Source organism: Urocitellus parryii, chromosome 4, assembly GCF_045843805.1.
Source record: "Urocitellus parryii isolate mUroPar1 chromosome 4, mUroPar1.hap1, whole genome shotgun sequence".
In the NCBI taxonomy this organism is placed as follows: domain Eukaryota; kingdom Metazoa; phylum Chordata; class Mammalia; order Rodentia; family Sciuridae; genus Urocitellus; species Urocitellus parryii.
In genome coordinates, this window is record NC_135534.1 from 114,496,569 (window position 1) to 114,640,747 (window position 144,179).

The following is a 144,179-nucleotide window of genomic DNA, read 5'->3' on the forward strand; positions in this document are numbered from 1 at the left end:
TCTCATCAGCAAGCCTGAGTACCAGAGAATCATATGACAAATAACTTCCAAAATCCCAGTCAAAACCAGAGCCAAACAAAACTATGCTAACCAGATAAAGCTCCTCAAAAGATGAAAAATAGAACTATCTACGATTCAGCTCTACCACTCCTTAGTATATTTTAAAGAATTAAATTGGTTTGCTACAGAGATGCCTGCATGCCTGTGTGTATCCAGACACAATGCACAATGGCCAGTTTCTTGAATCAGCCTAGGTGCCTGTCAAAGGATGAGTGGATAATGGTGTATGTACACGATGAAGTATTATTCAGCAATTAAGTAGAATGAATCATGTCATTTGCAGGAAAATTGTTGGAACTAAAGATCATTTTGTTAAACAAATAAGCCAAACTCAGAAAGACAGTTATTGCATCTTTCCTCTCATATATGAAATCCAGGTGAAAAAAGAAGGGAGGATTGTTAATAAGAAGGTGAATTGGGGGAGGAAGGAGAGGAGGGTAAGGATGGATGATAGAGGCGATGATGATCAATATGCTATATACATGTATAAGCGTGACATAACAAAGCCCAGTATTTAGTATAGTTAAAATACACTAATAAAAAAGTTCAAATGAAAAGGGACAAACTATTTTTCTTTTAGATATTTGGGGAGCGAGATTGTTTTATTTTCCACAAGGGCAGGTTTAAGAAACAAACATTTCAGACTGGAATAGAAGGATTGATGTCTCTGGGCAAAAGTCTCCAGGGAAAAAATGGGGAAATTATATAAACAGCAGCATAAAAAGGCAACTGAGACTCTCCCTTTTGCTTATGCAGGCTGGTTACTTAGACCAACCCCCTGGCTGAGATACACCAGAAAATCTGGGGAGAAAAACCTGTTTGAAGCATTGAGAGTTAACAAGACAGCCACAAAATATGGACCAAAACTTCTTAAGAAGAAAATTCAGTGATAAGCTTTTAACCACAGAAACATCTACAATTGAAGAAGCCTAGCTGGGCAGAGCTAAGAGATGCAAATGGCTTGGGAGCAAATATTGGTGTTCACAGCCCACAAGTACTGGGTCTTGTTGAACTCTTAGGCTTTGGGCTGAAAAATAGAGGGTGATGTGATAGTTTTTCAGGGTGAATCTAATTGAACGAACTCTGGCATGGTATGATGTCTCCCTTTTAATCTAAACCCTATATTGGAGTAAGGTGATTTGGAATTGTAATTTCCCTAGTTATCTGACAGAAGAAAATGTTTTGAGGGAAATGAATATCATTCTAGAATGCAAACACCTCCTTGAACTCTCATATACAATGTTCAGTAGGTCATCATATATAACCAGGAATTTAAGGACATAATTGAAAACCAAGGGAAACAATGAACAATAGAAAGAATCACACAATGAATTAAGATCATGGAATTATCAGACACAGACTTAAAAATATGAAGATTTAATATGTTAAAGGAAGTGAAATGTGAAATTGAAATTCCAGTCTGAAGAGTGAAATATATAAAAATGAATTAAATCAAAGCCCCAGAACTGAATAATCAATAACTGAAACTCAATGGATGTAAATTTTAAAGTACATTTAATTCAACTAAATTTTCTTAGTCTGTCCCATGCTCTGAATTTCCTTCTTCTGGCACTCCAACTGCATGCATAATAGGCTTTTTTTTTTCTTTTAATCATAGCCTTGTATCTCTTACTTTCTTGTCTGTATTTTTTATCTTTTCCCCTCATGTGTTTTAGTTTTGATATTTAGTTGGGATCTGTCTTCTAGTTTACTCATTATTTCTTCAACTGTATCTAATATGCTTTAAAGTTCTCAATATTTGTGTTTGTTGGGAAGATAATGATATTGGAAATTTAAATGGGTAAATGTGTCAGTAAATTCAAATAAATCTTTATTGATGAAAACAATAATATGTAATACATTAATTTATAACCATGTCACAAACATTTATAATGACAAGTCATAAAACAAATGTTAGGAGGGATTTAGGAGGTTGTTAGGTGTGCTAAGAAATTTAAACTATGCAGGAATAGGTAAAATTATTAATTCATATTAGTGCTTTGATATTATGGTCACTTGTTGTATTCTCTAATATAGTCACGGAAAGAATACTAAAATGATGTGAAGGAAGAAAATGAAACACTGAAAAATAATTAATCTAGAAAAGAAATAATCTTAATACTTTACAAACATAGGTAATATATCTTAAAAAGAAATAATGTATAAAAATAAAGTAGAGGAAGTAGAACAGAACAGGGAGGCAAATTTTTCAAATACCCAATACCATGGCATATTTAAGCCCCCACATGTTATTTACATCCAGAATAAAGTGAAAATTTTCTTCAATTAAAAGAAGGTGATTATTACACTTGATTTAAAAACACCAAGTAATACTTATCAGAATTAACTGTTATATTGGATTAAGAATTTAAACAACATCAACCATTGCAAGAGATATAACTAAACTATAAGGGCACAGAAACATTGAAAGTAAAAGATGTAAAAACAGATATGTCATATCCAACAGTAACCAGTAAAACTTGGCATAAAACATAACAAGAAGACAGGATATCATTTAAGGCAAAAATATCTCTAGAGATAAATAGGAATATTTCATAACAATAGAGAAATTTGTATTTGTTTTTCTTCTTCTTTTTTTTTTTTTTAAATGAAACACACATGTTTTTAATTTGGAAAACAAAGGTAGTCCGTGTCCATGGAGACTGATGATCTCATGGATGGACTGAATCCTTATGTCAGATACTTGTTGAAGAGGTTTCTATGAGATTTAAAATCGTTATTAAAATTATGGTTCCTGGAAGCAGTTTTCTCCTGCTATTTCAGTGCTCTGAAAAATGCATTGGATTTCAAGTTGAGGTCCAGACCCCCTGTTCTCTCAGGGGGTTCAGGGTGCACCTGTGTTTACTTCTTCAATAGTGTTCTCCCCCAGAGTACTGGTCATTCTGTGTTGGGTTTTTTAAATGTTTCAATGGCCCACCTGGCACTGAGAGCAGGGCAAGCCCATGGTATTCTTATGTTTTTATCTTTAGTTTTCATTTTTTTGACCAAAGAGAAAGCTTCACATTTTTTAAAGGTAATATCTTTCTTTTGAAATTTGTATTAATGTAACTGTAGATTCACTTATAGTTGTAAGAAATAATACAGAGAAATCCATGTCCCCATTGTCCAGTTTCTCCTAATGAGAACACATGATATTGACAGTGACACATGACACACCTCATTGATCTTATTTCAGATTTCTCACTTTTCTTTCACTCATTTTTGTGTGTACACTTAATTCTATACAATTTTATCACATATGTAGGGTCATGTATCTAGCACATGGTCAGCCATAAACCTGGGTGCCTTAAATAGTTAACATCTACTTCTCACAGTTTTGAAGGCTAGGAAGCCAGTGATCAAGGTGCCAGCAGATTCAGTGTCTGGTGAGGAGCATCTCCCTGGTTTGTAAGTGGCCATCTTCTTGCTGTATCCTCACATAGTAAAGGCAGTGAGCTGAGCTCTGGTCTCTAACTCTTCTTATAAGGCCACTAATCACATCATGGTGGTTCCAGCACCAACACCTCATCTAAGTCTAAATTTTATTTATCTTGGGATATAGCTCAGTAGTAGAGTTCTAATAGCATGTGCAAAGCTCTGGGTTTAATCCCCAACAATGCATACATGCAGACACACATGCACATAACACAGGCTTTACCTCCAATGACCACTTTGAGTGTTAGGGTTTCAACATGCTGAGTTTTGGAGGGACAAAACACGCAGTCCATAATAACAGTCAAGATACAAAACTTGTCTATTAACAAAAGGAACTTTCTAATCACTCTTTTATAACCATTCCCATCTGTTTCCCTCACTTTGGGCAACCACTAATTTATTTTCTATGTCTAAATTCTATTTATCTTGGGATACAGCTCAGAGTAGAGTTCTAATAACATGTCCAAAGTTCTGGGTTTAATCCCTAGCCATGCACGCATGCACACACACATGCACACACACCCAAATAAATAATAAAATTTTATTTTAAAAATACCATTTAAATGGAATCATATATAACAGGAATTGGATTTTTTTTTACATTAATATAATTCTCTAAGACCTCTAAATTGTAATGTGTATCAATAGTTGTTAACTTTTTATTTTATAAAAGAGTATTCTCTGGTGGGTATATGCCACAGTTTGTTTAACCACTCAGTCACTGAAGGACATCTGGGGTATTTCCAGTTTTTGCCTATTATAAATAAAGCTGGTATAAACAGGTTTTTGTGTAAATTTTTTTTTTAATTTCTCTGGGATAAATTCTGTAAGCAGATGGCAATTGTTGAATCTTATAGTAATTAAATGTTTAATTTCATAAGAAGCCACCCAACTGTTTTTTCTAGAAAGGCTCTAGAGGAGAATATTTTATATTCTCACTAGGAATGCATGAATGATTTTGTTTCTCCATATCCTTGTCAGCACTTGGTGTTGTCACTTTTTTCTTTTAGCCACTCTGATAGGTGTGTAGTAATAACTCATTGTGGTTTCGATTTGTCTCCACAATGACTAAGATGTAGATCACCTTTTCATTTGCCCTCTCTATAGCCTCCTGGACCAAAAGTGTCTTCTTTCATCTACTGTCTCATTAGAGCTTTTTTTTTTTTTTTTTTTCCTTAGTTCTTTCTTTCTTATATATTTTTGAGACTAAGTCTTGCTATTTTTACCTACATTAGCTTTGAACTCACCAAACTCCTGCCTCAGTCTCCCAAGTATCTGTGATCTTAGGTGTGCAACCATGCCTAGCCAAGAGTTCTTTGTATATTCTAAATATTACTCCTTTGATATTTGAATTGAAGACATTTCTCCCAATATCTAGTTTGTTTTTTTGTACTTTTCACTTGGGCTTTTGCAAAACAAAAGTGTTAATTTTTACAAGGTTCAATACATTTTTTTTTCTATTTACATATTGTGCTTTTGGTGACAAGACAGAAAACTCTTTGTCTAGCTCCAGATCATTATGATTTTCCTCCATGTTTTTTTTTTCTAAAATTTTATGGTTTTATATGTAACATTTAAGTCACATTTTGAATTATATTTTTTAAATGAGAGAAGTACTATTCCTTTCAATTTAAGATCTCTCTCTAAATTCAGTTTGAAAACATATCAACATATATCTTTGATTTTCAAATTAAAAGTTCATATGTACATAAATTAAAGGTAAAAATAAGAACATATTTTATAATTTTTTACTTCTTCGTCTGTTTGTTGTACAAGGTATTAGAAATACTTAGCACTTAGAACTTAATACTTTACTTTCTAAAATCTTTGCTTTCTTTAAAGTTGAGCTCCAAAATCTTATTTTTATGAGAAAGTATTCCCCAACTATGTCTCCTGAATGGAGATACTTCTCTGAAGTTCTATAGTACTTGTTTGCACAGTTAGTGCTATATGCTAATAAATTCTTGTCTGTTTATGCTTTTTATAATAATCTCAGACCACAGGGTATTTGAACTTTCTGTTCCTTACAATATCCCTCTATACTCTTCACCTGGTTGCTTCTTCAGTTCTCTGATCAGTTATTACTTTCACAAAATGGATTAAGAGCTCCAAATTTAAACTCTTGTGGAACTGGTTCTTAATACAGTTTCTAATTAGGATTTATTTTTATGATTATTTAACTTTGTTTTGCCCACTAGAGCATAAATTCTAGGAGTGGGGAGCTATTTTGTGTTGGTCACCCTTGTGCATCCTATTTATAGTACAATGCCTGTAAAATAATTAAGGCTCAAAAATATATCTTAAAAAAATGAATGAAGGAAGGAATTTTTGAATTGTAAATTTCTAAAGGCAAATGTTGTGATTTATGATTCTGAAGCCAGAATTAAAAATAGGTAGTCAGCATAGATAGATAAATCGGGCCAGATTGAGAAAAACAGACCCAACCTCTTTGGGAGATTGAAATGTTAATGTCCCCAAGAGCCCAGTGGGTACTGCCCTTCCTAAAGAATTGTTAATGAAGCAAGTGCTGAGCAGAGAAGGCATGGCTAATTAATTCCGCCCCTTTCCTGGCTGGATAACTCAACCTTGACCCCTCCAGCCACCTGTTTCCCACCTTTTGGCTTTGCCTAATCACATACAGGGTTTGAGGGGAGATGAGCAAGATAAGGGGAAAGAATGTAAAAGAACAAAGAAAACTTTAGATGTATAAAAGGGGTGGGACTTCCTCATCCCATGGATTCAGCCCTTGGGGAGAAGTCTGTTCTACTATCTTTTCAATAAAGCTTCTTACTTTCTACTCTAGGCTTGCCTCCACGTGCTTCTCTGGTGTTACACTTCAGCGCAGGACGCTCAAGGTAACCAGTAGCTGATGGTATCAATTCAGCTGCACAGATCTAGATGCTTCAAAGATTTTAATACTAGATTTCCAAGGGAGGAAGCTGAGGACTCAATTTATCTCCAGAGCCAAGTGTTTAGGGCTCTAGCAATAGTTACCCAGACAATTTTTTATTAGGGAATAAGGCAAAGTGGTACATAAAACATGCCCTGAAATGCCGGTGTGATTAGCATTAGAGGTCTGTAATGATTTAAACAATCAGAATAATTACTTAGGAAATTCAATTCCTTTAGAATGTAGAGTTATTGCCAACAAAGCCTCCTATTATGTTCCTTATATAGTAAAATAAGATGCATTAAGAAATGTAGGGATAGCCAGGCAAAGGAGGCTATTAGTGGCCGGATTTGTACCAGAACACTTTATAAAGACTGAATATAATTTTGCTGGCCTATTTGTGAGTTAAAAATATACATTATTTTGTTTGGCCCATTTTCCATTTTACACTCTCCTGGGAGGTCAGCTGAACGGTGGTTCATTTTAAACTCCCTCTCATACTCAGGATTTTCCATGCGCTCAGGTTGGGTGGGAGTGAAAGTCAATTTACCATTGCCAGCTGCGCAGGGGCACATTGCATCTCGCCCAGAAGCTGGGGAGGTGGAAGCCCCACATAGAAAGCTTTCCATTCTTAGGTACACCTAGTGGCTTTCGCCTGAGGGGCTAATCAAGTGTTATAAACACTGATTAAGCAAGGCAGGCCATTTCCAGGGCCATGTTCAGAGGGGACATGGAGGCACTGCGCATGCGCGTGTGGCGTTCCCACTCTGGAAGACAATTGGCCCTTGCTTAATTCCCTTCTTTTGCAAACGCCATCAGCAAGCTCTGGATGAGTTAGACAGAGTTTGAATACTACTCAAACAGGTCACATTTCGGGGCTGAGGTGTCTCATTAAAACTTTCTGTTTTACTGCTGTATATCCATACGGCGTATGGTACACGTATCCAAATCCATGACAGATGCTCTGTACCTCTCCCGTCTTAATACCTAATAGTCCTTGCCAGACAGAACGAAAAAGTTGATTACACACAGCTTTGCCAACATCTCTTGACAGGAAAGAGAGAGAAAAAAATCTTCCTGAACAAATGAAATGTCAGTCAGAGCTCAAACATATTAAAACAAGATATGCTATATTATTTTCTTAGATTAGAGATTACTGGTTTCTAATTACTTCCTAGGATGTATAATAAGCTAGCATGACTGGTTTTATAATTCAGGAATCTTTTTTAAACCAGTTTTGTTGCTGTTGTTATTTTATCACTCAGGTCCCTACTTCTTGTGAAGTTGGTATTATGCAACCTGGGTAGCTGCTTTCTGGAAGGCCTGCTTTCAGAAATGCAAGAGGGTAGAACTCTTCTTTTTTTTTCTTAATGAGCTACAGTCTATAAAGTGTTAAAGCAGGTTAAGATTTGCAGGCTTGGGGTAAAAATGAGCTTCAGCTATTCACATCTTGACAGTCCCCTACCCCCACCTCTGCTCTGAGCTCCATTTTGCCTCCCAGGGATGTTTTAAAGAAATTGGGTGTGTGGCAACATGGGTGGGAGGCAGGGAGGAAAAGGAGGATTTTAGAATAAAATAAGACTTTTGAAATTGATTTCGAATTTTCATGACACGGAATGTGTCATTGGAAATCTCTGGAACCAGTGCAGGTCCCATGACATTCACATGCCTGCTTTCTCCCTGACTGCTTTTCTTAAGGGTTGGATGAGGGCAGATCTATTACCCATTGGCTCATGGAACCCAGAAGCTCTTCATGTGTGGAGAGTTTATGAAATTGGAATCTAGGGACCTTCATATGACCTCCAGACAATCTCTTCCTTAGTTTAGAACTTTATAGATTTTCTAGATCCATGCTTTTAAAAATGTGGCTCAAGGAATGGGCACATTGCCATCCATCTCCCGGGGGACTGGTTAGTAATGTGGTCTCTCCAGCCCAGACCTGCTGAATCTAATCATGCCTTTTTAACAGGATCCAGGAGTGATTTAGTGCACTGAAGTTTGAGAAACACTTTTCTAGCTCAAATCCCTTATTGTGTATTTTGAAAACCATGACTCTGATCTGGAGAATTATTGATTCATGCCATATAATAATAAATCAGAACCTTTTACTCCACTTTTCCCTCAAACACCACTCTTCCTCCAAACACTGCCTCTCTTGAACCTTGAAGTTATTTGTATATTTTTGCTCACTAGTAAAAAAAAAACAAAAACAAATGGCCCCTTATTCACATAACAGAAATTTGTGTCCGGGTTTCCATGGTGTCTGATAAAACTGGGGGAAAACACCTACCACTTGCTAGTCTGTGGTTAGTGCTATTACAATATTAATACCATCATTAGTCCTAAATGTTATTATTATCATTAGTAATGTTTGGCATAAGGAAAAGGAAATGGTGAAAGTTTCCATAGGGGTTCTCTAATTCAACAAGTGGCTTTCAGAGCTGACCAGGAAAGAACAGAGGCTGTGCAGTGGACACGGATTAAGTTTTACTTAGATTCCTGCTAGAGAATAGGAGCTGAAATCTCAATCAGTGCCTCATAACTCCTTGTGATCTCAGAGGATTCCCTTGACGTGTTCCCTGACATTTGGTAAAGTAAAAAGATGAAGAGTCACTTATAGACACTGGCAGTGTCTTTTGTATCTTTGGGGCTCGATTGTTCTGAATAGATGAGAATCAGCTCACCTCCTGGCCATCAGTCTTTCGTCCCTTCTTCTTTCCTTCTTGTCCTCCTTTTCTTACTTTTTCTTCCCTTAATATTTATTGAGAGTTTACTATATGCTAAGCTCCACAATCAGTAGTAGCAAAATGAATAATGCTTAATTTCTGCTCTTAAAAATATCTCTTTATAGAAAGGAAACAGACACATGTATGAGCTTGTATGGGATGTGATCTGTGAGAGAATGGGAGGAAACACCATGAGAGAATGAGAGGAGGTTAGATGATGAGAAATACATGTCGAGCACCTATAATAGCTTCACACTGGGATGGTACTTTATCTATTCATGTTATTTAATTGGTTCAAACAGTAGGCGATGGGCAAGTCCCGCCAAGGGAGTAATACAATTATGTGCCTCATAACAATGTTTTGGGCAATGATGGGCAGGCTGCAGATACAACAGTGATCACATAAGATTTTAATGGAGCTGGAAAAAATCCCTTTGTCTAGTGATGTCAGAGCCATCAAAAGAATATCACATCACAGCACAGTGCTCACACATGCGTGGTTTGCTGATGCCGATGTAAACAATCCTACTGTGCAGCCAGCTGTAAAAAATTAGAGCATATACAAGTATATATAGTACCTAGTACTGATAGTGATAATACATGACTATGCTACTGGTTTATGTACTTACTATATTAGTATATATAGTAATATACATTTAATTAATTTAATATATAAATAAATTTATTTATAAGTATAAATAATTCTGGGATGCAGATGTATATTTATTTAATATACATATATATTACTACATGCTACTCTATTTTTATTGCTACTTTAGAGTGTACTTCTATTTATAAAAAATGTTCACCATTTAAAGAGTATGCGGTGTTATGCCAGCAGTAACCTCATACACTCACATTTCCTGAGTCTTTGGATTGCATCAGGAGGCCACATAGAGTGACTGACATAGACTATCTGGGTTTGTGTAAGCACCTCTACCATATTTGCATAGCAACAAAATAAACTAGCAACATATTTCTCAGAAAGCACTCCCATTGTTAAGGAGCACATGATTGTATTTGAGGCAGGTGTTGCAGACCAAGATGTGTTTCACCAAATGGTAGAATGAAGAAAGGTCCTTGTTGGTAGAAGTAATAGTATAAGCAAAGACAGGGGGTGAAAGAGAGCTTGCTTGGAGAACAAGAAATAGGTTTGTTAAATCATGGGGCATACAGAAGGAAGACTAGGATGTGAAGTTGGAAATGTAGATTGAGTTTTGATTTTTAAGGGTCTTGAATAAAGACCTAAACATCTGGCCTCTATTCTTCATTGAAAATTTTAAGTAGTGAAGTCATGTAGGTATAAATGATTTAGAAACATGTCTCGGGCATTTTGGCTGTGAGGAGAAATTAGAGATGGGAAAACTAGTTTATAATGCTATTAACAGTTCAAGCAAGAGTGGTCAAGACTTGAATCACAGCAGGTACTGGGGAACAGATGATTAGATAACAGATATCTTCTCTGGGTCTCCATGAGAAGGGCAGCGAAGGAGCCACTTGGCCTATGATCTAGACTTAGGGCTTATAAGAGTCAACTGCAGTGGAGTCTCCTTTGTTCACACATGTTTAAACACAAGGAAAGTTGTAGAGAGACAGGAATTAAATGTATAGGAAAGGGATAGTACATATCAAACTGTTGCCATTACAGATATCCATTTATGTCCCCTACCACAAAGAAAACTAAAATATTTGGAAGCTCATTTCACGCAGCCCTGGTACCTGTTTTTCTACTTGAATTGTGTGTCTGGAACAATTTCCACATTTTAAACAATCCCTTGACCTAGATGCCTCTGTCAGAAATGTGCCAGTATTCTCATGTGCTTGTTTATGGCTCTCTCACCTTACAGGTGAATTACAGCTGCACTAAGCCTTTGACAGCTAAGGCAGCATCTGGGATTTCCTGGCCAGAAGCTGGATGTCTTTAGACACTTCCATTTCTAGATGTGGGATGCAGATCCAGGGCTTGGTAAGTGTGATGAATGGCAAAATGAGCATGCCTGTTGGAGAAGATGCTAAAGTTACTTGCATTAGGGTCTGTATTTTAGGGTTTTTTTTGGGGGGTGGTGGTGGTAATAAATTATATCTGACAGGGTGATGGTGACATTTGGTATGTACCATTCCTTTCCCATAGAGGAAAGAATGAGGACAGTCTTTCCTGAGTTGTGTCCCTGGGTCCAACACATAGACACAGATGATCTACTTTCTATTTTATGCATATAGAGTAGTGCTTTTTTTAAGGGGTCAAACCACTTTTACATCTTGTTCTTAAATCACAGAGTTTAAATAGCAATGCCATATTTAATTAGGGACTGAGTAAGACTTCAGCTTTGAGACAGAACAAGCTCTGAAATGGATCCTTTCATCTCTGAAAGGTATGTCATAAAGTAAATTGTTACCCATGAGTGCTGAGCAAAGGTAACATCAATCAGAATTGGATTGACATGTGAATTATAGGATTTTAGGAAGGACATTTCTGATAGAACTGAATAGAAAAATGAACACATTGCTAATAAGATTTCCAAGTAGAAGCCTTACAGGAGCAAGTTTAATTAGTAGATAAGTTTTATGTTATAAACATAGTTTTAATAGCCATTAGAATGTTTACATTCTAAGTATCTTTTTCATGCCTCCTTTAAGTAAGTTTTGGGGAAGCTATAGGGTTAGCAGGTTGGCATGTAGGCTTTGAAAGCAGATGGATGTCTTTTCACATGTATAGTCCAGGATTTACTAGATATCTAATTTTGAACATTTTACTTAGATGTTCTAAATGCCCATTTCTCTTCTTTAAGCTGAGAACAGTAAGATTCAATGAACTGGAGAGGTGTACAGATTAAATAAGATAATGCACGTAAAATGTCTGTCCCATAAGGGTGTGTACAATTCATTTTCTTTGCACTTTTCCCCTACAAGATAGAATGTGTTTTGCTTCAGACTTGTCAAGTGAATATTATTGATCTCTTGTCAGCAGAAATTGGGTTTTTAAAATTTCATTTTTAAATTAACATACGGTAAGACTGAATCTTTTTGGAGTTCATAGCTATGAATATTGCTGCTTTTGTAGATTTGCATAGTCATGGGATGCAGAACAATTACATCTCCCCCCAAAAAGCCCTGCACCATTGCTTTGTATTCCCCTTGCCCCTGATTCTTGCCAAATAGTCATATATTCTCTATCACTGTGGGTTCAAGTTTCTGACAATGTCATGTAAATGGATTTGCACTATATGAACTTGAGACCAGCCTCTTTCACTTCACATAACACCTTTGAGATTGTTCCAAGCTGTATCAATAGTTTCTTCCTTTCTATTGTTGAATGATATCTTATTGTGCAAATGCCTCACTATTTATCCATTTATTCATTGAAAGACATTGGCTTACTTCCAGATATATAAACAGATCTGTGATAAACATTTGATGTATGGGTTTTTGTGTGAATACAAATTCTCATATCTCTAAGGTAAGGTATCCAGATTGAAGATTTCTGAGTCATATGGCAAATAGATGGTTAGCTTTATAAAAACTGACACATAGCATGGCTGTGTTATTTTGCATTCCCACTAGTAAGGTAGCAGGGTTCCAGCTGCCCTGTGTCCTTATTGGCACTTGACATTATCATAATATTTTATTTTGACCATTCTTTTAGGTACATAAAGTTGTCTCATGGTTTTACTTTGCATTTTCCCAGTGGCTGGTGAGGTTCATCATCTTTTCATGTGTCTATTTATTTCTCTATTACTGTACAAACCACCTCTTATGTGAAGTGCCTGTTCAAAAAGTTTAACCCATTTTAAATTGGAATGTCCATTTTTTTACTGTTGAAATTGTGTTACCTAGGGCTGGGGATGTGGCTCAAGCGGTAGCGCGCTCGCCTGGCATGCGTGCGGCCCGGGTTCAATCCTCAGCACCACATACCAACAAAGATGTTGTGTCCGCCGAGAACTAAAAATAAATAAATAAATAAATATTAAAAATTCTCTCTCTCTCTCTCTCTCTCTCTCTCTCTCTCTCTCTCTCTTTCTCTCTCCTCTCTCACTCTCTCTTAAAAAAAAAAAAGAAATTGTGTTACCTATATATCAATTTGAGAATTAACATCCTTACCATATTTAGCCTTCTAATTTATTAGCACTGCATGTCTCTCCATTTATTTAGCTCTTTGTTTATTACCAGTGTTTTATGGTTTTCAGCATAGAGATACAGCACAGATATTGTTTCATATATAAGTATTTTGTGGGTTTTAAAAATCTATTTTACACAGTTTTATTAAAAAAATTGTTTCAAATTATTCTTTGCCACTATATAGAAATAGGATTAATTTTTGTGTGTTGACTTTGCTAAATGTCCTGACTTCTAGGAGCACATTTATAGATTTGTTCGGATTCTCTTCTCCCCTACACTGTGGATCACGCCCTTTGTGGATAGGAATGGAGTTTTTATGTTTTTATTGGTCTGTGACTGTACGTGATGGTGCTTCTGCTTTCCCTTTCCTCCTCCTTTTCCTGATCCTTTTCCTTTACTCCTCTTAGGGGTGGTTTTATTTATTTCCCCTTTTCTCTTCATGTGCTCTCTACCCAAGGTCACTGCTCAGTTGCTGGTTTGATTCTTCGGAGTGTCTATAAAGGGGGAAAGAGAGGAGAAACAACGTGGAGCTCTGTCAATTTGCTGGTACTTTCTTCCTCAACACTTCTGTTATTTATGTGCTATTTAAACTCTTCAAAGAGATGCTCTATGTGTCTCTGTGTTTTCTGTGTAGTTGTTATAACTACACTCAATAAGAAAGTCAATGTGGATTTTGCTTAACTGTGTTACAGTAAACCAAAACCAGAGATTGGAATTTGGGTTTCTTATCCCTTGGTGATTGAGGTATATTCGTATTTTCCCATTGCTTATCCTTGGGTTCCTTTTCTGATCTTAATCCTAAACCTTTAGCCAGGGTTGTGACCAAGAAGTTTGCCAGTGGAACAGGGTCAAATCAGTGGGTATTATACATTGAGCTTTGGATTCCTTAGCACTGTACTCTAAGAAATTGAGCTAAATGAGTCTAGACATAGGGCATGAGAAAACTTTAACTCGGTTTATGTTCAGATTATTTCAAATTAGTGAGTTAATGAGCCCCTGAAGCCACAGAAATTATTTGGATCAATTTACAACACAGGAAATCAATGGAGGCTTTCTTTGGTTGGCCAGTATGGTTATTGGTAATTCTGTAACATTTGCATCTTAAAATGCTAGGGCATGTTGCTATTATGGGTGTTGGGTTGTAATAAGAGGCACCCAGGGAAACAAACCAATGGAGAGAAGGAAAAAAAAAAAAAAAAAAAAAAACAGAGGGATGACAGAGGATTTTTTTTTTTCTTTTTTTGACTGATTTTCCTGCTTTCTTTGGGTTCTGTCTCTTGCTTCAGTCCTCCTATAAATTCTGGCTTTCTGAAAACATCTTTCCTTTCATTGGTGATCTGACTGGTGAGTTTAAACTGAGGTACTCCATGAAACATGCTTTGTAGCTTCCTGCTGTTTCAGAATGAACTTTGGAAGGAAAGTCATCCCTGCCTTTTAGCTGCTGTTGTTCCTCCCACTGCATTTCAGCCAGGGACTCTGACAACACTCTGCAGGGTTCACTTGAGTACTTCTATTCTCACACTTCGTCTGCACCCCGAGGCTCTCAGAGCTGGTCTGCAACATCGCCATCTGGTGGCTCCAGAACCACATACATGAGAAAAAACCAAAAACACACAAAAAAGACTCCCTCTTTTCTAGTTTTTTTTTGCAAGCCATTTCTTTTGTTGCTTTCAGTTGATTTAGGATGAACTTATGACAAATTTGTGCACCATTTCAGGTCTCTGCCAAAACTGTTTCGGTCTTCCTGGATGTACATGCCCCAAGGTATCTGAGGTCAAGAAAAAAAAAAAAGCAGAAGGATTTGGAAAGCAACAGGGATTCTGATAAGAAACTCTAAGAATTGTAGAGAAAATGGTACTACTGAGATGCATCTGATCTGAATATGGCTATATCATTTTTTCCTCTGCTTGGGTAATTTTTGGAGCTTTTAGTCTCCTTGGTACAAGCAACATATATATATTTTTTTCTTTGATGATTCTATGTTTTGGGGTCATTGAAAGAGAATGACTTCCAAGTCAAACTCCTTCCTGCCCAACCCTTTACTTCCCTCCCTTCTCTTGCCTTGGCTCCTAAACGTATTCTTGTTGTTTCATGGGTTATTTCCCCCCACTAAACAAATATGAAGAGTTTTTCTGTTCTCTGGAATTTTTAGTATTCTAGTTGAAAATGTCAAAATGAACACTAGCTGTTTCAGTAATCCTGATGGGAACATAAGCTTGTGAGGAACACAGATCTGTGCTGTGTTTTTATTTCACCACTGTTGGCATCTCGTCTCTCTTTCTCAAATTGCTCACCTTAAGAGCTCCTTTTCTCTTTTCCAATCTCTCTTTAATGCAATACGTATATAGGTACATCTACATGTGGGTGTATTTCTGTATATAATACACCTATAGGTGTATTTTACATTGTCTTTATTAAAATTAAATTCCTGGATAAATAAGGAGAAAAAGCCTATTTGTCTTCAGAGTGACTGTTCCTTAAAGAAGTTTAACTATACCTCCCCGCTGTGTCTCCTTCAGGCAGAATGTCGTTAGAAAAGGTGTTTACTACAGAATGCGAAGACTTGGTAGCAAAAGTGTGGGCATGCATCCCTGCTTCGCTTTCTCCTCTCATTGTATGTCCCACGATTGTTGTCCAAGTTAAGCCAATTTGAGAATTGTCTTAAAAATCATCTAGGTGCTTAAAAATCAGTGTATTGTTTTAAGAATTAATGCAGCAGCCATTTCTCTGTAAGAAATAAAACAAGACGGATTATGAGACAACAGGAAAGATAGAGTGAAGGTAAAATGGGACCAAATATCTATATGCCAAATGACCAACTCCTGAACAGTTGTGTATCACAGTGATTTATTTTGACACATTTTTTGACAGAGACTAAAGCTATATTATATTTTAGGAACAAGGTATCTAAAAACTTGGAAATTGCAGACCAGTCCATTCAAAAACATTCAGGGAACTAATGGAACCCAAGTGTAAATTAAAATTGGGGACTTCATTATCAGGAAAATCATGAAAAGTCTATAATTAGCTGGATCTCTGATTACAGTTTCACTAAGAATCAGAAGTACATATACGTGTGTGTGTGTGTGTGTGTGTGTGTGTGTAGCACATATATGTATACATTTATGTGTGTGTGTGTGTGTGTGTGTGTGTGTTTAAGTTCCCTGGCTATCCAAAATTGATGTATAAAACTTAAGGTTTGGTTCTTTATTCATAAGCAAATTTCTTATATCTACTGTCAGTCTATATAAATGACTATTAATTTCCTATGGATCTATCTTATTAAGCTTGACCAACTGATTTTTCAAAACTACATTAAAAATACAAAGTTCCACAGGCAAACAAACTAACAACAATAAGATATATATATATATATATATATATAAAATTTTGGGAGAATTTTTAAAAACATTTTTAAAATAATGAAATCAAGAAGTCAGAACTGTAGTAGCTTGTATTATTTTGCATAGGAGTAAATAGTCTCACAAATCACAAAGTCTCTAATTGTACTATGTCATAGTATTCCATAAAATATTAAGTGAATTCCATGATCAGATCAAGTTCACCTTCGTTTGAAAGGCAATGAATATGTGTGATATATTTTTAAAATAGTTCTATAACAAAATGGTTGAAAATATTAATTACACTTAAAAGTTAAACCCTGTACTCTCTAGAAATGAGGCATGTCACTCACACATTTCTGGTATCAGAAACAACCTGCTTAAGAGCCATAGTTACATATAAGCATGCAAAGATATCCGATAATGGTATGAACCTCTTGGTATAAATTAATGTAAATAAAAAGGAAAAAAGGGAAAGAATATGATTTTTATACAGAGATTCAAAATACAGAATTTGGGATAAAAAGGATATGATGGGAAGGAAGAGTAAAGGAAAGACAGAAATTAAGAACAAAACTCCTGTATTCAAATACCATATTATTTATTAACTTGACACATTTATTGAGAATTATAGAGCAACAACAAAAATGAATATTGGTCACTGGGACAATTGTAGTGCCCAACTGTCTTTGTTAGTTTCTCAAATATCTTATTTAAAGGAAAATCAAATGAATGAACAAACTAAAGTATAAATCCAACATGAAGGGCAGTTGACTTAAAATATTTTTAGACCCTTTCTACTCAAATTATAACCTATGGCTCACTGGCATCAACCTCACCTGAGTGCTTGTTACAGGTTCACTGTGAGGCACCATCAATGTGAGGTGAATCAGTCACATGGATTTCTATTCTCAGAAGGACTGTGCTTGTTTGAGTGCATAGTTGCTGCCATGTAGAAATTCCTAATTTTTGAACAAGGATGCCTAAAGCTTCATTTTGCACTAGATTTCATACCTCATATAGTTGTTACTGTGTAGACTCTTGGCTTTCACCCTAGAGCTATTGGATAAGAATCTACATGTTAACAAGATTCTCAGGGGATTCATGTGTTCTCTCAAATTTAAGAAACATTATTTTCTACCATAAAGAAATTTTAATGAGCAGCTTGTTGTTTTCTTACATCATATGTTTTATCAGATGTTTCATCATTCATTGTTCCTGCCTTTGAATTAGCAGAGGGTTTATTTACATGACTGTGTTAGCCAGCTTCCTGTTACTGTAACAAAAACCTGAGACAAATCAGTTTAATAAAAGAAAAACTTTAGTTTGGCTTATAATTTTGAAAAATTCCACCTGCAACTTAGGCTTCTGGTGGTGGAAAGCACATCAGGGTGGGGATTATATGTGAAGCAAAGCTGTTTGCCTTATGGTTGTGAGGTGAAAGGCAGGGCCAGGGCCCCATAGTCCTCTGCCCCAAAAGGCCAGAAGAACTCCTCCTAAGTTCTGACTCTTAAAGTTTCCACCACCTTCAAGTGGCACCTATCTGGGAATAAGTCTTTAAACACATGGGCTTTTGGTGGACAATCCATACTGCAGCCAATTCTCTTTGCAGATAATCTCAATTGTTGTTTTGTGAATGAGTATCTGACAAGCGTATGTGGTCCTCTTACATGTTTCTCTTTCATGAGACAAAAAATAGGCAACATGTTCAGTTCAAAATTCAAGTAAGAGAATGAAGCAGAGTAGTAGTTAAACTGAGAACTAATGGAAAATATGAGACAGAATTAATGAAAGAAAGCAAAACAGGACATTAAAAAATACTGAAAGGGAAAGGTTATTTTATAATAAAGAACTTGTCTGGTCTCTATCTTGGGTTCCTTGGATTCTGATTATTCTGGAATTTCCTGAATAATGAGAGCGTCTTTGTTATTCATGAACCAGTTGGATCACACCTGAGTTTATGATAAAGATGGACCCAGTGATAAATTTGGAATGGAGTCTGATCACCCAAAGGTCAATCATGTGATTAGAGGGTTCAGGGGTTTTTTTGTTGTTGTTGTTTTAATTAGTTATACATGACAGTAGAATGCATTTATGCACTTTGATATATCATACATAGATGGGATATAATTTCTCATTTTTCTGAGTGTACATGTTGCAGAATCATATTGGTCATGTAGTCACACATATACATACAGTAATGAAGTCTGTTTCATTCTACTGTCTTCCTATCTCCACATCCCCTCCCCATCCCCTCCCCTCCCATCACTTCCCTCTACCTAATCTAAGGTAATGCTATTCTTCCCTAGTGCCTCCCGCCTTATTGTGAATTAGCATCCGCATATTAGAGAAAACATTCGGCCTTTGGTTTTGTGGAATTAGTTTATTTCACTTAACGTGATATTCTCAAACTCAAAACATTTAATGGCAAGTGCCTTAATTTCATTCTTCTTTAAAGGTGAGTAATAATCCATTGAGTATATATACCACATTTTCTTTATCCATCCATCTATTGAGGGACACTTAGGTTGGTTCCATAATCTAGCTCTTGTGAATTGAGCTGCTATAAACATTGATGTGGCTCCATCACTATAGTATGCTGATTTTAAGTCCTTTGGGTATAAACCAAGGAATGGGATAGCTGAGTCAAATAGTGTTTCCATTCCTGGTTTTCTGAGAAATCTCCATACTGCTTATTTTCTAGTTCTCAGCAGACACAACATCTTTGTTGGTATGTGGTGCTGAGGATCAAACCCAGGCTGCACGCATGCCAGGCAAGTGCGCTACTGCTTGAGCCACATCCCAGCCCTTGCTGTTAGTTTTTTTGAATTGTTCATGTACTCTAGAGATTAATGCTTTATTGGAGGTGCATGTGGTAAATATATTCTCCCAGTCTCTAGGCTCTCTCCTCACGTTATTAATTTTTCCTTTGCTGAGAAGAACCTTTAATCTGAAACAATCTCATTTATTGATTGTTGATTTTATTTCTTGGGCTTTAGGAGTCTTGTTAAGGAAGTCAGATCCTTTTTTTTTTTTTTTTTCTATTTACTAAGAGTTGCTTTGTGGCCACAAGATATAGAGATATAGTCTATTTTAGAGAAAGAGCCATGTGCTGCTGAGAAGAAAGTATATTTCTTTGTTGACGGATAAAATATTCTTTATATGTCTGTTAAGTCTAAACTATTGATTGTATTATTTTGTTCTATAATTTCCTTGTTGTTTTTGTTTGGAAGATATGTTCAGTAGTGAAAGAGGTATATTAAAGTCACCCAGTATTGTTGTACTCTGGTCTATTTGACTCTTGAAATTGAGAAGGGTTTGTTTGATGTTCATAGATGCTCCATTGTTAGGGGCATATATATTTACAATTTTTATGTCCTGCTTATATATAGTTCTCTTGAGAAGTATGAAATGTCCTTCTTTGTCTCTTCTTTGCCCTGGCTGGTATCCCAAAATAGGTGCAGCCACATGCAATCAAACCTGGCATCTACCCTGAAGCAGTCCTCTACGTTGTGGTAGCAGCAGTACTGGCAGTGGTTGTTTGCAGGAGACAGAGGTTCAGCAGTAGTGGTGGGTTGAGAGCCAAAGACAAGATGGCGCCTGGCACTTTGCCAAGAGGAGTGGTTTGAGAAGTAACGCCAGCGAGCCATTAAGATGATAGAGATTCCTTAATGACTGACTGCTGTGTCTAGATTATGTCAATTGGGTTAAGCTGTGTGTAATCATTAAGATGATGATTCCCTATTGGTTGACTGCTGTATCTGGTTTATGTTAATTAAGTTAAGCTGTGTATTCAGTTATGTATATATACCTCTCTGTCCCTTAATAAAGTGGCTCCCACTCCTGCTGTATCAACCTTCACAAGTTGCTCTTCACCCCCCAGTTAGTTTGCCCAGCCAGACTGCAGCAGTGGTGGCTGCAGCAGAAGCTGCAACTCCAGCTGTGAGGGCAGTGTCACTAGGGGATCTCTGGGGGTCAGCAGCAGTGTCGGCTTCAGTTGCATCAGGGGCAATGGCTACTTCTGTGGCAGCAGCCCCCAGAAAGAAGACCTTCAGGAAATCTCAGGCTGACAGCAGAGAATCAGAGGCAGCAGTGATGGTGGTAGCAGTGCAGGCGGCAGTTGATTGAGGGTTCAGGTTTTGAACTAGATTAACCTACAGGAAAAGAGCAGGATTAGGATTAGGTTCATATTATGGCCAGTGTCTTAATAAATCATGCCTAGATAGTGAAACTCCAATAAAAACTATGGACACTGAAGTGCAGTGGAACTTTCTGACTATGTGAACACACTGATGTGATAAGTAGGTGGTTCATCCTGATTCCACTAGGAGAAAACACGGAAATTCTATATCTGGGACCTGCCCAGACATTGCCTTTTGTGTTTCTTCATGAGGTAGTTTTGAGTTGCGTCCTTTGTAATAATGATGTGATTTTAAGTTTAGCACTCTCTTGAGTTGTTTGAGTTATTCTACCAAACTACCTGAGGAGGTAATGGGAACCCTGGCCTGTGAATCCATTTGTTCAGAACCGTAGGTGGGCAGAGAACCTCAAAAAGTATAGCTGGCATCTGAAACAATAGTAGTCACATTAGGAATAGTGCCTCTTAACTTGCGGTATCTGTACCAGTTTTAGGTGTTTAGTGCTAAAATTGAATTATAGTACAGAAGTGGGTGGCCACTTAGTATCAGAGCAATAGTTAGAAGGTAATGTTGGCATTATTTGGTGTCCCCCACCAAGGATGAGCCTCTGCTCACATAGGCATATATTGAAGTACCCTGAAGTAGCCAAGCCTGCCCTCTCCTATATACACAGGAAGTTGCAAGCCAGCACAGGTCAGGAAAACTCAATTCACAAGGAAGATTTCCATTCATTCTCAAACAAATTTCCCAAAACTCATGAAGGCAAGAGGCTGGGCATGGCAGGAGAAGACAGCCAGAAGTGGGAGAAATATATCGTCTTCTATAGATGGCAATCAGTGAACACAGAGTGGGGTTTATGGTTGTGTGTGAATACTTATTCTCTTCATGTTGGGAGTCCTTAATCTTGTTGGACTGAATGAAAGAATGTTACAATAAAAAGTATAGATGCTTATCCAGAAGAATTCACATATAAGTGGAATTTTGCTTGCAGTTTCACCAGGTTCCCAGATTCTTTGAAACTTGTCTATTTTTATCTGGTATATGCTTGGAGGTAAGAGGCTGTGTTTTATGTAATAGCATAGATTGGTGGATTCATAGGTTCAAAGTGCTATCCAGAAGGAAACCAGTGCATGTTGTCTAATCTGTTTCCTATCAATAGCTATTTTCTGCATTAATAATATGGGTTTCTATCATTTAACTGTTCATATAATGTTCTATTTAAATAATTCTATAATTTATGAAACCAGCCTCATACTGATATGTGTTGTTTTCATATTTTAGTTATTATAAGTGATGCTGTGATAAACCACCTAGTATATATGAAGTGGCACCCCCTTTCTCCAAAGAAAAGTCTTAAACTGGGCTTCTCCAGAAATCTTCACCATAATTGATTTTAGGACTGTCAGCAAAAGAGTTTCTGAAAAAGAGTTTAATGTAGATAAACTTCCTATTTTCCCGTCACCCTGTTTTACTTGGCCACTGGCCGAGAAGATACCAGCACTCCAGGTGCTGGGCACCCCTTACTAGTTTTTCACAAACATATCCAGTATAGTAGTTTGTAAAAATGTGCAAACAAGGCCTCTGGCCTTGAGCTGTGCTTTGATGTCTATATTTTTAAGATAAGTTACCAATTGGGCTCCATGGTAACAGCTGGCAAGGGGAGAAAAGAAAGGGGAGAAGAAGCTCTCCCCTTCTCAGGTGTTGTCCTTGAAGGATTTAACTTGCCCAAAATAATGAAAGAAAAAGCTGCTTTTATGTGAATTTCTGTGGACTGTGAACTTCTGAGCCCCTCTCCTTACATGCTGGGTATAAAACTCTGAAACTACCTGAACTCGGGGTGCAGGGAATTAATTGATTACAGCAAAAGCTGTGCCCTCTGAACCTGGCTGCAGCCAAATAAAACTGTATCCTGCTATCTTTGGTGCCTTGCCTCATTTGTCCCTACAACATATATGCTTTTGAAAGGTGTCTCTTATTTATTGATTTTTTTTTTAAAGGAAACATTGGTAGAAGTATACTTTCTTAGTCAAATTATATGCACCCTTTTGATTTTGAATGTGTTTGTCAAATGTCAAATGTGTTCTTAAAAAGTTAAATCAAGTTACCTTAGTAAAAATGGAACACAGAAATTGGTGTACAGCCAACCCCTAACAATTAAAAGCATAATACTCAAAATCTTTCCTATCTTTGGCAAACTGACAGATTGGGGAAAAAACAACTCCTCCTTATCTGTGTTTCTTTGATTGACTAGTGTTTTTGGCTTAATAGCATGTATTATCTGATGTGTTGCACCTTTGTATCTTCTGCTTCTTTTTTGTGTGTTTGAAGAGAGTTTATTTACTGTTATCTTTTTTTTCCCTTCTCAGAAAAAAAAAAATTGGGAGTCTAACATTTTTGTTTAGCATAACCATTTTGTATTCCAAACTTCCATTTTCCAGTTCAAATCTATCTCAGGTGATTTTTTTGAAACATAGAAATTTAAAAGCTAGAACGATAGTTTTACAATCAAAATTTTAAATTACAATCTTTGTGTTTTATATTATTCTTAGAAAATAATTTTGTTGTTCCATAGATCCCTATAGGATGTTAAGTTGTAAAATGAAAAAAATTATAATGCCCATAAATCACCTAATAATTTTGAAAAGCCTACCCCTGATTTGAGACATATTTAAATGAAGAATATTTACATTAAAGACTTCCAAAAACTTTTAAATTTTGGAATTTCATTTTTCTAAAATATTATTTCAGAATAATACCAAATAAAGAACAAAATCATAAATCAAATAAATTAGTTTAAAATATTGATTTACCACTTAGTAATTAAGCAAACCAAGGAAAATCATCCCTCTGAGCCTCAAATTTATTAAATATAACATAGTCATACTCATTAACTAATAGTAAGTTGTTTTTTAAGGCACATGTTACTCAATAAATGTTTGTTAATATATTCATTTTTTTGTTTTTTATAATCCTCAAAATTTATATTATTCTTAGAAAATAATTTTGTTGTTCCATAGATCCCTATAGGATCTTCCCTGGCTGTTTCTTTCCTCCTTTTCTTCCTTTACTTGTATTTTTCTATAATCATATTTCACTTTTATAACTTGATTTTAAACATAACTTTCTGAAATAATTATACAAAAATACTTTTGATATTCGAGTTAAAAAGCAATAATGCAATAAAATAACTATCTATATATAAAAATCAAGTACCAAGACTTTGAAGATCTGAATGTATTTCTTTATTCATTTGCATTCTCCTTTTACCAACCGATTACAATGTTACAATCCTGGAATTTGTTTTATATTTCTTTGATTTTCTTTATGATTCACTACATTTTCATGCATTTGACCTTTATAAAAGTGAGATTATACTAAATGTATTTTTAACTGACTTTTTAAAAATTAAATGTTGGTTTCTGTAGCTGAGATTTGATATATAGTTGTACTTTATTCATGCTTATTTTTTTTTATAAAGGATTCAATTATATGAATGTACTGCCTTCATTTATAAAGTTCCTTAAAGATTTCTATCATCAGCTGTATTTTGGTACTCACATACCAGAATATGCCTAGAATTAGGAATTCCTGGATCCTAGACAAAATCAAATTGTTTTCCAAAATGATCAACTTATCAAGTCAGCAGTGTATTATTATTTTTTTGCTATTCAGCTTTTTATCACTGTCACCAAAACACCTGACAAGAATAACTTAGAGGAGAAAAAAGGTTATTTTGACTTACAATTTCAGAAGAAACAGTTCATGGTCAACTGGTTCCATTGTTTTGGGCCTGAGGTGAAGTAGAGCATCATGGTGGAAAGACAGAACAGAGGAGATTTGCTTCCTTGTTGCAGCTAGGAAGCAGTGTGTTGGCAGAAGGGACAGAGAAACATAATTGTCCACAAGGCCATGTCCTTAGTGACTTACTTCCTCCAACCATGGGCTACTCTTCTATAGCTTTCACCATGTATCAGTAAGCCCATTTGAATTGTTAATCCATCAAGTGGATTGATCCACTGATGAGATCAGAATCCTCATGATCCAATCATTTCACCTCTGAACATTGTTGCATTGTCTAGCACATGAGCTTTTCGGGGGGATATTCAAGATCCAAACCTAATAATTTCCTAAGCATTTAAAACTGTCCTTTTCTAACTTTTGCCTATTTGGTGATTGCAAAATGACATTACACTGTGGCCTTAACTTGCATTTTAACTTTCTTTTTAACAATGTTGAACATGTTTTCTTATGTTTGTGGCCAATACTTTTTCTATTCTGTAAAATGCTAATTTAAGTCCTTTGGTAGTTCTAATTTGTTTGTCCTTTTTTCATTGATTTATAGTCTTTTATTTATTTTTTATTTTTTTTATTTTTTTAAATCTTAAACTTTTTTATTTACCAATTTATGAAAATACACTTTATGATTGAATATATTACTTTATGGAATCTAAGAAGTCAAGAGTTCTTGATTTTTTTTATTAGCAGTTAATGTGTCAGCATTTTAACTTTCCAAATTAATCAGGTGTCTCCTCTGGCAAGCACATTTATGATTAATCCCATTTGATGTTAAGTCTAATTTAATTTTTTTAACTGTAAGTAAAAGATATCAGACAATTGTTACAAATAGTAATAGTTATTACTTTGTCATTGAAGAAAAATTCTATAAACAATGGATATTACATTTTAGATATTCTATAGAAACCAACACTCTATTAATTATCTGACCACCTAGAAAAACTTGTGAGTTAGTAATTTTAAAGACATATTTATTCTCATCTTTTTAACTTTTTCAAAAGTCATGTGAACTAAATGCATTTCTCATTTAAAATTTTATTTATGAGTGCTCATTTATTTTTGCCAATCTTGATATCATGTACATAATATATGTAGCACATATGTAGACACAATAGTATAATACATAGGTGTGCACATATGCATAGAACAGACAGGAAAGAAAGATCTTGCAGCTTTTTGTAGGTAGATTTCCACAGGTATGAAACAGTACTACAAAAGTTTTTTTAAAAACCTCTAATTAATTTAATCTGATAGAAATTAAAATAGAGCCTGTCATTATTTTACATTATGACTTAAATATAGGCAGGCCGATTTATAGTCTTTTAAAAATATATTCTCTGCCCTAATTTTTAATATTGAATACATCTGCAAATATCTCCCCATTTCTAGCATATGTGTTCATTTTCTTTATAGAAATATGTTTCTAAAATAGTACATTTAATCTAATTAGGATAAAAATTTGTGTACCATGAGACACAAGGAATCAATTTCATTTCCCTCAAATGAAAACTTAATTGTTCTAAAATTATTGATTTAAGGGTCTGTCCTTTCTTTATTAATTAGCAATGCCAGTTCTGGAATATATCAATTTTCCAATTATATGTACTTGACTATCTGGGCTCTCTTTCTGATCCATCACTGTGTGGCGTTATCATAGTTTACAAATATAATATCCAGGAAAAGTCCTCTTACATTGTTTGATTAACTGAATAGTGTCTTTTTTATCCTTTGCTCTACCAGAAAAGAAAAAAAAATTAGAAGCAACTTTAGTCAAAAAGAAAAAATCTAATGACATTTTGATCTGAATTAAATTGTTCTATAGGTTAATGTAGGAAGAATTGACAGTTTGCAATAGTAAGTTTGCTATTCTACAAAAATAAATATGTAAGACTATCCTTACATTTATTTAAGCTTTATTTAATCTCTTTCAATCTGTATGTATGATATTCTCTGTAAATATTTATATATATTTCATTAATTTTATGTCAGGAGTAATTTTGTGTGTTTCAGTTATGACTATTTTTTTTTTCTTTTGGGGGTACTGGGGCTTTGAACTCAAGGCCTCACACATGCTAGGTAAGTTCTTTACCACTGAGCTAAATCCCCAACTCTTTTAATTTTATTTTTTACTATGTTTATTTATTTTTATTTGTTCTTAGTTGTAAATGACAGTAGAATGGCACTTAATTCATCGTACACAAATGAAGCACAACATTTCGATTCTCTGGTTGTATACAGTGTAGAGACGTAACATTCGTGCAGTCATCATATGTGGACCTAGGGTAATGATGTCCATCTCATTCTATGATCTTTCCTACCCTCATAACCCCTTTGTCCAATCCAAAGATCTTCCATTCTTCCCATGCACCCTCCATACCCTATCAAAGATCAGCATCCACTAATCAGAGAAAACATTCAGCCTTTAGTTTTTTGGGATTGGCTTACTTTGCTTAGCATAATATTCTCCAACTCCATCCATGTACCTGCAAATGCCACAATTTTATTTTCTTTTAATGCTGAGTAACATTCCATTGTGTATGTATACCACAGTTTCTCTTTAACCATTTGTCTATTGATGGGCATCTAGTTTAGTTCCACAACTTAGCCTTTGTGAATTCAGCTGCTATAAACAATGATGTGGTTGTGTCACTGTAGTTTGCTGCCTTTAAGTCCTTTGCGTATAAACTGAGGAGTGGAATAGCTGGGTCAAATGGTGGTTCCATTCAAAGTTTTCTGATCAATTTCCATATTGCTTTCCAGATTGGTTGCACCAATTTGCAGTCCTGCCAGAAATGTATGAGTGTACTTTTCCCCCATTTCCTGTTCAACACTTATTATTGCTTATATTCTTGATGGCTGACATTCTGACTGGGTATTTTTGGTTTGCATTTCTATAATTACTAAAGATGGCGAACATTTTTTCATATATTTGTTGATCGCATGTATATCATCTTCTGAGAAGTGTTTGTTCAGTTCCTTAGCCCATTTATTGATTGGGTTGTTTGTTTTTTTGGTATTAAGTTTTTTGAGTTCTTTATATATCATGGAGTTTAGTGCTCTATCTGACGTGCATGTGGTAAAAATTTGCTCCTGTTCTGTAGGTTCTCTCTTCACCTCATTGATTCTTTCTTTTGCTGAGTAGAAGCTTTTTAGTTTTAATCCATCCCATTTATTGATTCTTGATTTTATTTCTTGGGCTTTAGGCATCTTGTTAAGGAAGTAGGGGCCTAATCTGACATGATGAAGACTTGAGCCTACTTTTTCTTCTATTAGGACCAGGGTCTCTGCTCTAATTCCTAGGCCCTTGATCCACTACGAGTTGAGTTTTGTGCATGGTGAGAGAGAGAAGTTTAATTTCATTTTGCTACATATGGGTTTCCAGTTTTCCCAGCACCATTTGTTGAAGAGGCTAACCTTTCCCCCAATGTATGCTTTTTGTGTCTTTGTCTCCTTCTTTTTATTTTATATTGTGATTCTCCTACCTCAGCTTCCTGAGTGGCTGTGATTACAAGCCTACATCACCACACCTGGCATCTTAGATCAGCATATTAACTGTAATTGAGCTATGAATGAGAAGCAGAAATCTTGTAAAACCACATTATTTAAAATTGCATTGGTTTTTCTGAAATTTTTTTTTATATTACTTGGAGATTTCTTTGACAACAAAGCCATCACTGGTGGCAGTTTGATTGCCTTCTTCACAATGTTTATCTCTTTTATTTTTCCTGAACCTTCAGTGCTAACAAGCAAAAAAAAAAAAAAAAGATGGGGTATTTGATTTTAAAGTACATGATTTCCAAGTTATACCACTGAACATCGTATTTGTTTTTGTTTTTGTTTTTATGTTGTTATTGTCAATGGTACCAGAAAGACTATAAGGCATTTCCCTTTACCTAATGTCTACCAAGGTGCTGGTTATTTTATTGAATTTTTTTTTCCTGTATTAAGGGGATCATATGATTTTTCTACCCTTGTTCATTAATGTTACAAATGACATATTTGGCTTTCTGATTATAAACTATCCTTGAATTTCTGTGAAAAGCCAATAAAGTCATGTATTAACCTTCATTAAACAACTTTTTTGGATTGCCTATGTTTTAATTAGGGTTTTTTGGTTCTGTGTTTCTTTTCACAATTTCAGTTGTGAAACTGCCAGATAATTTTCTTTGTCCCTTTTTAATGCCATATTACAGATGTTGTCAGAAAACCATTTGAGGTGCTGTCCACTTTAGTTTTATTTATTTATTTATCTAATACAGTTACGCTTAATCATTGAGCTACATCCCCCAACCCTTGCCCCCCTTATTTTTTTATTTTTTGAAGCAGGGTCTTGCTAAGCTACTTAGGGCCTCAATAAATTGCTGAGGCTGACTTTGAACTTGGAATCCTCCTGCTTCACCCTCAATGGGATTAGAGTTATGTACCACCACATCTGGCTGTTCATTTTTCTTGTCTCTGGAACACATTAAATTGAATCAAAATCACTAGTTTCTGGCATTTTGATAGAATGCACTTGTAAAACCAGGTAGACTTGATATTTTTGAAGGTGAGGATTTCTAATGATGCAATAAATCATTTGAGAATCATTCAGAGTTGTCTTTTTATTGAGGGAATTATACAGACTTTCTTTTCAAAGTAATCATCCATTTCATCTCAATTTTCAAATTTTTAACATAAAGATGGTGATTACATATTCTATTTTCAACTTTCACTGTGTCTGACAGTTGTTTGTTTCCCTTTATTAGTATTAATGTTTTTTATTTGTGTGTGTGTCATCAGTCTAGTTATTGCTCACTTTTTTTTAGTCTTTTAAATAAGCTCATTTTTGGCCTTTATAGTTTTTTTTCCCCTACTTTATCAGTTTCTTTTCTTTATTCTTTATTTACTTTTTTTGTTAAGGTATTTTTTTTTCCTAATTTGGATACTTGACTCATGTAAAAAATTATTCCATCTCCTTCAACACTTCTGCTCTGGGATGACAGCAGCCTTGTTGTGAGCAGTCCCATGGCCAAGCCCATGTGGCAAGGAATTAAGGTCCCTGTTCATCAGTGAGAATCAGCTGTCAGATGACTATAATCCTAAAACACTTGTTAACTGCAGTCACCTAGATATGCTGAGTGAGAACCACACAACAAAGCCACTCATGAATTCCTGACCCACAGAAAGTGTAAGATGCTAAATATTGTTTGTTTTTAGCTGAGTGTTGGGGGTAATTTGTTATAAAATAGATAACCCATACAGTGGGTGTATGTATGTAAAAATACAAATATATTTTTCTTTTTTATTTCAAGTTTTTTTAACCCCAGTATCTACTATTCAGAAACTATATAAATCATTGCTGCTCTTTTCATCCTTATTCAAAAAATTATATCACATATAATAGTTGAAATATAAAAATTTACTATACAACTCTCTGATCAATATAAGGAACTTTGAATATTCTTTGATTACTCTTCTTTAAGCTGACATTTTAATCCAATAATTTATTCTCTCAATGTTTTTAAGTCCAAAATTCATTAATCCTTATTAATACTTTATCATTTAATCAATACTTGTTTAGTTTTAAGTACCTATTATCTAATTCCTTTGATAACCTATACTCATATTTCAATCTTCTCTTTGAATTTTATTAAATAAAAATTTTATTAAATAAATAAAATAAATTTTATTTATTCCAAATCAACACCCTTTAGGGTTGTCTCTCAGTGTAATGTTCTCTGTTTGGTTTATATGAAAATACTTTCACTTTAAAGTTATTTTTCATTTTTTTACTGTAGTATACCATACGCACATGAAAATGCAGAAATCAGAAGTGCCAACTTTGAAAAAATTTACATAGGGACCACACCTATGTAACCTAAATCAATAAAGTAGGACATTACAGTACCCTAGAACTCCCCTCATCTAAACTAACCCCTCTCAAAGTTAACAACTTTCATAAAACCACAGACTAGCTTTGCCTTTTTCAGAACTTCATACAATAAAACTCTCTAGCACATAATATTTTTATGTCTGACTTCTTTAATCTAAATATATATGTTTGTGATATAATCATGTTGTTGTATGTAAATTTAATTTGTTTTTATTTTCATGGGGGTGGAATATTCCATTATTTTTGTCTATTTGACACTCAATGGACATTTTAATTGATTTCAGCATTTGTCTATTATGAATAGCGTTGCTATTGAACATTCGTGTATATGCCTTTAATGTACATATGTATGTGCTTAATTGCAATCAAAGATAATTTATTGCTGGCTGATTGTAGATATTCATGTATTCAGCTTTACTAGATACTGCAAACATTTTCCCAAAGTATTTGTGCTGTTATTGCTTTGGATATATGATGTCCCCCCAAAACTCCTGTTAATGCAAGAATGTTCAGATGTGAAATGGTTAGATTATGAGAGTAATAATCTATTCATCCTACCTTGGATGAATTGACTGGGTGGTAACTGTAGGCAGAGGAGGCATGGCTGGAGGAGGTGGGTCACTGGGGGCGAACCCTGGAAGAGTTCATCTTCCCTGAGGCTCCCCCGCCCCCTCTGTTCCCTACCCCACCATTAGCTGAGCAGCTTTGCTCTGCTGGATCCTTCCGCCATGACGCTTCCCCTCACCTTGGGCCTCAAGCAATAGATTTGGCCATCTACAAACTGAGATCCTGAAAACTGTGAGGCCCAAATACACTTTCCCTTCTATAAGTTGCTCTGGTCAGATATAATGGTCACAGTAATGCAAAGCTGACTAAAACATCGACCAATTTGTACTTTGATCATCAGATTCCAGTGTTCTAGTTGTTTCACATCCTCCAACACTGGCATTTTATATTTTAGCTATTGTGGAAATTAGGTAGTCATATTGTGCTTTTAATTTGAGTTTATTTGACTAATGACGTTAAACCCATTTTCATATTTTCATTGGCTATCTGGATATCTTCTTTAGGGAAAAATCTATTTAATACTTGAGCCCATCTTCTTTTGAATTATCTGCATTTTCATAATGACATGTAGAATTATTTTAAATATCATGTATAAAAATCCTTTATTGAACATTAAAAATGCCTTCTCCCATTCTATGGCTTACTTTTTCATGCTCTTGATGAGTAAAATTTCCTAGTTGTAATGTAATATATTGTGCCAATTATACTCTTTCTGGTTGGTGATTGTATGTATTATTCAAGGTTTCGTTCTCAGTAATGTTTAGCAGATTTTATTATACAGCCTTGCCCATCTTTCATTAGACATGTTTGAATTTTTATGTCATTATAAATTGTTTAGTTTATTTTACATTTTCATTTACATTTGTTTGTACTTGTCCTGGGAAATTGATTTTTGCTTGTTGATTTTATCCAGATATCTTACTAAAGTCACTATTAATTCTAATAACATATATATATATATATGTATATATGATGTTGAGAGCCACAGCCGAATGGGCCCCAGCAAACTTCCAGCTGCCAGCTGATGATTGGCTCACAGAGGCCCAGCGACATCTAGCTGCCAACTGATTGGCTCCTCTGCGGTGATGCTCATTGGGCTGTTTCCTCGCCCTTTCAGACCACAGAGCTGCTCATTGGGGAACTTTTTTTGGCTCTGCCCACATGACCCAGCCAATCAGCCTCAAGAGCAGGAGGAGTGGGGGAGGTTGAGAGGCTTGTGGGAAGCCAGTGGTGGCAGTTGGGCTCTGAGGGTTTTCCTGAAGAGCTGTGTGGTTTGGCGTGTGTGTTCTAAAAATAAAGTTCGTTTCTTTTGACAAGTGGCTCCTGAATTGTGCCCAGCCAGACTGCTATATATATATATATATATATATATATATATATATGCACATAGCCAGAGCATAACTGAATCATTACAATTTCATCTCTTTATTCTAATTTCTGTACTTTTTTTTGTTTCTTTTCCTTGATATTGCATGCACTAAGTAGATCAGTCCTGAATAGAACTGGGAGTAGTAAGCACAGTCATTTTCTCTCACATTCAGGGTTGGATGCTTTCCATATTCACAAATCAAATTATATTTTTCTTTAGCATTTAAAAAAATACCATTTACCAGAATGAGGAAATTTTCTTTTATTAATTTGCTGTCTTTTTAAATCATAAAGGGGCATTAAGTTTTGTCAAGTACCCTTTTCCCTCTATTATAGTTATAATTTTATTAATATTATAATTTTGCTTTTAATCCATGTGGTGAATTATAATGTTTTATTTTGAAATTTACCAAACCCTGTGTATGTGGCCCATAATTTATTATCTTTAATATATCAGTATTAAATATATTTAAAAATTTTTTTCATCTATGAGAGAGATTAGCCTTGATTTCTCTTTTAATGCCTCTTTCAGGATTTGCAATCCAGGAAATGATGACTCTTTGAAATGAGTTATGGCATAGTCACTTTCTCTGCTCGCTGGAAGAAATTTTGCAATATTGATGTTTTTTCCTTGCATAATTTAGAAGTTACTGATGAAGTCAACAAGGTCAGAGAAAATTCATATTTAAGTAATTATTTTATACTTAAATCACAAACCTCTTTACTAGATGGAAGGATATTTAAATTTTCTATTTCTTTTTGCTTCAATGTGGTGAATTATTCTCGCCTCCAAGGGTAGACCATTATTGCTGCACTAATGTTAAACAACCCTAACACAGAGTGCCTTGCTTGCAAGCCATTTCCTGGTTGTTTTGCACAGTTCTGTAGGCCAGATATGACTCTGCTGAACTCAGCTGGGCTTGGCTTTGGGTTGTGGTTTAAGTTCAGATCCGCTCCACGAGCCTCATTCCAAGTCTGCAAAGAGCCTGTCCTCCTTCTGCTGGATGGGGAAAAGATCAGCAGCAGAGCCAGACCTGTAAATACACTGAGCACTTCTGCTCTTTGGACGTATCATGTCTTGTGGCCAAATCAAGGCACAAAACCAAGGCCAAAATTCAAGTGTTGGATGCACACATAAGGGGATAAATGATGTCAAGAGTGGGAAGGGAATGAACTACTTACAACCAAGAAATTATTTCATCAAAAATATCATGTTTATTATCATTACATATATTATTAGCTATTTACAATCAATTGTTTCCCCCCCTTTTTTCCTTTTCTCTCTGCAAGAGGTATATCAATTTTATTATTCTTTTCAAAGTATCAACTTTTAATTTTATTTTCTTCGTGTCCTTTAAAATTTTATTAATTTATATATTTATTCTTATTATTTTCCCTGGGTTTAACTTAGCATTCCTTTTCTAAAATCTTGAGATAGGCTCTTACAGAATTGATTTTCAGATATAAATATCCTACCAAGAATAGCTTTAGGTCATCTCATAAGTTTGGAGATGTAATATTTTTATTGTCATTCAGTTTGTAACAGTTTTAATTTACTTTGTAATTTTACTTTGACCTATAGTTTATTAAAAAGTATACTGTGTAATATCATAATAGAAATTTTCCAACTATGTTTCTTTAGCTACATTTAGTGTAAATTCCCTGCAGTCAGACAATGAATTTGAAATGATACTTAATTGTTTTGAAATTTATTGAGACATATTATAATCCAGTATTTAGCCAATTTAAGGGAAAATTTTTCACGATATTGGAAAGAATGGATATTCTAAGTATATCTTAGGCTTTTAATTAGATTTAGTCTAATTTATATTTAATGAAACTGCTAACATAGTTTAGTGAATACCCACCATTTTACTATTATTTTATTTTTGCTACATGTTACTTTTGTTTTCTCTGCTTTTGGATTAATTTGATATTTTATTTACTTTATGTTTTCCTCTGTTTGATTATGTATATATTTTATTTTATTTTCAATGTTAAATACAGAGATTGCAACCAGCTTCCCTGCAGTTTAACAGAATTTAAAAATCATTTGGCAGTGCATAAAACCTACAATACTTGAGCTCCATTAAACCCCTTCTGTCTTTTATTATTATTATTATTACTTAGTGTTTTAAATCTGTATGTATGTTTAAACTGCTCAAAAAAAATGCTTTGTTATTGTTTTGTACCATCAACTCCACTTAACTCTGGCTTCTCCCTGCTCCAGTCTTTTAAATGATAGCCTGGGATGTCCACTAGGGACTCTCCCCACTGTCAAGTCCTAAAAATCTAACCCTTTACCCTTCAGCAATGTAAGAGAACCAAAAATGCTCTCTGCGTTGACAGTGGCTATTTGCTTGGCCTCTTAGCCCTCTGCCCCAAGCAGTTTCAGAGTTTGTTATGTCTTGGAGGAAAAGATGGGAGGATTAGGTACAGATCTTCACCTCTTCCTTCTCATTTAAGCATCAGGCCCCTCAGGCCTGAAATGTTTCTTTCTGTAGCTTTCCAGAGTGTCAAAAGCCCTGTCTTCTCCACCTACTGGTAGTTTCCCTCTGCCTAAGCTCGTTGGCCGACATCAAATTTAATGCAATGCAGTCAGGTAAAAATCTGTTACAGAATGTTGCTGGTTCAACTCTTCCTGAAATTTGCCCTTTTCCGAAAACCCTTCCTCTTAAAACACTATTACCTTAATTCTTTGGGTACCAGGGACTGAACTCAGGGGCACTCCGCCCTGAGTTCCATCCCCAACCCTATTTTGTATTTTTTTTAGAGACAGGGTCTCACTGAGTTGCTTAGTGTCTCACTTTTGCTAAGACTGACTTTGAACTAGTGATCTTCCTACCTCAGCCTCCCCAGCTGCTAGGAATACAGGTGTGCGTCACTACTGCTGGATGATTACCTATAGTACATATTTTATTCCAGTTTTCCAATTGTTTTCAGCATGATCATTGCTCTGCCTCGAGCTGTTTCATCGTGCTTGCAATAAACTATATGTTCCTTTATCATGTCACAAATTTTGGTTTTATTTATTTTTCATTTCTGAAATCATATTAGATTCTTTTAAAAATGTACTTGTCAGATTTTCAATATTTCTTTTTCTTTAACCATACTAAGCGTATTTATTATCTGTGATGTTCTTTGAACTCCGGTGTCTGAATCCTTTACAGGCCTGCTTCTGCTGTCTTCCTCAGGGTTCTCTTTTTCTTGTGAGTTTTGCATTTTTACTATCAGCTCATGCTCTCTGGAACTTTATCTGTGGGAACTTTTTGATGCCCAAGTTAAAATTGTTCTCTTTCAGAGAGGATTTTAATTGCTTCTAAGGGGAACTCTGGGATACCACCTAACCCACCCATGTTTTCCTCCAAGATACAGAGCCCACAATTGCCCTCAAAAGAGAGAGGCTTAAAGACATCAAGATTTGGCATTAGCTCCCAGGCTGGAAGTGGGCATCAGTCCTCAGCCACTGCTATGTAGTCTCCTTTTAACTCCAATTTTGGACTTTGGGTATTTTCTTTGCCTTATTGCCAACTCAATGATGCATTTAATATATTTTAATCTTCCATTGTAAAGGGAAAAAAGATACCAAGTACCACACAAAAATATATAGCTTAACATACAGTCACTTATACAAACACTTAGGATAAGCAATAGTACCTTACCACCACATCCATCTGCTTTGTATCAGCCACAGATCTTTCTTTCCCTTCTATCAATAACCATTATATCCATCCTTACACTAATCACTGTCTTAGTTTTCTGTGTAGTTTCATCAAGTACAGGTATGTTTAGAGTTGTTAAAATTTAGTTGTGTCCATTTTGTAATTTGAGTTGTCTTTTTAGTAAAGACTAAACATTTATAGACCCCCTCAACTTTTCCTTTTACTTACATTTATCTATTGAAAACAAAAATCTACAGAATGGATTTTACTGATTGCCTATTCATGGTGATGTGCAGCATGACTTTGTTCTATGTGCCCTGCAGGTTGTTGGCTGGCCCAGAGGTTGCAGGCTTCATTCTTTGGTAGGTCTGCAGAGAGTGATGAGTACTTTCATCATGGACCACAGAAGGTTTGTTTGTCTGTCTTCAAGTGACATGAGCCTCTGTTTATGCTCAATGCATTGATCCTTTCATTGACTGGGGGTTATAAATAGTAATATTTTTATTTTCTCATGTCTTTGCATGTGTTACTTGCAACAGTTTTATAAAGCAATGTTTCGCCTCATCAATTAAAGGGTTATCTAGTGAAACAGTTCACACAGGAGATGGATAACAAACTCTTGTTTGTTTACACACTAGTTTTTGCTGTAATGAATTGTCATAGTCATTGAAGGTGATTGGTGTATACACACACAAATAAATACACATACAAATGCACAAAACAGTGTGTATATTTAGGAAATATATAGTGGTAAATGTATTTGGTACATTGAAATTGATTGGAAATATTACCCTTACTGAATAATAAAGGCTCCATCTTTGGTCTTCAAGCTTCTTTTCAACTTGTCCCCAAAGCTCCTTCCAAAGGACTTCAGAAGCTCCAGGTTCCTTTTGTGTAGGTCCTGCCTCACAAGTCCTGTTTTTCTTTAATGGGAAGTTAAAAACCACGGTCTAAGCAATATCAATGCTCATTTTATTTGATCACTCATTGTTTACAGGCCTTCACAAGATATTTAATATATCCAAAATTTATTTTCTGCAGAAGGATTATCCAGAATATTATATTTATTACATTATTGCAGAAAAATAGTCTATTGCTTACTGCCTCACTGGAGGGCCATACTATATTTCTGCAGCTAGAATATTAGTTTAATGATTAAGATGCATGTGCATTACTAATTCACAATTTTTAAAGACAATCCTCTGCTTATAAAGTTTAGTTCTTTCTCCCCCCTAAAATTTATATATATAAATAATAATTATATAATATATATTTATAAACCATCCTTCTATGACTAAATACTTGTATAACATTCTACTGATTCCTTAGTTCCACTTTCTTTAGAAGAATTTCAGTTTCAAATTTTCTGAGTATTCTAATGACTTTTAAATAGATTTTAATCCTCCTTGCTCCCCCCTCCCTCCCCCCTCGCTTTCCTGATATTTTATTTGGAGGGAGAGTATGGAGAAGTCAAAAGAGACTATGGTACGTGACTAATTTTTTCCACTGTAAAATTGCAAACAGACAGTCTGGTTTATCAGTAAGCGCAACAAGAACTTGGTCAGTGTATTAGGTGCTCCTAGAACCTAATTAGACACTGAGCAAATTGATCAAAGTCAGTTCCTGAATCTTCAACCAGAAAAAGCAAGTCTTGGATCTGAATTGACCTGGTTACACGAGGCTCATTCTGAGCAGCAGACAATATACAAGGCAAGGACCCAAGAGCAAAATATGCTGAAACAGCCCCTGCAGTGCGGTAGGTCCAGGCAGAATTAGCAACCCAAACTGGGCTCCTGTTTCCTCCACCACCAGAGCAGCTAGACTCCGCGCATCACCCCGCCCCCCGCCCACTTCTCTTTCTAACTATTTTTCCAGGACTGAGAATACAGACTTCATTCACTTAGTTGCTACAACCTCAGAATTAGCAGGTAGCAGTGCGTGCGTGGGCGTGTGTGCTCCCAGCCTCTTTGTCCTTGGCTTGGAACCCCGGGACCCGGGTGTTAAGAAAGGCATAGTTTTCTGGGGAGCAGTGGGGGCTGGACTTGACATCTGACAGCCATTTCACAAGGCGCGACATCATGAAGGAAGGGGGTCAGGCATTAACACAGCTGGCAACCCACAGTGTTAAATTGTCCGTAAAAGCAGTTGTTAAAGCCAGGGGGATTTTTTTTTTTTTTTTTTTTTTTTTTTTTTTTTTTTTTTTTTTTTTTTTTTTTTTAATGCAGCCCTTCTGCAGACACTCCATGGGCTGCTTATTCAGGAATTTTACAAAAGCTCAAGGCTGGTAATGAGGCCTCTGGTCCTCGGGCAGCCGGCTCAGCGTGACCAGCCGGCCACGTGATCGCTGTACATTGAGGCCTAATTGATGAGGTTTTGATGCTTAAATGGAGCGCTGATTGCAGGAGTTTCAAGGAACTGCTGCTAGTGAGGGCTCCGAGGTGAAGGGAAATTTTTACACTTCATTCCCAGAGCTCAGCTAATGACCGTTAGGGAAATGAAAACGAATTTAGGGAGAAATGGAAAAGGGGAGGTGTACCAATGCCTCCGGGCCCAAATCTGTAATCTGATAGTCCCTTAGTAGGAGGCAGCAGAGAACAAAAAGCCCCTGAAATACCTTTTGCTCACTCAGCTCCTGAGATTTAGTGAGCTTGTTTTATTTCCTATTGTGCCTGGTGCCTCTGGTTCTGGAAGGTTCCATTCTGGGAAAAACCGAGGCCTTAAGAATGAGGTGCTGTATGAATTGCAAAATGCTTCCGCCTGGTGTGCCCTGTACCGGATTGGGTAACTTTCTTCCTTTCCTGAGCTTCATCAGCCATAAAATTTGGGGGAAGTGGTGCTTTGCAACATTATTATGAAGAAAATAATCTTCATAGACCTATTATGAAGATCAGGTGATATAATAAGTGCAGGCAAAGAGACTGGCATGGTGGGGGTGGGACTCAGACCCCTGTCCTCAACTCTTCATAATCCATCAATTTTACTGTTATTGATGTTAGGTGAGCTTTTTGTTCTGTATGAAGAACAGCATCGTAAACCACCCAAACAACACTGACTTTTCTCGTATGCTTAATGTATGCCAGGCATCAAGCACAAATTGCATCATCTTCTCATGTTCTGCTTGTCTCCCAGGATGCCTGGTGTGAGGTGTCATAGCAGCCCTCCTCTTAGGCAAACTACCCTTTCTATTAGCTCCCTCTGTCCCCATTCTTATCACTGCCCTCCTTTCCTAGGCACTATGAGGGTCAGAACTTTTCTCTAAGCCTGGTTTCTCCGTGCTAGAGTTGTGTGTGGAGGTGGCTTTCAGGGAGGTAGGCACTGAAACAGAGGCTGCTGAGGACGGGCCCTGCTGGTGAATGAAGGTGAGCCAAGATGCCAGGGGGCCCTGTGAAATGACAAGGTGACTGAGAAGAAGATCCAGGCTGAAGGCTAAAAGACTGCAATATTCAATTGAAGAGATAGCTCCACAGGGATTTTACTGGGAGGATTCTTGAAATATTCCAAAAGCCAAGCATACTCAGAGTACAGGAGTATTTCTGGTGTTTCTGTGAGGAGGAAGACTGAGGCATTGCTGATGTGACCAAGACTCCCAAGGGAATATGGCTGCCTGTATCCTTGTCTTCTTCTTCTTCTTCTTCTTCTTCTTCTTCTTATTATTATTATTATTATTATTATCATCATCATCATCATCATCATTATTTGGTTTTAAGAAAAGTTTGGTTCACCTTAGGCATATTGCATGGGAAGTGACTTTCCCGACTGCTAACCCTTCCTGGTAGACAATGCATTATGATGGACAAGGACAATGAAGTCACCTGGGATCATCATCTGCACTGCATACTGATGTTCACTACTAGGACTTTAAAAATGAAAAGTCTAGAAAGTAGCCAACAGTCCCTTTCTCACTTTCTAATTTAGTGACCTCTGCTCAACCCAGCACCATCTGGATTCTGCCCTTCTAACTACTATGAAAGTTTGCTTGCCAAGGTCCTAATGAACAATGAATGACCTATTAATTGCTAACACTGATTGCTTCCCCATCCTTATTGTGTAAATCCTCACTGCTGCGTCCAAGACCATAAAAGTGAAGTTCTTTGCTTACTTTTCTGGTGCCACTTTTGACTAGTTTTTTTTCTTTCACACTCTTTTTGACTCCTTTGTTCAAGTAGACATACTCCCCACCCCGACCCCAACACACTACAACTCTTGGACTTCACAAACACCTCCAATCCAGTAACCTGACTGTGTTCATCTATCTTTGTACCTTCTGACTGGTCCTTTTATTCCCTTATTTCTGCTTTCCTGTTCTCCACCTCTTTTTTGCATTTTGCCACATGTTTTGGTAGAGTTTTTCAATACTTTCTTCTGAAATCCTCATTTTTTTTTCCTGGTATTTTTATTTTATAATTCCTAGGACCTTCTTTTGGAGTTCTAAGTATTTCTTTACTTAGCATCTTGTTCCAGTGTCATAGTAACAATGTTTTATTAGAAAGCAGAGAGAAATTTCTTTTCTATCTGCAGAATCACTGTTTCCCCTAAACTGTGTCTATTTATGTTTGTTTTGGTCTCTATTTTTCATATTATAAACTATCCTCAGATATTTGAAAGTCCTTGATTTTTAGCTCTGACTTTAGAGTTGCTGTTAAAAAATTCATTGGATGTTCTGAGTGTGTTGCTATAGGTTACAGACTTTGGGAATCTGGATAAACCAGTTAGTTGGAAAATCTGTTTTGTTTTCATTTCTCCTCTTTCTTTCTTTCTTTCTTTTTTTTCCATTTTTATGAAACCCAGGAGACACTCTTTCAGTGTACTACATTCTCAGCCCTTTTTACTTTTTGTTTTGAGACAAGGACTCACTAAGTTGTTGAGGCTGGCCTCAAACTTGGCTCCTCCTGACTCAGCCTCCAGCATCGCTGGGACTGTAGGCATGTGCCACAGCACCAGGCTTTCATTGATTTCTTTAGATAATTCTTCGTGGCACAGTGAGATTATCCTGAGAAGCCTTGAACCTTTTGTTAGTTTGTGAGTGAAGAGATGATTGTCATCAGTCTTGGAGCTGAATTGGAAACTCAAAGTTATTTTCGGATTCAATGCAACTCCCGTAAAAATGCGGATATCATTCTTCACAGAACTAGAAAAACAATTTTAAAATCCATATGGAAGCACTGAAGACCCCCCAAAATCAAAACAATCTTGATCAAAAAGAACAGAGCTGGAGGTATCACATTATCTGGCTTCAAAATATAATACAAAACCATAGTCATTTAAACAGCATGGTGTTGGCATAACAGTAGAGACACACAGACAATGGAATAGAATAGTGTCCAGAAGTAACATCATCCATTTATTGGCAACTGATTCTCAACAAAGATATCAAAAACATACATTGGAGAAGGATAGTGTCTTCAAAAAATGGTGCTGGGATAGTTAGATATCCACTTGCAAAAGAGGTTGGATCAAACTAAAAAGCTTCTGCATGGCAAAAGCAATCAACAGGTGAAGAGACAGCCTACATAATGGGAAATCTTTTTGTAAGTTGTTCATCTGACATAACGTTAATATCCAGAATACATAAAAACTTAAAATTCTCAATAACAAAAAACAAATAATACAATTAAAATGGTCAAAGAGTATCCTTTCTTAAGGAGATGCTAGTGAAAATGACCATGAGGGTTGACGATAAAAATTTATCAAAGGAGCAGGAACCACTGGCAAAGGTGAGCCAGAGGGATAATGCCAGTAGAAACAGTGAAACAATGTCGAGAACCATCATGAGATGTATATGGCAGGGAATGGATCACTTCCATACTTTCAGATGAGCCTCAAGTTCTTGCTTAATGTAATTATAGAAAACTAAAAAAAAAAAATTTTCCTATTTTCCCCCATATAACTCATGTTAATACATCTGGAAAACAGGGAAAATTGGGGTAAATGAAGTTCCAATGTATATAGTCATTCAGGAGAAAGATGTTATCTAAAATATCAGTCTCTTTTCAGGCTAGGGGTGACACATAGCATATGAAATCATCATAACTCTAAGTCTACATATCAAGAGACAGTTGTAATTAGGAGAATCATTCCTGAGCTTATTGAATAAGATAATAAGCTGAGTGAATTTAGAAAAAGTCAAAGGTTTAGATTTAGCCCATGCCAATCTTTTTAATTATAAATTTGATTATGGGGGTACATGAATTTTTAGTTTTTAAAAGCTTCATGATAGTTTGGTGATTAGAAAATTTGGGACCTTCAAAAGTATTGATTGGATGAAGTGTTTTTCAGACATTACCACTTATTTATCTAACACTGAATAAAGGAAGCTACAACTCATAATCAAGACCATCTAAGTATGGTGGAGTGTTTCAAAACATTTGATTATTTCTTTATATCACCAGTTTTTCATAATTTGTCAAAAGAATTCTCAAATAATATAAGAATTTAGGCAAGTAGAATATTGGTTACACAAATATTCTGGTTAAGATAATTCACTGCATCTTATATTTAGAATTTTTTGTGAATTCTGAAGAAATTGAAAGTTTAAAGAATTGCTTGCCAAGTATGCTTCAGGAAAAGTCCACTTTTTTTTACCTAAAATTTTCAAACAAATTGTTCTACTCTAAAAAAAATGGACAAAGAATATGAGTAGACACTTCTCAAAAGAAGAAATTCATATGACTAACAATTTATGAAAAATTGCTTAACTTCATAATCTACAGGGGAGATTCAAGTTACAACCATAAGGAACATCCATCCCATAGGTTAATTAAGATGATAATCAGCTATGTTCTAATTATTGGTTAGAATATCATTTATCAAAAAGATAAAAAATAACAAATTCTGGTGAGGATGTGGAGAATTCTCATATAATATTGTGGGAACATAAATTATTAAAGACACTATGGAAAATAGCATGGCATTTCCTTGAAAATCTAAAAATAGATCAAGTTATTCCACTTCTGGGTGTGTATCCAAAGGAAATGATATTAACACATTACAAATATAAACACCTGCAGACATATTTGTTGCTGCACTGTTCACAATAGCTAAGTTATATAATCAATCTAGATGCCCATCAGAAGATTAATGAATAAAGAAAATGGGATAGCGTGTATATACAACAGGATAGCATCCAGCCCAGAATAAAGAATGATATCCTATCTTTATGGAGAATGAATGGAACAGGAGGCCATTATGTTCAGTGAAATAAGTCAGATGCAGAAAGAAAAATTCTGTGTATTTTCTCTCACGTGTGGTTGTCAAAAGTCAATTAGGATGTGTGGTATATTAGGGACGGGAAGGGTGTGGAGGAGGATGGTGGGAGCTTACATGATTGGTTCTCAGAGATAGAAGTAATAAGTCCTAGTGTTCTACAGCACAGTGGGGGACTATAGTTCACAATAACCTGTTATTTATTTTATGAATCACTAGAAGAGAGGATCTTGAAGACTACAAACTGATGTTAAGAAGATAGAAATATTAATTACTCTGATTTGTTCATTATGTATTACATATACCTATTGCAATACTGCACTTGCTATGATCAGCATTTTCTCTGCTGTGACCAAAAGACCTAATAAGAACAATTTTAGAGGAGGAAAAAATTTTTTATTGCTCATAGTTTCAGAGGTCTCAGTCCATAAATGGCTGACTCCATTGCTCTGGATTTGAGATGAGGTTGAAAACCATGGTGGAAAGGTGTGGAGAAATCCAGCTCAGGACATAGCAATCAGGAAACAAAAAAGAGCTCTGCTCACCTGGGACAAAATATATACCCCAAAGGCACACCCCCAGTGAAGTACCTCCTCCAGCCAATACCCTATTTGCCTACAGTTACAATCCAATTAACCCATTCAAGTGGATGAATACACTGATTAGGTTAAGGCTCTCATAACCCAATCATTTCACCTCTACATTTTCTTGCATTGTCCCATACATGAGCTTTTGGAGGACACCTTATATCTAAATTATAAACCCTGATCCCATAAGTATATGCAATAACTGTGTATCAAAACATTTTGTAAAGTGTTTAAGGATATGAAAATGTTTGATTACTCAATGCATATTGTATACATATACTGTGATATCACACTGCACTCCACAAATATGTACAATTACTATGTGTTAATCAAAACATTTAAAATGTGTAAGTACAGGTATGTGCTACTTACCTTAATTTGATTATTATACACTGTATCTATGAGTCAAATTATTGCACAGTAGTCATAGATTTGTACAATTAAAATAAAAGAAATGTCAGTAGCTCTGCATGGAACAAAGCACATACATGTCAGTATTCAATGCCCATGCATGAGCTCAAGTCCCCACTTTAAGCATACTGACTCCTTTCCTAACTGCACCTGGTATCCACCAGTGCAGAGAGCTGCCATTACATTTTCTCAAAATGCAGATCTCTAGTTCTTTACTAGGAAGCAGGAAAGACAGAGCTAACCTGAAAATTGGTGAGAGGATCTGATGACTTCTTAAATAGATTTTCAACTAATCCTCATTAATTTAGATCCTTCCCCTCACACTGGCTCCTAGCATGCATGATTTCCCCAATTATTGAGTCATTTGTGTTTGCTGTTGGATTTGCTTCCTGCTTGTTTGGAATTCAGTTTTCTCAAGCTTGAACAATATTTTACTTGTTGACCCTCAGATCTGCACCATTCAAACTTTAGTTATTGTTTATTCCTCTCTCCTCTCCTCTATCTCTGGAGGGTTTCGCTCTTAAAGTACCTTTATTATTCTTTTAGTGAGATTTTAGGAGGAAACACAAGTAGCCGTAGGTGTCCAATCTGCCATCTTTAAGTAATCCTCTTTGCTTTTATTCACTTGAATTAGTAATACACACTCAGAGCAGCAAAATTTTAGAGCCTTTATTTCAAAGCTATCTCTGCTCAGTTCTCATACTTGAATGATAATATGACAGGAAATAGCATTTTTTGTTCAAAAATTATTTTTCTTATTACTTTAGAGATAATCTCCATTCTTTCCTTGAAATAAGAGGGACTAGTGATGAATTTTATTTCTTTCTCATTCCTTTGTAGGTAATCTTTTAAAAAAATCTCTGTAAGCGATTATGCTTTTCTTTATTCCTTGGTATTCTTTTTTTTCTTTTTTTGTTTGTTTTGGTTTTCTTCATCTGAATTTGCTATTAAATATGTGTTAAAATCTCTGAATCTATCCCCCATGTCTCCTAATTGTTCCTGCATTTGGGATATATTCCTCAGCTGGAAGTCCCAGATCACTCCTTGGCTCCACAGGTGTGTTCTCTCTGTTTACTTCTTTAGTGCTGACTTTATATTTAAGTGATCTTATCAGTACTACTACCTTGCACTGCAAATCTTGTCTTTTCCTGTTGATATTTTAAACATATCTCCATCTGCTGATTTCTGTTGAAATGTCTGTCTTTTTGGTGTTGCTCTCCCTCAGATACTAATGTTTGATTACAAATTTATTGCCTGTTTTCAGATGAAGATGGGAAGCTAGTGTTGCTGGGAAGATGTTCTAGCAGCTACTCTGTGGAGAGTTAATTTTCCTTTCTGTTTTGTATCACCAGACACAGGGTACTTCTTCTTTCCTTCAGAACCAGTCCTCGGTGGTATCTTGGTGGGCAGTAGGGGAGGTAGGAGAGGCCAAGCTGTGTATCCAGACACCCTCTAGTCTCCTTGCCTCTGCTTTTCACACCCACCTTCGTGGAGCATGGCGCTACTCTGGGTCCACTCTCACTGCACATATCAGCCCTCTCCGGTGTGAACTGGTCTTGGTGGTCTTGCTTGGTCTACTTCCATCTGTATTCTACTTTTGAGAAACTATTCATAATTTCTGGTACATTGATGGTATACCCCTTGTCATTTTTCCAGTACTATTGTACTTTTTAAAAATAAATATTTTTAAATACATCATTTCATAATTTCTATGACTGTGGGGTGGAGTGTAGCTTGTAGCTTATTTCATGCCAACATCCAATGTATTCAAAAAGAAGCAACTCCCCATTCAGTCTTCTGCCCCCTGCAATTTGGCCTCCACTACAGCATCCAAAGTGCCCTGTTTAACACTGCCCATATGCTCCATACTGAAAGAGCCAATGGAAGTGGTCAGCTCTCATCTCATGAGACTCTTCCACAGACTTAAGACTAGCCCCCGTCTTTCTCTTACCTCCTGTGACACTACAGTGTCCTTACATTCCTCCTTTCTCTGGTTACTCTGTCTCAGTCTCCTCTACCAGTTGTCATGTTCCTAGCAGGCCTGTTGGAATCCTTGAGGGCACTTCTGAGACTGACTTCCTCTCTTTCATGATGATTCATCTGATTAAATAGCTTTCAATTCCATCTGGAATCTGATGTAATGATTCAGTGGGAGGATATGTGTATGCTTTCTTTGGGATGCTTTTGCAATCAGCACCTTGAGAGGCTGCAGCTGACTGAGTAGAGAGCTCTATAGCTGGGATGACCCAGGCAGAGAATCAGTGTCCCTAACAGACTGCATAATATGGGGAGGAAAGATATGGAGTTTTGAGCCAGGTCTAAATAGCAGGCAGGTATGGTAGCCCACATCTGTAGCCCCAGATACTTGGGAGTCTGAGGTAGGAGGATTGCTTGAGATCAGGGCTAACCTGGGCCACATAGTGCCACTCTGTCTCAACCAATAAATAAGTAAATAAACAAACAAATACATAAATAAATAAAATGTCTTACTTTTTCATTTATTCACAATGTGACTTGATAAATAAGTTTTCTGAGCCTAAAAAGTATAAGGTTGGATTACATCATACTTAAAGTCTCAATAAAATCAGATGATTGAATTATTTGTCCAGAAACTGTCAGTTGTCTTCTGTAAATTTCTACTTCAATCTTTTCTTCAAACTACAGAGTTTTGCATTGCCTTACCTTCGAAGACATTGCTTATATCTTTTCTGACAACCCCAGAGTACTTTTCTCTCCACTTGGCCAATGTGTCCTAGACATCTCTGAGTTCCAAGTAGGCTGCTTGTTGGTGGAGAAGACAGCACCTGTCCTGTGATGCCTTGAAATAGTAGGGGCCCCAGAAGGTGTAGACATGAGGTCTATGATCTGCAGTCAGTATCAATACTCTGAATGCTCTGGAGATGGCTGGTTCTCAGTATGAACACTTGAAGACTCCCGTTCTTTCTCTCCATCTCTCTCTCTCCCTCTCTGCCAGGAGAATCTTATTTGTTAATTCCTCAGAGGATCCTTGTGGATATTGCAACAAGATTTGATTCCCTTACATAGTTAAAAGAAGGGAAAATAGAACTTCATATTTTGAAATGTTCAATTTTTTACTTAAAAATACTTTTTTAAAAACAACATATTCTCAACTCAATACTCAATTTGTTTGCCTCTATATGTAATGTGGATGATACATAGATCACCTTTCCCTTGATTTTTACAGATGGGGAAAGTTTTTACAGATGGGGAAATAGCAAAACAGAAAAAGTTTTATGTCTTGCCAAGTGTCTCAGTGTTTGTTATGAAGGAAATAAGAGCATTGCAATTTATTGAAGTGAACTGTGTTAATGGGCATGTATTCTTTCCTTAGATTTTTTTTTTTTTTTTTTTTTTTTTTTGCTCAGGAAAAACAATCCTTAAATAACTTTGGTCCAGCAGATTGCAAAACATGTTTTTGGCCGCAAAATTTGAGTATCATACTGAAGAACAATTCTGGAAAAGGGAAAAGTTATGGGGAAATAAAATTCTGCTCTTAATTCACTTGACATGACTTGAGTTGTCAGGGGATCTTGTGATCGCCTACAAGTGTCATTGTCTCTGTTTGACAGTATCTGAGTCTCATGAAGGGGCCATCTGCCACCAGTTGTGCTTGTGAATGGTATGTGTCCATTGGTTCTGTGTTAGGTCCTGACAAAGTAGAGACTGTGGCTTGCAGATGCATAAACAGTTTGTACCTGCTGAGGTCAGCTTCTGATTATGTGCCAAGAACATGATCATGGCTGTTGACCTTTTAACACTAGTGTAGAAAACATACCATTATAAATTTCAGACATTATTCTGGCTGTCTGTCCATCCTTCCCCTATTTCATGTATCTATCTTTGTATCTATGCATGTATCCATCCATCCATCCATCCATCCATCCATCCATCCATCCATCCGTCTTCTATTACCTATGCATACATATACAAGCATAGTTAGGGCTATAAGCAAGGTTGGCACCCAGAGAGGGAAATAATAAAGAATGTAGATGCCATTTTCCCCAGCTCATAAGGTAGTCAGAATTATTAATTTGATGTTCAGGAAAGAGGATCATAAACCCCAGCTTAATAACAGCATCCAGAATAGGCATGGTTATTAAGCTGGGGTGTTGGGGAAAGGGCATCATGAAGGTAATTCTTCCATAAGAACAGGAAAGCCTCCCATTAACACTATTCAGAACATAGTGACAGTATAAGCTTTTGGGAATGTCCTCTGAGATCATGAATAAAAGGTCTGAGATAAGTAGCAATTATAAAAATAAGAGTTCAGCCTCAATGTAATACATCTCATGTATTAGAGTTGTTTAATAATATCTTTACCATGTCTCTAGTACACAAAGTCTGGAATTCCCAAATTAGCCATTGAGGGTTTCAGAGAGTTTTCCCAGACACTTTTATTTCTCTTTATTAGTATGCTGGCTAGATTATTCTTCTGTGCAATCCATTTTGTAGAAAGAAAATGCTTCTGTACTATATGACCAAGAGACTGATTTGTTACTTGAAGTGAAATTACCTAAGGTATCTTTCTGCCCTGCACATATCAGACCTTCCTCTCTAGGATGCTGATTTGCTATTTGTAATGGGCACTATCCATTTAGGGACTATTCCAGCAGTTGTGGAATGCAGACCCCTGGAGAACAGACCTTTCTTCCACCTCCCACCTCACACTGGGAATCAGGATATTTTGTTTCAATTACATTTAATACCCCCAGCTCCAGCAATCCTTCGCCTGCTGTGATTAAATATTGATACTGTTTGTTTAGATTGGGCTTCTGTTTTACTTTTTTACCTTTGTTGCTAGTCGTATTGTCTCTGGGGAAAAGAGTGGTTATTAAATTCTACCCCCCTCCCCAAAGAAAAAGCTAAATACATGAAGTCAGCACCCTAATAGTTGGTTCTTTTAAAGAAATTAACAATGACATCCTTATAACTGCCACCATTTGCAAGTATCCTTAATTTCTGGAATGAGAATTCTTGCTGATCAAAGTCTGTGTTTAACAGGGAACTTCTTCCTGGCAGGGTCTTGGGTTATCTTTGTATCTTATCTTTGTGTGGGAACACATTCTCTGGCCAATTGGATGTGATCCGTGACACTTTAATTAATTAGATTGAATGAAAAACATTTGGTATCTGTTTTCTGTCTTCTTTGCCATCATTCATGTAGCGATTTCTATACCTTATGCCCTGTTTAATATTTCTATCCTTTTAGAATGACTTTAGGTGTCAACTTGGCAGATTAAGGGAAACCTAGATCTATGGTAAAGCATTAATTCTTGGCGTCTGTAAGGGTGTATCTGGAAGAAATTGGCATTTGAATCAGCTGACTGAATAAGAAAGATCCATTGTGCATATGTGGGTGAGCACCATCCAACTCACTCAGCTCAGATAGGAAGAAGAAAGGAAAATTTTCTCTGTCCTGGAACTGGTTTACCTCTTTTTCCTGCCCTTATACATTGCAACTCTAGGTTATCTCATCTTTGAACTTTAAGACTTGCAGACTTGGTCCCCAGGTTCTCATGCCTTTGGATTTGGATTGAGCCACATCACTGGCTTCCAGACTTCTCCATCTTGCAGATGGCATATCATGGGATTTCTTAGACTCCATAATTATGTAGGTTATTCCTCTGTTAAATCTCTGCCTGCCTACCTGCCTGCCTATCTATCTACCTACCTACCTATCATCTATCTATCTACTTTCCTACCTACCTACCTACCTATAGGATCTCATTTTCTGGATAATCCTTAATATACAATGAATTTTCCAAATTTCACATAAATAATGGTGTTAAAACCCAGTGTCCTGCAGTCCTAGAACTATATAGCTAAGGTATTTACTTATTTACTATGTAGATATTATGTGCCAGTCCCTGAATAAGGGATGAAGAGATGAATACAATATCAATTGCTCCTGGGAGGACTAATGCACAATGAAACACATTGACTTAATGTTGTCTTTGTGCCATGGGTGTTTTTGGGGTCGAAGTGGCACCTAGTGAACACACAATTATTGAAATTCAGTGGCTACAGTAGCCATTTGTTGAGTGGATATTTTAAAATATCTGATCTGTTACAATTGCATTTTGATGTAAATAGTAAGTTTACTTTCATTTCAAGAAGCAGGGAAATGATTGGAAAGAAAAAATCCATTTATCACTGCAAATCCCTGTGGTCCTAGAGTCATGTTCAGGGGCATAGTCAGTCCAGTAGAAATAGTGTGTTAGATAAGTGAGGACATTTTAGAGTGTCCTTTTTGTCAAGAGGAATATTTTCAAGGTTTAGAGGCAAAGTGGAAAGATTAAAATCATTCTAATTAAAATTAGAGAATCATAGGAACAGGACTAGAATTAAAACTTTATGAGCAAGAAAGAGAAAGAAAGATAAAAAAAAATCCTGCTTTTATCTCCATTGATTAGCCCCTTCTCACCTCTGACTTGTGCAGCTGATCATGTAACAAGGTCATCATTCAGCAGAAAGCTTTTGTTACATCTCTATTTTCATCATTTGCACTGAGATTTCAGCTAAGTTTCTATCAATTCATCAAACTGTCAATTTGTTTCTAGAGCCTCCTTAAACTTTTCTGGTCTGCAGAACATAGCTGAACATTTTATTATTTATTGCTTCCACTAAGAAGATATAGAAACATACTGATTTGTAATTCCTGCTCTTTCAGAAGTCTCCCCTTGAATGAATAATGCAATTCTTCATTTTATCAGTTTTAAGTTCCCTTAGTCTTCCTCCTGTGCCAACATATTAAACTTGGGTTGAGTTTGTGTTTGGGTGCAGGGTCAGGCATCATTGTGATATTATTGCTTGAACTCAGTGCCAAATAAACTTGCATAGATACTACTTGATTAATGTGCACAAGACAAAAGGAAACAGGACAATCAACATTGTCACTATGTTAATACTTGAAAAAGTGATTTTCCTTGAATTTTTAAATGCTTTGTGCAAACTCCTTTAGTCATTTTCTTTGATTAGTCAAGTGTCTCCTTACAGATTATAAATAATCCATAGATCCCAAAAGGAGGATCAACATGTTTAAAGGCAAAAAGATAGGTGACATTGTTCACTGGAAGTTAAACAAAAGGGATGTTGAATAGCTTTGTAAATAAGTGCAAAAATGTAAAATGGGATTTGACTTACCTAAATTAAAAAATTATCTTCGGCATTTTGCTTCCAACTGGCAATGCTCTTTAAAGGCACATCTGCCTTTATATCTACTTGTACAAAGAAGAAGAAGAAAGAAGGAAAAGGAAACTCTTGTAGCTGGCCTATTGATTTGAAGCATAGTTTGAAATTAATTTATGGGAAAAAGAGGTATCTCCAAATAGTTCACAGTACTGTCTGTTCCTGGTGAGTATAGACAAACTAGACCAGAAATGAACTCTTGTTGGTTACTGGTCATCCTGCTATGGAGAAGCAACACAATTATCTTTCATGGATTCCTGAAGTGTTGACCAGCTGCCCAGAATTGAGAGGCACTTGCAGGGGGGTGGGGGGAGTGTAGAGAATGAAGAATTCAATCTCAGCTCTCTGTGGCCCATAAATGTTTGTGCAGAGACAGGGTAGGACAACCTGCCACCTCAGTGAGATGGTCTAAAATGAAGGATTGAGAAGTTTGTGCCTATATCCTGAGGTGCTGTTTGTTGGAGTCCAGCTGCTATCCATGTACTCCCTTCCAGATGTCAAGAGTACTTGAGGAGACAGGTGCTTCAGCACCGACCAGGTATGCTGGATGTGTTTCTGCTGAGCTAGTCTATGTGATCCAAAGTGGCAGATCTCTCTCTCTACTCATTCAACCCCTAGAGAAGAGTAGCAACTCCTGTGATTGGTGATCCTGGGGAAGGAACTGAGGTTGAACCCCTAAGCAACTTCCTTTCTGTCTCCTCTGGGTGAATCTCATGATGTCAATTCTGAACATATACCATCATTGCCTAGTGAGCTTTTAAATGATGCTCAAATTTGGGCCTCTCCTCATCAGGCAAGGAGCTCTGAGCAGAGATTGCTTTGAAAATTCCCTGACTGGTTGTAGTTTGTAGTCAGTAATGAGGATCCAGGAGCTAACCTGTCCCCAGGGTGATGCTCCCTCCCCACACCCCATAGTAGCAGTCTGTGAGGTTCTGAGACAAGATGGATGAATAAGTATGTCATTTTGTGGAAGGATTAACAAACCCAAGTGTAGTGACACCTTTGAGAAGAGTTTTTAAATGTGTTTTTACCAGTAATAAAGCTGCCTTTTTCTCTCCATCTCACTGACTCTGATGCTATATTGCATTCTCTTCAAAAACTTAGGAACATGATAAGTGTGATTGACTTTCAGCCTCAAACCTGGGACAAAGCACTTGCCATCTTCATCCTAACTCAGCTACTATTACTTGTGTTTGCACTTGAAGCTTCTCCATTTCAGGCCTTGCACATCCAAAGACTCCAACCCTGGTGAGGGCTTGGAAACATGCTCTTTGTGACAAGAGTGTTTCTTTTTTTATTAATAGTCTTTTAAAATATACCTTTATTTTATTTATTTATTTTTATGCAGTGCTGAGGGTTACTCCAGTGCCTCACATGTGCTAGGCAAGCACGCTAACACTGAGCTGCACCTGTAGCCCAAGAGCATTTTTTTTCACATTTAAGATGTGCAGTAAAAATGCAAGTAGCTTTTACTTATCCTAAAATCTTTAAGACACTTATACATAGATATGTATGAGATATTTGCATAAAGGGAGGATAAATTAAAATCAAACAGCCTGATAACATATGAGGATGTTGAATGCTACACAGGAGAATCTTACAAAGTTCTTCATTCTCTAAAGGATTTCATGATACACTGTAACCAAGCAAAAACTCTGCATACTTTACATGAGAAAGTTACTGTTTTTTTTTTTTTTTCCCACTTAGGAGGGTTGATGAAGGCCATCACTTTTTAATTCAAAGGAGAAGCTCCCTACATCTAGGCTTTATTTATTTATTTTTAAATTCTAGAACTATATAGAATATCTGAAAATCTTCCAACATAGAAGGAGATATTTTCAGCCACCCAGACTACACAGAAACTCAAGATTGTGTTGTCTGTGTGGGGGAATGATTGTAAATAGTACACTAGCTCATTGCAGCAATGCCAGCCTCTAATTCCATAAGTGGCTTGTGGATGCTTTACCCAGGCGGCACAGCACAATGTGTCTAATGGCTATGCAGCTGCAATGTTAATGGGCCAACTGCGTTATCTCACATTCGCCTGGAAGCAACTGCGGTGCCTAAATGAATCGCTGTGATTTCTAATACAGATAGAAGGGCCAGTCACCATGGCCGGCCTGTGTTGGCAACTGACAGACCGTACACAATGATGGGGACTTGTAGTTATCTTGCTCCTCCCAGCCCCTGGAGACTGGCAGATTTGGTGCAGGGAGATAAATGAGGAAGAGAGCAGATTTTGAAAGTGGGAGGTTGTAGATTTTCCTGAAGTGCTGAGATGAGGGAACAAGGTTCTGGTGTATATGAACTTTGCAACAGGTGATTGCAACTTGTGATCAGCAAGTAGGCGTGGATTACCTCATCTGGTAGAAAAGCAAAAGGGGATTTGGAATCAGGACTTGGGATTTGCTGCTAATTCTTAATGGTAATTTGGGATTTTGCTGTCATTTCTTTTTCCATCTTGGGAGACAATAATTGTCTTTTATAAACTTCCAGAGAAGCCTACTTATACTTAGAAATTCATGTTCTTCCTTAAAGCCCAACAAAGAATGAGTGTCAGGTTTATTCAGCACCATCACTTGCATCATGGTCATTTCTAATGGCTGGGGCTGTGGCTTGGGGGTGGTACCAGGGTGTAAATGCAGGGCCAGTGTTCATCCTAAGGGGAGGCTGGGTTTGAGGAAATTTTCTGTTTCTCTCTCACACTTTATCTCATCCTCACAAGTGCACAAATCCTGTCATTCCTTTTCAGACAAATTTAAAGAAAGATAAACAACAATCTAAGGAAGTCCTCAAAGTGAAAGTCAGCCATAGCCGAAGTTTATACAAGGTGTGACTGCTGAGTCATCTGTATTCTCTTGGTGATGGGGGTCAGGTTTCCCAACCTGAAGCGTAGATGTCAAGAAGAGGGGTGGACATAATCATTGTATGTGCCACCAGAAGCCCTTGGCCAATTCTTTGTGCTTTTGTTGAGGAAAGAGTCAGGATCAGTGTCACCTGCTTTGATAGCACATGGAACTTCTCCTTTCCAATGATTAGCAAATGTATTTTCTTAATATTGTTTGAGATAGTTCATGTGACCAGATTCCCCCCCCCCAAAAAAAAATAGTATCCAAATTATTTTTTCCTGTGTAGGCAGTTTTCTTTCTTTTCTTCATTTAAGCACTGTTTCAGGAAGCATATGGCAGTAGAAATAAAGAGTCTTCCTGGTATGGGTTTCCAAAAGACTATTAGCGAGTGAATGGTCACAAGAGGGGACAAGAGAGTTTAAGGACTTTTTTAAGCAATGTAATCTGAGATAGATAATAAGAATGCACAAAAAAAGAGAGAGAGAGAGAGAGAAGGATGGTGGGTTTGGTAAAAAATAGATGGTTGATAGACTGAAAGTCTGAGGAATATGAATAGTAAGAGAGGACCAGGAGGCTCTCAGGTGAAGGAGACCTGAGTAATGGAGACAGGATTGGAGCTATGGGAGGGGTAGCCTTGATGAGGTGGAAAGTGTCACTGGAAACAAGGAGTTTGGGAGACTGACAGGCCCTGTTAACTGAAGAGGGGCCACATGGACATTGATGTCTAGCAGGATACTGGGAGCACCCTAAGTAGATATGGAGACTGTTAGAAAGGTGTTTAACACTTTAATAACTTTGAGTGAAGGAAGACTAGCAAGTGCACCCTGTAGTAATGTACCTAGTTTCTCTTTGAGAGATCTGATTACCTAAAACTTTTTCCATCCAGCTTCCTCACAGCTCCAAACACTTTGAATGCTGCAAACCCCATCTTCTTGCTTCCATGATCTCCCCAGTATACACAGGAATCTTAAGTGTTTTTAAGCAACCAGTTTTAGAACCTCCCTTGGTTTTGAACAATTTGGCTCTTAACCATGGCCCATCAATATAATAAGTTTGAGCTTCACAGCATAAGGAGACAGAGTGGTGCTCATGCTGATTAACTGAACTGTTCTGTAAATCTGCATCATTATTCACTTACTACTGACCATTAATTAATAATTCAAGATTCTCTTATACCAAGAGAACAATTCCTTATACTCTTAAGGAATTGTTCATATTTTTTTTCTAAGAACTAACTGATAAGGCAGTGTATACTTTCCAGGATGGTCAAAGCTTCTCCTATCTCATAGCTTATTTTGTAGTAAGAACTTGATGTTTGTTCCTACCATTAGATGGTGGTTTCTCTTTCTCTCCCTCTGAAGCTGGGCACACCTTTCTGACTGCCATAACCAATAGAATCCATGAGGAGTCACACTATTATTTTTTTAAGTTGGATCAAAAAAAAAATGCTGTGCACTTTTCCCTTGTTCTATTAAAATATTTGCTTTTAAAACCAACCTCTAAGCTCTGAGGGAAGCCCAAACTAGCCCATGTGAAGGGACCACACACGGGGCCATGTGTAGGTATCCTTGCTGACAGTTCAACTAAGGCCCCAACAAGTAGGCAGCATCAGCTGCCAGACCTTTGATTGAAGGCATCTCTAGGTTGTTCTCAGCCTCTGCCAGGACAAGTCATCTCTGCTGTGCCCTGTCCAAAGTCCTCATGTATAGATTCTATTAGTGTAATAAAAAGCAACCATTCAATGTGTTTATGATGCAGCCAAAGATTGCCTGAAGAACAATGCAGCAATAAAATTATTAGAATTAATTGTTTGTAAGTGTGTGTGAATGTGTTCACTAACACCCTCCTGGTATAACCAAACTCATATTAACCTGCCCTTCAAAACTTTCAGGGTGTGGGTGATGCCTTGACAATACCAAGATGCGCACAACTCTGGGATGGATAATCCAATTCGGGCAGATAATGTTGGACTGCTCCAAAGAATCATTTCCTGCCCCTCTATAGGACAAGTCATCTCTGCTGTGCCTTTTGGGACTTTCCTAGTAATTTTCCCTTAGCTTCTTTTTGCATCCAAAGATCTTCTAATCTATTGATGTAATTTCCTGGGATCTCTCAGTAATTGCTTCCTCTCCTACTGTCTCCTCCCCACCACTGATCTTACATCTCACATTAGACATCATGCTTAACCACAGTTAACCAAGAGGTTAGCAAACACCTCCTGTTTCCCTGACTTTTTTCCTGTCATATTTCTGTATTCTGTTACACATGACTGAAATACATTCTTCCAAAAAGATTCAAGTTCTGTATCCCATTTTGATCATTCTTTTATTAAGAATAATTTTTAAGGTCGCTTGTGTGTTTATATCTCAGAGCCTCTTTGAATGTGTGCAGATGTATAAGTCACACACAGAGACATGTTGCTTGACTTGCCTTTGAATATTGCATTGGGTGGCATAATACAAAACTAAAATTCTTTGTAGTGGATTAGAATATGACGACTCTCTTAGTAAGACAGTCTAAATCTTATAATGCTTAGAGTTTAGAAGACTTTCCAATTGTCTAGCTTAAAGGTTTTACACTAAAACTTAAAAATACATCCTCTTCACTTGCCTGAGTAGATACAGAGGAAATGATCACAAACCTGCTTACCCGCTCATGCATTATCCCTTTATATGTTTGAATATTGCCATAAAATATGGCATTGGAATACAGCGTGTACGTAAACCGATTCAAAGAATCCTCTCTTAGGCAGTGCTCCTACCTTGGGTGCAGATAACATGGAAGATATATTTTTCAGTCATATCTTTCCAGTCTCAGAATCTCCACAAATTCATTTATTTTCTGTTTTGTTTTGCAAACCAAACCTAAGACAAATAATCTTTTTCCTCCTTAGAAAGAAGTATATCACTATAGTTATTAATGATTTGCAAGTAATAGGCCAGAAGAAAAGCTTTGTATTTTGACCAATTCCTTTTTGAGAAAATCCCTAAGAGTTGTTTGTTTGTTTTATAAAGGTGAAGGACTGTCATTAAAAGAAATAAACCCTGGCAGGAAAAACAGATGAATATTTCAACCTGGTGCTATTTTGCTTTCAGCCCAGAAAGGCAAAACACATTTTTGCTAATAGATTTTTTTTTTCCCCTCCTGTCACACGTACTGTAGGTTGTAGAACGCAAATTATGGTAAATCTCCTGCTCTTTGCATTAGAAACAAATAAACAAAAAATGCCAACCAAACAAAAGAATATGATTTATAATTCTCTACAATTGCATCTCTTTCCAGCAATATATAATCATACTGCCTCTCTCATTTTAGAGCTTGGTAGGGATGGAAGAAATCACTTTTTTTTTTACTTCTGCTGATAAAAAATAATAAGTAGAATAATAAAATCCATCCATTTTCCTGAGTGTATTGTAGAGAAAGAACAAAATTCTGTGGCTGTTTATTAATCACTTGGATTGTAAATGCAGAGTATTTGACTTAAGCTCGATCTGCTCCAAAACAAATATCCCCACAGCATGTTATGTATTAAAACCATTTTTCTTGGATTAAAATCTTCCAAGTGCAGCCTTCAGTGCTGTGATCACTCAGGATCCTGGAAGCTTACTGGAGACTTGTGTTCCGATTGAAGGAGATCTTTCCCCCAGTGGACAGCTGCCTCAACCCCATCCTGCCTGGGGCCCTTGCTCTGTGCCTCTATCCTGAACTCTAGCTAGGAAGAGAATATTTCGGTTTTGGCTGCCAAAAGATGCTCAGCTATCTGTAGAAATCTTGAGAGTCAGTTGAAAGCAGAGTTAACCTTCCCATTTAATATTTTGTAATATGTTAATTTTTATAGATTCTCTTCAGGGATTTAATACGTTGCCTAGTTTATTGTGGGTTCTGTCTCTTTCAATATCATTATCCATCCAACTACTCAATAAAAAGTACTGAGTACTTACTGTATGAGAAGTTATGTGAATATAATAATGGAAAAGATAGGCAAGATTTCTATTTCCCTAAGGTTATGGGGAGACCAATGATCAAATAAACACATGAATCAATAGGTGTGTGTGTGGTGGGTGTGTATGAGAAATGATATCACGAAGGCTATAAAGAGACCAGTGAGATAGAGTATAACTGGATAAAACCATTTCAAATAAAATGGGCATCAATGGCCTTTTGGAGAGGGTTCTATCTGGAATCAATATTTGAAAAAGTTACTAACGCTGCATAAAGCTAGAAGAAGTGTGTTTTGAGAACAATGTGCAGCAAAAATAAATTTCCAGAAATACTCAGAAATAAAGGCAATGGACTCGAAGCACAGGTAGTGAAGAGAAGAAATTCGAGATGAGAAAGAAGAAGTAGTCTGTGGAGCCCAGTGTAGATTTTATTCCTAGTGTGATAGGAGAGTGTTGAGAAGCATTATTGTGGGTAGTGGTACAATCTGATTTGCACTTAAATAAGATCACGTTAGCTGCAAGTGAATAAATGAAATAACCCAAGACCAGCACAGGGAGATTCCTTAGAGTTGGTCATAGGAATTGCAAGAACAAAAGATGGTGGTTTGAACTAGCCTGATGACCATGAAGTTGGAGAGGATAGTTTATAAAGGTACATTTGTATATTTTAAATTAAAACCAAAACTGATGAGATTTAATGATGGAGGAGAATTGGAGAATGGGAGTTTGTTTATAAGTGGTGTACCAATGGTATTTGGCTTGATGTTGCTATGAGGCCATTTTTTAAACAAACTTATAAAATTATGAGAGGGCAGAAAAGGCTATTTGGAGAGCGAAAGATGATCAAAAGCTCCACATTGGACAGATTCTGTTTGATATATGTATTAAGGTTTCCAAGTGAAAATGTACAAGTCTTATCCTTAGCAGGGTCAGGGAGGGAGATTTAGATGTGGGAATCATCATCATAGAGATGTTTTTAAAGGCATCACATTGAATAAAAGTGCTTTGGGAGAGAAGAGAAATAAAAAAAGGAATAGGGTCCAAGACTGAGCTCTGGGACATTTTGTTTAGAGGCCACTTGGAGAAGTAGCAAAAGGGCAATTGGAAGGTGCAGCCAGAGATATGGAAAGCTAACTAGCATGAATGTATTATCATGGACTTCAAGAGAGGAAGATGGTTCAAAAGACAGGAGTGCTCAACTGGGTCATAGACTAGTGACAAGGAGCCATTGGATGACTTTTAAAGTTATTTCAGTAGAGTTGAGAAGCATAAAACAAGATAGAAGGGATTTCAGAATAAAATGGTGCCAATAACAATGTAGATAACACATGTAGGTGGATGCCCAGGTCCTTTCCTTGAAATGGCTATGCGTTCAACTTTGTACTGAATGGAGATCTCATCTCCTTGTCTTTTAATATGAATATCAGTGTTTACCTACTTCATAGAGTTATCTTGAGGCTTACTTTAAATAATATATGTAGAACATTTATAATTGTGTCTGGCCCATAATATGTGCTCAATAAATTTGAAATGTTGAATTAGAACTTTTGACCAAAGCACCAAGATACAACCAATAATGAAATTTTAAAGTGAGATGCTAGTTCACCATATGGCATTTGAAAATTCTTGAATTTCCCAAACCTACAGAACTATTAGAAAGGAATCAAATACTGGGAAGATTTTTGCATAAAGAATTACTGAGAGAGCTATGGGAGGCCTATTTAGAGGCCTGCTGGAGAAAGTTCTAGTATATCATTTGCAGCTACGGGATGTGTTAGACTATAAAACAATTGACAGTAAGAAAATCAGTGGGCAAGGGAAGGGTACAAGTGAGTTGCTTTGATTAAGAAGAGCTACAGCTGCTACATTGAGATCACAAACCTGACTTTAGGCTCCACAAATAGTCAGCCTGGAATCACTGAAAATCCTTTCCTGGTAGTTCCTGAAGGAGTTTAGATTCCAATAGAGAAAGTCATGGGGGACTCGACTGATGAATATACTTGGGGTAGGGAGGAGTAGGATACCTGGCTCACCTCATGGGAATTGCATGGAAGGGCCCAGCAGGGGAAACCCTCAGAACCCAGGACAACATCCACAGATGATTCAGTAAGTTGACCCCTCTGCCACCTTACGACAGTTCAGTGTGAGAAAGACTTTTCCAGGTTTTCTAGTTAACTGTTCTCTTCTCCCTGTTCCCTTCCTGATCCCACACAGAGTCAAAAACAATAGTAGTGAGTGGGGATAGGGGCCAAAGCACAGAAGCAGTGGGTTATCCTTCCTTCCCAGATAGCAGGAAGGTCACCTGCCACAGGCAGTGGGAGGAGAAGAGAGGACTCTGACGTGTACATGTAGATTAAAGTGCTGGCTGCCATACTGGGTTATATATCTCAGAATAAGTGGACCAGTCTCTGTTCCCAGACACATCCTTCTCAGGGACCATGGCAGCCTTTGGCAATAGTCCTGGTTCTTACTGTATATTAAGAGCTTAGGCCATGGAATAGATCACCTAGATTAAGACACTAGCTTCTCCCTTCACTGCTCTGTGGCCTCAACCAGGTTATCTAACCTCTCTGTGCTTCAGTTCTCTCATTAGTGAAATGGGAGGCATGTTAATTAATAAGCCATCCTAGCACAGTAATAACCACAGTAATAACCGCAGTAATAACCTAAGCAGGATTAAGTAGAGATTTTGATGAATGAGCATCACTATTCTTGGGTATTAGACGTCAGTCTTGGAATAGCCCAGGTGCTCAGAATAGGCAGACAGTGGCCGTAGCTATTCCAGGCCACCCCCCACTCCCCGCCGTGTGCCTCCCCACCTCCTATGTTACTCTCAGCCTGCCTTTGCCCTCAAGTCCTTCTCCATTTCAATATAGATTGATTCCAGTTTGCTCTTAACTCCGGGGGAATGTCTACACTTGTTTGGATTTTATCCTATTCCTGGACTCAGTCCCTGTTTTAGAGAATAGTCTCTTTGAAGACAGTGACTCTAGGAACATGAGTGTTTCCCGGTAGGTATGTTGCTATTGCATGCAATTCTGCTCACTATCCTTGTTGACTCAGCAAACATTTCTCCAAAAACACTTTCAGCTTCAGAAGAGAGGCCGAGGGCTAGAATGATGGTTTGAGGATTCAATCCTCTTTCATTCTTACAAAGAGCTGTTTTAATTGAGGCTGGGGCCCATTTCTATGGGAACCTGGCTCTCTCACTGCTTATGAATCAAGGATGTCAATCTTCCCTGCTATCAACCTTTAACCAGAGCCAACTGCACAGGGATTTGTGTTGCCCACTTCAGTGTCCTCGGGCTATTTCCTTTCTGGTTAGTCTGGTTTTGGCTAAAAGTCCTGGACTCACATTCCAGGCAGCATTAAACTTCCCTTCCCAGACATGTTCCTGCTCACAACCCCTTGGCGTTTGACAAATTGTTTCAGTTCCCACCAAAGCCAGCTTAGCTTGGCAAATCTATCAGACCTGCCGGCATTTCACAGAGTGAGTTTAGGGGGGAGGATATCTTGTCTCAACTGGTCAGTTCTTTCTAGGTAGAATACCCACACGTCTGTAAGGTTCAGTCACAATGAAGGCCTAGCACACTGTAGATAATAACAGTGACCATAGTTTTGCTATATTTGGGGGCTCCCTGTCCGAAGAAATGCTCCAAAATGCATTTCAGAGCCGTCATCCTGAGCTCTGTTTTACATTTTTTCCTTTTGACTTGTGGCTCAGGCACCTTGGGCTTAATAGATATTGGTACACTTGGGAAAATGCTTCAACAAATTCATGAGGTACTTAGGAACCCTATTATGTGAGGACATTGAACTGAGCAGAGAAGTGATGCTGAACATCACCAGCATGAACAACACAGGGTTTTTATCTTGGAGAGGTGTATAAGCAAGAAGTTGAGATAAGGGCCCCCAAATAACTGAGAACACTCAGCTACAATAGCCACAGAGCTGCAGATAGTGGCTCTGTGGCTTAAAAGAGGGGAAACTCACAACTGGTTCCCAGAAGTGGCAAAGCCTGTGAAAGGAGGGAACACTGTCCCTAAAGCTTAGGGCATGGTCAGATCTCCAACTGAAAGGGAAGAGACTTAGGACAAGGGACAGCCTTGGTAAATGACATTTAGGAAGGATGTCCTTCTTAAAGCAAAGAAAAGCAGTTTGGAGTGAGTATAAGGTAAGGAGAAGAGAAAAAATAAAGAGCCTCATACAGAGAATTAGGGAACAGTTCTCAGCCACCAGCAGACTATGTGAACTTAATAAGCCACAGGAAGGTGTAGGGCCCAGATTCGTCTATGAAATGGAAATGTTGTGTAGCATAACCTAAAGTCTAATGATCTTTTTCCTTTCTCTTATTAAGCAGGTATCTTTGTGTTTTTTTTATTTGTAATATATTTTTAAATCATCATTATTATAATTATTAACATTTAATTATAAAAATTAAAGGGTTTTACTTTGGCATTTTTCACACTTATTAATAGTGGGATCATGTCTTCAAATTCTACCATTTGTCTTCTTTTAAGGTCCTTGATTCAAAGGAACGTGATCACTCTAAGCTGCCTTCAGCAAAACCATCTGGAATGAAGCTCTCCAGAAAGAGGGTGTTCCAGAATGTGGGCCAACCTCATGGGTCCATGAAGTGTTTCCAGGGCCACTGTTTCCTGCACCTTCTTTGATGAACATTCTTCAAGCATCAGGTCATATTTCATCTTCTTTATGACTCATTACTTATTTCTCTAGATTCATGATATTTTCCATCTCTGATCAAGTAAAAAACCTATTTTCAACTACAGACTTCTGGCTTGTGGAGATTGTCATTTGTATTTTCTTTCAGGAGCGCAAATCTCAACAGCACAACAATCTGCAGGCCCCTTCAAGGGTCACAAGCCACACTTGCTCAGTGTCAGCGGCACCTTATTTAGAACTGGAATGTTGCTGTATGACTGTTAGCTGAAAAACCATTGTATCATATGAAACAATGCTATGAAAATCAAGAGGGCTAATAAGTGTGACAATAGGTAGGTACTATGTATAGTACACATATGCTAAAATAAAAACTACCACAATGGGTGATATGAAAATCAAGAGGGCTAATAAGTGTGACAACAGGTAGGTAGTTTGTATAGTACAAATATGCTCAACTCTAAGTTCAAATTAGGATATGAAGAAGATCCCTATACATGGTCATGTTACTCTGGAGGGCTGTCAGCCATTTTTCCATGGACCATTTGAATACACACACACACACACACACACACACACACACTCACTCACGCACACACACACAAATTAATCACCAGGAGAGGAAGATGAAAAGAAGGGACCAGACACATTTCCTCAGCAAGTTCTTCCTGGTGTCCTCAGGTCATGTGACGGCTGTCTGGCAAGGCTACCACTTTGCTCCTTCTTGAAATGCACCTGTCCTAATAATATAAGTCCACCAAAAAGAAGCAACCAACATTTGAGAACCTCTGCAGATTTTCAATTACAGCAGTCCCCTCTTATTTACAGGGGATATGTTTAAATTCCCCCTCTGAATACCTGAAATCGTAGATGGTACCAATGCTTATGTTGCATATACTATGTTTATATTGTTTGTATATGCCCAGGATAAAATTTAATTTAGAAACTAAATTAGGCAAAGTTAGAGGTTAAAATAACTAATAAAAGAACAGATATAGCAGTTACTTGAATAAAACTTATGTGAATGTGGTCTCTCTCTATCAAAATGTCTTATAGTGCTGTGCTCGCCTCTTTCTTGTGACAATTTGAGCAGATACAATGGCTATGTGATGAGATGAAGTGAGGTGAATGATGTCGGTATTGTGTTGTAACAATAGGCTGCTATTGATCTTCTTGCTTGAACACAGATACTGCAATACCATAACAGGTGAAGCCGAGTGTAGTGGCTCACACCCGCAACCCCGGTGAATCAGGAGGCTGAAATAGGAGGACGGCATGTCCACTGCCTGCCTAGCCACCGTCTCCAAATAAAAAATAAAATAAAAACTACCACAGTGGGTGATATGAAAATCAAGAGGGCTAATAAGTGTGACAACAGGTAGGTAGTATGTAGCGTACACATATGCTAAAAAAGGCATAATCACATATGCCCTGGGCAGGGTGAAGCAGGACACATGAGATTTCACTACATTGCTCAGAATGGTACACAACTTAAAACTTATGAATTTATTTCTCAAAATTTCATTTAATATTTTTGGACCAGGGTTTACTTTGAGTAATGGAAACTGAAGAAGCCAAGCCACAGATAAGGGCCACTATAATGAGAATAAATAATGTATTGTTTATCAGATGAGTTGTGAATAAGAAAAAGGATATAGATACTTAGACCAAGTTGTGGGATATGTCTGTTGAGCATTGCATAAAAATTCCAGGGATCTTCCAGGAAGTTTATCCTTCAAATGGTGCTAAAATAAAGAATGGCTAAAAATCTCCACAAGTTGGTTCCTTGTATTGAGAGCAACAGAACTAAAGCCCTGAAAATATCCACTTCTAAAAAGAAAATCTCTTAAAAACAATTTAATATATATTTTAGAAAGAAATTAGTTTCCCTGAATGAAGCACAATAAATGTTGAAATTCAGCCATGGAGGCTTAGCCCTAATTTATGCTAAATGGACAATGATTGATGTCAAATTGCATAGGAATACCTAAGAAATTACCTACTACAGTCACACAAATATCAGAAGAATTTATCATAATTAATGGTATTGCTCTGAGAACCAAAAAAATGGGTGAGGCGTTTGCATTTCTTATAAAGTGCTAACTATATTATTTGCTTCAGGTAATAATTACAGCACCAGGCTTGCTGAATGGCAAAGTTAACATGCAGGGTTGTAAACAAGGCTCAGCCATAGGCAGGTTGAGTTTAATCATCAGCCTGCATGTGAATTGCCTGTCTGTATAAAGGATCCTATATCAGTTCTCTTGACCAACCTGGATTTTGAAGTCCTGGAGGTTAGCAAGAGTAAGGCAATTCAGACAGGTGTGGTGGTGCAGGCCTGTAATCCCAACAGCTGGGGAGGCTGAGGCAGGAGGATTTTTAGTCCAAAGCCAGCCTCAGCAAAAGCAAGACACTAAGCAGCTCAGTGAGATCCTGACTCTAAATAAATACAAAATAGGGCTGGGGATGTGGCTCAGTGGTGGAGTGCTTCTGAGTTCAATCCCTGGTATGTGCCCTCCCCCGCCCCCGAAAAAAAAAGACTAAGGCAATCCAAGTCTTTAATGATATTCCACATCATCTGTTGGGGGCTGCCCTAAAGAGATCTTCCAAATACCAGAAATGAGAGTCCAAATGATTGTGTTAGATTTCTAGAAGCCCTATCATGCAAGACCCCAAATCTTTACAGATCCGAAGAATAAATATTTACATATTTTTAGGTGAAAATGAAATGAGGGAAGGCTGATGGTATATTCTTATTTTTCTGTGCCATATGGGATACTTATTCATAACCAGTCTCTTTTTTAACCTTCATAATCATCCTGGGGTTATAGAATTAGTAATTATTTTCCAAATAAAGAGCCATGGCAAGCCATGACATTTAGTAAACTTGAATTAAGTTGCACAGTCAAGTGGCAGAGCTAGTCTTAGATCCAGATTCCAGGATCCCCCACCCTCCCATTCCAAAGAGATCACCAACTGCTAAGGACAGAACCGTGTTTCCTTTCTTTGGGGCCACTGGAAATATTTCTGCCTTTACTTCTGAACTGTAACAGAGCCTGCCTTATAGAATATTTCTATGCTGCATGACTCAGTGCCCTTACTAGTTAAATGTGAAGAACACCCTTATTCCAAATATTAATTTTTCAGGGTAATTTGGCCAAAGCATTATAGTTAGATTAATGCCATATTATTGCAGAGCACTGTGTATCTAATATTAGTATGATATACAATATGAGTGAGAAAAGAGAGAGAGAGAGAGAGAGAGAGAGAGAGAGAGAGAGAGAGAGTTTGAGTGGCTTTTTTGCAGGAGTGGTCGATTTGCATTGATCCGTTCACACTGGCTCATTTCACAGACATTGGCAGACAGATGCTGACTGTCTCATTCTGTGGTCTTCAGGGTCCTCACTAACCCTAATGGCTCTTTAGGAAAGGAGTTGGGGGCACAGGCTGCAGTCTATCTCAGGATTTTTTACTCAAGATGCTGCAACATACTTACTTGGGATTAATTTTAGTGAGAATCCCTGGCTGTAACCTTGAGGGGTCGGGGAATTTGCCACAGGTCTTTAGGATGTGTGTAGTACTCTCACAGGACAACATCATATTCAACAACATGTATCTCTGTGTAAATGTGCATAAATTCAGGGCATCCAGCAGGTTGGTGAGGCTTGTCATGTCTTCGCTACACAGTTAATTCATTCTCTGAGGATGTTCCCATTTCCCAATGCAGCAAAAGCTTTGCGAGTGCTCCTGGGTGAGCCTGTCCCACACACTTTGATTGTTCATCTACTGATGCCTCATTCTGTCTCTGTTGCTCTTTTCTTTGCTGTGTCTCCCTTCACAGTAAGAACAGGTCCATTATCTTTTTTTTTTTTTTACACTTGATCTGGCACCTAGTATATATTCAATATATAACCATAGAATGAATGGAAAGGGCATCACTGGCATAAAATCCACCAGCCTGGCCTTTTTGTCAGAGCTAAGCTTCCACAGCCAAAAGGCATCAGTCTAATTCCCAGCCTGCAAAAAATCTAGGCTCCAAGAACAACACCACAGAGGACAGATAATTGGCATCACGTGTCAAGTTAGAATCCATCTACCACAATGAAAGGCTGTCTTGTGTTCCCCTTGCTAAGCGTACTTTGGTATGAATAATGAGTGGAGAGAACAAAATGAGAAAGTAACCCAACTTTTAAGATTTTTGTATTATTTCCCCCTAAGGAAGTGGTTCTATTATTTCTAGAGCTGCTGCTACCATCATCCTGAGTGTTGTTTTGTTTCTCTTATAGATATCACACAGCTCCCTTAATGGAGCGTGTACCATATGCAGAGAGTTGATAAACCTAATGACCAGGAAAAGCATCATTGGCTTCCTTGACTTTGGACTGACTTCCAGAGCCTAGAGTCTGAAGAAAGTCAGGCAGAGTTTAACTTTATCCTCAGCATAACTTTGCTAGCAGTTTCCCTAAAGGTTAAGGGTAGTGGTCAAGGGCATGAAGACCTCCATGGGAGATGACATCCCACCAGAAAGGAGTTTAGACATTCTGAACACCCAAAGGTGATCTATGGTGCTCCAGAGTAATCACTCCTTAAATGAAATTGGATGTAGTGTTCTCTAATCTGATGTCAAGGAAAGAAGTGTGTGTGTGTGTGTGTGTGTGTGTGTGTGTGTGTGTGTGTGTGTTGTGAGAGGCAGGGGAAGCAAAGGAAAATATTTGCCTATGAAATCATTCTTCCACCAAGCAGGACCAGCCAAGAAAACCCTACAAAATAAATGACAAAGGAAGATTAGATGGATAGACTTTGGACATGGTTTCAAATTCTGATCCTACTTTTTATTGTGTAGCGTTAGGTAAATGACTGACACTTTCCAAGGCTCAGATCTCTCCCAGGTAGAATGAAAAAACATTTTCTTCTGTATTACATTGCAATAAGAATAAATAAAATAATGTATAAAAATTGGTACAATGTCTATTACATAGTAGTTAGTTTGTAAATATTTAGTTTCCTCTAAGCATGAAATTTTATATTTTTTTCAACATCTAATAATTCCTTTTGTTTTTGTTGATGATTAGGGCTATATATCTATCTGGCCCTACAAAGGAAGATCTATGAAATTTCCTTGGGATTCCTAACTGAGTCATATCTGTATACCAGTTTTGTTATTATGTTTATATTATTACATGTACCACTATGCATCATAATTATTTAAGTGTTAGCTCTATTTATAGTGCATTTTTTAAATATATAGTGCATTCTTTGTAATATTCTTCTTTATGACAGGAATCAGGTACTGGGTCCTGAGTCACAAGTAGGAGACAACTCTAAACTCTGGTTGTTTATTTTAGGATTGGAAAATTGGACAAAGTGAAATGATTTTGTTGGGTACTAGGATGCTGTATTGGAAAGGAATATTAGGTAAGAATAATGTGGTGTTCAAAATCAAGGTTAGCCAAATTAAAATTAGTATTTTCAATAAAATGAAATTCTTAGGAACTGGTGGGACTTCCACTACTGGAGGGGGACTATTCATCCACATTTGGCTTCAAATTATAAAAACAAAAACAAAGCCTGTATGCCCTTTTGCAAACTAAGAGGTGTTATAAAAAATATGTCCTTGAAAAATAACTCAGATATATTCAAGGGTAATTAGGCAAATCTCAGAGAGGAGTAGGAAGAGTAAGGAGTGAGTTAAATGGTTCCCATCTGTGATTCAGGTGAAAGGGCTGTGTGGAGAGACATAGGGGATCCATCTGGGGTCCTGGGGCTTTGTATAGGAGTACCATTGTTTCATGAAGAACTCAACACACCTGTGCTCTGAGCTTGCCAGCAAAGCCAATCTGTTTCACATTTTAAACTCAACTCAATTATAAAATCAACAGACCTCTCTGCAATAGAAGTGTGTCAGGACCACGTCCCCCTTCTCCAAATTAGTGTCAACAATCCAGTACCAATGCCCAAGCTCATGCTTTTATCAAATGTGTGTGGCTGCACAGCTTGCCAGCCTCAATGGCACCATTTCCTCCTGTTGACTAATGCCTAGGATCCTTGGTAATGTAAAATCTGAAGCAAACCCAAAATGAATTAATAAAGAGCCTAAAAATTGTGAAGAGTGGTATGGTAAATTAAGAAGGTAGGGGAAATAATCATGTGGATAAAATTAGACCAAAGAAACATAAAGAAACCTACTGTGTATTTTTTTCTTGTTCACTAGAGCATAGAAAAGCTATTGTGGCATGAGTGTGTGCATGTTTGTGTGTGGGGCTACCTTTGGGAGCATATTGGAAGGAGGGACAGTGAGCTTGGTAGCAGTGACCTCTGGGACAGTGTGTATCAATACCATGTGTTTATTCAATTTCTTATTTAGAAAAATGATTATGATTTTTGAAAATTAGTTTTTAACTGATCTTCATGTAGCAATTTAATACTGCTTTCTCATCAAAATATGACTTTTTTAGAGAGAGAGTTTTTTAATATTTATTTTTTAGTTTTTTCGGCGGACACAGCATCTTTGTTTGTATGTGGTGCTGAGGATCGAACCTGGGCCGCACGCATGCCAGGCGAGCGCGCTACCGCTTGAGCCACATCCCCAGCCCAATGACTTTCTTAAGACTAAGGTCTAGGACTATATAGGAATAATGCTCCATATAGTCTCTTGGGTATGACAGAAAGCCAAAAAATGCTTATTGATAATGTAAAAGAAATCAAAAGAAAAGAGAGACAAAGAGAAAGGAAATATTAATAACTAAAATCTTTTAATATTTCCTGAAGTTTTATTGCATTCTTTGTTTTTTGTACTGGGAATTGAACCCACACATACTTTACCACTGAGCCACATCCCCAGCCCACTATTATTATCATTGTTTTTAATTTTGAGACAGAATCTCACTGAGTTTTTTGAGGCCTCTCTAAGTTGCTGAGGCTGGCTTGGAACCTGCCATCCTCTTATCTCAGCCTCCCAAGGCTCTGGGATAACAGGCATGCATCACTCTTTGCATTATTGTAACAAGTTATCTGGTAAAAATTTATGCCAACACACCCAATAATCAAAGATAACAGTCAATAGCCTAGAGTTTCATTCATTCAGACTTTTATTGGTGGAAATCTAGTATACATTATATATAAACTTTCCTCTCCTGATTTTGCAAGATTCACAATGTATATACTAACTACCGCAATTCTCTTAATTGAACCTCCCAAATTTCTGTTGATTCATCCTTCTCAAGAACCATCTTTTCATTTGGCACCAGTGTGATCTCCAAGGCATATACTTATATATCTCCTTCCACATAAGACTTGTGCATTCTAAAAGTAATACTTTAGAGAAAATGTTTCTATTCTTTACTTGGTAAAACCCAAGAAACAACTCTACAGATGCCCTTGTCAATCCAGGTAGTGATAAAAGGCATTAAGGTTTACTTGTACTTGTTTAATATATCTGCAGTTATTGGTTTATTAATTGAAGTATTGTCAGATATTGCCAGGTATACCTGCTATTCTTTTTTTAAAATCTGAAAGTCGAAGAACATGAAGCAGAGGCCAGTCTTTCTCATTAATCAAGTTGTTCCAGTGTCATTAGCTATCTAACCTAGTACCACTAGCCATATGTGGTTATTTAAATATAAATGAATAAAATTAAATAAAATGAAAAATTACATTTGTCAGTTCATATATCGAGTACTAAATGACCCCATGTATTTGTGGCTACCATACTGGACAAAACACAGGTCAAATTAATTTCCATCCCTGTAGGAAGTTCTATTGGCGAGTGCTGTAGAACTTATATACTTGGAAAATTTGAAACAAAGGCTACCTTCAGGAGACCACCATCTGGCATCTGTAGCAATCCTGGAAAAATAATTGCTTTACAATTTGTGCTGGAAGATTTTTCATGATGTTTGAATATCTTCTTGTGAATGGGACAACTTTCAAACTAGTGTATAAATAACATAAGTAAATGAATGGGGTAGAGAACAGTGGCCAAATGAGACTGTATTACTACAAACTTTTCAGATAGCTTCTGAGGTGCTTTTCTTTTTGTTCAATGTTCTCTTGTTGATCCTTGAGCATGAAACCCCATAGAACATAGAGCTGATTTTCTTCATTTGGCCACCATAATGCAGAACTGGCAAGTGAAGTCAAGATAATACATTGTAATTTATTTTATATATGAGTAAAAACTCTGCAGGGTGTGTGTGAAATTTATAGAATCTAAATTCCTGAGAAATGTCAACCATGCAATCACAATAGTAACTCTAATTTGCCTCTTTCCTTCCCCTTATTTCCTTTCTTTCTTATTCCTTTATCTTTCCTTTTATTCTTATTTTTCTTTTTCCACGCTTAAAAACATATTTGTTACATGTTCTGAGATTCTGGGAAGAGGTCAGTGAATTACAACAAACACGGTCCCTATTCCAGGATAATAAGCAAAGCAAAACAAAACAGAACAAAAAAACCTAAAAACAGAGAGATCCGACAGGCCTGGAAGGTAAAAGGTGAAAGAAAAATGAACACAGACTGACATATGTATCCTCTGACTGCTGTTTATTAACCCATGGGCTTCCCTTCTCACTGTGAGAGGCCAGGTAAAGTCTGTTGTGAAAACACATGGTGTTGCTGATGCTTCTCTTATGGTCCCCGAGCCCCTCTGCACCTCCTGACCCAAATTGCAAGGTTAGTCTCATGAAACTATTTTCAAGGCAAGAGTTAAGAATTACCGCAGGTGAGAAGATTGCAGGACAGTTGGGATTGGATGAAAAGTGCAGGGGTGCTAGTGTGAGCAATTTTCTATAGCACAAAAATAAATTTGTTCTACCAAGGGCTCAGGAGGGGAAGGGTGAGGGCACACACATATTTCTTGGCTGGCATTTATGTTTTCTTGGCAGCTTTGTTACTTTGGACCCATCAATGTCACATCATTGATCCCAACTTACCTTGTTGGCTCTTTTCACTGGATAAAAAAATGTAGCTAAATTATATTGGATCCCATGATAAAATAGACTCAGTTATCCTCATTGCTGTGAGCTTTCCCTGGTTTCGGTGGTTATGAGTTGTGCTTTTGTCTCTATTTATCTCTTTTGTCTTTTTCTGTTTCTGCTCTTGTTATCACTACCTCTTCATCTTCCATCTCTTCTTGCTCAGATCGTGACTGAGGATAAGGAATGTGCTGTTAATCGCTAATGTCTATAAAATTTGGAGTGATTGCTTATTAAAAGGTTCAGAGCATTCCTTTGATGACACTGGATTTAAGAAATATGATAATGTGTTAAAATATTTGAAACATCTTTCTCCACTTTTCTGTGCTGGGTGTGTGTGTGTATGTATGTGTGTGTGTGTATTTGTGTGTGTGTGTATGTGTGTGTGTATGTGTGTATGAGTGTGTGTGTGTACGATTGGTCTTTCTCAAATGTGCTCATGCAGTGTTACTTTTAGAATGCAGTTGTCTCCTCAAAGTGGCTATCAAGGGAATTAGGATTCAAATTAAGGATTATTAAAAAGACATTCACACTGAAATATGTTATTACTGCAAAAGCTGTTCTTGCATTAGCAAAATGAAGTTAGTGGAACAACTGGCATTTACAGGGGAGGCTCTGAATCAAAATTCTGCAAAGCATTCCTGTTTTCCACTCCAATAGCATCTTTCTCTCCTCTACAATTGTGTCACTGGGAACTTTGGCAAGCATCTCATTTTATAGAATAACAGGCAGGCCTAGAAACTAGTAAAATGCTTGGCTATTACTTCCCATATTTCCCCCCAAAACTGACTTTTTTTTTTTTTTTTTTTGCTTTTGGGGAATTGGCTCTGCAGAGCCTCTGAATATTGGATCTGAGTCTTACACTTTTATTAACTTGTCTAGTTACCTATTTGATTTGCACTGTACTATTGCGTTAGAATAGTACAAAAAATGTATATGCAAAAGATGTATACCTGAGCTTCAAGAACAAAAATTTTGCAGTTTTTCCTAAACTCTGCCTTCTTCCTTCAATCTTTCGTTCACTTGTTGGTTCAGATACTATCAACTTGTTCTGCTGGAAATCTAGGCCTGATCTTTCTTCCTCTCTCTCCTCACCCTCCCTTTGCAAAATTGCAAGCCAACCAGCCGTCTGCAAACACCTTCTGTTAGCCATTTCCTTATTTCTTGGATCAGCTCCTCTTCCATTGTTCACCTCAACACTCTTGGTCTATTTTAAATCCTTCAGATTTCTTACCTATATTATTGTGAAGATCTCTTTGTAGGTTTCACTGCCTTTTAGTTTACCCTTCTCACTCTGCTTTTCCTCTTGCCAAAGAATCCATCCATCACGACTCAGACATAAGAATGAATTTGTCTTTTACCAAAATGCCATCACCAGTTACTGTGGGCACAGGATTAATTCTGAAAACCTTAACTTGGCATTTGAATGCCCTCTGTATTATGGCTCTGGCTTATGTTTCCAGGTTCATTTGATTTTTGCTACTGTTTGAATTATATGTCATTTTTCTATGGAATGCTACACTATGACATTGTCTCTCTCCGTCTCCTTAATTCTCTCTCTCACCCCCCCCTACACACACACACTTAAAATTCAAAAATGGTTGCCTGATTCCCCATATCTCCAGACTGAGTGGAGATTCCTTATTTATGCTCTCATAAAATTACATTCTCATAGAAGTTGTTCCCCTCACATTGTTTTAACAAACCTGCTTCATTGAGAATCAGTTCATACCATATAATCCACCTATTCAAAGGATGCTATTTGAAAATTTCTTATTTATACAGAGTTGTACAACCATCACCACAATCAATTTTAGAACATTTTTCATTAGCCCAAAAAGAAACCTTTTAACATTGAGGGTCACTTCCCATTTCCCATAAGGCCTCCTTTTCTAGATAACTTCTTGTTATTCTACTTCCTGTATCAATGAATTGGACTGTTCTGGACTTGTTCTATACATGGGGTCACATGGTCTTTCGTGAATGACTTCTGTTTCTAAGCATAAGGTTTTCAAGGTTTAGTCATGCTGTCCCATGTCATTTTCCCATTTCTATTAACCAAGTATCATTTAAAATACTATTACACTGAATGGATGTCATACTTGATTTATCTAGTCATTAGTTGATGACTATTTGGGTTGTTTTTAATTTTGGCTATGAATAATACTTCTGGGAGCATTGGCATACGAGTTTCTATGTGGGCATAGTTTTACTTCTCCTAAGGAATATACATAAAAGTAGAATTAGCAGATTCTATGGCAATTTATGTTTGATCTTTTTGGAATTTCCAGGCAAGTTTCTAAATTATCTGCACCATCTGACATTCTCACCAGCAGTGTATGTAAATTCCAAATTTTCCACCCTCTGACATCACTTCTTATTATCTGTCATTTTTATTATAAAAAAGTGATAAAGTAGTATCCCATGTGGTTTTGATTTGCATTTCCCTGATGTCTAATAATGTTGCTCATCTTTTCATGTACTTATTAACTATTTGTATGTGGTTTTGTAGAAATATCTTTGCCCGTTTTTTAAAAATTTTAAAAAATTTATTCCAAGTTATTATATATGATTTCAGAATGCATTTCAATTCATATTACACATATATAGCATAATTTTTCATGTCTCTGGTTGTTCAAAACGTAGAGTCACACCATTCATGTCTTCATATATGTACTTAGAGTATTGATGTCCATCTCATTCCACTGCCTTTCCTTCCCCCAAGGCCCCCTCTCTTACTCTCCCTCCGGTTTGCCCTATCTAGAATTCATCTATTTCTCCTGCCTGTATTTCATTGCATTTGTCTTCTTAATGTTGAATTGTTAGAATTATTCGTTCTTAATTCTAGACTCCTTTTAAACTTAGGATTTGCAAATACTTTGTCTCTTTCTGTGATTTGACTTTTCCACTTTTGATGGCATCTTTTAGAGTTCCTTTTAATTGAGGTGAAGTCCAATTTATCTAATTGGATTTCTTCTGTTGCTGTGCTTTTGGTGTCATATCTAAGAAACCATTGCCTAATCTATGATCACAAACATTTATCCAAATGTCCATTTTAAGAACTTTATAATCTTGTATCCTAAAATTAGGACTTCTTTCTATCCATTTCAATTTCAATTTTATGTATTGTCTCAAGCAGAGTTTCAATTTAATTGCTTCATAAGGGGATAAATTAGTTGCCCGGCATCATTGATTAGATGACTATTTTCTCTCCCCTAAAATGTTTTGACAACTTCATTGAAAATTAATTGATTTTGAATGTGAGATTTTATTTCTAGAGTGTTCAGTTCTTTTCATTGATCTTTATATTAATCCATATGTTAGTACTACATTGTTTTGATAATTATAGCTTTGATGTAAGTTTTGAATTTGGAAAGTGGATCACTCCAACTTTGTTCTTTTTAAAAATTATTTTGGTTATTCTGAGTACCTTGCAATTCTATAAAAATTTTAAAGTTATCTTATCAATATCTGTAAAGACTCCTCTGAAATTTTGTTAAAGGCATTAAATTTGCAGATGAATTTTTGGAAATATTGCAATCTTCACAATTAAGTCTTCCCATACATTAAAAAAATGGAATATCTTTACATTTATACAGGTTTTAATTATTTCAAAACTTTATGGTTTCAGATTATATATTTTTTTCACTTCTTTTATAAAATTAATTCTTAAATGTTTTGTTATTTTTGATGCTTTTGTAAATAACATTCTTTTCTGAATTTTACTTGTTCGTTGAAAGTTTAGAAATTCAATTGATTTTTGCATATTGATCTTTTATCTTACAACAGCATTGTGCTTGTTTACTAGTTCCATTTTTTAAGTGGACTCCATAGAATTTTTTCTATACAGAAAATAATGTCATATGCATATAAAGAGATCTTATGTTTTCCTTTAAAATATGGATATATATATATATATATATATTTTTTTTTTTTTTCTCTCACTTAATTGTCTTGGCTAGAACCCCCAATACAGTGTTGAACAGAAATAGCAATGACAGGCATCCTTATCTTATTCCTGAAATGGTGAACGTATTCTGTCTTTTCATCATTAAATATGATGTTAACTATGTTTTTAAAAATTTTTTTAAATTGTTTTAATTTTTTTTTGTAAATATCCTTTATCAGTTTGTGGAAGTTTCCTTCTAATCAGTTTGTTAAGTGCTTTTATAATGAAGACATTTTGAATTTTGTCAAATGATTTTGTTTCAATTTTTACATGGTGGTTCTCCCTCTTTCTATTGATATGAGATATAATATTAATTTATTTTCACCTGTAGAATATACATGGGAAAGAATTTTAAATCATTACTTCCAATAATTGTTTCTTAGGCTATATTCCCTGACTTCTCTAAAGAATCTTGATATTGAACCATTTAGATTTTCTTTTTTCTTTTCAATCAGTTATGGTAGTTTGCATTTTTCTAGAAATTTGTCCATTTTATCTAGATTATCTAATATTTTCATATACAGTTTGTATTATTCTCTCATAAATGCTTGTTGTTATTTCTGTAAGATAGCTAGTGTATCTCACATTCTTGATTACATTAATTTGAATATGTATCATTTTATATCATTATTATTATTATTATTGTCAGGCTAGTTAAAGTTTGCCAATTTTATTGAGATTTCCGAGAATAAACTTATTTTGTTGATTTTCACTGTTTTATTTCATTATTAACATTTATTATTTCATTCCTCTCTTTTTGGTTTTGCTCGCTCTTCTTGTTCCAGAAAAATATGGAAATATTTCAAAATTACGTTTGTTGGTTTGAGGTATTTTTATTCTTATGAAATAGAGATGTTTACAGTTATAAGATGAGGAAAAAGCAGAAGAAAATATATCTATCTCATCTTTTATAATTACATGATTAACTTTGTTTTTTCATGTGGGTTCAAATTACCTACTGGAGTTGGACTTTAATGGAAAAAAATGTGACTTTAATTTGAACAACTTCCTTTAGTATTTATCTTAAGGTGAGTCTGTAGCAGTTAATTTTTTTCATATTGTTTTTCTAAAGATAAAATTCTTGTTGACAGTTCTTTTCTTTCAGCAGTTAGAATATGTCATCTACTGCCTCCTGGCTTCCATCTTTTCTGATGAATGGCATTTCCACTATTCTGCACTTGGGGAAAGGTCTCTTTACACTTAATTTACTTGGAGTTTCTTGGACTTCCTGGTTATACAGATAATGCTTTGAATCAAATTTGGGATGTTTTCAATGGTTTTTGGCATATTTTTTCTGTTCCATGTTTTCTTGTCCACTTTTGCCCATCTCCTTCTAAATATCTTAGTTCATTTAGTAGCAACGTGCATTTCTCTGAGGTTCTTTCTAATTTTTTTCTTCATTTTTTCCTCTTCTGTTTTTTCAGACAACGTGATGTATTTATCTTCATATTTTCTGATTATTCTATTAGTTCAAATCTAATTTTGAACCTCATTAGTGAATTTTTCATTTCGGAGTTTATAATTTTAAATCCAGAATTTCCATTTGATTTTAGGAGGAGTGGGGGCGGGGCAGGGATATCAGGGAATGAACTCAGGGCACTTTGCTGCCACTGAGCCACATACTCAACCCTATTTTGTATTTTATTTAGAGACAAGATCTCACTGAGTTGCTTAGCACCTTGCTTTTGTTTAGGCTGGCTTTGAACTCCAGGTCAATTGCCCGCCCCAGTCTCCAGAGCCACTGGGATTGCAAGCATGCGCCACCATGCCTAGCTCCACTTGATTCTTTTAAAATAATTTCTATCACTTTATTTATACTATTTGATTATTTATTATCACCATATTTCCTTTTTTTGGTCTTTAAGCATTATTTCCTTTAGCTCTTTGTACTGTATGTGTGTGTGTGTGCGTGTGTGTGTACTGTTTGTAAGTCTTTGCTAACATATGAGCATCTTCAAAGACTATTTTATTGCTTGCTTTTTAGAAATGTATCCTATGAGTCATAATTTGCTGTTTGTTTGCATTGTAAGGGTCTGGCAGAACGTCGGAGAAAGAGACCACACAAGAGACTGGCTCCATGCAATTGGCAAAAGGGGATTTTATTTGGGATCCATTCCAGCGCACTGGGACTCTGTGCTCACTCAAGAAGGGAGAGCAACTAACAGTAAACAAAGACGAATGGGGGGAGAGAAAGGGAGAGAGAAGGGAAAGGATATGCAAATGGTAGGAGACCTTCAATGATACACAAAAGTATATGAGGTTATGATGGGCAAGGGGGAGGGGAAAAAAGGGAGAGAATTGAACAACAGCAGAGGAGACAGAGAGGGAAGGTGGGAGGGGAGGGGAGGGGGGATAGTAGGGGTTAGGAAAGGTAGCAGATCGACAGTCACTAATATGCCATTAGGTAAAAATGTGAGTATGTAACAGATGTGATTCTGCTATCTGTATTTGGGGTAGAAATGGGAGTTCAAAACCCAATGGAGTCAAATGTATGAAAGATGATTTATCAAGAGCTCTGTAATGTTTGGAACAATCAATAAAAAAAAAAAAAAAAAGAAGAAGGGAGAGCAGCCCAGAGCCCAGAGCAGAGGTCAAGCGGAGCTTAAGTACACTTTTTGGAGAGGGTGGGGGGCTTTGCATACATCAGAACAAATCATCATGAGGCGCGGGAAAATTGAACAACAACTTTGAGAAATGATTAGCACATTCATTGGCGGGAACAGTTTGGGCAGGGGTGATTGGTCATTTCTAAGTGGGGTACACATTTAAACTGATTGGTTCTGGGGCCTAGATGCTTACGTGCCATGCTACCTAGAGCCCTTAGCTATTAAACAACCAGGGAATCAATGGAGATATTTACTGGGCAGTTCCCGCATTGTCCTAACAACTCACAGAGATTACAGATTCCAGGGTAGCCGAGGAATTTTAACAATACCTAGTCTTTACTTTTTAGCCCAGGCCTTGCCATTTAGAAGCTTTACAATGCCCAATCTTTTACACTTTAACTCAAGCTTTTGCAGCTTGAAATCAGCTTAGAAATTTTACCTTTACAGCATGTCTCATCTCATATTTATTTTGCTGAAAGCTGGGCATTTTAGGTAATCTACCAACTCCATATACTTCTGTCCCTTTCCAGGGCTTCCAGTTGTTTTCGTCTGCCTGTTTGTCTTCTTAGTGTTTGGCTGACCTGTTTTCTGGAACTCTGTTTTTCCCACATGCAAAGCCAAGCCTCTACTGTGACTTCCTGAGAAAAGCAGTGTCTCTAGGACCAGGGTGGTTTCATCAAGGCTCCCTTCAACCATCTCTGGATTCACATTCAAGTATCTGCCTCTGGCTCCACTAATTGCTGGTTAATTGTTCTATTGTTTTTGACAACACTCAAGGGCATAAATCAACAATGCTGGGGCATCACAGTTGTACCCAATTAATTTGAGATCCTGTCCAGGGACAGTCTGTGAAGTCAAGCTTTGAGGTTAGTCTTGATCTGAGAAAGCTCTTAGTTGTTTTCTTCCCATGGCTCTCTCTGGTAAAACATGGGTACCATAGTTGATCTTATTGTCCCCTTGGAGCTACCAACCTCTTCTTAATTGCTTTACCAACAAAATTACCATTGTGTTCAAGGCTTGAACTTTCCTTCATTCTTCAAATAAAGCTTTTTCCTTTGGGAAGAGTTTCAGAGGAGTTCTTTTTATGATCCTTCTCTTCCTCTACGAAAAGTCTTTAAGCCACTGCAGCTGGGGATAGTCACAGGGCCCTGCCTGTCCCCAAGTGATACCTTGCTTTGTAGTTAGGTTTCTGGGTGCAGATATTGCCTCTTATCTTTCTAGCCTTTCTCCGCTTGCATTGAACCTCTTCCCTGCAAGCAAGGGAGGGGTGGACAATCAGGTCTAGTATTCTTGCCTGGTCATAGCCTCTTTTCTGTGAGTCAGAGCTATTACCAATATTCTAGGTCAGAAATCTGACTCCATGGATCCCAATAAAGTCTGGGTACTTTCCCCAAAAAACAAATAGAAAAGGCAATGATGAAAAGCTGGAAAAGAACTTTAATCAGTGTGGCCATAATGGAAAGGCAAAGTGAGATCCAGTTTCTCAGCCTTGTCTTCAGGATGCGGATAGGAGCTTTAAGTTTAAATAGAGAAAGAGTTGGGGCAATGGGTGAGAGTTATGCATGATTAAGCAGTCTTGGTCACAGTGTGGCTTGGTTGATGGTTCCTTCAGTTCTGATCCTGTGAGATGGCTCCTGAGAAGTTCTTATTGCTTGAGGGGGCAATTCCATTTGTTTGGTAGGATGCAGGGTGCTTATCTATCAGACCTGTGATCCTCAAGAGGGAAGATGCTTGCTTCTGTCCAGGGGGTCAGTGCCATCCTGGAGTGATGTGCTTGCCTCCCAGTGTTCCTGAAAGGTGTAAGTCAAGGACTGAGGATATCTAAATTCCACTCCAGAGGTTTGAAAATAGATGCTGCAAATCTTGCCTCAGTCTTTTTTTTTTTTTAATTGTTGGTCGTTCAAAACATTACATAGTTCTTAATACATCATATTTCACAATTTGATTCAAGTGGGTTATGAACTCCCAATTATACCCCATATACAGATTGCTGAATCACATCAGTTACCCTTCCATTGATTGACAAATTGCCTTTCTAGTGTCTGATGTATTCTGCTGTCTGTCCTATTCTCTACTATCCCTCCTCCCCTCCCCTCCCCTCCCCTCCCCTTTTCTCTCTCTACCCCTTCTACTGTAAATCATTTCTTCCATTTGTATTATCTTGTCTTACTCCTCCTTTCCCCTTATATGTCCTTATGTATAACCCTGAGGATCGCCTTCCATTTCCATTCGATTTCCCTTCTCACTCCCTTTCCCTCCCACCTCTCATCCCTGTTTAATGTACATCTTCTTCTCAAGCTCTTGTCCCTACCCTGTCCTTGTTTACTCCCCTTATATCAAAGGGGTCATTTGGTATTTGTTTTTTAAAGATTGACTAGCTTCACTTAGCATAATCTGCTCTAATGCCATCCATTCCCTCCAAATTCTATGATTTTGTCATTTTTTAATGCAGAGTAATACTCCATTGTGTATAAATGCCACATTTTTTTATCCATTCATCTATTGAAGGGCATCTAGGCTGATTCCTCAATCTTGCTATCGTGAATTGTGCTGCTATGAACATCGATGTAGCAGTGTCCCTGTAGCATGCTCTTATTAGGTCTTTAGGGAATAGACCGAGAAGGGGAATAGCTGGGTCAAATGGTGGTTCCATTCCCAGCTTTCCAAGAAATGTCCATACTGCTTTCCAAATTGGCTGCACCAATTTGCAGTCCCACCAGCAATGAACAAGAGTGCCCTTTTCCCCGCATCCTCTCCAGCACTTGTTGTTGTTTGACTTCATAATGGCTGCCAATCTTACTGGAGTGAGATGGTGTCTTAGTGTAGTTTTGATTTGCATTTCTCTGACTGCTAGAGATGGTGAGCATTTTTTCATGTACTTATTGATTGATTGTATGTCCTCCTCTGAGAAGTGTCTGTTCAGGTCCTTGGCCCATTTATTGATTGGGTTATTTGTAATCTTATTGTCTAATTTTTTGAGTTCTTTGTATATTCTGGTTATTAGGGCTCTATCTGAAGTGTGTGGAGTAAAGATTTGTTCCCAGGATGTAGGCTCCCTGTTTATCTCTCTTATTGTTTCTTTTGCTGAGAAAAAACTTTTTAGTTTGAGTAAGTCCCATTTGTTGATTCTAGTTGTTAACTCTTGTGCTATGGGTGTCCTATTGAGGAATTTGGGGCCCGATCCCACAGTATGTAGATCATAACCAACTTTTTCTTCTATCAGATGCCGTGTCTCTGATTTAATATCAAGATCCTTGATCCATTTTGAGTTAACTTTTGTGCATGGCGAGAGATAGGGATTCAGCTTCTTTTTGATGCAAATGGATTTCCAGTTTTCCCAGCACCATTTGTTGAAGATGCTATCCTTCCTCTATTGCATGCTTTTAGCCCCTTTATCAAATATAAGATAGTTGTAGTTTTGTGGATTGGTTACTGTGTCCTCTATTCTGTACCATTGGTCCACCCGCCTGTTTTGGTACCAGTACCATGCTGTTTTTGTAACTATTGCTCTGTAGTATAGTTTGAAGTCTGGAATCGCTATACCGCCTGATTCACACTTCCTGCTTAGTATTGGTTTTGCTATTCTGGGTCTTTTATTATTCCATATGAATTTCATGATTCTTTTATCTATTTCTACAAGAAATGCTGTTGGGATTTTGATTGGCATTGCATTGAACTTATAGAGAACTTTTGGTGATATCGCCATTTTGATGATGTTGGTTCTGCCTATCCATGAGCAGTTGCCTCAGTCTTAAAGGGTTATCAGATAGGCTAAGCAGATTTGAGGCAATAAACCTTCCTTGGATTTCCAGTTTTTAGATGAATATTCATTAAATGAATAACATGCCTTATGCAGAGTTGAGCAAATCACAGTTTAGGGTAATAAAGAAGACAGGTAAGGCAGAGATGCCAAATTTTATCCTGCTCTTAGTCACTGATCAGGCATCTGCAGGCCAAAGTACAGAGGGGGTGTTTTTAGCAAAGATAACTTCTCTAAGTCCCTGATGTAGAGTTGCATGCAAAAAGGGGACCTGCTGCCACATGTATTTGGAATCTGCCTCTGTGACAGGAGGCTGGGTGTATGTGGAGAGGAATGCCTCTCTGGGAGGTACTGTGGCCTTTCACTAGGGGTTGTGGGAGAGTTCTCACTCTCTACTTGGCCACATTGACATAGAGCTGGGCTCTCATCATGCTGATCTGGACCAGGAGGAAAGAGTGAACATGTCACTGCTCAAGTCCCACCCATCCCACTGGGGGTATGAGAATTAATCCATAGTCTTGAATAAGTGTTCCTTCATCTGCTGTATGACCTTTGATAACTTCCAGAGATTTTAAATGGCCATTTGAAAAATAATTTTTAGCAATTATGGTCATTTATGGGGAGGGGTCCTACAAAGCTTCTTTCAGCATATTCTGGACATTATATTTTGGATTGTGTGTGTGTGTGTGTGTGTGTGTGTGTGTGCCCGCGTGCAGGCGTGCGCACGCGTGCACATATACATGCGCACAAGCTTATGTATTGCAGGGCACACTATTAGACTCTATATTTATTTTTGTAGTATTCTTTTATTTATGGTAAATGGTAAATGATACTGGTGGTAATTTACAGTACTGGCTTAAAGTTTCCTTTTCAGATAAATTAATTTAGAGTATATGTATATGAAATAGGTTTAGTATAATGAAAATCATATCCTTAACCAAAGCAGAGAATATGAACCATGTTAAATTGGGGAGAGAAAAAAGGAAAGTAAACAAATGACCCTAAAAGGAAATATCTTTTCATCTCTGAATGTAAACATGAACCAATAGCAGTCATAGCTCTTTTGATCACAACTAACATTCATGCCCACTTCCAAAATGTCTCTAAAATTCCCCACTAAACAAAGAAATGACAACAACAACAACAACAACAACAAAATCACTAGAATTTATAGGAAAGCAATTTGAAGCAAGAAAACAAAAAAGCATTATAGCTGTATGTATCAGTCAGTTACACATTACTATAATGGATATCTGGGGAAATTACTATTACAAACAAAAGAGCTTTATTTAGCTTACAGTTTTAAAGGTTCAAAATCCAAATATGTAGTGCAGGCTTGGTGAGGGCTGCCCCTTCACTATATCATTTCATAGCATGGAAGGCTGGGAAGCAGGTGTTGTATAGAAAACTCACACCTTAAACTAGAATAGATAGAGACTGAGAAAGCAGGATCTCACAATCCTTTCTGAGTGTCAGTAACCTAAGGACCTCCCATAAGGTCCCACCTTCTAAAGGTTCTATCACCTTCCAATAGCTGCACCCTGGGACCAAGCTTTTAAACATACGGGTCTTTGGGGATCATTCAAAATCCAAACTATAACATTATGAAAAAAGACTATTATTGACAGAAAACGAGAAGATTTTTAAGACTATCTTGGGAGTTAATTAAAAAAAAGCTGATTTAGTAAAGGTCTATTGGGAAAGTTATGATCACTTGAATATTAAAGGGGATAATAGTTATGGTTCATTATCAAAGTTTTTTTGTAAAGAGAGAGAGAGAATTTTTTTAATATTTATTTTTTTAGTTTTTGGTGGACACAACATCTTTATTTTATTTTATTTTTATGTGGTGCTCAGGAACGAACCCAGTGCCCCACGCATGCCAGGTGAGCGCGCTACTGCTTGAGCCACATCCTCAGCCCCCATTATCAAAGTTTTGAAAAACTAAAATATTTTCATACAAAAGAAGTATAAAAATACAATAAGTTTATTTTTTTTGTTTTATTAGTATATACATGTTACATGAGAGTATTTTATTTATTCTCTTAAGTATATAATTGCAAAGTATGTTTATATGCTAACTTTCATCTCTGTAAATAGATACTGATAAAGACAGAAAACTTGGAGTAAGTCAGATAGTCCTAGACAAATTGGGAACTGTACCAAGGGCTTATTAAAGAACTCATCTGTAAAACTGATCGACATGTGTTGGTAGATTATCAGTTAGAAAAGGGTCTGCTGGTTAATCAGCACACTTTATCACTTTCTACCAAAGTTTAGTTTGTTTCAACATAACACATGTCAAATGCCCTGTGTCCTAGAAAGAAGAATAAGAGATTCCACATCATCTGTGACCTACCATCTTTAATTGACACCTATAATTAGAATGAGATGCTAGTAAGGAAAACACTTATTTTTAATATGGTTAAATGAGTGAATATAATTATATCAAAAAAACACCAAATAAACATAATCTAATGGCAGAACAGCAAGACAAGTCCAGGTAAGCAAGACTGAAATAGAATACTCTGGGAAAAGGTCCCAAGTGGCAAAATACATCTAACTAAATTCCAAAAGCTTTATTGATGCAAGTTGTAAAGTTAAGACATGGAAAGGAAGCTCTGTGTGATGTTATGTGGCTCAAAGTTGAGTCATATTTGAAAAGATCAACTAGATGTTGTAACTTGTCCAAGAATCTCTTAATTAATAACTCAGATACTCTTCTTGAAATCGTATCATTTTTTTTTTCATTTTACCTGGTAACATTGCCAGAACATTGGAGACATATCTAAATGAATTTTAAGAACAATCTAAGAAAGGTATCACAATAAGTATAACCATAGCTAAGTGTAAAAACAAGTGCATAGATAGTGAAACAATGGATGAATCCAATAGTACCTATAATTTAGAACAGGTTTTAAAAGGAGCATAGCAATTTTCTAAATGGTTTAGATAATAACTGTATTTCTGTATATTTTACCTGCCACTTAAGGTACTGGAAGGATTTTAAAGAATCAACCATTTTAAATTTGTAAATATGGCTTCAACTTTTCAAATAAACTTTTGCTAATGATAAATGTCTATCTATGTCTAATTAAACTTTTTTAAGGTTTATTAAATTATTAGTATGTATATAATAGACTGAAGGTTTAACAAAGTACAATTGCTGTTATGTTTTTCATTATGTAAAATAAATTCCTTGAACCTAATCAACAGTGAAAATAATAGATCTTTAAAACTTATTTTAAATAATGATATAGCAGGTGATTAAGAATTTAAGGCCAAAATAGTGAAGACGATATGAAGATAACTAATATTTTGGAAAAACCTGCTTTAAGGGTTTAGAATGTACCTGTTGGTGTTGAGCAAATCTGAATTTGAACTCTTGGCACACTAATGATTAGCTGTGTGATTTTGGTGGCAGTAACCTAATCTTTCAATCTCTTCTTACCCTCATCCAAAAATTGAGGTAACAATACCTTCCTCACAAGAGTGAGGACAACATGCTTAGTACATGATACATGATAACATTCCAATAAATGAACAGTGTTATGGCTTGGATATGGAATTTCCCCTAAATCTCATGTGTTCCAAGTATGGTCCCTAATACAGCAAGGTTCAGAGGTGGGGCATTTAGGCAATGCTTAATCCATTAGTGGATTAATCCATTTGCTGGGTTAATATAGTGGTAGCTGATTCAACTACTGGCAGGTGGAACATAGAGGAAGTCGGTCATTGGACATGCCCTGCAAGGTTTATGTTCTCTCCTGCCTCTTCTGCACTTCCCCTCTCCTCACTGTCTTTCTGTCTCTTTGTTTCCCAGCTGGTATGACCTGATCAGATTTCCTCTGCCATGTCCTTGTGCCATGATGTTTTTGCAATAGAGTCAGCCATTTGTGGACTGAGACCTGTGAAACCATAAGCCCAAATCAATCTTTCTTTCTCTAAGTTGTGCTTGTCAGGTAATTTGGTCACAATGATGAAAAAACTGATGAACATAGTCATTTTTAGTTTTACCATTTTAAAAAAATATAAATACTTTTAGGAAGGACAGTAAAATAAATTAAACAATTCCAACTCCCCTATCTTTGTGTGTATGGGGGTTGGGGGTGCAACATTTGGAACCCAGGGCTTTGCATGAGCTAAGCACTTATTCTACCACTAAGTTACATCCCCAGTCTCTCCTTGTTTTTATTTCAGTCAAGCCCCATACAATGTTAGTGTAGGTAGCACCCCTTCTTTCCTTCTCTATTCACTTTGCTTCCTATTGCATTCTGGCTTCTAATCTTACACTTTAACATAATGTCTTCTACACTTTTTATGGCTTTATAAAATTTCTCTTGTAGCATTTGACAATATTGCCCACATTCTTTAACCTAATATTATTTCCTTTTATGGTCTCCCATTGCTAAAATTCTCTGACACTTCTCCTTTTTTTCTAACCACCTCTTCCCACTTCTTTTTGACTAAAGGAATCCATTTCTGCCAGCCCAAAATAAAGGGCTCATCAGAATCCCACCATGTGACATTGCTATTATGCACTCCACTCTTTGTAGGGAATCTTATCCAATGTCATGAGGATTCTAAAACCTCCAGTCATGGCCTTGACCTCCCCCAAGTGCCACACCTGTACAGCTAAATAACCATTGCATATCTGAGCATCTCTGACTTGACAAATTAAAACTCATATGTGCTATCTTCTCTTTATCATGTCTATTTTCTTTTAATGTGATTGAAGATAACACCAATCATCTTATTCAAGAGCAAAACAGGAATATTTTGTTTCCTCTCCTCCTTTCCTCATATTATGAATGCCCAGTATGTGCCAACCACTATGTCGATTGCTCAGATTAAATTGGTGTGTATGGGAAAGAGAGCAAGAAAGGGTTTCATTTTTGTTTTCATGGAGTTTGTGGCTGCTGTGGAGAAAACATACAGATCTATAGAAATCACAAAGATAAATGTGTACTGTAAAAACATTTAATGTTGATAACTGCCTTAGAAAAGTCAAGGAAGGTTTTGTTAAAAAACTGATGATTGATTTGGACCAAAGAGAGAGGAGATAGCTAGGTAAAGAGAATGTCTTTCCAAGCAGAGGGAACAGTATTGTAAAGGCCTTAGGGATCAAGGAAGCACAGCACAGCCCAGGAGCTGAATAAAATGGTCAATAGTAGCAAGAATAGAGAGAGTTCTAGAAGCAACTAGAACCATGAGGAGAAGTTAGGATTTTGCTCTTTTCCTAAGGGCAAGTTTTTAGTGAGAGTGATATGAAGAGAGTATGCTAATTAAACATTTGTATGTTGAATGGATAATGGTTTTGGAGGATTAATATAAATGTGAGGACCAGTTAAAAGTCTGTCTTGTTGTTCAGGCAACAAGTGATGGCTACTTAGAGTGGACAATGCAAATTCAGAAAATAAGAAAAAGATGTGAGTTCCAAGAAGTGTTTGTATAAAATAGAAAAGATATTAGAAAAGACTGGTTGTGAGGTATGAAGCAGAGGATAGAGTAACATGGAAGAAGACTAGATTTTTTTGTTGCTTTGTTTTGTTTTTGTTCTTATTTGTTACAAGGGAGACAGAAAGAGGGAGCATTAGGAATTTGGCTTTTTTTTTCATACATTCTCTTTATATTTCTTGAGTCAGATCAAGTGTCAGGCAATTGGGATATCTAGGCTCTTGGTATATATCCAAAAATAAAATAGAGAAACCATCATTGCTCTCTTGGAACTTATATTCTTGTGGAAAGAGATAGATAATAAAAATTAAGTACAATAAATAAGTAAATCACACTTATTTATTAAAGTAAAGTCCTTGGAACAGGAATAGAGATAGATAAGGTGATGAGCCTGTCAAGATACAGAGAATACAATATTAAATAAAGTAGTTTCAGTATTTTTCATGGACACAGTAACATTTGGGCAACAACTTGGAGAGATGAATTAGCTAGTTATGTAGTTATATGGAAGCAGAAAATTGAGGTAGAGGGAAAAGCCTAAGCAAAAGCCCTGCTTGGGATGTTTATGTCTATGGAGCAGAAAGGAAGCTGAGTGAATAGAATAGACAGTGGAGGCTAGAGGAGATAGTAGAATCCTGTCTGAAGTTAATGAGGGGGTGTGCATACCATAGAGGGCCTTGTGAGCCCTTCTAACTTGTGGGATATTGTGAGGACTTCAGTTGCAGTCATCAAAACCTTTGCTGAGTTTTAGGTTTCTATTAATTATTGCAAACAGAAATGCCAAATATCAGCTTGGATCTTAGGAGAGAGGTCATGGATGGATACTGATGGATATTGATGACTTACTGTCTCAGGAACAGTAAGCTGAGTGTGCACAGGAAAAAGAAATCAAGCAGCCACAAAAGTAAAGGAAAAACCAGCATGGACTTCACAGATGTTACAAAAGAGATGTAACTTTTAATCTTGAACTCTTCTTTGGGTTTGGCACCTTGAAGATCACTGGTTTTCTTCATGAAAGCTGTTCCAGTAGAGAAGTGTTAGAATTCTTGTAGGGTGGAAGGGCCTTAGGACTGAATGAGTCATGTACAAGCCATATACACTTTGACCTGTTTGTCAAGAGGAGCACAAAGATAGTGCTTCAGTTGGAAATGAAAGTGGGGGTCATGCCAAGATTTGCTGTGCTTTGTTTTAGTTCTAGTTTGTTGTTTTGACTGGAATACATTTAGATTCATTGTTTGTTGGTATCAGAATCTAATAAAGGAGATGTCAACTGTTACTGAGAAAAGGGTTAAAAATAGTGCTGACCTTTTCAGAAGATTAGAAGGGATGGGATTAAAAGCACATGTGGCAGGAGCCTGGACAAGCCCTCTACTATAACAGATGAGGAAGGGAGGGAGGATGTAGAGGACGGAAGCTCTCTGTGTCTACGAAGGGGAATATGAAAGAGTTCCTGTCTAAATGTGTCTATGTTCTCTTGGAAACAGAAAGCTGGAGCATAAGAGCAGGAACTGAATGGAGATACATTATTGCCAGTTAGTATTGAGAACTCGTCATAATTTGGAGAACATGTGGTTATAATGTTGACTGCCTCTTTCTCTCTGTGCTCAGCAACCCAGGTGTAGGTACGGAGAACCCCTTCCTGGGGGTTCACTAAGTGTTGAGGTTTGAAATGGAGATGAGGCTAAGCATTAGGGGAATAAAAAACAAGTTTATGTTTTATAGGCAATGCTGTTCATTCTGGATCCCTAAGATAAAAAAGGGGCAAGAAATTTGATGGTAACAGTGAGGTTAAAGTAGGAGTAACTAATAAGAAAGATGGAAATGAGAACGTTTTGTTCAAAGAAGTGCATTTTAAGGATTTTGGAAGGTGGAATCTTCCACCTGGGGTTCAAAGATTATACTTGAACACTTGAGTGGATTAGAAAGGGTCAGTCATAGATGAAGAGGCTAAGGAAGTGAAGCAATGTGTTCAATAAATCATCCTGGGGATAATTTGAGGGAACGGGAGTTGATGCCTGAATCTTGGCAAAGTTTGTGTTGGTTGTAAAGAGAGTAGAATGGGATATTTGGTGACTGAAAATTCGTGGAACAGGCTACTTGATGAATGAAAAGGAATAAATTGGAGGTCAATAGATAATAGCATTTAGAGAGTTGTCTAGTTGAAGGGCAGAACTTCAAAGAAAACAATTTAATTTTATCAGGAACAACAGTAAGAAGCCACAGGGACCCAGAAAGACAGAACTCATACTTCTTTATCTAGAGATGAGAGAAAACAATTATTTATTGCTTAAAATGGCCTCAAGGGAGATGGCATGACAACCAAGACAGGACGTGGTAAATATATAAATATGTCACATGTATCACAGCACTGACAGTTCTACAGGGTAAAGCAGAATGTTGTTCTATAAATGGGAGATTGCATAAGTAGTAAGGAATTACACAGGATTAGGCAGCATAGGAGATGTGGACCCAGTGGTCACTTTGAAATTGGACCTATATCCAATAAGTCATCTATCCTATATTAAAACAATAACAAAACCTAGAAATTCAAATAATTTCCAACTTTTATAATCACTTCTATCCTTGCTTTTATCTCTACTAACTTAATTTAGAACATCATTATCTCACTTTTTTATCTTAACATCTTCTCCTAACCAACCTCATGTCTTCACTTCTGATCCCTTTTAATCCCTTTGTTCCAAAGCTTTCTGAACAATCTTTTTATAATGTAGTTTGACCATATAATCAAAATACCTATTAGTAGCTTCTCAACCTAACATTCTGCTTAATAGAGATGTTGCTTGTTTTTAAATCTCTTCTTTCCTTCCTCAAGAGTGTTATGCTTCATTAATATAGGACCATACATTGCAGAATTTTTTGTACTATTTTACACATCCCAGCTTTTGCCCAGGCATGTTGTATGCCTGAAGCTTCCCTTCCACCTCTTCTGTCAGACAGTTTTACCGACAATCAAGTAGCTGACTCAAACCCTTTCTTGTTTTAAGTTTTCCAGGAAGAATCAATTAAAACCTCTTTTGTATCTTGTATGTAGGTCTATTGAAATTCCTTTGATAAATGTTTGTTGCATACATTTTCTTCCTGAACAATTTTGCCCATTAGACATTGAACTTCTTGAATGACTGAGGACCTAGAAAGGTCTCTAACATATGCTGTGCTTAATAAAGGCTTGCCAAGTAAGTGGACTTTGCACACCTGCTCTTGCCATAAGCACATTGTTTTCAAGTAAGTTTTCTGTCCTTTGGCTCCAATCTTGAAATACAAATTGACCTCTCAGAATTTCTCCTCTAATGCCCTTGTTGGAAAGTGTTAATAACTGGTCAGTGACGGGTGTGATTAAGCGTTCCCTTCTCCCTTATTTAGATTGGTGTCACTGCACCAGATCTGAGAGAGCCATAAAGAACATTAACACTGCATCTACCATGGCAGAACAAACCATTCCCTAGAAATCGATAGGGCTTTTCTCTGGAAATGAATTTGGTGGTGGCAAAAACAAATAGTTGCCTCAAATCACCCTTTATCTTTTTAAACTTGTTATGGTGCTGGGTATTGAACCATGGGCCTCATGCATGCTAGGCAAGCACTCTGCCACTGAGCTATATCCTCAGTTCACTATCTTCCTTTCTTTAATATCTTTGATTTATTTTTACATCTCTTTCTCCAACTCATGTAATAAATGTATTTATCTTTGAAGAATTGGGGTTAGTAACATTTTCTGACACAGATGAAAACAATCCCCATAACCAAGTCCCTTCACATATTTATGAATGTCATTTGTTTGGAAATTTTGGTTAACCACTTAGAATTGGGTTTCTTATTTATCTAATAAGAATCAATGATCCTGAAAAGAAAAATTAAAGCCAATTTTAACTCCTTGACTGGGATAAAAATGTTTGTACTTGTGGTATTCAAGTATCTATCAAGATGATTTCATGTGAGTGTTAATGGATGATATAATTAAAGAATGAAATAAATTTTTCCCTTTGGTTCTGCAGAAAAAACAAAGTGTAGCCAGTTGGTATCTTATATGGTAAATAAATCTGGCAAATGTGTCAGACGAGCATTTGTGAAGCCAAATTTTGTATTAGAGAATGTAGATCTCTGGTTTCCTTAAATTTCCTTTGTCAACAAGATGTTAAGAAAAGAACAAACCAGCACATATTGTTAAAAGTGAAAGGCTTCCTCATTTTTTTCTTTGATTTTGAAATTTTAATTTTTGTAGTTTTTAACAAAACTCACGCCTCTTTCTTCCTGTAGAAAATGAGAAAAATCAGGAATCAAAAGAAAAATAGGTTTTAAAAATATTGTTTCTTTCTTAAAAATTCTGCCTTTGTTAGATTCCTTTCAGGCAGATGAGTTGAAGAATAATTGAGTCAATATAAAGAGATACCCCACAAAGAAATAAAGCAAGCAAACAACAAGTACACAGCCTTATAGTTTCCCCAAGTTAACCCCACTCTCAAAGTCTTCCATGAAACTTGTCAATGGAATGATTATTTCACAATTATGATACTCAATTTTTAAAAAAGTAATTATATGAATACTCTGAGGTCACTTGCCAACTCTGATGATCAGCCACTCACATGACATTAATTTCCTATGCCTTACAATACTATTGTCTATCTAGAAAACAGGAATACATAAAGAATTCTGTTTTCCAAGACAATCTCTATTATTCTGACATGCCTTTGATAGATGTTTGATAGGAACTTCAGGCTTTTCTAAAGGTAAGAAAAATTTTTAAATATGTGAAGGGATTTTGGTTCAAGGTCACTCATTTTGGCTTGGAGCAGTGTCCAGAGACATGAATATTCAGGTCAATTGTTTCAGTGTATTCATAATTATATTTAAAGGTAATTCCTGCATCTCTGTGCTAGTTATCCCCAGTGGTTCTGGAGATAAAATGCCATAAAGGATTTTTCCAAATAATCCTAATCCCCGTCACTCATATGATGTTTTTCCATCTGCATCAGACTCTCATCTCCATTATTTCATTTCATTCTCACAACCTAGGTCATTGCACAACTATACGAAAATTAACCTTAATATACTTGCCCATATTTACAGAATTTTTTGTCATTTGGGGTAGGACTTGGACCTTGGCGTTTTAACTTATGATGGAATGTTCAAAAGCAGTACTAAAGATAAAAATGATTGGTACAAGTGCCAAAATTAGTATTAGTTTAAGGTTGTTTTACAAATATCTTTTAAACATTTATTATGTCTTTCTAGGAATTCACAGAATAAAAAATATTGAATATCACATAAACTCCTTTTCCTCTGAGTCAGGATGGACATAATTAATTTCTATTGTTGTATTTTGCTATAATAAACATAGGCTTCAATCTACTTTTCAGTGTTTATTTCCTATTACTCAGTAGCAGTTTGCTAGACCTCACTTCTGATGCACGAGCTAGCCTCAAAGAGCCTTTCCTTTTCTTTCCCATTTCATCTTCTAATGTTATGCTTCTAATGTACTCTAGGCAGAGAGAGTAGGTCATTAATCTTATTAAATGTGTTGGCCATAGAAATAGTAGAGCAAAGCAGCAACATACTGAAATTCCCAAACTTTAGTGTGGATAAACACGACTTGAGGAGTGTATAAAATGCAAATTCATGGGCTGCACTGTCAGAGATTTGGATTTGGTAGGTCTGGAATGCAGCTCAGCAATATGCATTTTCACCAACATCCCTTGTATTTCTAAAGGAGGTTTCTTCACTAATCTAGAAGCAAAATACATGCTTTGTTCATGAGGTTTGATGACAGCAATTCCCTATCTTTTAAAATGTTTACTTTAGATTCCAGGAGAGGCCACATGAGCCAGGAAAAATATGTAGAATTTGGAGTCAGTCATACTGGGATTGAAATCTACTATGTAACTTTCATATTAAGTGGCCTTGAGAAAGTTTCTTAAACTTTCTAGCCCCTATCATATCATCAGGGAAATAATTCATCTTTCTATCTCATTTGGTTGCTGGATCAGATCAAATGAGATAGTGCCTGTCAAAATATTTTTGTATACTATACACAGTTGTTTAGAATACAGTTACTTCAAATTTTACTCTTGTTGCCAGACTTATTGATGGATTCATCATTACTTTTCTGAAGTATGATGGTTTTCCAATTGCAATAGCCAAAGTGCTGCTATATTGTGATTCCTGTCTGTATTGGGAACTAAGACAAAATATTCAAGTCTGGTTGACCAGGCTGTCAGCACTTAGGTGACATCAGCAGCCAAGTTTTTTCAAAATCCTGCTAAAAAGTGAAAGGGTAAAATCAGTGAAGAATGAGCAGGAAGAGCCTGCTTGAAGAGAAATGGAAATTGGGAGGTTTTATTGCAGCAGATTCTTCCTCCAGGTTCAGCACCTGCTCTGTCACCCAACCCTCCCAATTTGAATAAGTGATTAACAACTCATTAACAGATCATTAGCTAAATCAGCCCAGTGTAGTGAAGAGGACCCAAGTTCAATAATTCCTGTGAATTATCACCAAATGCAGACCAAAAAGAAAATGAAATCTGTCTGATAAAAATGCTATTTTTATATCAGGATGGAATAAGATGAATTGTGGAAAACCACTGTTTTCCCTGCTTCCAGGAAAGCAGGAGCTTGTCCTTGTGTGCCTTACCCTCTAGAGTACAACTCAGGAGAGTCATATTCCTCCTCTCCCACCCCCTCTCAGTCCCAAGTGGCAAGGTGGATCCATGGTTATTGGTGCATAGTCATTTCCAGATTTTTCAGTTTTTCTGCTTTCTGAGCTCCTTGTGCACAAGTCAGATGTTGGTTTTGGCTGCCCAAAGGCATTGTCCACACTTGTTAGAAGAAATTCACTTTTCTTCCTTGGCTATAGTCTGGTGAAGGGATGGACACATAACACAAACTAAGCTGGTCAGATATTCCTTTCCCCAAATGCAATCTCCTGAGCATAGATTTTAAAAGTCTGAATATGGAGGATGATGAACCAGTTATTAAATTACGCTACAGGTAATGATAATGTATGTTGTATTCCAAAATGCTAGAAGAAAGGATTTTGGATATGTTCACCATAAAGAAATAATAAATGTTTTATATATATATATATATATATATATATAAATTATTTCATTATCATATATATATATATATAAATTATTTCATTATCATATATATATATATATATATATATCAGTCCTGATTTAGACATTATATATTGAAACATCACATGATTTTATGCTTTTATGTATCAATTAAAGTAAATTTAACTTAAAATAAATGAGTGAATGAATAAAAAGATCAAAAAGTGATTTTTACTCTGCTTTGTTCCAGAAGTTGTCTCTAGTCACACACTTGTAGTTCTTGCCTTTAGGAGTGTCTTGGTTTCTGTCTGTTTCCATGCCTGGGCTTCCAACTTATCTTTGATTCTCTGACTTCCCAAGAGTTTTTCCTGACAGCCCCTTTGCCTAAGCAAGCCTGAGTACATTTCTGTTGCCTTCAACCAAAGAACTCTGGTAATGGAGTGATTTAACTCCTACTTTCAAATTCAACAAAGTTAAGACCTACAACTGGAAATCAGTGCTCTCCTCTTTGCTGCTTGGATGAGTTTCTGCCTGAAGTCTTCTCTGATTCAGAAATTGCTACCTCTATCCACCCACTGACTCACATTGGAAAGCTAGAAGCCATTCTTTTCTCCATCCACTCCCACCTTTAGCTATCAGCAGGTCTGTTCACTTTGCCTCCAGATTACATATAGACTCCATTCCTCAGCCTCAATCTTCACCAATATTCTTATCTCCTGTAAAATATTTTACATACAGCAGCCATACATCTCCACATTTTTAACAACTAGGGATATTTTTGTAGGCAGCTTACACACATTCAATGACTTCCTTTTGCACTTTGAACAAAATCCTATGTGGAATCCTCACATATTCCTTTTCCCAGCCTCCTCTCTTGCTACTCTCCTTCCTTGGGGTGCCCCAGCTAAACTATGCTCCATTCTATTCCTTGGATTGGATTATTATACTATACTCCTGCTACCTAGCAGTGTAGATATTTTTACACTGCTGTGTTATTCCCTCTTCACATGAATCTTTTCTTTTTATTTTTTAGAAATTGGTTTAATATCACCTCTGCAGAGGGTCCCTCCCTGATTATCTTATTTGAATAAATTTGTTTCATTTAAAGAACTCATAAACTTATAATTGTATATGTATTTGTCCATTTACTTATTTATTGCCTATTGCATATGCATTTATTTACTTATTGTCCATTAGGAGGATGAGCATAAATTTTAGTTTGCTGGGAACAGTCTTAGACTATGCCTGCTGTTTCAGCAGATTATTAATGGTGCTTCCTTTCACTCTTAAAATGTTCAAATTTGGACAATAAATTACAGTCCTCCCTTCCCTTTACATTATAAGTATCATGAGAGCAGCATAGCTAAAGTTTTTTTTCTTTAATTATTCCGATGTATCTCAAGTTCCAGAAGAAATTACTCTTAATTATTTCATTATCCTATAAATAAATTTTTACTATCAAAAACCTAAAAAGAATCCTTCTAGAACATTATAACACTGTATCTCCATCTCTATTTTATTGTAACATATGAGATTTCTTTTCCTATCTTCCTATGGAAACTTGTGTTTCCTTTTCTTTGAGAAGGGGTACCAGGGATTGAACTCATGGATACTCTTCCACTGAGGCACATCCGCAGCCCTATTTTTGTATTTTCTTTAGAGACAAGATCTCACTGAGTTGCTTAGTGCTTTGCTTTTGCTGAGTCTGGCTTTGAACTCATGATTCTCCTGCTTCAGTCTCTGAGATTACAGGCATACACCACTGTGCCCAGCCAAAAACTTGTATTTCCTAATCCTTCCTAACCTGCTAACACTGAGTCAAATATATTCACTTTTTCTTTCCTTCCCTTTCTTTTTAAAACCATCTTTCATCATGCCACCTGAGATTTTTCTCGCTTTACCTTCCAAAATGAGCTAATTTCTCCCTATCCTCTCAATTTATACTCTGACTTCTAGGCACACACCCTTGCTCGTCTACTCATTTTAGGCTTCCTACCTCATCCCAACAACTGGGGAAAAACAGCAAGGTTATTGCAAGCATGAATGGGTTTCATAAAAAAAAACCAAGATCCAGATTACTATCTTTACTCTGCCTCTTCCTGGCTTTGAGACGTTGGGCAGGTTAGTTAAACTCTTTCTTTTCTTTCCCCTTCCTTTTTTCCTTTCTTCCTTTTATTCTTTCCTTTTTACTTATCCATGTTCCTTTCTTCCTGATATTTATACCTGTATCATCCTGCTTTATAAGATAAATAAATTATTTTTAGTACCCAGAGTTCACCTTTTAAAAGATTTTTAAGTAGAACACAATTTGAAAAAAAAGAATTAGAAAGATTTTTAAAGAAATAAACTCAGACACTTTTTTAGGATACACATTATCTTATATCACATATAATTCTAGTCTAATAGGCAGCCACTAAGAATGTCCCCTGTTGTCCTTGCTCCTGGTATTAACAGCCTTGTGCAATCCCCTGCCTTTCAGTGTGGGCTGGACCTAGTGACTCCAAACCAAGAAAATAAGGAACATTTGATGGATTGTCACCTCCATAGTTAAGTAGCAAAAGGCTATCGACTTGTATTGCCAGACCACTGACTCTATTGTCTTTTTGGATTGTACACTTTGATGAATCAAGCTGTCATGCTAGCAAAACCCACAGGATAAGGAACTGAGCAGCATCCAGAGAAGGATAGAGGACTTTTGACCAGCAGCCCGTGAGGAACAGACTCTTGAAAAAACACAACATTTCCAAAAGTTCTTCTTTCATTCTTTTCTGGGAATAGTCTAAACTTTTTTTTCTCTTTCAGTTTCCTCACTGTTCCTTCATAATTGGCCAACTTTTAGCCTACTTTTGTAGTGGAATTACTATCCTGGCAAAATATAAATCTGTCTCTTCAACCTCCTTTATTGGATACTCTATACCTCACAGTCTTTATGAAACTTAAAATGATATATTTTTATCTTCTGATCATTCCATTTCCATCCCTAGTTCAATACCGTCTTCCTTCTACCCTCTGAAAGTGAAGTCTGGGAGAAATTCTGTCCTCAGCTGCTCTTTTCTTTATTCTCAAACAAGTAGTATTAAGCACCTTCTGTGTATCTGACACTGTGCTAGGTACTTTGTATATAGGGCACTATGTGTCAGCTTAGATTTTCCTTCTTTGCCTCTATCTTAATTTTAATTTTTGTAAAAAAATCATTATATTAATTTCTTGTTAACTTCCCCCAGGAAAGTCCTTCTAACTGTTCATTGTTATGTTTACTCTCCCTCAAACCTCAAAATTTACTCCTACCTTCATCTCTTTGGAGTTTATGGCTCAATGTGTATATTGTGTACATTATTTCTTGCATTCATCCTCCATATAGTCCTAAATCAGGCCCTTGGTATTACATCCCTTAACTACAGCAATGTTCTAATAGCTTTTTCTTCTTCTTTAATCATCTTCTTTCCTTTCTTTCTCCTTCCTTTTTCTCTCTTTCTAGTCATTCTTGTTAGGTTATAATATCTCTCAAAGGGTTTGTTTTCAGTCATTGTTTACCAATGCAAGTCTCTGTCTCTATGTTTCTGATTTAACCCGTCCAGACTCACCTGAGTCTTGGTATTTTCAACTTTAATATGCAGCTAGAGTTTTAAAAATCCTGATTCATCCCACGTGAGAAGCTGTGATGTTTCTCACCAGTCAGTGAATAAAGACCCAATTTCTTCATCTGGTATTTCAGAAGCCCCATACTATGGTTTCAAACACTTAAAATCTTAATTCTCAGTACATGCTCACATGGATAGTTACCTGCTCAACTCACACATTAGGTAAGATTTCCTAGAAGCACATTTCTGCTCATAATATTTCCATTATCTAAAGTTTGCAATTATACTATGCCTGATATCACTGCCCTATCCTGATTTCCCTACTTGTCAAAATCTTAGTTAATAGATCCAGAATTCTTGCAATGTGTTAAGAAACAAATGAATCCCTAGCACTCAAATATTTGGGCAAAGGACATGAACAGACATTCATAAAAAGATAAATTACTCACAGCTAGTAAACATAAAAAATTATTGAATCAAATAAAGATTTAAATGGCAATAAGTCACCTTCTTATTTCAAATAAAATCATAGTGCTTCTTTAAAAATAATATTTTATTTCAGGAAGGAGCTTGGAAGACTATCAGCTATATTTACTGCTGTTAAGAACATAACTTGTGCTTTCTTTTTCTCCACATGTGGCAAAATGTAATGAGCATCCTAAAATCATTTCTTGATCTAGTATTTTCACTCATATACATTTATCCTAAGGAAATTATCAGATATTCAGACAAAGATTTATATGTAAAGATATTTACCAAAGTGCTACTTATCATAGCAAAACACTGAAAATAAATGAAATGTCCAATAGTAGGGGAATGGGAAAATCAATCATGCACAATTTGGAATGTTCAAATCCATTAGAAATAGTGTTTACAAGAGGCATAATGACTTGAAAAAATATGGAGGATGCTAAGTGAAAAATCATCTGACAACTTATGCGTTATTGTTTGGGGTAGGCATTTATTCTTCACTGGTGCATTTTCTTCCTGGTGGGAAATGAGAAACACCTCTGCTAATGTCACTTCTGGCCATTGTCTTCTCTCTTCTGCATTCCACTCCTTAAAATGAGGGATTTGACAGATGGATGAGTTCGCATACTCAAGTTCTTCCATCTTTCTATTTTCACATCTTTTTGGCTCAGAGAACCCACATTCTGTTTTTTTCCTACTTCTAAAAGTTTTCAAGGGTGTCTTCTTAACTAAAGAAGCCCCAAATTTTCCAGCAGCTGGAAAAATTTTATGAGGGTGAATCTGAAAAATTTTATGTTCAAATGCACAAGGTGATTTACATACATCACTTCATTTAATGCTTGAAAAGATTCTGAGTAATTGTCCCCATTGGACAGATGAGCATCTTGAGATTAAGCTGCTCATTTGTTTGCCCATTGATTCCCAGTTAGAAAATTGACCAAGAGAGGATTGAGACTTGGATTGAACTGATTATAAAACTTGTGCCTTTAACCATTTGTACCACTTCTTTCCTCAGGAAGGGGCTACTTCCTACTTACAAACAAAACAAAAACAAAACATACCGTTCAGCCTGTAGGAAAGAAATCGATTTCTAAGCAATTTTATTTTGTGCTTTCCAGGAATCTTCTGGTGTATGCTGAAGTGTCAAAAAGTTACACAATAAATATCCAATTTTTAGACTATGGTTTGGAGAAGCCAGAAGTGAGAGAATGATCAGGTGAATGATGCTTCTTTTTGTCCCTCTCCCATGAACTTTGAGGACCCGAGCAGGAGGAGCACAGTCATCCAGGAGCTCCTACAACAGCTCTGGGTTCTTCAGTAAGATGCTCTGTAATAGCGTGGTCTGTCTTTGAAACTCTGGTAATTGCTTATAAATCCTACTAAACCCTGGAAGATTTTGGTCCATTTGTTTACCTCTGATGTGGTGTGGACTAATAAACCAGAGTGGGAAGTCAGTACTTGGAATCATCTTTTGGGAATTAAACATCCCACTAAGATGCTGGATCGCTCCCATCAGATACGATGACGTACAGCAAACACCCATTGTACAGTGGTCAGACACAACTGTATGCTCAGGATGCCTCTTTTCTGGGGAAGCACAAAGCACCTGAAGCTCTCCTGAGTCACCATATCAGTGGAACACAGACTGGAGGCTCACTCCAGAATGGTTACAACTTTTCATTGCCATAAAATATTTGTAAAGGGTTTGTTTGACTATAGCCTGTGATTAACACAGCCTCAAGAAGCAGATGAGATTCTTATCATCTTAGAGTCTACAAAAACTATTCTCAATGTGTCTTTGTGTTCCCATTGAGAAAATGGAGGGAATGCTCCAAGGTAAAAACAGAAGCACCTCCTATACCCTCTGTCTGTCTTCATTTGAGTTCTTAAAGATAGTGGCCACAAATCCACCTTCATCAGCTCATATTTTTTATGATGTATGTTCTGTTCTAGCTGCAAAATTATACTGAGGCAATAATTTTTCCTCCTTTCTTTTCTCTCTGTTTATTTATCAGAGTTGTACCTTACCTCTATTTGATCATCACAATGGTCTGAATGTTTATGTCCCTCCACACAAATTTGGAGGTTGAAGCTCTACCCCAACCCCTACAGATGGTGATAGTGTTAGGAAGTGGATTCTTGGGAAGTAATTAGGTCATGAGTTTGGAGCCATTCTGAGTGGGATTAATGCCTTTCTGAAAGACATACCAGAGAGATCCTTCCACCCTGCACCATGTGAGGTTACATTGAGAAGCAAGCCCTCAATAGACACCACACTTTCTGAGGTCTTGTAATCATCCCTTAGCACACCAGGAAGATGGTAGATCATTCTCATCAGATAGGATGGTTTAGAGCCAACTTTCATTGTAAGGTGGGCTGACATGCAAAGATGGATATAGGTTGCTCCCAGATTTGTAAGAAACAAGTATCAGCTACAAAGTCTATGATATTTTGTTATATTTGCTTGAATGGACTAAGATAATCTCTGAGAAAGTCTTTCAGAAATATCACTTCAAAGAAGCAAGTCTTCTACTACTCATAAGCTATTAAGCAACCATTCTTCAGTTATTTTCAAAGTTTAGACACACCAACTGACATATAAACTTGAAAAAAATTTATTTAACCATACAAGCTTGAAAAAATACTCTATGAACATACATTAAAACGAATATCACTTCTGATCATTGTTTAAGGCAAAGTTTTCAGATAAGGCTATATTTTTCAATTGCCTCCCAAGCATACCAGACTGTTACTCTGTGTCTCTCTCTTTCCACACATACAAAAATATGCAATTATACATAATTAGTAGTCATTATTTTATATTTTAATATTTTATCTATTATTTAGGATTATGAAATTAGACTCCCTTCTCCTGTCCTGTCTTTCCATCCAGCTTGCTTCTCATAATAAGAGATAGACCTTGGATCTCTCTCATTTTATTTTTTATGCAGTGCTGAGGATCAGTTCCAGGCCCTTGTACATGACAGGCAAGCACTGTACATCTGAGCTACACCAAGCCATGTCTCATTTCTAATAGCACGAATGATGATATTTTCAAAGTTGGTAATGTAAGGTCTTTGGGAAGAAATGTCCTGTGCTTCTTAGGATAATTTATATACAAATACTAGCACAAGATGGTATTCTTTGTTACCAACCAAAAGGAAAATAAGAACTAAAACAGTGAATTGCTTAATCCTTCAGAAAATATTGATGACTGGAAGTAATTATGGTGTGGAAGGCTTTGCATTTCAGGAGTAAATATCTGTTATGGTTTGGATGTTGGTTATCCCCCAAAACTCACATGTAAGACAATTCAAGAAGGTTCAGAAGAGAAATAGATGGGTAGTAAGAGTCTTAACCCAATCAGTGAATGAATCCCCCAATAGGTATTAACTGAGGGGTAAGTGAAGTGGTAGGGTATGGCTGGAGGGGTGAGAGTTAGGGTGTGGCATTGGTATATGTATTTGTATCTGGAAAGTGGAGTCTCTCTGCTTGTTTATTATGATATGAGCTACTTCCCTTTACTGCTTGCCTCACCATGGTGTTCTGCCTCATTTTGAGCCTTGAGGAATGGAGCCTGATGCCTAGGACTGAGATCTCCAAAACCATGAGCCCTCATAAAACTTCCCTCCTCTATAGTTGTTCTGGTTGAGTCCTTTAGTAGCAGCAGTGAAAAAGCTGACTAAAAAAGAAATTGGTAATGATAGTGGGGTCATTGCTTTGCCCAACCTAACTATATAGTTCAGAAGGTTTTTGAGCTTTTTGGAATTGGTGAGAGGAATTTTGAGATGTTTATCAGTGCAAGCTAGAAATGCTTTAGATTGTTGTAAGTGAAACTGATTCTGGTAGAAGGTCAGGAGACCAGTATGCCAATAGGACTAGAGCCAGTGAATACAGGGCTCAAGAGGGTTCAGAGGATGACTGTATTAGAACTTGGAGTAGAAGCCATTCATGAAATGTTCTGACTGAGAAGATGTCTGCATTTTACCTGTGTCTAGAAACTTCCTGTGAGGCTGATTTTAGAAGGGATGGAGTTCTTAATTTGGTGGAAGCAATGTCTAGGCAACATAGCATTCAGGTGGTGGCATGGATGTTGCTGGTAGCTTTTAGCCAATTTATTGTGACAATCAGGATCAGAAAGCAGAGCAGAAATTTTTGAAAAAATTGAACATGAAAGGCTGGGCATAGAGCTAGGGACGTTGCAGTTGTTAAAGACATTATAGCCATTACAGAAATGCTAAAGACTTTGCATAGATACAGTAAGAAAGATGGCTTGAGGGCATCTCAGGAGCTGGCATGAACATACTCATCTCAAGTTCAAGACAGTAAGGTGAAAATCCTCTTGAGACCAGTGGGGCATCCTTCTTGCACAAGGGGTCCTAGGAAGGTTTTTTTCAATGTTCTCAGACTCCCAGACACTCAGAGTCTATTATAATAAGGGTCCCTGGGGACTTGGCTACTTCTCAAGATGGAGGCAAAACTGGGCATCAACCATGTGGTACTGATGCTAAGGAATGCAGGATGCTGGAGTTAGGGGTTCATGAATGCTTCTGCCAAGATTTCAAAGAAAGGCCTGGGAGGCCAGGCAATGTGCAGCAGAGTGGGAGTCCCTGTGGGCACCACCTTAAAAGTCAAAGTATGGAGATGTGAGGAGGAAGCTGAAGCTGCTATGGAGATCCCCAACATGAAAAAAAAATGCCAATAATGTGGAACATCATTCCAGGAAAGCTAGAGGAATCTAAAAGAGACAGGCAACAGAAAGGCCACTTGGACTGCAACCAACAGTCCACATGGGCGGAGCTAAACAAGCCTTTTGGAGAAAGCATCACAATGCCAAGTGCCCCAGATGCTGGACATGGAGCTACAAGACCTATTTGCGCAACTGGATTTCGGTCTTGCTTTGTTTTCATCCCTTATTTCTATGCCCCTATTTTTGTAAATGGAAATGTTAACTGGGTTCCTTATTATGTGGGATGTTTGTAAATTACTTTTGATTTTTTAGGAGCTCATGATATGAGATTGCCTTGAGCCACAGAGAAGACTCTGAATTTGAACTTCGAGTAATCTTGGAACTGTTGTCTATGGGGACTCTTGGAAATGGACAAAATGTATTTTGCATTGTGAGATGATTATGGACCTTTTGGGGGCCAGGGGTGGAATGTTATAATTTGGATGTGAGGTGTCCCGCAAAAGCTCACATGTGAAACAATGCAAGAAGGTTCAGAAAAGAAATGGTTGGGTTGTAAGAGTCTTAACCCAATCAGTGAATTAATCCCCTGATCAGTATTAACTGAGTAGTAACTGAAGTGGTGGGGTGTGGCTAGAGCAGGTGGGAGTTAGGGTGTGGCTTTATTGTATATATTTGTATCTGGAAAGTGCAGGCTCTATCTCTGCTTCCTGATCATTACATGAGTGGCTTCCCTCTACCACTTCCCTCCACCATGATGCCCTGAGGAATGGAGCTGCTGTCTGTGGATTGAGATCTCTGAAACTGTGAGCCCTCAAATAAAACTTCCCTCCTCTAAAGTTGTTCTGGTTGGGTCCTTTAGTTGCAGCAGTGAAAAAGCTGACCAAAACAATATCCAACAGGTAACAGACATAAGAAGTTTTCCAAAACATATCAAACCCACCAATTTTAATTTTTCTCCTTGTTAACATTACATCATTTAATAGAGGTAATCAAAGAAAAACTGATTATGTGCATCTTTAATGTTTTTGAAGTTCTGAATGTAAGATTATTTTAAAAAGGAAATCAGGAATAATAAGTGTTGCTTTTCAACTCTGTTTCCAACTGGAGGCTGTAAGTTTGGCAGAAAAAGTCATATATGACTGGGCAACAGCTGGCTATATAGATGGTGTCAGCACAGGATTTGTTTTCCTGGACCAAGGCTTTCCAGAACAAAGAGTTCCTGGCAGGAGATGGCGTTCATATCATAGGGAATGTGGGAGGAGAGTTGCTGACCTGACCAAAGATTTTAAAAATGAAATTTGTGGAAGAAAGTAAAAAATGCCCAGATAAAACTGCCAAACTGGATGCCCCGAGGATAACAATGACACAGAGAGAAGCCATCATGAGGCAGCCTCTCTTGTGTTATTTTCCAGAGAAAATAAGAGGGCAGCAGATCAAGATGCTCTGGCCCTGGATGTCTATATTCCAGGGCACATCAGCCCCTGCTCTGTTCCCTCGTGCTTGCTCTTGGCCAGCTCCTGCAGCTCAACTTGTTGATGTGCTCTGGCTGCTGACTTTCTGTTTGGGCTCCTGATTCAATTCTGATCTGGGTGGAGATGCAAATTACACTCCCAATATTTCTCAGTCTTAAACCAAAAGCATGCTGTGCCTGGGTGGGTAGGTGGGAGGGCTTGCCACCACTGCCAGTCTTCTAGGTACTGCTTCCGGTTTCTGTGCTGTTCATAATCCTGAAGTCTGAAGTGCCACAGGTGAGCACTGGGCACCTGCAGAGGTCGCAAATGTAGATAGATCCATGCCTCACTTTTGCCTGAGCTTGCGTGCTCTTTTGAATTGAGTTTCTGCCTTGATTTCCTACTTTTAAAATATGTCTGGTTGGCTGAGCTAATACTTCAGTCTTTTTATAATCAGGTTTATAGCCTAACTTCCAGAAAGTGACTAAACTGTTATGGTGCAGATGTTATCATTTAAAGGTTTTTTTTTTTTTTTAAATTCTTATTTATTTATTTATTTATTTTTTATTGTTGGTCGTTCAAAACATTACATAGTTCTTAATACATCATATTTCACTGTTTGATTCAAGTGGGTTATGAACTCCCAATTTTACCCCGTATACAGATTGCTGTATCACATCAGTTACCCTTCCATTGATTGACATATTGCCTTTCTAGTGTCTGATGTATTCTGCTGTCTGTGCTATTCTCTACTATCCCCCCTCCCCTCCCCTCCCCTCCCCTTTTCTCTCTCTACCCCTTCTACTGTAAATCATTTCTTCGATTTGTATTATCTTGTCTTACCCCTCCTTTCCTCTTATATGTCATTTTGTATAACCCTGAGGATCGGCTTCCATTTCCATGCGATTTCCCTTCTCACTTCCTTTCCCTCCCACCTCTCATCCCTGTTAATGTAAATCTTCTTCTCAAGCTCTTCGTCCCTACCCTGTCTTTGTTTACTCCCCTTATAGCAAAGGAGTCATTTGGTATTTGTTTTTTAAAGATTGACTAGCTTCACTTAGCATAATCTGCTCTAATGCCATCCATTTCCCTCCAAATTCTATGATTTTGTCATTTTTTAATGCAGAGTAATACTCCATTGTGTATAAATGCCACATTTTTTTATCCATTCATCTATTGAAGGGCATCTAGGCTGATTCCACAATCTTGCTATTGTGAATTGTGCTGCTATGAACATCGATGTAGCAGTGTCCCTGTAGCATGCTCTTATTAGGTCTTTAGGGAATAGACCGAGAAGGGGAATAGCTGGGTCAAATGGTGGTTCCATTCCCAGCTTTCCAAGAAATGTCCATACTGCTTTCCAAATTGGCTGCACCAATTTGCAGTCCCACCAGCAAAGAACAAGAGTGCCCTTCTCCCCGCATCCTCTCCAGCACTTATTGTTGTTTGACTTCCTAATGGCTGCCAATCTTACTGGAGTGAGATGGTATCTTAGGGTAGTTTTGATTTGCATTTCTCTGACTGCTAGCGATGGTGAGCATTTTTTCATGTACTTATTGATTGATTGTATGTCCTCCTCTGAGAAGTGTCTGTTCAGGTCCTTGGCCCATTTATTGATTGGGTTATTTGTTATCTTATTGTCTAATTTTTTGAGTTCTTTGTATATTCTGGTTATTAGGGCTCTATCTGAAGTGTGTGGAGTAAAGATTTGTTCCCAGGATGTAGGCTCCCTGTTTATCTCTCTTATTGTTTCTTTTGCTGAGAAAAAACTTTTTAGTTTGAGTAAGTCCCATTTGATAGATGCAGAAAAAGCATTCGACAAAGTACAGCATCCCTTTATGTTCAAAACTCTAGAAAAATTAGGGATAACTGGATCATACCTCAACATTGTAAAAGCAATCTATGATAAGCCACAGGCCAGCATCATTCTGAATGGAGAAAAATTGAAGGCATTCCCTCTAGGATCTGGTACAAGACAGGGATGCCCTCTCTCACCACTTCTGTTCAACATAGTCCTCGAAACACTGGCCAGAGCAATTAGACAGACGAAAGAAATTAAAGGCATAAAAATAGGGAAAGAAGAACTTAAATTATCACTATTTGCAGATGGTATGATTCTATACCTAGCAGACCCAAAAGGGTCTACAAAGAAGCTATTAGAGCTAATAAATGAATTCAGCAAAGTGGCAGGATATAAGATCAACACGCATAAATCAAAGGCATTCCTGTATATCAGCGACAAATCCTCTGAAACGGAAATGAGGACAACTACTCCATTCACAATATCCCCCCAAAAATAAAATACTTGGGAATCAACCTAACAAAAGAGGTGAAAGATTTATACAATGAAAATTACAGAACCCTAAAGAAAGATATAGAAGAAGACCTTAGAAGATGGAAAAATATACCCTGCTCATGGATAGGCAGAACTAACATCATCAAAATGGCGATATTACCAAAAGTTCTCTATAAGTTCAATGCAATGCCAATCAAAATCCCAACAGCATTTCTTGTAGAAATAGATAAAAGAATCATGAAATTCATATGGAATAATAAAAGACCCAGAATAGCAAAAACAATACTACGCAGGAAGTGTGAATTAGGCGGTATAGGGATACCAGACTTCAAACTATACTACAGAGCAATAGTAACGAAAACAGCATGGTACTGGTACCAAAACAGGCAGGTGGACCAATGGTACAGAATAGAGGACACAGTAACCAACCCACAAAACTACAACTATCTTATATTTGATAAAGGGGCTAAAAGCATGCAATAGAGGAAGGATAGCATCTTCAACAAATGGTGCTGGGAAAACTGGAAATCCATTTGCATCAAAATGAATCTGAATCCCTATCTCTCGCCATGCACAAAAGTTAACTCAAAATGGATCAAGGAGCTTGATATTAAATCAGAGACACGGCATCTGATAGAAGAAAAAGTTGGTTATGATCTACATACTGTGGGATCAGGCTCCAAATTCCTCAATAGGACACCCATAGCGCAAGAGTTAACAACTAGAATCATTTAAAGGTTTTGAAAGTCATGCAATTTAGGACGGAATCCCACTCATTCCATTTATTAATCTAGTATTCATTTCATTTTTTTTTCATAAAATGTGAATCATCATAGTGCTATGAGTCGTAGAGGAGTGAAGGCATGTAAACAACCTGGTTTAGTGCTCACAGCATCCTAATGACCCAAAACAACATTTTCTTGTCTTCATTGTTATTATTGTTATTAACCTTAGATTCTGCCAGATGTCTTTCTCTGGGGTTGATCAGATCCTGAAAACCAGATCTGTGTGTGTGTGTGTGTGTGTGTGTGTGTGTGCAAGTGTGTGTGTATGACTCATTGCCTCCCAAGCTCCCTCCAATGCCAGTTGGAACTGCCTGTCCATTAGGTAGCCTTCCTGCCATATTGGACATTAAATATGGCTGCTCTCCAGTTTCATTCCTATTGCAACCTTGTACAGAGGGCTTGAGCTTGTCATCTACGGAAGAGCCACCTGGCATTTCCCTTCATCCTCAGAAGCTGTTCTCTACCTACATTCAGCATCTTCGTCTATTCTGCTGGCCTCATTATGTCAGCTCATAGCATGGAAAAAAAAAATCGAGAGGATGTTTTCCCACAAGACAATGGATACCATTTCATATTCATCCCTGAGGTTTTAATGGTATGGTGTTAATGACTAGAATATGGCAAGGAAAAAATACTCTTTCAAAAATGGGGGGGGGTGTCACGTTAAGGATATCAGAAATTTATCTTCCAGTACTTGAAGACTTGTCATGGAGACTCAGTAGTATTCTTGTTCTGTGTTATTTCAACCAGAAACCTAAGAGCAATGAGCAGAAATGATATTAAAGCTAATGTCAAATAATTCAAAGTGAACTTTCTAATAAAATTGTTGGAGAATAGAGTGAGATGGCTCCAAAGTTTCGCCTTTCTTCAAGAGTTAAACAGTAATAACAAATAAACTAAATAACCATCATGCTAATAACGAATCACCCTTGAATTAGGGTGGGTCCTTTTAACATCCTGGGCTTCATTTTTTATCTTCTATACCCAATCCTGGGCCTTCTAGACTAAAAATAAAGTTACTTCTAAAGCTGAAAGAATTCAGCTACAGACACAAAAAATAAAAGTAGATTTGACAGAAGCCTTTAAATCACAGGCTAAAAAAAGGTAGCCGAAAACCCCTAACAGAATCCCAGGGCTCTTTAAAACCTCCAAAATTATCTTTACCCCTCTCGCTACTAAAGAATTTTTAGTTCCTTTATTTTACCTAATCTTAGGACATGACTGAAATTCATCTCATTTGGGGAGTAGTTAGCAGATGTTTTGAGACCTAAGGCCAAATCTGCCCACTTGGTAAGACATCTGCTGTGGGAAGAAGGTTGGCTCAACAGACCACCCTAAGGTAAGACCAGAGCAGAGCAGTGTTCTGGCCCAAGTCACAGTGACAAGCCCAGCACAGGCTCAGGGCTGATTAACAGTGTGCCTCAACCAACAAAACAAAAATCCTGGGCTGGGCAGCACTCAGAAACAAGGCCGTCAAGAGCCATTATCAGGTGCAACCTACTCTGTCTCTTCAGCAGCTGCACCTGGTATTGAGAGAGAAAAAAAAAAATAAGAGTTGTTAAAGCACAGTAAGGAAGACTTTATCCAGGACCATCACTGAAGGTATAAGGATCACTGCAGTGGGATTTTGCAATGGATAGAGAGATTGAGCCCAATTCCAAATACAGCATGGGCAAGGGGGAATTTGTAACAAAGAAGCAGGGTCGGGGTCAATGTGAAATTGCTAAGAGGACAGAAGCATCAGGTAAGACAGGGATTCTGACTAAATCAGCCTAACAGGCTTGTTGTGAAAGGCAATTGAGGCAGAGCAGACATCACTTGGAGGATGGTGGAGGATGAGGAATCTGAGCAGAGACTGAGGGTCCTCAGATGTTGAGGCAGGTGTTCTTGCCAAACTGCCTCAGCAGGGTTCTTTGCTGAAACTGGATTTTATCAAGAAGTGCACATGTGAGCCTAGCAAAAAGGTCCAGGAAACTGACTGAAGTGTGGCCAACCAGAAAATCTTTGTCCGTGGTTTGGAGGAAGAATTCAGTTCCCCCCAAAAGGATATGGAAATAACAGAAGGTGAGGAAGGAGTCACACACCAGAGAGAAGGGAATTAGGGAGGTTATGATACTACTGAAGCAGGTACAGTGTCCAAAAGGTAACAGCCTTTATAAAGACATGCAAGTTGCAGTGTCAGGGTGGACGGCTTTGGGTTTGAAAAATGAGGTACAATCCCATTTGTCCAGAACCGACCACTGACATCCACGTGTTTCCCCAAGCTTCACTCCCCCTATTTCAGCTCCAGGACTGGTCATGAGACATGTGAAGAGCCTTCACCCAGGCCTGAGTCCCACGCATCTTGGTGGTTTGACAATATTCTGAAGTGGTTGAGGTCAGACTCTGGATTCAGGGTTTAGGGCTTGGCTTGCAACTCTGCAATTCACTCTAGGTTGCTTCAGGAAGCTACTCAACCTCTCTAGCCCATACTTCTCCTTTGTGAAATAGGCATAATAATGTGGCTTATGCTTTATTTGTTTGAGTATTAAATGGTTTAACATAGTTAAAGCCTGTGAAATGTGTTACCTAACAAATATGACAAAAGAGGAAGAGGGATTGTTTTTGGTGTCAAGTTCAATTTTATTTCACATTGGCACATAATAATTGTACATACTTATGGGATGTGGCAAAATGTAACCTGAACAGACATTTCTCAATAGCAGACACACAAATGGCCACCAGGTACATATGAAAAAGGACTCAACATCATTAATCATTAGAGTTTTCTGTTTGAGGATGTTTACAGTACAAATGCAAAGCTCTTCAAGGAGGCTTTGATGAAAATGGGGGTGATTGTTTGCAAACATTCTATATTAACCACTGACCTCTTCAACAGTCTCTCTTCCCTGGATTCTCTTTACTTCCTTTAGGTGGTTTTCTGCTTCTCACAATTTTTCTTAATCAGGGAAACTTGACCATACTATGTTACATTCTCAGGCAGATAACATCCTGCTCTGAAGGAGGCTGAACACAAAAACTTGGAAAATGGGTAGAGGAGAGTAGACCTCTGTGGGAAACCCAAGCTTCTGATTCTGCAAGTGTAATTCTATCCCCTCCAACCACTCTCAATGTTGGTTAACACAGGACAGAAGTATAAATGTATTTCCCCGCTTTCTGTTCCTCAGTGGTCACGACTGGGCCAATGGGGATTAGAAGAGTAAGTCAGGGCCCAGTTTAAGCCCTAAACCAACACTAACTGTGTATCCTTTCAAGCATCAGCTCATCTTTCTGAATCGTCTTTTTTTTTTCCTCTATCAAGCGAGATTAATTTTGCCTATTTTAGGAGTTGTAACAGTCACATTAAGTATGTAGGACTAATGGTAAAGCGCCCGCTTAGAGGCAATCTTCTGCCTCCTTCTTTTATTTAATTATTATAGAAATAGATATCAGAGTGAATGCAATTTTTTTTTCCAAGTGCTTCTGATTCCATGCTTGCCATGCCAGGTGTTAGTAAAAGCATTCTGAAGAGGGGTGGGTTTGATTAAATAGAGGCAGCCGATGCTTAGGGCGCTCGCTGACTGAGTGCTCCATATTTCCTCTGGGTCTTCAGGCATTTTCTACAACAGAACTGAGTACAATCAGGGAAGGGCCACTTGAGTGATCAAGGAGGTAGAAAGATTAACAATGAGAAGAAACTTGTTACACACGAAGAGCACAGAAACAGGTATATGGGAACTGTTGACAGAGCTTCTTTCCTGTAGAAGTACCAGGGCCCCCTCTAAAGCAATGAAGAGGCAATTTAGTAGTACAAAGGAAATTTAGTGCACAGTGGGAAGCAAATTTGTGGAATTCATTCCCGGGAAAGGTGGAACATTGTTAAAGCGTTGGAAGTTCAGCAATGATGACAGATACTCACTGATTGGTTTGGAGGCAAATGAGGTTTAAAGGGTTTATTATAATCATGCAATGCGGCACCTGCAAGATGGAACACAGACAGTGGCGCCCAGGGCTGATCCAAGTCCAGTCTTGGAGGGGTGCGCATCCCCACAAATTCCTACATGATACCTGGGACTGTCACTATATATTCTCAGAAGGAGGTCACTAGAATCATACATAAGAATATGGATTCTAGAATCTGATTGCTTAGTTCCTATCAAGGCTCTGACTCTGATTATAAGCATTATCTTGGACCAGTTGTCTGACCTTTCTGCTTCAGTTTCCAAAAATGTAGAACAAGGAAAACAATAATACTTATCATAGAGATTTGTTATGAAGAGTAAATGAACTATCTCATGCAAAGTCTGTCACAGTTTCTAGTTTGTAAATGAGCATTCCAGTAATGTTGTCAGTGGATGTTGTTGTGCTTGTTATAATTTAAATGGGTTCAGGTGCTAGAAGTCAGGGTGAGGCTAGAGACAAAGATATTCAGTGATATCCACCTCCAAAAACAGTTCCCTGCTGGGAAACATCCATAAACTGTGCATGAACCCAAATAATGGGGAAGCCATTAGGTAGAAGAATCTGGTATTAGGAACTCCCAGCAACAACCTGCTGGTTTGAGATACCCAATACATGTGACTTCCTACCTAGCTCCGTCTAAGTTAAGCATTGCATTGGAGAGTGGGTGACCCTCTGGAGACACACAGCCAGACAAAACTCTTGGAGATGGGTGTGGCTTGCCAAAATGCCAATCATCCTGTTAACTGCAAGACCCCTGACACACTGAGGAGCAAGCACCAACCAAGATTCCTCCCGCTGAAATCTTATTCCTGCCTTTGGTATACTTCCCTTAAATAAGGAACCGGAGACATTTTTTAGTTGTCCAGTTCCCGCTCCTATCAGGACTGGAAGACCTATCAGATGCTCCACTTTCTTTTGTCTAATTTCTGGCTCTGTCTGTATTTCTTACTAATTATTTCAGACTTCCTATTTCTCCGGTGGCATGGACTGCCTGCGCAGAATCTACCCTGGTGGGATGCTGGTACCCTGCACTAGTTCTGAGCATAAGAATATGTGAATCAGCACTGAGCCTCAGAACAATGCACATTCTATAATATTTTTGATTTAGATATAACCCTATACCATAAAGCATAGGTTTCTCAGAGGGTTTTATAAAAATTTTTGTTTAGTCCCTCTGGAGTTGGTTTCTTTGAGATCATTCATACAGACTTCTTGTACTGCTTCCATTCCCCCTCACTAACTGCAGATTATTCTTAGTTTATGGCAGTTTCTTAGCCTCACCACTACTGATATTTTGGATTGGATAATTCTTTGCTGTGGGGACTTTCTTGTACCATTGTAGGATGTTAGGCAGTATCCTATAAATCTTGGTCTCTTCTCGCTAAATGTCAGGAACATGTTCTGCTTTCCCTTCCCAGTTCTGACATAAAAAAAAAACAACAACAAGTCTCTATGCACTTCCAAATACTCCTTGGGGAAGAGGGCATTGTCCCTGTTTGAGAACGACTGATCTAAATATATTTACACAAAGATCACTCAAAGGGAATGAAAATGGGTGACATTAAGCAAGAGTATTCTAAAACTGATAGAGCACTGTATAGGCCAGTGTTTTATATGTAACTTTTCTCAAGATGCAATTTTATATCATCAGTGTAAGTGTAATGGTTGCATATAATAAGACATGTATCTCAACTCTTTAGATATTAAAATCTTTAATATGTTTGTAAAATGGAGGCAAGAAAGAGATACACAGAGAAAAAAAAAGAGGTTTAGAATAGTGTCTAACCTGTAAGATGTACTATACAAATATTTGCTATTATTACTTGAAGCCTATGACATAGGTGGAGTAATTATTCCTGTTCTATTGATGAGGGCATGGAAGCTCAGAGAGGATAAGTAATAAGTGCCTTGCCCACAAACATGACAGATTTTAAATTACAACCCAGATCTGTCTGGCTCCAAATTCAATACATGTTCCTACTCCCTTGTTGTTCTCTGTTGTCCCTCCCCCTTCCCCACCCCAACTCTTTATCACTTAATTATTTACAAGACTTGTTTGCTTTAATATGCTATGCCTGTCTTTCTAATATATGCTCTGGGTTTTCTCTTAAATTTCTGCTCTGCAAGGCTGTGTTTTAATTCCTTCAGGTGGATGCCTATGCCTAGTTTTGAGGAAATAAGTCAAATTTTATATTTAAAAACTAAGCACAGTATCTGCATGTAGCCAAATGCAAAATTAATGGCTATTTGTTTTAGTCAGCTTAGTCTGTGCTATGATTTGGATTTTGTTTGCCCTCCAAAGTTTTGTGGGTTGGTAGCCTTGTCCCTATGCAGTTAGCTTTGTGTCACTGTGACCAATATACCTAAGAAGAACAACTGAGGGCAGGAAGAGTTTGTTTTTCCAGTGACCCATTTTCTCCAGCCCCAACCCATCCCTCCCAGTACCGTAATTATTTAAATTATTAATCCATCAAATGGATCTATCCACTGATTAGGTTTATAGCTTTTGTAATCTGATCATATCACCTCTGAACAATTCTGCATAAACTCATATATGATAAGTGTCTAGTATGTCTTTTTGGAGACAACTCATGACCAAACTGTAATAGTCCCTCATGTAATACTATTGAGAGGAGGCAGGACCATTAAGACATGAATTGGTGTGAATATACTGTGTATACAACCAGAGACATGAAAACGTGTGTTCTATATGTGTAATAAGAATTGTAATAAATTCTGCTGTCATATATAAATAAAAAAGAATTAAATTAAGTTAAAAAAAGAGGTAATTAGGTCATGGGGGCCCCATTCTCATGAAGGGATCAATGTAGCTCCTGCAGGATTGGATTGGCTTCCATGAGAATGAGTTGACAGACGACACTTTTGGTGTAACTCTAACCTCTATGAAGTGAGTTTGGCTTCTTCAGCTCACTCTTTTGCTTCCTTTCTCATGAAGTGTTCCCCTTGCATGTATCCACTTGTACTTATGCTTATCTGCTATGCTGATGCACCATAGAGTTCTCACCATAAGTCAATTAAAGGCCAGCAAAATGCTCTAGAACCCAGAATTGTTAGCTAAATTAATCTATTTTTAAGATATCCAGCCTCATATATGGTTATAGCATCAGAAAATGAAATAAGACAGTTAGCTATAACCAAATACTATAGAGTGGATGGCTGAAAGAAAGGAAATTTAATTTTCACAATTCAAGGTCAGAAGCCAGCAAATTTTGTGGTGGATGATTTCAGACACTAAATAATGATGTCTGTTATTTGCAGCTGAATGCATTCCTGGTCCACAAATGGCATCTTTTTCTTGTGTTCTCACAAGGCAGAAAGAATGGAGAACCAATTGGGGTTTCTTTTGTGTAGAGACTCATCCCATTCATAAGGGCTCTAGCCTCATAACCTGAATTACCTGCCAAAGGGACCTCCTAATTCCATCCCTGTGAAGCTAGGATTTCAACATATGAATGGGGGAGGACACAAACATTTACCCTATACCACTGTTGCAATTGAAGTGACCCTCTAGTGGGAGGGAAATACCAGGTCCTTCCATGACCAATAATCATATTCATTACTTTTAGATCCCAAAAGATACATAGTCTCCTATTTTGTGGCTACTGAGCTATACTAAGTGGCTACACTAAACTATACTAGGGTCTTTGTCCACTTTTTTTGATGTTGTTGCTATCACAGAATACAACAGACAAGGAAATTTATAAAAAATAAATTGATTTCTTATAATTCTAGAGTTTGGGAAGTCCATAGCTGAGGGACTACCTCTGGTGATGCCCTTCTCCCTACATCCTCCCATGGTGGAAGGGATCACATGGTGAAAGAGGAGGTGGACCAGTCCAAGTCTCCCTTCTGCTCCTTATAAAATCATCCTCCAGACTTCATCTAGTCCTACTTGTCTCCTAAAGCTTCTCCTCTGTTATGGTTTGGATATGAAATGTCCCCCAAAAGTTCATGTGTGAAACAATGCAAGAAGGTTTAGAGGAGAAATTATTGGGTTATAGCCTTATCCTGATCAGTGTATTAATCCTTAATGGGATTAACTGAGTGGTAACTGGAGGCAGGTGGGGTGTGCCTAAATGAATGGTTCATTGGGGATGTGACTATGGGGTATATGTTTTGTATATGGTGAGTGGAGTCTCTCTCTCTCTCTCCCTCTCTTGCTGCTTCCTGATCGCCATGTGAGCTGCTTCCCTCCGCCATACTCTTCAGTTGTGATGTTCAGCCTCACCTCCGCCCTGAGCAATGGAGCCTGCTGTCTACTGGTGGAGACTTCTGAAACTGTGAGCTCTCAAATAAATTTTTCTTCCCTAAAATTGTTCTGATCGGATCCTTTGGTCACAGCGGCAAAGCAAAAAAAAAAAAAAAAAAAAAAATCTGACCTAAACAACCTCCAGATACCATCAACATGACTTTTGGGATTAAATTTTCAACACTTGAATTTTGAGGGAGATATATTCAAATAATAGCAACTAGTATACAAAACTGTACCAGAAAAAAGTAAATAGCCTTCCTTTATTTCTTTTTAACTTTGGTTTTTACTTTTATTTTATTATTTTTATTAGTTCATCATAATTCATCATAATTATACATAATAGCAGAATGTGTTGTTACATTTTCATACATGCACATAACATAATTTGGTCAATTTAATTCCTTTGTGCCTCTCTTTCCCTCCTTTTCCTAACTTTCCTTCATTTTTGCTGTTATTGTGACAGACTCTGGTTATTGGTTGATACTACATTTCTAACCACTTTTCCCTTCTGTCCTCCCCACAGAGATAGAAGAGATGAAATAAAATATTCCTCTGACTGTTTTGCACCTAGAGGTGGTTTAGTCCTTGAACCTGGTTCTAATGAGGTACAAGTCAGGTTCTTGGGGATAGTAGAAAGTTTTTTTTGTTGTTGTTGTTGTTCTCCTGATTAGTGGGTGGGGCACAGCTGCCACCCCTCTGCTTTCCTCTGATTGCAGATACTGTTTTTGAAGATACAAATGTCTTGATCCTTAGGGAAAAGAACAAGGGAAACAGAGACAACAAACAGGCTGTTGAAGCTTTTAAACCAATACATCTGGATTATTATGTGAGAATTCCACATTTCTATTTGCTTAAAAACACTAAGTCAGAGTTTCTGTTATCTGCAGCCGAATGCACTCCTAATGGATGCAGACATAGATGATACATTTCTCAGGAGTGGAGTCAGTGACTTGGGAAAATACGTATTGAGGCTGAATTCCTTTTTGTAAATGAACAGGCAGAGGATGGGCAGGAGGAATCCAAGTTTTCAAATGTTGGGTAGACATATAGTCATTTTACCATTGTGGGTTCATTTATTCCTCAACAACCCTGTGATGTTAGGTATAATTTTCTCCCTTCTACACACGAGGAAAGTGAGGCTGTAAAACTTGCTTAGAATCACACAACTAGTAAGTGATATAGGCAGAAGCAGAATTAAGAATTAAGTCATGTTAAAGCCTGTGCACAAAACATGCTTCTCCTACTGCATCAGAATAAATGCCTGAATCTAACAGAGATGAATGAATGGGATCATTGATAGGTCTGAACCTGAGTGACTACCTCTCTCAGAAGGGAGAAACGAGAGGACTCTCTCATTTCCAGCACACATTGGGACAGCCACCTTTCCCCAATAAATTCTATGAAGTTGTGGATCTGCAACAGCCTTAGCAGAAGCAAGTTTTTCTCAGCTAGTATTGCTGTTTTCAGAACCATTTTTCTATTCTTCCTCCTCCCTCCAAGTTCTTGCTGGAAACTATTCTTTCCCTGATACCTGCTGTAGCATAGACTCCTTCCTGACAAACAAAATTCACATACTTGGAGGATTCCTGCTCAGATTTCCTAACAGTCTCAAGGAAATGATTTTGACAGCTGAGTGATGTCAACCAACTGCGAAATGCAAAATAGAACACAGAGAAAACACCCAAGGGATGCTGTGCCTGAAGCTTCACACGGGTTTTATTAAACACAGCAAGTTTTCAGGATGATGGGCATGGGGCCTATATCCAAGTAACTCTTGGTGCTCCTCCCACATGGCCCATCACCATTCTCTTCTGGACAATAGATGCTCAGGAGTAAAAAGAAGATAAAGCACCCTTAAGTCCCATTTGGGGGACTTTTAGCTAGAGAGCTGCAGAACTGCAATGGATGCATGCTGCTGAGGTTGGTGGGAGGGATGGAGTTGGAGACTGTGGACACTGATAAGCAAGTGGGGATGCGGAGTGTGGACTTTCTCCTGACAAGTCCAAACCCAAGCAGTGTCTGCCAGAACCTAATTGGAAGCTGACAGCTTTCGAATGTCATCTTGAGCCCAGGGTCAACTCTGTAATTGTACTTGCCAGAATGCCAGAATGCGCCCTTCAGAAAGGCAGCCGGCCACTAGTTGTGTTCTTCTCTCTCTCTCTCTCTCTCTCTCTCTCTCTCTCTCTCTCTCTCTCTCTCTTCAGCACAAGGGCCTCTCTCAGGCCTCATGTTTGGAGAATAGCTGCACTTTTCTCTACTCCCATCTGGTACCATGTTGTTTTCCATGGATTGGGTTTGGCAGAATCCCAGCTTGGCTTTGGGGATCACTTCTTGTTCCAGTAGTCCCAGGACCACACTCCAAAAAGCAACTATGCACAATACAAACTGCAGAGCGAGACTGGATGTGAATTCTTTAATATTAGAAATTATTTTGAAGATTCTGACTGTGTCAATCCAATGTGGCTGCCGTGGCCACTCCATAAATGTGTGTGGATATATTAGTCACCTTACTGGGTTCCCCCTGAAAGTCTACAGGATACTCTACTTCTTTTTTTCCTGGCATGGAAGTAAATGATCTTCAAAATGGAAAGGCCCTAAGAAACTACCTCTCATCTGATCCAAGAAACCCTTCTACAAAGCTCACAATAAAATCTTGAGCAGAAATGTCTGTAATATAAGAGGTCTCGAGCAATGTTGGACAGCGGTCATGATAAAGACAGCACCAGCAGCAGGGCAAGAGCTGCTTCCAGCTTTTTATTCACTCCTAGGCAGAAGCTAAAACAGTTGATCTCATAGAAAAGGAAAATAGAGTAATGGGCACTAGAAGATAGGAATGGTAGCGGTGGAGGACAGAGGTTGGATAATGAGTACCAGATTACAGGTAGGGTGAATAAATTCTAGTGTTCTACAGCACAATAGGCTGAGTACAGTTTACAATGATTACTGCATATTTTATAGAGAAACAGAAGGGAGGATTTTGAAGCTTGCCAACACAAAGAAATGATCAACGTTTAAAGAGATGAAGTACTAATTACCTTGATTTGATCAGTATATACTATATACAGGTATCAAGCTCTCACACTGTAAACCAAAAATAAGTACACTCATATGTGTCAATAAAAATTTTTTAAAAATATGGAGATATGACTTAGATATTAGAGATAAGGAGCAGGCATTGTCATTTGCTTATAAATCTTACGTGGTTATATTTTTTAAAATGTCAGGATTGTAGAGCATATAAGGAAACTGGAACTATCTCTCTACTTGCGTATTGCTGCAAACTTTTCTCCTGTATCCTGACCATACTTTTTACTTTACTGAGGATTTCAGTCAGACTAATTCCCTTCCCACCGAATCCTGCAACGGATCTCAAGGTCAACTGCTTGGGACTCTAACTTTAGAGTGAGGTATTGAAAAGACAAAAGCCATCAAAGGGAGGAGCAAAAAAAAAAAAAAAAAAACAAGGAAGGCAGGAAGAGAGGAGAGACATCTCTTTGCCCATCCATCTTATACCTCAAATCAGTTGTTCCCAAGCAGGGCCTCACACCAGCAGCTCACCTGAGAATTTGAGAGAAATGCACATTTTCAGGCTTGGCCCTGGTACATGAGCCTACACTTCTGGGTTAGGGCCTACCACAAAGTTGGGGAATGGCTTCTCTAATGCTGCTGGTGAAAATAAGCTCACCATTTGTAATGGTAACAGATTTTTTTTTATCTTTGGATAGCTCTTTGGAATATATATTTTTTTCTCCTTGTAACATGCTAAATGACATCTGCCTCTCTGGGATTTCCACCCTATTGTTCCTAGTTCATCCCTCCTTTTTTATTTGAATAATTTAAATACTTATACTTTAATTCAACTGCTGCAGGTAATTCTGTATTTGGCTCACCTACTTTCATAGTAAATACCTAAATTATTCCCATTTTAAAGATGCCAAATACTGAGGCCTGGATAGATATTTTTTCCAGGAAGCAGCCAGTAACCCAGAACACTTTTCAATACATGATCAGAATTTCCTGTAATGCTAGCTGAAACTGACAGTCCTTGCAGAATAAAAATACCTAGCAAATAAAACATCTTAAAGGGAGAAACAAATGTTAACCGAAGAAAATATTCCTAGCAAATATGATGAGAATGAAACTGACGCTTGGTGAGTGTTACTGAATGAAAATATTAGCTGAATAAAAATGCTAACTATAGACACAAATGTTAACAGCTGAACATAGCTGGTAATGTGCAGCAAATAATATTTGCTGAAGGAAAATATATTAACTGCAGGGGAAAAGAAAGGAGGTGGAGTGATTTATAACAAATACACACCCAAAGTGGAAGATGCTTCCTATGGTAATAGATTGTTGTAGCATTCATAGCTCCGTGTCAAAACGCCTCAGCCTGACTTGGCAGCTCTTTGAGTTTGAGTACTCTCACAAGATGCCTTCACGTTCCATCCACCAACAGCATATATTCATTTACAAAAGGGCTTTTGTTTATGCTACCCTGAATTGTTTGCCAAATTGCCCTCCTCTAGCTCATACACCTGGCATCACACACATCCCTGACACCAGTCCTCACCGCATGCCTTATCAGTGGGGCAGGACTGCAGATATTGAGGTCCCCAGGTGTGGAGTGGGGTGGTGGCCTTTCACAGGGAAAGAGGAATTGAAATGAGATCCCCACATTCTGCAGACAACTTTCTTGCTCTCTCTGCTCAAAGGAAACTTAAAAAAGGAAATAAGTACATTGCAAGTCACTGTCTATATGATGTGATTGTTTTGACACATTAGCTTGATGAACATGAATGAGATGCCAGGTTTGCTGCTATCCGCCATGGTGAAGGAAGAGAGCCCCTTTGTGCATGTCTACACAAATTGACTTTGCAGTGCACTGTGGGAAGTGTCAACTGATACGGGTGTGTTGGAATTTTTTTGTTATTGTTTGTTCTTATTTTTATTTATTTATTTAGACATGTTTTTTCAGCAAGGCTGAGATTTTGCATGCCAGCTATTGACAAGGTCTTTCTTCCAAATGTTGTGTTTGTTTTATCAATCTGATTTCCAACCTTTTTCTGGGATTTCCACTGACTTTCAAGATTCCAATAGGTAGATAGTAAATTATATGAGGAAATTGTAGCAGTCTGTCTTACTTGGGAGTCAACCCTTATTCAAACCTTAAATAAACATGAGCCTAGCACATAGGAGGCAGACAATGAATTTATTGAATAAATGAATGAAATGTGTGTCTGGAACCAGGTATCTTTCATGTACTTTTGTGGTTCCCCCAACCTATCAAAACCGTTACAGTAAGTGACTTTTATACTTCAGTGCACCAGATTGTCAGTCTTCGAGGCAGACATGGTGACACTTTCAATTGAATGTGGGTTGAACCAGTGCTTCACCACCTTGTTTTGCATCAGGACCTGAAAGGGTTAATGTCTGTAGAGTTCTTGGAGAATGGAGGTAAATGGCTAATGTTGTGGGGATGGCAGGGTGAAGAATAACTGCTTTGTTTTTGGACATAAGAGGGAGAAGGAGCTTGGTGCAGTCACTGAGGGCTAAGGAACTGTCCCTTGTGCAGGTGGCAGCAGCCCATGACATGGACTCCTAGCGCACATGCACGACCATGTCCCAGAGGACCCAGGTACAGCTGGAGAAATGGCTCTGCAGAGGTAACCTGGATTGGAAACTGTGAGAGCTAAATTCTTTTACCTGCCCACAAAGTTTAAGCTCACACACTTATACATACAAGCAGGAGGCAAGACTCTGGTGCTCTGGTTTTTATCTTTAGAACTTTTTGGATGTTTCCCAACTGTATTGAGGTATGATTAACAAACTAAGATCATATATATTCAGTATGTATGACATGATGATTCGATGTATATTCTGAAATGATTACCACAATCAAATTAATTAACACATCCATCACCCCAATTAGTTACCATTTGTGTGTGTGTGTGTGTGTGTGTGTGTGTGTGTGTAATGAGGACTCTTAGAATCTACTCTTTGCAAATTTCAAACAAACAATGTAGTTTCAGTAATGATAATTACCATGCTGCATGTTAGCTCCCGACAACATATTCAGTTTATAGTTGAGAGTTTATAGCCTTTGATCAATGTGTTCCTATTTCTTCTACCCTTGACCCATGGTTCCCAACATTCTACTCTCTGCTTCTTTGGGTTTGACCTTTTATAAGTGAGATCATGCAGTGATCATCTTTCTTTGTGTATGGCATTATTTCACATAGCTATGATGCTCTCCAAATTCATCCATGTGGTGAAAAATAGCAAGATCTCTTTCTTTTTAAAGATTGAGTTGTATTCAATTGTGTATATGTACCACATTTTCTTTATCATTCATTCATGGGTGTGCAATTAGATCATTTCATTATCTTTGTTATTGTGAATAATGCTACAAGGACCACGAAGTGCAGATATAACTTCAAGATACTGATTTCATTTTTTTTGGATGCATACCAAGAAGTTGGGATTTTTAAATCAGATGGTAGTTCTATTTTTAATTATTTGAGGAACCTGCATACAGTTTTCAAAGTGGCTATACCATTTTACATTTTTACCAACAGTATACAAGGTTTTCCTTTTTTTTCTACATCCTTGCCAACATTTATTATCTCTTTTTTCCCCTAATAATAATAACCATCTGAACAGCTCTGAAGTGATGTATCATTCTGGTTTTGATTTACATTTTTTCCTAATGGTAATGTTGAGTACATTTTCACATACCCATTGAGGCACTGCATTTCCTGATTTCAAACTATATTATACAATTTGGAATATATGGTAATGTAGAACAGAAGAGAGAGCCCATAATGAATCCATGAATATATGGTTAACTAAACTTTGACAGCGGTGTCGAGGATACACAATGGAAAAAGGGCAATCTCTTCAAGAAATGGTTTGAGAAAACTGCAAAAATTAAAATTGGACCCTTTTTGTATACCATGTTAATAATAAACTCAAAATGACTAAATACTTAAATATAAGGTCTGAAAATATAAAACTTCTAGAAGAAAGCCTAGAGAAAAACCTATTTGATGTTTGTATTAGCAATGATTTTTTGAATATGACACAAGAAGGATGGACAATCAACATGAAAACAAAAAGTGGAATTGTATCACACTAAAATTTTTTTGTGCAGCAAATGGGGAAAAGTCAACAAGATGAATGATTCACCTATGGAATGGGAGAAAATATTTGCAACCCGTATTTCTAATAAGAGGCTAATATCTAAAATATATAAGGGAACTTACAACTTAATAACAATAAAAGAATGCAATTTAAAAATGGGCAAAGAACTTCAGTAAACATTTCTTTGCATAGGAGGTATACATATGGTTCTAGAGTTGTGATTTTATTTTTTCCAGGAATAAGCAAATGCCTAGTGTCGGAATATATGGGAGCATCTAGAATCTAACCAGTGTATACAGCCTGGTCTGCTGGGTTCTCTTACTTTTGTTTCTAACTTCTCCAAGTGAGGCCATGTTCAAGCTCTCTTGCTCAAATAGCCTTCTATACTGGGGCTGAGATTGGGGTTGGGTTTGATCCAGGTTGGTTCTGTGCTCTTGTGAGAGTGCCTTGGTCCCCATAGGCAAGCAGATGCATGCAGGCCCTGAGGCTGCCACCACCTTACTCTGTGACTCCCATGGGAGATTCTTCTTAGGCCTCCCTTTGCTTGGCCATAAAGTGATGAATGCCGACAGCTGCCTTTCTGACCCACACAGAGGTCACCCATTGTGAAAATGAAATGAAATAATAATCATGAAAGCTCTCTGAAATGTGTGAACAAGATGCAGATAGAACATGCAGTTTTTAAGAACTGTGATTCTGTGACTTTGGATAGTCATGAGAAGAACTGGTGAGGCAAATCTGAGAGGATCTGAAGGCAGGGATGGATACTCACTTGCCACAGCATCAATGGGATGAGAGGGTGTCCCATAGAGGAGTCAGGGGACCAAAGGGCAGAAGTGTAGATGGCAACATTTAGGATCTGGGGAGACAAAGAGACTTGGGAAGTCAAGTTGAGTGCCAATCTCATGACTGGACCAGTGATGGCCAAATCTGAACCAATCTCCCCAAACCAGAGGTTTAAGGAAGTGTTGTGGGATACCAGAAACAACACACAGTTTAATGTCCAAGTCCTGATTCTCTGGCTTGTGAAATTTATTTTTTTGGTTTTCCTTGGGGAGGTTCACTTACTTTACTGAGCACTAGCTTCCTTATCTGTAGAATAAGGGTGATTTTAGGACCTGCCTGTTGGAGTTGTAGGAAAGAAGGTCTACCGAGGTTTGTGTGAAACCCTCCTGCACTTTAGGCTTTCAGTAGTGGTTGGCTCCAGCAGCGATCCACTTATTCATTCATTTATTCCCTCAGTGATTCTGAACGTCTCCCAGTCTTGGGTTGATGCCTTCACCCAGGAGTCATTACCAGTTAAGGGCTTTTTCAGTGGTAAAAAGAGTTGGCTTATAAACATCATCACCGGCAGCAGATGAGAGAAGTGGGAATACATTACAGCACCTTGGACTGTATATCAAATGATTCTTTATTGCTCACCGAGTACTGAAAGTTTCATGTTCCTCTGCTGGCTCAGGATGCTCTCTGTGTAGCTGTCTGGGTGTGGGGAGGGCTCCACCAAGCCAGGCTCACGGAAAAGAAGCAGGGTGGGAAAGGCATGTTCCCTTTTGCTCATGTTCCCTTTTGAAAACACTCTGGAAGGTACTGTATAATCAGAGCAAGGATGTGACAGTGAGCCTGTCTCTGCTCTCCCCACATCCCAGCCATAATACAACATTAGAAGCAATTAGAGCTTGTTCTAGGTTGTTTGTAAGATGATTATTATAGCCATTTCAGGGACATTTCAAAACAGGAGAGTTAGGTTTACAATGTGTTCCACGTTTCCAAAGCTGCTCATGGAGGTGGTGCTGAGAAGAGCCTAAGATACAGGGACAAAGACTGGCACATCACTCCTGCGCACAAGTCCTGAGTCTAGCTGTTCTCAGTGTGGAGCACCTGAGGGAAGGGAAGCCAAGCAGAGATGCTCAACAGAGGAATTGGACATTGGAGGGATGCACCTGGACCGAAGCTCAATCATGTTGTCCTTCTGTTTCCCCAGACATGTCAAAAAGCCTCTAGGTTTTAGGCATCAGAGATCTGAACAATAGAAAGGCTCTGGCTGTGGTCCCTCTGTTCCAACAAGCAACAGAAACCAAGGTCTATCTGGAAAATCTTTGACCCCAATCTACCATAAATAGCATTTAAGTCCACTTTTGTTCAGAGGGAACAGAAAACAAGCTGGTCAGCTTTCTGTCCAAATTCATTCACCTGACTTCCCTCTGTAATTCTCTGCAAACACCATTCTCCTAGCTCCACAGGCTTAGAATCATAGGCCTGCCTTACTGGATTGGCCAGTATTTTTCCCATTCCAAGGAGTATTTGTTAACGTGTGCCTACCACAGGCCTAGCATTATTCTGTGTCTTGGATTATATTAGTAGTTGAAACAAAGATTCTTACCCCATAGAGCTTAATTCATGAGTGTGTAAATAAGAGAACATGGTAGTAGGTACTAAATACCAAGGAAAAGGGGAAACGTAGAGCAGGGTAAGGGGAGTCAGTTACTAAGGAGCTCACCAAACTAACTTGAACTGACAATGGTCTCTACTGAGATTTCCCTTCCCCATCTGAAACTCTGATAGCATCACTGACCACAGCAAAGTCTTACAGCCTCCCCATTGCCCACATGGTCAAGTTGCAACCTCTTAGCCTGGCCCGACATGTATTATCTTAGTCTATTTCTTTCTGTCTAATCTCCCTCTACTCTGTTGACCCCATTCCAGTCAGAATGACTCTCCCTATACACCCTGCCCTATTTTTTTTTTTTTTTTTTGCCCATAGGGTGATATTTTGGAAGGAAGGAAGCTAGTATTGATTGAGTTTTACTAATAGTCAGCACTTTGCACCACTTTACCTCTCTCCTCTACAGATTTCTTAACAATGCTATGGTGTGTGAGGTGAGGGGACACTGATTGCCTCCTATGAGGTGCTAGGATGTGCCAGAACCAAAATTTGGATCTTATCTCTCTGGTTCCAAATATAATGCTCTTTCTCCCAGATCCCAGGGCTGATTATGAATCCAATCCCCGATTTCACACGGGCAGTGGCTGGAAGAAACCTGTGCCTGTTCACCTTTGTGCCCCTCCAGTGGCTGCCATGAAACTTCATGTAAACTCGTTGTTAAAATACTATGTGAAGTAAATTTCTTTGAATATAATTGAATTAAGTTGAGCATGCTTTTATACGGGTATTAATTAACTGATCTTTCAGTAGCCTCCTGTGTAGATTTCAATCTGCAGGCTCTGTTTGGCAGCCCTTTAATAATCCTTTTGTGTCTCTCCTGGCTTCCATGCCTACTCCCTGGACCCAGCACTGTGCCAGATGGAGAGGATTTTCAAGACCAATGATGGCAGATTCCATTACCTGCATCTTTTAACTTTTTCTTGATATTCTCCCTACCTGTCTCATTTTACAACTTGAGATCCCCTTATGGACAGCCATTTCAGTGCCCAGAGTTCATTCATGGGACGTGAGCAGAGCCCTTGTAGGCAGGGGGTTCTTTTGAACAATCACAACGTCTCTGGGCCTTGATTTCCTTAGAGAACAACATACATGATTTCAAAAATTCCTCATTGTTTAATGTGCCATGATCAATAAGTAAACACTGACTCGCTTTAGTAAGTTAAAATGTAGATACTATTTGACATAGAAGCATTTCAGAGCTTCTTGCCAGAATGTTCTACCAAAATACTATCTGGCCAGGCATTTGCTTTATGTCCCATGGGAGCGACTTTCTTTTCCTCATAGGCCCCTGTTGATGGGCATGCATCACCAAAATGGGCCAATGGACAGAGAAATGGAGCTCTTGATCTCCACTGGGCAAGAGAAGGAAGTGGAAATAGGGGCTCTCGGGGAAATTTTGTCACCTGCCTTTTGCCTCTGGATGCGAAGGATTTGTAGCTGTACTCCGCTGTACACCTAAAATCCAAACCCTGTGCTTTTAACATCCTCACCTCCTCCTTAGTGGAATCTGACCACTTCCCACGTTCCCTCCCTCAGTAGCTGCCAAACCATCAAAAGCCACCAGTGGCATGTGGCCCCAGATTCAACCTCGAAGATGGAACTTTTGGTAAAAGGGGACGAGTTGCTAAATAAATAGAATGCATTGTAAGTGTTGATAGATTTTCTGTTCTGTCCTGGCATGGTGCTCAGTGGAGGATTACCGCTGTGTGTGTTTAAATGTGACAGCTGTTTCATTCACTCCCTGGTGTGTTGGAGAAGCCGTGATAAAGCCAGCGATATGCCTTCAGAATCCTTAAAGTGAAATACCACAGGAAAAGAAATAAATAAATCTCCTCCCAACCTTCTCTGTCCCTACATCCCTGCTCATTCCTCACATGCATTTCCACTTATTGAATTTCATCTTTGATTTTAAATGTCCTGGATGAGAAATACTCCTAGAAGACCTTCCACCTCTGGTTGCCAGGCATCCCTAAAGCAGTCGGCTTCATTCTGGTACCCTGGGTGCTGAGGGAATGCAGAGCATTTAGAAACCTTAATTAAGGAACATTTAGGAAGATAGGCTGATGAGGGGCAAGATTAGCAATGGATTTCACTGTTGCCTGCCTACGACTTTCTGTTTAATTATTACAAGGAGAGCTGCCAGCAATGCAGGGGCTGAAGGTTTGATGGTGAACTACACTGACCTGGATTTCTGTTTCATTAGATTTCATTTAATCCAGGCAAAGGAGGCAATTTCTTAGACCCTGGGATTGTTGAATGTTAACCTTCAGGCCATTGGAGTGAGGGGGGAAGGAGTATATTTTATCCTGAGCTCCACTGCTTCTCAGACACATAATCCTGCCTGCATCCCAACACCTCTGACTGTTTTGGGAAATAGGGAGAGTGGGAATCTATTGTGCCCCATCGAGGACTTAAATGAGCTGAATAATTGACTCAAGATTATCCTGTTTGAACTAGAGAGGGCCCAAGAAGATGCTCCCCATGAGATTTAAAGGAAAAGACTTTTTTTTTTTTTTCTCTTTCTGGCTTTCTGTGAAATATCTGAATTGTTTCTGGCGGTGTCTAGGGATCGCTCACCTTATCCAGCTCAGGCTATGGTTAAGTGCTGGCTGGTGGGGTAGGGAGTTGGGTGGTGTGGATGGATTGGAGAGGGACTGTACATGGACTATAGGTCACTCACTGTGTCTATCTTATTATGCTTCTGATTTGGTCCCTTCCATCTCTTGCCCATCTTAAGACAATGGTCAGAGTTGGTTGAGGGATTCTGAATATTTCAGAAAAAATAAATTGGACTGAGTTGGAGAACTTGGGTTCTTCCACTTGTTTGTGCCTTAAGCTTTAGCTAATCTCTCTGTTTCCTCAACTAATAAAATGGGGAAGATAATTTCTACTCCGTAGGAAGTTTCCAAGGCTAACTAAAAAGAAGCTTAGTGTTACTTTCAGCACATAATAGGTTCCTGATAAATGTTATTTGAATCAAAGCCAGTTATACTCCATCTGCTCGGGGGAGGTGAGGAAGTCTTTCTAAAGAATGCTAAAGGACTTCCTACTTCTATTTGTGCCTGTATTTAGATGCAAAAAGGAATAATAGATATAAACATTAAGTGCATTCTTAAATTAAAAAGTTAACTCATTGGGAAACATCCTGACAATGGAATGCTTCTCAGTAGTTAAAAGAAATTAACTATTAATCCATAAGAGAACAGGCAAGGGGTGTCATTCTTTATAATAATCAGCTTTTCCTCTTCTAAAGGAAAAGATATAAAAGGATCATGATTAGTGAGTTGAAATGAATTAAACCCACCACAGAAGGCTATGTACTTGATGGATTCATTTACATGACATTCTAGAAAAGACAAAACTTTGGAGACAAAAACTGAGATCAATAGCTGTGAGGAATAGGGTGTAAAGAGAGGGAACCAGCCAACAAAGGGCACACAGGTTTGGAAATTGTATCTTCTTTTTGATACCAGTTACACTTTGAATGCACACTTAAAGGGGTGAATTTTCTGTATGTAAATTATACCTCAATAAACATGATTTTTTTTTTAAATGGCAAGTATCTGGTTTTTTTTTTCCTCTTACCTTTCATCTAGAAATATATGACTTTCCCTCATTGTCAGATGTTGAGGATCCACAGAGGTGTCCTTAGAATATCTGGCCCATTGAATCCTAAGGGAGTCCCTGAACAGAAAGGAGGGAATTTTAAATGAAGCCTTCTTTCATGAAAATGTTTGCATAGGCATAAAAATAAATTTTTCTGGGAAAGTGTCTCATGGTTCTAAGTGGAGGATCAAAAATTACCCTTACCGTATAGAATGGCAAGAACTAGAGTGGAAAAGAAAGAAGAAAGGAAAGAAGGTAGTAAATGAAGAAGGAAAGAAGGAAGGAAGCAAAAAGGGAAGGAAGACTAGGAACTATTTTTCCAGGAGAAAAGAGAAAGTGAAAGAGGTACAAATTTGTCACCAAGAATGAATTATGAAGGGGTCTAGTTTGGAATCAGTCCCTGAACTATACGATCAAATTACTATCCTTAACTGGTTCTCCTTATTAAAGAGAATAATACCTTATGTGTACATGTTTCTCTGAGCCCACAGGGTTATTCACTCTGACTTCCAAGCTCACAGTAGGGAGAGAGGCCAAAGACTTGCATAAATCCTCCCTACTTTGGGCCACTTAGTAGGTTCCTTGCAAAATGCCTGGAGAAGTCTGAAAATGAAAACAGGGAAAGGAGGACACCAAAGATAGGTAGGAAAGAGGATGGCAAGCACTGCTTCATGGAATCTGTGGTGTTGATCCATGTGGCAGATGCACTGCATCCTGACTGTATGGAAACCATGCTGGGTGCTTGTCGGAAAAGGCCACAGCTGCTGATCTGCAAAAATATCAGGGGCTCACAAGTCACTGGGGGCCATTGGGAGATAAATTACTAGGAACCCATTTAATAATTACAGCACACTCGCAGGACTTCATGAGATATTTCTATCATCCAGCAATGGAAGCCCTGAAAACATGCTCTTGCTGGTGACACTGTTTTATCACAATCTTCCAGACAGGAACATCACTTATGCCTCACACCCTGCGAATAATTAGTCAATTTGAGATGCTGATGGTGATGACAACAGTAATAAGAGTGCTGCAATAACAGGCCAGCTGTGCCCCTCTACAGTCCTGGAAGAATGGGTCATTTTAGAGAAAGGGTTTCATATGCTGGGTTGTTCACCTACAATTCCCAGCCACAGAGGCCCGATTCATGTTAATGAAATGCTAAGAAATGTTCTCTTCTGGCACTGACGTTGCAGCACTAATGATAGGAGTGCTATTTCAACAGAGCCACCTAGATCTCAATATTTAAAGACACATTTGTGATGATTAGCAAAAGCCCTCATGGGTCTACCCATTCCCTCGCAGCCCCTGTGCCATTTATGTAGATACTGCCTGTCCTCCCGACCTCCATGCTAGCTCTCATTTCTAAACTAGAAATTCTGGTAAAAGATCCTCAAATCTGATGAGAGTCATAATAAGACTGGAAAAGGGCCCTTGCTTTCTGACCGCATGTTTAAACATCCAGTACTAACAGATATTCCCAAACTAAACAGTTGATATGAAGGGTAGGGATAAGTGAGGGCCAGTGCTGGGGAAGGAGCATTTCACATGAAAAAAAGGGTTTGAGAATACTGCCCATGGCCTCAGGGACCTAGACATGGATGTGGAGAATTGGGTAAGTAACAAGGAGAATAGACATTACAGTATTTGGTGACAAAATACAAGGTTATCAAATGTTTCCAAAGATTGTAGTGATATGGGATGCAACACTAAAGAACCATGACGAAAAAAGAAAATCCCATAAGGCACAGGGTGTGGGGATGTCAGAGGTGATTATTTATGCCAAGAAGATACACTCGCCTGGAAATGCAAGAAGTTGAGGATGGAAACTTCATGGCTGTGAGTTCTAAGAAGAACAATAAGAAGAGAAAGTAATCAAGGGATATATTTTTGAGAATAGATTATAAATTGCCTGGCCAGACACAAGCAGTAAGTAGCATTTTTTTTTTTTTAAATCCAGGAACTAAACTAACAAACATGACTTCCTGACAAGAGAAAATGTAGACAACCATTTACAGTTCTGGTAATTCTCTGTAAAATACAAGTACCAACACATGATATGGCTACTATATAGTACAGACCTACAAGAGTTTGTTGGTGACATGGAATTGATAGGAATTTGGGAGAAAGTGACAATGCATGCCATTCTGGCATCCCTAATGTCCAGAGAATAGAAAGTTAGGCTGAGTCAGAGGAGAATTCTAAGTTTGTAGAAGGAAGCTACCAAAGCATTCACATTAAAAATAGACACGGTTTGATAGCAGAATACACAAGGCAAAATTGCAAGGGATTCTGTTAAGACAAAAAGGAAAAAAAAAAAAAGAGGCCCTCGGAATCAGTGTTGTTGCTCAGAGAGCTCTCCAAACAAACATGGAAATAAAGAAAATAACTGGGGATGAGCAGAAAAAGTTGGCATCCGTAAATGTAGAAAGGCTGAATTGCAAAATGAACTGGCATCAGTGGCATCTCTTTGGAACAGACCCATTTGCTCATAGTAGAATGCTATCATATCCAACAGAGGCAGAACTTCACAACTCTTCATTCTCAGATTACCTGTTTTCTAAAAACAAAAATGATCTCTATGCTGAAAGTGGCAGACTCACTAATTTTAAGAGGGAAACAAAAGCTACAAAGAGATTTGTAAGAGTGCATGGCTGCCTTGTATCTTAGGCAAAACAGTGATTTATGAAAAGGAGATCACAAATTCAGTAAACATGACCAGAAATCTTTAAGGAATTCTGGAGAGCAGTAGGAAATGCTGGAACACAGGCAATAAGTGTGTGTATATTTAATTTTTCCAAACTAAGAAATTTTTTTTACTAAATCCAGAAATTGTTGCATGCTTTAATTCATCTCATATAGAAGATAGGTTTTTATAGAGCATTAAAGATTTTTATCCTGTGAAATATTTTTATTCGTGACTTGGATAAACATTGAATTAGTGGCTACTACACATTAGAAAGTTAGAAGATGCAGTGCATAAATAGAACTGAGATCCAAAGAGATTTAAATTAGTGATATCAGCATGTCAATTGTGGTAAGATAAGGTTTAACAGATGTGAGCTTAAGGTTCCATACAGTACAAAAATATAACATCACTTAGTGAGATAAGGCTTAATTAGGGACCTGTGGGGGGCGGGGGGAACAAAAGACTAGCACCATAAAGGCTCCTCTTTTCACCTACCTCTAAGAGAAGCTGTTTGTCTGCTGTCCTGGTCTCACACCATGGAGTATCTTAGAAAGCAACCTCCTCTAATCCATCAACTTCCTAATAGCTAAGCTATAAGTCCAACCTAGTTGCCCTTCAATAGATAAACACATAAAGCAAATATAATGGAATATTACTTAGTCATTGAATGACTTTATGACATGGATGGATCTGAAGACTATCACGCTAACTGAAATAAACCAACACAAAAAACAAACAAACAAAGGTTAAATATTCTCTCTGCTATGTGAATGCTAACTCACAACAAGGGGTGGGGAGAGGGGAAGAATAGAAGTTCAGTGGATTAGAAAAGGAAATGAAGGGAAAGGAGGGGATATAGGAATAGGAAAGACAGTAGACTGAATCTGAAATAACTTTTCTTTGTTCATATGTGAATACATCATGGTGAATATTTATATCGTGTATAACCACAAGACGGGGGGCGATCCTAATTAGAATAAAATATATTCCATGTTTGTATAAATATGTCAAAATATACCCTACTATCATGTGTAACTAAAAAGAATAAATTCAAAAGAGTAGCACCAGAAAGGTGTTGATCTCTGATGTCACAAGGGAAATATGAACAGAAACATATTTCTAGATGGAACTAACACAACTTAAAGGAATCTTAGAAAAAAAGAAGATGACAATCCTCTTTCATGTTGATAAATCATATCTGAAACATCGTGTTTGCTTTTGGATGGTCATGTTTTAAATGATACATCAGTAAATAGAGGACATTTAGAGAGTAAACTACATTTATTCTTTTGTAAATCTCTTTAATACTACTTTTAGTAGAACACAACAGTCATTTTCTTTTACATTCAATCACAAGCTCTGTAGTTAAAAATGAAACATTTTTTATAGCTTTAGAAATTATAGATTTTCAAAAAAATCGTTTTTTAAAAGTTAGTTAAGATATGGAATCTCAAATCTTGTCCATGAATGAATCTACCTTAATCTATTACATTAAAATCCATGGGTTTTGTCCCTACTCTTTGTAACTCCATTGTTATTACCCAATCTCTCCTCATCTCCCTCTTCTCTACATACTCTCCAGACTCTGGTAATCACAGTTCTACTTCTTCTTCTATCAGATCAACATTGTTAGATTCCATATGTGAGTTAAGATCATGCAGTGTTTGTCATTCTGAGCCTGGATTATTTTAGTTAACATAATATCCACCAGGCTTATCCATGTTGCTGCAAATGACAGCATTTCTTTTGTTTGTGTTTGTGTGTGTGTGTGTGTGTGTGTGTGTCTGAATTATTCCATTGTGATGGGTATCACATTTCCTTTGTCCATTATGGTGCCTCTAACAAAAGTATATTGCATATTTTAAAACAGAAAGTTCTCACCACAAAAATGGGAAATATTTGAGATGATGAATATGCTAATTACTTATATTTGATTATTACACATTGTATATAAGTATGGAAACATCACACGCTTTCCCCGTATATATGCCAATTATTACATGTCAATTAAAAATTTTTAAAAAATTGATAGGTCTGTCATATACTTTGTACTTTGAAGAAATATATTACCCATGCATGATATTATGACATTATACATTGTTTATTTAAATACCAATTTGTTGACTTATTTAGATATTCTAAATGTTGCCACATTTCATTGTGAAACATCCAATAGACAGATTCATTCGTATTTGGGGTATAGTAAAATACTGGTGAACTATTAAACTTTTCTAAAATTCTGTTTTCTTTTGAATGCTATACTTTTGTCATTGGTAGCAAATGTTGTCAATTTTCCTTGAGATGACAGACTTGCTCCATTTGTTTTTGTTTTTGTTTTTTTAAAGGTCAAATATTCAAGTTTGAACAACCATAGTTTGTCCATTCATCATTCTTTCAAGAAAAATGGTGTTTTTATGAAAAAATATCCTTGCTCAGTCCTTACCACAAGCAGTTGCCCAAATGTTTCTTTGAGGAAAAAAATTACACTTTGGTTATGCTAAGAAGTCTTTGTGTATATTGCCCATTTTCTTAAATATAATGCTTTTTTAAAAAGACATTTATATAATAATGATAAATGTTTAATAAAATTAATAAATTCTACTTTCTTTTAAATTTAGTCTTATGTGAAACCGGCTTTTCATGTTTTTCTGAAAGAGTATAGTATTGAAGAATCAGGGACTCCTGGTGCAGTTTAGACCAAGGCCATAATTCTTGTTAACACACCAACTTGCTTTTGACCTATTGATGTAAATGTCAACACAATGAATGGGGCAAATAATATCTAGGCAGTTTTATGAAAATTTCAGGGACTCTCAGGTTCTGTGGACCACATTTTGAGAATTGCTACTATAGTATAATGTGGCTTGGAAACCTTCAATTAGGTAATTTTAACAAATGTCTCACCTAATTACTCTATAATTCTAGAGATATATCACCTCATTGTGTAATTTTTAATTTATTCATGTTTTATATAATATTTTTTTAAAAAAAAATACGAAGAAACATAAAAGTTGCAATATTAATGAGGTTCCATGTTATGTTTGATACAAGTATATATTACATAATGTTTAAATCATGTTAAATATGTTTATCTTGTCATTTATCAATTCTTTGTTGTGAAAACTTCCAAAATATTTCTTGTAGGTATTTGAAATATACAGTAAATAAATATACAGTAAATGTTATCTATAGTCTCCATATGTTATAATAGTACCCCAGAGCTTTTTACTCCTAACTATAACTTAGTACCCATTGATCCAATCCCACCTTTTATATTCCCTAGCCTCAATACTATGAGATCAACTTTTATAGACTCCACAAATGAGTGACATCATGTAGTACTTCCCTATATTGTTTTATATAATGCTCTTTAGTTCCATCTATGTTATTGCAAAAACCAGAATTCCCTTCTTTTTATAACTGAATAGTGTTTCATTGTGTGCATGTGTCATCTTCTCTGTATCTACTCATCAGTTAATGGATACTTAGGTTGTTTCCATTTCTTTGCTTTTGTGCATAGTGTGGCAATGAACATGGGAGAGCAGATGTCTCTTTGACATACTTATTTCATTTCCTTTAGATATATACCTAGTAGTGAAGTTGCTGGAGCATATGGGAGTTCTATTTTTAATTTTCTGAGGAACCTCCCTACTTTTCTCCATATAGCTGCACTAATTCACACTTCCAACAATGTCTAAGGATTCCTTTTCCTGCCCATCTTTACTAGCACTTATCTTTGGTTCTTTTTATATTAGCCATTCTTCCTGGGATGAAGTAATGTCTCAAGGTTTTGATTTCCATTTCTGTGATATTGAACATTTTTTTACATACCTGTTGGGTATTTGTATGTCTTCTTTTGAGAAATGTTTATTTATAGCTATAGTCCATTTTTAAATCAGAAGTCCATTGTTGGGGTTTTGGAGTTCCTTACATATTCTGGAATATAAACCCCTTGTCAGATGTGTGTACACTACAAACCCTTTCTCTCATTTGTAGGCTGTCCCTTCATTCTGTGGAGAATCTTTGCCGTGCAGAAGCATTTTAGTTTGATGTAGTCCATTTGTCTATTTTTTCTTTTGTTTTCTATGCTTTTGGAATCTTGTTCAAAAAATCCTTGTCCATTCCCATGTCCTGAAGCATTTCTTCTGTTTTCCTCTAGTAGTTGCATAGTTTCAGATCTTATACTTAAGTCCTTAATCTACTTCCAGGGGATCTTTTGAGCTGGGGAGATAGGATCTAACTTCATTCTTTTACATGTGAATACCCAGTTTTCCCAACACCATTAATTGAATAAACTTTCCTTTATTCAATGTGTCTTCTTAGCACCTTTGTCAAAAATCAGTTGTGTTGGTTTACTCTGTGATCTCTGCTCCATTCCACTTGTGTATATCTTTGTTTTAATGCCAATGCAGTATTTTTACACAGCTCTGTAGGATGCTTTGAAGTCAAGTGACATATTATCTCCGGCTTTGTAATTTAGATGCCTTTATTTCTTTCTCTTTCCCAATTGTTCTAAGATTTATAGTACCATATGGAATAAAAGTGGTGAAAGTGGACTTCCTTGTATTATCCAGATCTAGAAAACTTTCACTTTTTCTTCATTCAATATACTATAAGCTATTTGGCTTATTATAAATGGGTTTTATTATGTTAAGTTACATTACTTGTATTCCTAATTCATTCAGCATTTTATTCGTGAAGAGATGTTGAATTTTATTAAATGCCAATTGAGATGACAATGTAGTTTTGCCCTTCATTCTATTGATGTACTATGTTATGTCTATTGATTTATGTATTTCGAACCATCCTTGAATACCTGGGATGAATCCCACTTGATTGTGGTGAATAATCTTTTAATGTGCTATTGGATTCAATTTGCTAATATTTTGTTGAGGATTTTGGCATATATGGTCATAAAGGATATTTTCCTGTGTTTTTTTTTTTTAATTCAGTCATTATCTGGTATCAGAGTAATACTGTCCTCATAGAATGTGTTAGGAAGAATTCTTTCCTTTCTATGTTTAGGAATGACTTAAGGAGAATTGGTATGGATTCTTTAAATGTATGATAGAATCCAACAGTGAAATCATTTAGTCCTGAGCTTTTCTTGATGGATGTTTTTTGTTTTGTTTTGTTGCTATTGATTCAATCTTATTACTTATTATTGGTCTTTTCAAGTTTTCTATTTCTTCATAATTCAGTCTTAATAAGATTATGTGTCCAGGAATTTCTTCTAGATTATCAAATATGTGGGCAAATAGCTGTTCATGATAATCTCTAATGATCGTTTATATTTCTGCAGTATCCATTGTAATGTTTCTCTTTTTTAATCTCTGATTTATGTGTTTTATATTTTTTAAATACCTTTATTTTATTTACTTATTTTTCTTTTTCTATGTGGTGCTGAGGATCGAACCCAGTGCCTCACACATGCAAGGCAAATACTCTGCCATTGAGCCATAATCCCAGCCCCTGATTTATGTCTTTTATTTTTAACACATTTATCTGATGTTCTATTCTGGCCCAGTCTTATAAGTATAGCCTGACTAGTACATTGACTTGGTAGGGAATGAAAAGAATGATTGGAACAAGGAAATGCCTGAGAAAGGATTAAGTATGGTTGCATCTTCTTTGAGGAAGAACTGTATGCAGCACTGTGCATAGGCACATGAAGGGAGCAGAAAAACCATGCTGCCTGCTCCAATCCTCTGAAAACAAAGATTTTGCCTAGAGCAAGATGGTAGGTAGGGTTGTACATCAGGATACCTTAGAGACTTTTAATAAGATGCATATTCTGGGCCACACCCTTAGAATTTCAGTTCGTATGTCTCTGTAGAGAGGGGAACAGAGTCTCGGGCATGCTGAATTTGCAAAATTTCAGGTGACTTTGATCTGCGTATTGTCTATAAAACATTGCCTTGGAGAGCAGGGTGAACAAAAGCATTATATAATCACAATTGAACCTGGATATCTTGTGTTTATCTGTTTGGATGGTGTCAAGTAAAATTTGGGTGCTGCAGCTTCCTGGGTTGGGAAAGCAGGTTCAGGGTTTAAAAGTAGTCCTGAGCTAGTCAAAAGAGTACATTCAAGAATGGAGTTTTGGTGTGAGTTGGGCAATGGAGGAAGAAATTTTCCAGACCTCAGGAGCTCTTCCTTTTGTTGTCAACATCTTAATTCAGTACTCACTCTCCAGCAAGACAGAGATAACGGATAACTAAGAGTCTAAAAAAATGGCATGGAAGAGCAATAGCTGTCCACAAGAACATGTGTGAGTAGTAATTGCTACTTTCCTTTCATCAGTTTAAAGTTCAGTCATTCAAGTAAGAACACTTGGAGTAGAAAAATCTATTCATATCGAGGCCTGTGACTGGCTATAATCACAAACTGTGTGAGTGAGGTATTATAGCTCTGTTTTCTCAGTATTGAAACCCAATCTGCTAAAAACATTGCAAAGAAACTAGGAAAGCTCTTCTCTTGATATGTTTCAAGTGACACCAAAACTCTGTTAATGACAGATATAGAAGACTGGTTTATTTTGGAAAAGGCTTTGGATGATGAGCTCCAGCAGGCACAGCCAGATAGATCTGAACACAGATAAGCTAAGCCAATCAAAATATTTGACAAGCTCAATTCCAATCTCTTTTTATCATTAAAAGAACCTAGAAAATCATACTTCTGATTTTTCTGTTTCACATAGAATCCTACAGGTTGGATATTGGCCACTTAGACTCATATAGAAGACTTGTCCTATGGTTATTTTTTGCAGTTTCAACCTCAAAGATTATTTCCCTTTCAGTTAGCTGCAATTTAGCCATACAGCTAACAGGGAGTGGGAGTGGGTAACTTCAATGTGGTCCAAACTAGTACCTGAAGTATATTTTTCCTGAGATATAAGATGATTGCTCTACTCCCATGCTTATTTCTATTAAAACATCATTTTCATACCTTGAGAATCTTGTTAAAATAGTTAAGACAAAACTAATGTCAAAATAGGTAATAGTTTATAAACAACATGTACTGATTCTAGCTGGGGATATATAGTTCAGTGCTAGAGCATTTGCCTAGTGTGTACAGTGCTAGAGTTTGATCCCCAGCAAAACACACACACACACACACACACACACACACACACACACACACACAAATTGACTGTCTCTAATTTAATTGTAACTAACGTCTATCAAAAGCAAGTTAAGAGTCATATACCACTTAATGATGTGGTTATATTCTTAGAAATGCCTTGTTCAGTCATTTTGGCCTCTGTGAACATCACAGAGTATACTTACACATGCCTAGATGATATGTCATATGTTTTGGTCAGCTTTGCTTTGATGTGACCAATATACCAACAAGAACAACTTAAAGGAGGAGAACTTTATTTTGGCTCATGATTTCAGAGGTTCTGTTTATGGTTGGCTGACTCCATAACTCTGGGCCCCAAATGAGAAAGAACATCATGATGCAAGGGCAAGGTGGAAGAAAGCAGTGCAGTTCATGACAGCAGGAAGCAAAGAGAGAGCTCCACTCAACAGGGAAAAAAATATAAACCCTAAAGAACACCCCAGTGACTACCTCCCCAGATACACCCTACCTGCCTACAGTCACCACCTAGTCAATTCATTAAGTCTATTAATCCACGGGTTAGGTTATGACTCTCATAATCTAATCATTTCCCCTCTGAACATTCTTGCATTGTCTCACATATAAGCATTTGGGAAAACTCATACCTAAACTATGACACCTAATACATAGCTACACTATATGGTATATACCTATGTGGTGTGATGAACAAAACAACACAAGATTAAATCAAGCACAAAAGAAAAGGACACAATCGAGAGGTAGTAAGCAAAAGATGTATGAGGTTTCTAGTGGAAAAACATGACATGCTATTTTAGAGCAAACTTTTTATATATATATATATAAGGAGAAGAAATGCATCTTAACTAATAAAGGTAAAGAATAGTCAACACATAAATCAGTAACAAAGTTTTTTATTATCAAGTATTTTGTATTCTACATAATTGTATGTGCTGTACTTTTATGTGTATGCTGTAATTTTATGCTGGCAGTTGAGTAGATTTGTTTCCATCACAACATTTGAGTATGCATTCAGATAACTTATGATGGCTAGGATGTCACTAAATGTAGAAAATTTTCAGCTTTATTGTGGGATGGTTTTCTTATATGTGGTCCATCATTGACCAAAGCATGAAGCAGCACATGACATCATTTTCCTGGCATCAGTCAAGTCACTTTGAAATAGCATTTCATGATCCAGATCTCACCTATTGAGAATACTGCGTCTCTGAGAGTGTTAGAAGACCCCTATACAGCTTCTCTTCGCAGAAATCACACCAGTGCTGTGAGCCTGCGCAGGGCTCCAGGCCTCAGCATTGGAGTAGGATGCCTGGCATTCAGAGCAGCACACAAAGCCTGAAGTTCAAGTCAGAAGTTTAAGCCTAAAGTTCTAGCCCACACAAGGCTCTTCAGCACCTTAGCAGAATCACCTATCAATGCATCTGTAGATCGCCAAGACTTCTCTCCACTCTAACACAGGTCACTCAGCAGCTACCTACCCACAGCACAATGCCATTGCCCAGCTCCCCCCACCTCACCAGACACCCCTGCGCTGAAAGCAGACCGCCTCCACCTTACCTCAACATTCTCGTCATATTAGGTGAGGGCAGCTCCCAGATGTGATCTCCAGTGGCCAGGTAACAGCTTTCCAACCCCCCCCCACCCCCAGCAGTGGTAATCCAACACAGTAGCTGCCCAATATAGGTGTGCAGTGCAACCAGGGAGCTACCCATGGGAGCCCCATTGTGAGAGGTTCCTCAGTTGGGAATAGCTAAGGGAGATGGGGCTAAAGTTTGGAGCCTAACAGAGAGACCAGGAACTGGGAAATCTCCAGGCAAGATAGGGACATAGCTCAAGTCATAGGAGCAATCCAAAAACAGACCCGTGAGGTACAGTCTCTGTGCAGGGACTGGCGGGTGGCACTCCCCACTTGCAGGTACCCTACACCAGGACCAGTCCTCCCACCCTGGTTACCTTCACCATCCTGAGGGAAGAGACACCAGCTTACAACAGATGACCCCACCTATTGGTAAGAAGAGAAGCAGGAAAGATAAGGATCTCTACAACTAGCAACAACTCTGTTTTCTTTGCTTTTTCTTTCTTTCTCTATTTTTTTTCTGTCCTACCCCTCTATCCTCCAGCCCTCACATCCCCAATATATGTGAAACCAAGAACTTTGCATGAAATAGGATTTTGAGGACTGAGTCATTGGAATAATATAATATTGAGATATTGTATATGGCCACATTTTTTTTCTTTTCCTTTTTCTTCATTTTTCTTTCCCCCTCCAAATTTTACTATTTTAACATCTGTATTTTTCTAAATACATATGTGTGTTTGTTTTATGTATTCTACTGTTTTCTCACATACTTTCCTACTTTAAATAACTTCCTGTCAATTCTCTTGCTACTAACCTTCTTCATTAGATTTCTCTTTCACACTTCCTAAGATATATTAACTCTATATCCTTTCATCCTACCTCCTCAGCATATCGTCTTATGCCCCACCCCCAGTTCATTGTCCACTGTCAGAAACTGTAAATCTTTATACAAAACTCCTGATTATATTTTAGATAATAATTGAATCCAACATTTCTGCACATTGAGACTAAACTGTAAACATTTTAATAACAACAAATTGTTCATAGGTGGTATATTGTTGACATTGGGATCTATTAACATTGTCCTTCCTCATAAAGAAGAAGGAGAGGTCTTGGAACCCTAAAAGAGCACTAAAAATCTATAGGATAAAAAACAATAACACTCCAGACCCCCAGAGCTTGGAAGGCAGACACATGAGCAGCATTAAAAGACAAGGGAAGAAACTGCCCCCCAAAAATTAAGACACCACATCATTAGAATCATTGGCAGTCACAGCAGAGGAAATTATAGAGAAAAGTTCAGAATGTACATGGTAAAAATGTTCTGTGAACTCAAGGAAAATATAAGAGAGCAAATACAGGTAGTGAAAGATCACTTCAACAAAGAGCTACATAAATAAATACAGGAAGTGAAAGATCACCTCAACAGGTAGATAGAGGTTCTAAAAAAATCAAACAGAAATTATTGAAATGAAAGAAACAATAAATGAAATTAAAAGCTCAAATGAAAACATCACCAACAGAGTAGACCACTTGGAAGATAGGACATCAGACAATGAAGATAAAATATATAATCTTGAAAAGAACATAGACGACACAGTGATAATGGTAAGAAACCATGAGCAGAACATTCAAGAAATATGGGATAGCATATAAAGGCCAAATTTAAGAGTTATTGGGATAGAAGAAGGCATAGAGGTCCAAACCAAAGGAATGAGCAATCTGTTCAATGAAATAATATCAGAAAAATTTCCAAACATGAAGAATTAATTGGAAATCCAAATTCAAGATGCCTACAGGACGTCAAATGTGCAAAATCACAACAGATCCACACCAAGGCACATTATAATAAAAATGCCCAACATACAATATAAGGAGAGAATTTTAAAAGCCACAAGAGAAAGAAATCAGATTACATATAGGGGAAAGCCAATTAGGATAATGGCAGATTTTTCAATATAGACACTGAAAGCTAGAAGATTCTGGAACAACTTATATCAAGCTCTGAAAGAAAAGAGGTGCAAACCAAGAATCTTGTATCCAGCAAAATTAAGCTTTAGATTTGAAGATGAAATAAAAATCTTCCATGACAAACAAGAGGTAAAAGAATTTATAGCTAAAAAACCGGCACAAAAAACATCCTTGGAAAAATATTTCATGAAGAGGAAACAAAAAACAACAATAAAAATCAGCAGAGGGAGGTAGTACCCTAAAGAAAAAAACTAATCAAAGAAGAAAATCAAGTCAAGTTAAATAACAAAAATAAACAATTATTGCTGGGAATACAAACCAAGTATCAATAATAACACTGAATGTTAATTGCTTAAACTCACCAATCAAAAGACATAGGCTAGGAGATTGGATAAAAAACAGACCCAACAATATGCTGCCTCCAGGAGACTCATCTGATAGGAAAAGACATACACAGACTGAAGGTGAAAGGACAAATCATACCACTAACATGGACTGTGGAAGCAAGCAAGGATTTCTGTTCTCGTATCAAATAAAGTAGACTTCAAGCCAAAGTTAATCAAAAGGGATAAAGATGGACATTACCTACTGCTCAAGGGAAAAATACACCAACAAGACATAACAATCATAAATAGATATGCCTCAAACAATGGTGTAGCTATGTTCATCAAACAAATTCTCAAGTTCAAGAGTCAAATTGACCACAACATAATAATCTTGTGCGACTTTAAAACATCTCTCTTAGCACTGGATACATCTTCCAAACAAAAGTTGAATGAAGAAACTATAGAACTTAATAATACAATTACTTAGACTTAACTCACATATATAGACTATTTCAACCTGCATCAAGCAGATACACTTGCTTTTCAGCAGCACATGGATCCTTCTCTAAAATAGTCCATATAATATGCCACAAAGCAATTCTTAGCAAATACAAAAAAGTAAAGATACTACCATGCATTTTATCAGATAATAATGGAATTAAATTGGAAATCAACGACAAAATAAAAAATAAAAATTACTTCAACACCTGGAGACTAAACAATATGCTACTAAATGAACAATGGGTTGCAGAAGACACAAGGAGGAGATTAAAAAATTCTTAGCATAGACACAACATATCAAAATCTCTGGGACACTATGAAAGCAGTTCTAAGAGGAAAGTTCATTGCATGGAGTTTATTCCTTAAAAGAAGAGTCAACAATAAATGACCTCATATTACATCTCAAAGCCCTAGATAAAGAAAAACAAATCAACAGCAAAAGGAGTAGAAGGCAAGAAATAATTAAAATTAGAGATGAAATCAATGAAATTGAAACAAAAGAAACAACTCAAAAAAATTGACAAAACAAAAAGTTGGTTCTTTGAAAAAATAAATAAAATTGACAGACCCTTAGCTATGCTAATGAAGAGAAGCAGAGAGAAAACTCAAGTTACCAGCATACATGATGAAAAAGTTATTATCACAATAGACACTACAGAAATA